Source organism: Danio rerio, chromosome 11 (genome assembly GCF_049306965.1).
Source record: "Danio rerio strain Tuebingen ecotype United States chromosome 11, GRCz12tu, whole genome shotgun sequence".
Taxonomy (NCBI): Eukaryota; Metazoa; Chordata; class Actinopteri; order Cypriniformes; family Danionidae; genus Danio; species Danio rerio.
In genome coordinates this window covers 39448624-39570519 of record NC_133186.1, presented here as the reverse complement: position 1 = coordinate 39570519, position 121896 = coordinate 39448624, and the positions used below count along the sequence as shown (strand labels likewise).

The 121896-nt window shown below is 37.3% G+C and overlaps 4 protein-coding genes and 2 long non-coding RNA genes across 44 annotated transcripts in view; 2 read left to right on the top strand and 4 right to left on the bottom strand.

The window, feature by feature from the left end:
* Window positions 1-1390: 1390 nt before the first annotated feature.
* Window positions 1391-29825, bottom strand: itih3b.2 (inter-alpha-trypsin inhibitor heavy chain 3b, tandem duplicate 2). 12 transcript variants are annotated; one of them, XM_017358172.4, is made up of 26 exons: window positions 29737-29825; window positions 27873-28036; window positions 24890-24994; window positions 24640-24802; window positions 24455-24565; window positions 24236-24364; window positions 21938-22054; window positions 21637-21805; window positions 20344-20454; window positions 17705-17886; window positions 17439-17618; window positions 14585-14712; window positions 14344-14516; window positions 14165-14203; window positions 12390-12512; window positions 12265-12294; window positions 12033-12050; window positions 11669-11701; window positions 11338-11355; window positions 8697-8717; window positions 8245-8313; window positions 8065-8163; window positions 7796-7970; window positions 4968-5116; window positions 1708-1792; window positions 1391-1629 (listed from the first exon to the last, which is right to left on the bottom strand). In XM_017358172.4, exons 1-26 carry the CDS (start codon window positions 29818-29820, stop codon window positions 1515-1517), a joined length of 2790 nt encoding a protein of 929 aa, XP_017213661.2. In that variant the 5' UTR covers window positions 29821-29825; the 3' UTR covers window positions 1391-1514.
* Window positions 29737-54168, bottom strand: itih3b.1 (inter-alpha-trypsin inhibitor heavy chain 3b, tandem duplicate 1). Of its 2 annotated transcripts, XM_073916084.1 has the most exons (24): window positions 54029-54168; window positions 53467-53627; window positions 52775-52879; window positions 51515-51677; window positions 51316-51426; window positions 51114-51242; window positions 50689-50805; window positions 50398-50566; window positions 50048-50158; window positions 48995-49176; window positions 46702-46881; window positions 43447-43574; window positions 43204-43370; window positions 42926-42979; window positions 39842-39883; window positions 39713-39754; window positions 39568-39621; window positions 39149-39211; window positions 38963-39064; window positions 38689-38866; window positions 37131-37279; window positions 34510-34594; window positions 30951-31731; window positions 29737-30851 (listed from the first exon to the last, which is right to left on the bottom strand). In XM_073916084.1, exons 1-23 carry the CDS (start codon window positions 54098-54100, stop codon window positions 31617-31619), a joined length of 2679 nt encoding a protein of 892 aa, XP_073772185.1. In that variant the 5' UTR covers window positions 54101-54168; the 3' UTR covers window positions 29737-30851; window positions 30951-31616.
* Window positions 32738-37789, top strand: LOC141376666 (uncharacterized). The gene is made up of 3 exons (XR_012387343.1): window positions 32738-33643; window positions 34194-35511; window positions 36289-37789. It is a non-coding gene; the product is annotated as an uncharacterized lncRNA (long non-coding RNA).
* wnk2 (WNK lysine deficient protein kinase 2) lies at window positions 54030-96971 on the bottom strand. 26 transcript variants are annotated; one of them, XM_068224422.2, is made up of 33 exons: window positions 96515-96971; window positions 93544-93678; window positions 89398-90070; window positions 82258-82430; window positions 81893-82113; window positions 81618-81775; window positions 81206-81294; window positions 80615-80834; window positions 80255-80537; window positions 78463-78944; window positions 77257-78312; window positions 75698-75832; window positions 75544-75582; window positions 75131-75292; window positions 74493-74927; window positions 73943-74224; window positions 71675-71715; window positions 71311-71473; window positions 71124-71240; window positions 70835-70993; window positions 70697-70748; window positions 70384-70590; window positions 68502-69355; window positions 68222-68279; window positions 68077-68144; window positions 65749-66332; window positions 65412-65662; window positions 64213-64425; window positions 63795-63893; window positions 63262-63306; window positions 62868-63118; window positions 56625-57679; window positions 54030-54106 (listed from the first exon to the last, which is right to left on the bottom strand). In XM_068224422.2, exons 3-32 carry the CDS (start codon window positions 89998-90000, stop codon window positions 57380-57382), a joined length of 7800 nt encoding a protein of 2599 aa, XP_068080523.2. In that variant the 5' UTR covers window positions 90001-90070; window positions 93544-93678; window positions 96515-96971; the 3' UTR covers window positions 54030-54106; window positions 56625-57379. The 26 variants fall into 26 exon arrangements, with proteins under 26 accessions (XP_068080523.2, XP_073773114.1, XP_073773116.1 ...); XM_073917018.1 differs by lacking the exons at window positions 54030-54106; window positions 77257-78312 and adding an exon at window positions 62733-62786 and having other exon boundaries at window positions 56903-57679; XM_068224427.2 differs by lacking the exons at window positions 54030-54106; window positions 93544-93678 and adding an exon at window positions 62733-62786 and having other exon boundaries at window positions 56903-57679.
* Window positions 96972-110366: 13395 nt separating this feature from the next.
* Window positions 110367-121896, bottom strand: part of LOC141376657 (uncharacterized) — a 15827-nt gene continuing 4297 nt past the window's right edge. The window contains exons 4-5 of one of the 2 annotated variants that reach the window (XR_012387297.1): window positions 113724-113819; window positions 110367-111811 (exon numbers count right to left, since the gene is read on the bottom strand). This is a non-coding gene — a long non-coding RNA (uncharacterized lncRNA). Of the gene's footprint in view, window positions 111812-111885; window positions 113820-121896 lie in introns of those variants that run through there. The other variant, XR_012387296.1, reaches the window with a different exon arrangement.
* The window catches only part of ninj1 (ninjurin 1), an 18992-nt gene continuing 8202 nt past the window's right edge, over window positions 111107-121896 (top strand). The window contains 1 exon segment of the mRNA NM_001424064.1: window positions 111107-111297. Coding sequence (NP_001410993.1) covers window positions 111238-111297 — 60 coding nt within the window. The 5' untranslated portion in view covers window positions 111107-111237.

Here is a 121896-nt window from a genome sequence, read left to right as displayed (position 1 = left end):
TTTTACTGCTTTTTAACACCTCCCTTTCTGTTAAAATGCTAATTAATATTGTTTAGTTTGCACATATGGACTTTGTTGGTTGCTATCAACATCTGGTGAAAATTTTAGGTCAACAGCACTTTTAGAAATGTGTTTTCTGAGAAAAATGGTGACGTGTTCAATACTAATTTCCCTTGCTGTATATGATTTGTTCTAAACAGTTTTGAACAACTAAAATATCAATAAAAGTCACTCTTCTAATGTTGAATTACATTTTCAACATCAAAAGTTTAGGAGCAAAGATCAAAATCCAATAATGCAATTTTGAAAATGCAATTAAATCTTAAACATCCTAAACATGCAACTGTTAATCAGCTGATTATTTTTACAGTGTTGATAGATTCCTTTAAGGGTTTTATCAATAAAACTTGTCTGATTTTTGCAACACAGACTCATTCTGAAAACGTAACCCTATACGGCAGAAGTACTTATGGTTGCATTTTGGCTTTATAAAACAAACACTACGGACCGGTATGATGTCGTTCCTTTTCATGCTTACTAGCTGACCAAACCAAATCAAGACAAAAGACAAGAAGCCAAAAAATGAGAATAAACAAGCAAATAACAGGGTGAGAATGTGGTCAAATCTGAAAATCAGGAAAGACCTATTCTTTTTCTGGATTGATTTTGAAAACACTGCCGGTTGGGTTTAGGGAAGTAGGTGTACAGGTCAATTGGTGCTTTTGAAAACATTATCGTTTGTGTTTAGGGAAGGTGGAGGGTAAGTTAGTCGATCGGTCAGTCACTCATTTAGTCGATAGTGACCTCTGGTGGATTTACGCGAGAACAGCAGGCATGAATGGCACTCGCGAGACAAATTTGAAATCTCAAAAAGCGTACACAGCTTTGCCGAGAATCTGGTGGATTCGCAAATATGTACCCCCTGGGACAAATTTGGCGCTCTGCAGAAATGTACATAGCGGTACATTTTCAGAATAAGCCTGGGTTAGACTTTTGTTAGGGAAATGTTTGTAAAATTAAAAGACAATAGTGACAATGTACTTTCTATGGGTAATGACACCAAAAATAACATCAGAAAAAAACGTCAATATTAATTTATTTTAAATAGTTTACAGATTGCAAAAAAATCCTTATAGACATTTACTGCTTTATATTCCTAATTTCCAAATATACTGTATTTAAATTATTTGATTACTATTATATAAGCCTTGAAAGTATGGCTTTTTATGGCTTTTAAATTTTTTTTCAGAATTATTTAGAATTGTATTATGTAAATTTTTTTCAGTTTTATTCAGAATTGTATTATGTTAATTCAGACTTTGATTGTGTTCAATTGAATTGCAGATAGGTCTGTAGTATACATATTTTATATCATAGTATGACATCAGAGTTTAATGGAAAGAAATATTTATTTGATCAAATTGCAATCCCAAAGCGCACATCAAACAAAGTGTAGAAAGCTCTCGTTCTAACACATTGTCTTTCTGCACTGTCCGAGTCTTTCTTTTTGAACTCTACATCTTAGTGACAGTGAAATCAGAAACATCTCCCTTCATCACAGCCTGGAACGAGACCAGCCAACATCTGATAACCGGAGCTGAAAGAAGCCTGTAGTCTTTGACATCCTCCCTGCAGACATTCATAGACATTTATAGTATACATATATAGAAGAAAACAGCAGCAGGGTGTTTATTTTTCATCACTTACAAGTCTGCCTTCACTTCCTGGTTATTTATCTTCAAACTCGGCGGTTGTGATCCTTGAATCTCATCATATGAAGCATCAGATTTCCCTACAAATATTCACATTGTTTGGGATTTAATAATTACAGAACAGCAACAGAACAATATGTCATTCAACGGGAAACTGCTGATACATTTAAAGTGCTCCATTTTGTGTTGATTGTTTCATCACGATACAAAATAATATTGATACTCTTAGCCAGCGATATGATATTTTTGGATGCTTATTCTGCAATGCGAATTGGTCATTTTGATTTACCTGAATTCAGTGGAATATCCATTCATGTTAAGATATTATGAACATTAATAACATTAAATTGCACTCTGTGAGAGTTGCGCTTTCATCGTCGTTCACAAAAAATGCACCATATAGTTTTTTTTTTAAATAAAGAAAGGTGGGAAGATTACAATTGACAATCAAATAATACACAGTGGCAAAGCAGCGGGGGTAGATGAGATTCACCCAGTGTATCTTAGGTCACTGGATATTGTGGGGCTATCTTGGCTGACACGTCTCTACAATGTCGCATGGAGGTCGGGGACAGTACCTCTGAACTGGGCAACCGGGGTGGTGGTTCCCATTTTTTAAAAAAGGGGACCGGAGGGTGTGCTCCAACAATAGGGGGATCACACTCCTCAGCCTCCCTGGGAAAGTCTATGCCAGGGTACTGGAGAGGAGGATCTGGCCAGAACCTAGGATCCAGGAGGAACAAGGTGGTTTTTGTTCGGGCCGTGGCACATTGGACCAGCTCTATACCTTCACCAGGGTGCTCGAGGGTTCATGGGAGTATGCTCAACCAGTCCACATGTGTTTTGTGGATTTGGAGAAGGCATTCAACCGTGTCCCTCATGGCATTTTGTGGAGGGTGCTGTGGGAGTATGGGGTCAGAGGCGCTTTGTTAAAGGGCCATGAAACCCCCTCGTTTCAGCAGTGTGTTTTCACACCTCTACTTTGGAAAAAGTCAGAAAAGTGGGCGTGTCCAGCTCTGTTTAGGGGGGAGTGTCGAGGAAGAAAAGCGGCTTGGTATGGGAGTGTCTATTTGGGCGCGCTGAATTTCAGAGTCAAAACACACACCCACAGCGGACAATGTGACTGTGTTTACATGGACATCTGTAGTCGAATTATTTGCCAAATTATTAAATGGTGGACTTTAACTGCAGTTTGGCTCTTTCATTCAGGGAATTCATTCATGTCCCTCCCGACAAACGTGATATTTGATTCGAGGCGCTGCTCTAAGCGTGTATTTTTCATGCAATGTTTGATACCGCATGGCGAATGAGAGAAAAAAAAACTCAGCATTTCCCGGAAACTTAGAGGCACACGGCAGGTAGCGTCAGAAAGTCGCGTGTGTTTTTCCGGTCACAAAATCCAACACGAGGTTATAGTTTGGTTGTAACTGTTAGTGCTAACTATTGCACTCGGTGCAATAGTTTGTTTGATACGAATAAAATACGAACTGAATAAACAAAGAGCACTGGTCGCTCACTTACCAAATCTGTAGAGACAGGACAATCACCAGCAACTAGAGCCGCGTCTTTATTTAGAGGAGACTACAATCTGGATCTCAGCGTTTGCAGATGAGAACAGCTCTCAGGTAAACAATAATCCTCCTTAGACACGTAAGTTATTGTTTTCGCGCGTCGCGTACACTGTTAATCCATGCGTGAGTCTGCGCTCTCACAGAGAGAAAATGAAAACGAAACTTAACTGCAGCAAACCATAAAAGCAACACTTCACGCTTGTTTTGCCAACACAACGTGGCGTCTTTGCCGTCTAAACTGTGACAGTAATGAATATTAATGAAGTTGCACAATAGAGCGCGCTGATTGGTTTAAACCAAGCCTTACTCATGCATTAATGCAACACACTGTAAGACGTAATAAGACTCACTCTGGCACAGACGCCCAGTCTGCACGCTGGAATACAACGCTATTATGTCATGGCCGTGACGCAGCTTCAAAAATTTGTTTCAAACAGGAAGTACGAATTTGCTTGAAATAACGCAAAAACAACCAATTTACACTTTTTAGTGAAATATAGGTGTCCTAATAGTGTTTTTAGCAGTGTGGGACACATATACGACTGTCAACAGCTCAAAAAATGTGTTTTGGTGTTTCGTGACCCTTTAAGGGCTGTCTTGCCCCTGCATGAACAGAGTAGGAGTTTGCTTCGCATTGCTGGAAATAAGTTAGACTTGTTTCCAGTGCGTGTTGGACTCCGGCAGGGCTGCCCTTTGTCACCAATTCTGTTTATAATTGTTATGGACAGAATTTCAAAGCGCAGCCTTAGGCTGGAGGCGATTCGGTTCGGGGACCACAAGATTTCCTCCCTGTTATTCACAGATGATGTTGTTCTGTTGGCTTCATCAAACATGGACCTTCAGCATACTGTGGCGGTTTGCTGCTAAGTGTGACGCGGCTGGGATGAGAATCAACACCTCCAAGTCCGAGGCCAGGCTGCTCCACCGGAAAAAGGTGGCTTGCCATCTCCAGGTTGGAGGAAAGTCCTTACCCCAAGAGGAGGAGTTCAAGTATCTTGGGGTTTTGTTCACGAGTGAGGGAAGGATGGAACGTGAGATCGACAGGCGTATCAGTGCAGCAACAGCAGTAATGCGGTCGATGTACTGGTCCATGGTGGAAAAGAAGGAGCTGAGCCGAAAGGCAAAACTCTCAATTTACCGATGAATCTACAGTCCTACTCTCACCTATGGTCATGAGCTTTGGGTCATGACCGAAAGGACAAGATCACGGATTCAAGCGGCCAAAATGAGTTTCCTTTGCAGGGTGGAAGGGCGCACCCTTATAGACAGGGTGAGGAGCTCTGTCACCCAGAAGGAGCTCGGAGTAGAGCCGCTGCTCCTCCACATCGAAAGAAGTCAGCTGAGGTGGCTCGGGCATCTGTTTCAGATGCGTCCTGGATGCCTACTTAGGAAGGTGTTCCAGGCATGTCCCACCGGGAAGAGGCCTCGGGGAAGACCCAAAACACTCTGGAGGGACTATGTCTCTCGGCTGGCCTGGGAACGCCTTGAGATCCCCCCGAAGGAGCTGGAGGAAGTGTCTGGGGAGAGGGAAGTCTAAAGTTTTCTCTTAAGCCTGCTGCCCCCGTGACCCGGCCCCAGATAAGCGGATGAAAATGACACGACAATTCCTAAATACATCTTGAATTGGCTACTTTGAATATTTACTTTGAATACTTTGAATATTCACGCAGGGAAGCTCTCATACCTAGAATCCCTGCCAAAACGACATCTTTTGGTTGTTGTCGAACAGCAGGCCACAGAAACACCTGACCATTTATCTTGTGAAGAAGAACCACAATGCGGATATTTCCCATGGTAATGTCCAGTTCATTGCTTTGCAGAATCAGAGACACACTGTTGACACACAGAAACTGAGAAGTGAATTCTAGTTCTTTGATTATGAAGGATTATATCACAAACAATTTATTCCATTAGTAAAATATTACACCTTTTGGGATTGTAATAGTAGTCACAAATATTGGCAAGATCTGAATAAAGAGATAAATGGAAAAATGGGATTGAATCTGAAATGTAATTTTAGGGAATTTGTTCTTAAAAAAATACCAAAAAATGATACACATCTACTAAATACACTGCTAACAACTAGTTAAAAGGACATTACAAAGAAATGGCTCAAGGAAGACCCTCCATCTGTATTTGAATGGCATGATATTGTAAAAGAAGTGGAAGTACTGACCCTTAAGACATTCATTCCTTCATTTTTCTTTGACTTATTCCCTTTATTAATCAAGGGTCACCACAGCGGAATGAACCGCCAACTTATCCAGCATATGTTTTACACAGCGGATGCCCTTCTAGCTGTAGCCCAGTACTGGGAAACACCCATACACTCTCACATGCACACACATACAATACGACGAAGTTAGTTTATTCAATTCACCATGTCTTTGGACTGTGGGGGAAACTGGAGCAGCCGGAGGAAACCCACTCCTATATGGGGAGAACATGCAAACTTCACACAAAAATGCCAACTGGCCCAGCCGGGACTCGAACCAGCAATCTTCTTGCATGATATTGTAAAAGAGGTGTATGATATGGAAGTACTGACCCTTAAGACAACAGTCCTATAAAATTTCTTTATATTGGGGAAAGTGGTTGAAAAAAGAAATATGATGTTTTAATGTTATTGTTGGGTCGCCTCACAGCAAGAAGGTCGCTGGTTCGGGCCTCGGCTGGGTCAGTTGGCATTTCTGTTCTCTAGTTTCTCCCACAGTCCAAAGTCATGCACTATAGGTGAATTGGGTAGGCTAAATTGTCCGTAGTGTATGAGTGTGAATGAGAGTGTATGGGTGTTTCCCAGTGATGAGTTGCAGCTGGAAGGGCATCCGCTGCGTAAAACATGTGCTGGATAAGTTGGCGGTTCATTCTGCTGTGGCAACCCCTGATTAATTAAGGGACTAAGCCGAAAATTAAATGAATGAATGAATGAATATTATTGTGGTGGTTTTGTTTATATGTAGCTGGAATCTCCCCTCAAGAGCTTTTCGATCTTTAATATGTTACCCTTAACAAAGCTTCATATGGCAGGATCTGATCAAACATAAATACTTATGAATGTAAATAAGATTGTACACAGTGGCCTTGGTACTTATATTGTATGTCTTTTTGTTTTTATGCTTTCATTTGAATGTGTTTTTGCTTTGATTTGTTTGTAAATTAAAAAAAATCAAAAATAAATTAGTAAAACATTGCATATAATTTATCTAAACTGAAGAATGATCATATTAATGCTCAGTACAATGTTTAATTGATTGCCTTCAATAAGCATAACAGAAAAAGACTAAAATTGTCATTTATAATACTTTTCAGCTTTAACCTGTGTGCATCCTTATGTACATTTCTGTCTTTTCAATTTATAATTCAAACAATTTTGGGTGTGCTAATTCAAACAGCATAAATGTTTGTAATTTAATGGTTTTTAACATTCCACCCTCCTTTCATACATCCGATTTACTCTAGGTACAAAAAACTAGTGATTCTCAGGACAAAGATGTCCCAGTTTAAATTGAAATGTTTAAGCAAAATGTCAAACACATAAAAACTTTAATATTTTGTCCTGTTTTTAAAGTTTAGCTTGGGTAGAAAATACTTTTCTTGTTATGTTTTCTGCTTTTAAACACTACTGGCCAAATCAATTCATATTACGTAATCACGAGTATGTGGGTTATTGGTATGAGCAATGGATATCAGAGTTTGTTTTATGCCTATCATAAAATTTGTAGGGTCGGGAGTTTTATGTGTCAGTAATACTAATAAAGCATCACAATGAAATCAGTTTCTGATCATTTATTTATCCATGACATATAATAAGCCTTTAACAGCCGTGATATCCACCTTGTTAATCTTTGGTCCATAGGCTATGATTAAATACAAAAAACATAAAATTAGCTTTGAGTGATGTCTGGAAACAATTTAACACAATTTAAATAATAAAAATTGGTCTAAGAATTCTGACTTCAACTGTACATTTACTATTGTGATTTAAACTGCATGAAAAGACAGCAATAATGATTAGCATAATGTTTAATTAATGGACTAAAAACGAAACTGAAAGTTATTATACTTTTCAGCTTTTACCCTTGTGCAGTGTTGTGGATATTTTTCTCTTTACAGTTTACATTTTCATAAGTATTTTATTGGAATTGTAATATTCCACACTTGTTTCCTTTCATATATCTATATATGAAGATATATTCATCCAATCAATTGAAATGATTGGTGGAGACATTTCAATAATCGGTGGATATTGGTGAGGACAATTCATTCAACGCCCAATAGCTAATTTAAAACGAATACCAATATAATATCTACTTTAAAACGAAACCTTGGTGTTAAGAACAAGATTTAAACAAAGAAATTGTTCAGAAGGAAATCTTAAGAATGCATGATAATTATAAAACAAATCTGCTTAGTCTTCGCTACATTAAAAATATTACTATACAAACTGTTAAAGAGTTCATTTAGCCTCAAATCAAGTTATTGCATGTTAAGAAGAAAAGACAGAACATTTACCCCTCTGCGTTGTGTTGGGTCAGTTCCTGGTCCCATAAGAACTCGACATTATTCTGGCCGTCGTTATATTTAATAGACCTTTTGTCTATTACCAGGTCATGGTTTGATTTGTAATGTAAAGCAATCCTTCGGAATCCATTGTGCCTATGTGTGGACTCTCCATTCATAGAGAACTCTAGAAATCAGTAAACCGACACAGTAAATATGCAAAATCCAAATGATAGCAAACCATAAATGCATGTATTATGGAGTAAATGTGTAGTAATAACCTGAAGCTGAATCTTCTAAGAGTTTGAGTTTGTTTGGAACAGGAACGTCAAAACAAAGCGGCTTAGACTGACCAACAGCAGGAAGTAGGAACCGACTAACTGTTGGAAAACAATCAAATGTGGAACCGTGTTTTATAAAATGGCATAATAAATAGTTTTATTTGAGAGATGTTTACATACCTGGCACAAGACCAGCAACACTTGTAGCCTTTGGCAAAGTTCTCCTTGGCATATGTGTGGGCAAAATCACTAAGGCCAAGAGAGAGTTTAAGCATTTAAATGAGACTTAAAGGGATATAGTTCACCCAAAGAATGAAAATTCTGTCATAATTTACTCATAATTTCATTGTTTCAATTTCATTTATGAGTTTCTTTCATATGTTGAACACAAAAGGGGAAAATTAGAAAAATTCTGGAAACCTGTAACCATTGACTTACATAGTATTGGCCTCTCCTACTATGGAAGTCAATGGTTACAGGCCTTCAAAATACCTTTTTATGTGTTCAACAGAATCAAGAAACTAATAAAGGCTTGGAACCAATTGAGGGTGAGTAAACAGTGAGTAAATATTCATTTTTGGTTGAACTATCCCCACAGCTAGGGTACATTTACCTGAAACAAGTCTACTTACCAGCAGAACTCAATAAAAGATCTAAAAAAGAGGAGAGGTTTGTTTTTAAAACAAATTAAATTTGTAATTAAAAAAGTTTTTTATAATACAGTTCACTAAAAGCAGCTATTGAGCAAAGCACTCATTTTGAAATAGCTTAACAGCATGCAGTCATCAGTAATTAAGATGAACTAAATTAGTGTAGCGGTATTTCTCAAAAACACAATGATTAATTCCTAAATATTCCACAATAATTACTTTGACAAAACTAGTGTTAGATTTCAATCATTTTCTTTTCAAACATTGCTGATTTTTTTTCCAATTTAACTGCAACACAGGCTCATTCTGAAAAAATGGTCCCATTGACGTTTCTGGAGACCGTGAATTATTGAGCAGGAGGTACGTATGGCTGCATTTAATTTTTATTAAGTGAACGCTACGGAGCAGTATGACGCTGTTCCTTTTAGCACTTACCGGCTGACAACTTACCTCTGTGTGAAAGTCTTTCCCACCACAACCTGTTTATCCAGTTAGCTTGTCGTGTACGTCGGCGGACTTTAGACTCAGAACAAAGTTGATTATACGACCGGGTTCAAGTCCAGGGAAGAGCGGTTCAAGAAATCAGTTAAAACAAAAACAGAATCCAAAAAATAAAACAAACGAGTGAACTACATAGTGAGAATGTGGTAAAATCTGAAAACGTGGTAAAAATCAGACGAGGGCTTTTCTTTTACTGGATGGCTTTTGTAAACCGTCGGTTGGGTTTATGGAAGTACGTGGGTGGGCGGATCAATCTGTAAAATTGGTTGGTTTTAGGGAAGAAGTAAGGTGGGTCAGTCGATTGGTCGGTCGGCCAGTTAATCATTTAGTCGGTCGACAACGGCCTCTGGTGGGTTTACCCAAGAACAGCGCAGGAGCGAAAGGCACAAAGAGACATTTGAAATGCGAAATAAGCGCACACAGCGGCCTCTCGCGGATTCGCGAAAACAAAAACTGGAAAAATAAGTACCTCCTGGGACATATTTTGCGGTCTTCGGAAATGTGCACGAATATCCTACGTTTTTAGAATGAGCGTGGGTTGTTCAATTACAATTGGTTTTGATATTAATGAAGTAATTTAAAAAATAAAGCATTGTAAGTGCTATTATAAACACATTATCAAGAAACAGTGTGAGGTTTTGTCAATGAAAGTCAAACAACAGCTGATTTCAGGCTGAAATTAAACAGAGTGGATGAACTATGACGTCAATTCCTATGTAAAAACCCGGAAGCGAGTTAGCATTTTAGCAGATCTTGTTCCCTCGTCCCAAAGCAAATGGACATTTTGAATGGCATTTCAGTTAAATTGCTTAAATAAGGTTCGTGGCTGACACAAACTCAAGATACTTTCACGTTACATTCTATGACATAAAACACTTCATTTATACCTTATATTGTTGTTTTAATCACTTACGCTTCTTTAAAAAGACGGTTGCTATCAAGTTGCCAAATGGGACTACAGGCCGTGTCGGAGACATTATACATTATTGATCTGATCTTGTCTGAAGCGCAGCCCATTTGCGTTGGCATTTGGATTTGTCTGTGATTTAGGTATTTTTATGAATAGTATTTTACAGTTAGTAGTATTTTTCTAATTGGGAATTCTTACTGTGTGTAGATAATGCCTTCACCTGTAAACACCGTCAAGACGTTAATCTGTTGATCCGTTATCTTAATTAAACAATATTATGGAGATTCTGCTTACTTGTGCAGCCTCTCTCTTCCCTGCTCTCAGCAATGCAAACATGTAAATAAATGTGTCATTACATGTCATTTTAACGTGATCAATAGATTTTTCATCTTTTTTTTTTCTTCATCTGAACACATTTAACTGTCATAACTGCAGCATTTACACTCCTCCTTAAAATGTATAGCATATGTGACAGTATGGGCTGCTTTTCGCTGTACTTCGTGACATAAACAGAACATTGAATGTTGTTCTGTGTCCATGATGGAACTTGCAGGGATTTAGACATTTTCCTCAAGCCTCATTTCTGTCATCTGTTACTAAGGTAAGCGGGCTGTGTGGACGTGAGCGATACACTTATTTAGTCTTATGACAATACTTATGCATACAATTTTAAAACATTTACAGCAACTGTAAAGTAAAACAAAATGTTTTCCCACATAAAAAACTATTCAAAAGGCACGTAGGTCTATGTGTTTTTGTGTATATATTTGTTTATAATATGTAGCATGGACTATAATATAATAAACCGAGAGAGTAAAACTTTGTCATGGACCATATTTCTAAAAATAAGCTTGAAAAGTTGTCTGTAGCAGGGTGGTGCTGACGTCACAGGAGAGCGCTCTGAAGGCACTGTAGTCCGTTTATAGCCTAATGTCAGCTTTTCATCAGTTTGTATTTAAGATCCAAAAGTGCTAAAAGTTGTATTTTCATGTGAAGATTATCCGTGTAAGCGGAATAAACAGTTTTTGAACGCAGAGCTTGTTATTTGCAATCTTTGAAAAGCCTATGGGAAAATCCTATAGGGATTTTATCGAGGGAACCAGTTTTATGCTAGCAGCCGATTAGCCTACAAGGTGACATCATAGTTCCTCCACTCTATTGTTGTCGTTGTTGTAGTTTTTATTATTATTACAGCTACACTGTCATACCCACCACTATGAGCAACAACATCTAGGAAAGAAAAGGTTTAAACAATATAAACACAAGATGATCTTTTTTCTCAAGATTATAATTTCAAACATTGTGGTTGATTTGTTTGTATATATAATGCCTTATTTGACTTTTTCAGTTTGACAACTATTGATTTTGACATATTGAGCATGTTAACAACAAAGCATTGCGAATGCTATTATAAACACATTCTTAATAAATATTGTGAGGTTGTCACTGAAAGTCAAACAACAGCTGATTTCAGACTGAAATTGTATAATTATTATTATTTCTATAATTATTGTTATTATTACAGCAACATTGTCATACGTACCATGTTGGTCGAAACCTAGAAACGAAAAAGTGTCTAGATTATAAAAACAAAGATTTTTATATAATTAGCATTTCATTTCTATCATTTCTTTTCCACATTAAAATATATTTCAAAATATTTTAAATTTTTTTATACATTATGCCTTATTTAATAAGTTCAATTTGACTACTATTGATTTAGACGTTAATAAAGCAAATTAACTAAAATTAAACATTAAAAAAAGTTTATAAACACACTTGCAAGAAATCACCGCAAGTCAAAGAACAGCTTATTTCTTTAGGCTGACCCTGAATTATTATTATTATTATCATTATAACTGTTGTTGTTGTTGTTGTTGTTGTTGTTAAAAAAATTAAATACATACCTTTAGGAACAACAGAAGCTAGAAAAGATCAAAGTTTAGTCATTTTACAAACAATAAAGTTTTTTTTTACATTACTTAGAAAATGTAATAGTTTACACTCATTTATTAATTGCTAATTAGACAAGGGACGCATGATATGTACATGACTGCTGCTGTTTTTTTTTTTTTTTTTGCTATTGGTTTTAAAATATTTGATAACAAACACTGACCAGAAAAGACATGAAGCCATTACCTTCCTGAAGAAACGCGCGATGTGATCCACCTGAAAATAAAGTGTTTTTGTCGCATAATTATACCGTACAGTAGATCATACAGTAGGTCTATTAATTCGTTTTCTTTCAAAATGTGTGTGCATACCAGGATGTCTTGCATAATTGATACTTGCATCGGGTGGACCAGGTGGACCAGGCAGTCCAGGTAGAGCATGCAAACCAGGTTGACGAGAGGTAGTGATATAGTGGTGGTGACTAAATCCTGGTGCTGTTTCATAAAACAAATAAAACAAATCAATGCAGATGCAGCTAAAGTCAGCATGCAAAGAAAAAGTATCTATAATCATCTTTATACAGCAAAGATGGCACAGAAACCAAACCTAAAATGGCATAAACTTATTAAAATGTGCCTTTACACTAACAGTTTAATGCAGCACACTTGTAGGGTCTTCACACTGAATTCCAAGCTGACACAGACCTGCTTAGCCATCTTAAATCAGCAGTGTAAAGTTGACTATCTATCAAAAACAAAAAGTCTATCAAAAAGATTTTTGTTTACAGTTATTACTTTAATTATTTGTTTTGTAATTTTGACTTAAACCCATATGGTTTTCATTTCAAAATCCTAAAACAAAATAATGTTTTTGCACTAAATGTCCTTTTTAGTACTACAAATGTTTAGTGACCACAGTATTAATTTAATAAAATTGTATTGTTTAAATGCTCCAAAATGTATTTATATTTACTGACCTTTTCAAAAGAGGGTATACTCATTTATTTTTTACATATATATATATATATATATATATATATATATATATATATATATATATATATATATATATATATATATATATATATATATGTATATGTATATGTATATATATATATATATATATATATATATATATATATATATATATATATATATATATATATATATACTGAACATACATACAGTGCATCTAAAAAGCATTGATAGCGTTTCACTTTTTCCACATTTTTTATGTTACAGCCTTTTTCCAAAATGGATTAAATTAATTTATTCCTTTAAAATTCTACACACAGTACCCCATAATGACAATGTAAACAAAGTTTGTTTTTTTTGATTGTTGCAAATTTATTTAAAATAAAAAACCTGAAAGATCACATTTACAGAAGTATTGACAGCCTTTGCCGCAAAAATGGGCAAAAATTCCCAAAGACAGGTGTGCCAAGCTTGTGGCATCATATTCAAAAAGAATTGAGACTGTAATTGCTGCCAAAGGTACATCAACAAAGTACTGGGCAAAGGCTGTGAATACTTCTGTACATGGGATTTTCCAGCTTTTTATTTTTAATAAATTTGCAACAATTTAATTGTGTCAATTTTTTTTTTTTGTGTGTAGAATTTTGAGGAAATAAATGAATTTAATCTATTTTGGAAGAAGGGTGTAACATGAAAAAAATATGGAAAAAGTGAAGTGCTATGAATACTTTCCGGATACACTGTGTATACATACATACATACATACATACATACATACATATATATATATATATATATATATATATATATATATATATATATATATATATATATATATATATATATATATATATATATATATATATATATATATATATATCTATATTCACATATATATATATATATATATATATATATATATGCATATATATATATATATATATATATATATATATATAAATATATATATAAACACACACACACATATACATATATACACACACATATATATGTATGTATGTATATATATATATTTATGTTTATTTATATATATTTATTAAATATATTTAAGTATATTTATTAAAGCCATTTCACTCCTGTCTGCAATACATAAGACAGCTCTCTACTTTAAATTCAAAGCAATAATTCTAGTTTTATCATTTTACACTTACTTCCACTTCGACCATAAGGTACCAGACGGGGTTGACTTGCTAATTTTAAAAACACAGAGAAAATTATTTATGTCAATCACATTTTTAACTCAAATGTTAATCCTGGCACCTTTATTACAGTATTGAGAGTGTATTTAGTTGTATTCAGGCTTGAAAATGTTCATATAACTTCTTCTCACCTGGATATCTGGGTGATTCTCCACCCTCTTTGGGTTTGTCTGCAACATCCACTTCACCTTCCTGTGGCTTAGTAACAACCATAGAGGTAAGAGGAGTGACAAACTGGTATTTCAGGGAGAGTTGAAGAGCTTCTTCCTTTTCATCCTCTTGCTCTTTTCCTTTGAGAAGCACCCTAAGACAGATAAATGCCTTCAGTGTACATCTTAAACAGAGAATTTTATATAATTGTCATAAACATACTGTCTTTCCAGGAGCTGCTTCACTGTAAGGTAGGCCCAAAGTCGCTGCATGAAATCTTCATTCTCGGGTTTGACGTCACTGGCGTCTTTCATCATTACAGTGTCTTGATACATCACATTATTGCCTTTCTGCTCAGAAATAAAATGGCTGAATTAGGAATGCTGTCATTAGCATATTATGTTAAATTTTGTGTGACTCTTGTTTTTCCAGAGACTCTCCCATTCATTCATTTTCCTTAGGCTTAGTCCCTGTTTATCAAGGGGTCGCCACTGTGGAATGAACTGCCAACTATTCTGGCATTTGTTTTATGCAGCGGATGGCCTTCCAGCCACAACCCAGTACTGGGAAACACCCATACACACATATGCTATGACCAATTTAGTTAGTCCAATTTACCTATATCTCATGTCTTTAGACCAGGGGTGCCCAAACTTGGTCCTGGAGGGCCGGTGTCCTGCAGATTTCAGCTCCAACTTGCCTCAACACACCTTCATGGATGTTTCTAAAAATCTAGTAAGTGCTTGATTAGCTAGCCCAAGTGTGTCTGATTGGGGTTGGAACTGAACTCTGCAGGACACCTGCCCTTCAGGACCGAGTTTGGGCACCCCTGTTTTATACGGTTGTGCAAGCCTAAGTAACCGGAAGGACGATCCCGTATTTGAACTCTATTTTAAATGTTCAAACTTACTTAAAAAATTTCTTGTCCCATATTTCATTGTTCCTAAAATTTGTAGTCATGTGAAAATAGCCTGATCAATGGTAGATACAGTAATAATGGCCTTATATTTTGATGAACAAAATCATGAAGGAACATTATAAGGTATGTTAAAACAAACAGTAAAAGTTCAGCTGCAAGACAATGTCACTAAAACAGCTTGTACACAATGTTATGTGTGGTAACTTGTGCTGGCAAATCAATTAACCACAGTTTAAACAAAGAACAAATTTATACACAAAACAAAGTACCATGTGACAACGTAAGTATTATTTTTTCCATGTGTCAATTTCAGAGTACATCTCGCTATATTTGTGTGTGTTTTCATTAAGCGTATCCATAAGAGCTCATTATTATTCATGAGTCACGACTATTCCAAATATGATCAAATAAGACTTTTCGTTCTTATAGGGGTAAATTCTAAGGTTTTAAATGGCTTTGTAATATGGAGAATGTTTTAACTTATAAACTAAGCCACGTAACATCTATGTAGATACCGATTTAAAATATTGTAAATGCATTTTATCCTGAAAAATATATATACTTTGAACCAACTTAAAAATACTTTAATTTGTAACAGCAAAAAAAAAAAAAAAAGTAAAAAAAAAATGAAAAAATTGTGAAAAAAATAAGTTTTTCCTCAAAGCATAACTTAACTTTGGTTAAAATATTCAGGAAAAATGTCATTCACACAAAGTAAATATTGTTTAATATATATATATATATATATATATATATATATATATATATATATATATATATATATATATATATATATATATATATATATATATATATATATATATATTAAACAATATTTACTTTGTGTGAATGACATTTTTTCTATATATATATATATATATATATATATATATATATATATATATATATATATATATATATATATTTTTTTTTTTTTTTTTTTTTTTTTTTTTTTTTTTACTTTGGTACAACAATGTACAAAAATTTTTTCCCCCTTACAACTAGGAAAGGGGTGGATAACAAAATCATTTGATCCCTACTTACAACAAATTCAAGAGTTCACACTTAGATGTTGCTTGATACTAATTGCAGGGTTGGCATGCTATCCCGGGAGAGAACCCTGAGCTGAAAGATAAATGGGCCCAGGGCTCCTGCCTGGTCATTTAGCGTGTAAGAGGGTCTGAGATCAGGTAGTTTTCGAGAGCTCCCCTGGTAAAGGAGAAAAGGGGGAGATGGGGTTGATGGGGGAATTCTTCAAAAACAAAGATAAGGGAAGTGAGGTGAAAAGGGCTGTTTATTTTAGGCTTTGTTTAATCTGATTGGTTTATTGATGATTAAAGATGAGAGACCAATCACGATGTAATGTAATGTGTATTTATAGAGCATTTATCATGTATGGCCATACACCCAAAGTGCTTCACAATCATGAGGGGGGTCTCTTCACACCACCACCATTGTGCAGCATCCACTTGGATGGTGCAACTGCAGCCACAGGACAACAGCGCTAGTGCGCTCAACACACATCAGCTATTGGTCAAGCGGAGAGACAGTGGAGGGGATGGGGATGATTGGGAGGCCATGATGGGTAAGGGTTGATGAAGAGAATTGGTAAGGACACCTGGGTTACACCCTTACTCTTTACGAGACGTGCCATGGGATTTTTAATTACCACAGAGAGTCAAGACCTCAGTTTAACATCTCATTCAAAAGACGGCGCCCACTACTTGGGGCATTAGGACTCACACAGACCAACAGCAACCTAGTTTTCCCATGTGGTCTCCCATCCAAGTACTAACCAGGCTCAGCCCTGCTTGGCTTCAGTGAGTAACCATTCTTGGGCTGCAGGGTGACAATGCTTAGACTTAATCATCAATCAAATCACATGCTACTCTCAAAATTAGTTTATAAAACTTCACGTAGAGTTTTGCTTTGGATCAACCTGCTGGTTTAAAGTAAAAATACTACTTTAAGAAAAACAAATGAGGGTTAGTCTTTTTTTTTTTTGGCTTTAAAGTAAAATTAAATAAAACAGGTTAAAATCATAAACCATAATGCTTCCATTTAATCCAATATAAAGATGGACTTTGAATGAAAGACACAGAAGTTTCACATTTTCAGTGTACTGCAACTTTAACGAGATGATGATGATGATCTTACTGAAACTGCGATGACTTCAGTTGTGAAAGTCTCCACACTGTTGTCTGTAATTTGTCCTGACACCACAATCTCAGAGCCATTGAAGTACAGGCCAAAGCTGGACTTGGTAAGGTGTTTCCCTCCTGCGTAGCTAAGCTGAATATCAGTGAGGAGAGGGACGGCAACTTCATCATAGAAGCCCTTAAAAAAAAAAAAGTAAAATAAAGGATTTACATACACTCAAATAGTGAACAGGATGTATCTTCAGCTGATTCTCTATAGTCCACCTGAAGCTGTATATCAGCGTCTGAATCCTCGTAAATCCTGCGAGCAACTGCATTATTTTCAAGTGACATCTTTGTCAGGAAGTCAAAGTTAACATCGTATCCAAAGCCAAGACAATAGAGGGGAAACTTTGACCCAATTGCCTCTTTCACATTGGCCATTATCTTCTCTATGTTGGTTTCACCTGTTAGAGGGGAAAAGTATTTCACTACATGTCTGAATATCATTATTATGAGTGATCTGAAAGCAGTGGGCACAATTCTGTAATTCTGTCTTTTACACACAGGAACTAAATTGGTCCTGATTTACTGGTAAGACAGCTACTTTAATAAGGTCTAAGCATAGGCCTGCTAATTAGATTGGAATACTATGTACAGTAAGAAATAAATGACTCAGACCCATTGAAGTATTAGAAAATTTTTGTAAATATGTTCCATTGTAAGGGCGGCACGGTGGTTGAGTGGTTAGCTCACAGCAAAAAGGTCGCTGGTTTGAGTCCCGGCTGGGCCAGTTGGTATTTCTGTGTGGAGTTTTTGCATGTTCTTTCTGTGTTCGTGTGGGTTTCCCCCCCAAACCAAAGACATGCGCTAGAGGTGAATTGAATAAGCTAAATTCGCCGTAGAATATATGTGTGTGTGAGAATGTGAGAGTGTATGGGTGTTTCCCAGTACTGGGTTGCATCTGGAAGGGCTTCCGTTCATTACACTGTGACAACCCCTGATAAATAGGGGACTAGGCCGAAGGATGAATAAATTTTCAATTAACTCAATGGACCAGAGTCAATAATTTTACTTATACTACAGTAACCACAACTAATTAATACAGATACTGTATTTCAAGACATTTGTCAGGTTTTTGTCTTCAAACTCCTCCCAACTAGATTTTTACACATCCCATCCAAACCCCTATGTTTTAATTAGATTTTCGACTGATGTAGCTAGGCATGGGCCGGTATAAGATTCTAACGGTATGATAACCTTAGATAAAAACATCAGGGTTTCACGGTATTATGAATACTGGAGTAAAATAAATTAATTTTAAATGTCTGGGTAAAAAACAAAAGCTTTTTTCTGATTTGGACACGATGGCTGTTTCCGAAATCACATACTTCCATACAATATAGTACGCTAAAAAGAGTCTGCAAGCCAAGTAGTATGTCTGAATTCTAATTCGAAAAACAGTTTGCGAGAAGTACCCGGATGACCCATTACTTCCGGCAAGATTCCAAAGTGCACATCTGATGGACCCTACGCTATCCCATGATGCACAGCGAGAGAATTCATGAATGGGAGAGAAGCGGGTAGGACACATGATGATTAGATCTGTAGTACTTCGGAGCTCCATTCAAATTACTGACACTAATACTTTATAGAAGATACTTTTTTATCGGTCAAGTAGTACATTCAAACTCAAATGCAGTACCTACTGAGTATTAGGCAATTTCAGATACAGCCAATATATTTTATTTTGAGAAACATTTTGAATATTTTGGAGCAGTAGACATGTCAGGCTAAATAATTCAAATAAATCATTGACTTCTGCTGTCTTCATTAGTTCAAAAACACGAACGAGCTCCCACATGTATTTCACCGGTACTACTGCACCGTACCCAGTCCGAGCTGGGATCGAACCAGTGATTCTTTGTATGGGAGTTGGTTGCTCTAACAAGGAGGCAAGACCTGTACATCACAGAGACATCTATTTGATGCAACATACAGTAGGCTTATCCTGAAAACGTAGCCCTATATACATTTCTGAAGATCACAAATTATGTAGCCAGAGCTACGTATGGTTTTTAAAACAAACGCTATGGTGCAGTATGATGCCTTTCCTTTTCACGCTTACCAGCTGACCGATTATCTCTGTATGGACCGCTCTTCCACTTTTACCAGTTTGTTCAGCGGCTCGCCATGTACATTGGAGGGTTTGAGAAGGATTAGAGCGGAGTTGACTGTGACGACAAGGTTTAAGTCCGGTGAAGAGCGGTTGCAGAAAGCAAGTAAAACAAAAGCCAAAAAATAAATCAAACAAGTAAATACCAGGGTGGAAATCTGGTAAAATCTGAAAATGTGGTAAAAACTCAGGCGGCCATGAGGGCTTCTCTTTTTCTGGATTGCTTTTGAGAAACACTATCGGTTGAGTTTAGGAAAGGTGGTGGGATCAATCGGTTGGTCAGCCTCTGGTGGAATTACGTGAGAACAGCAGGCGTGAATCGCACTCGTATGAGAAATTTGAGATCTGAAAAAGCCTCACACATCAGCCTTTAGTGGATTTGCAAAAACAAAAACTACAAAAAAAACGTAGAAGTCTCTAGAAATGTATATAGCGGTACATAATCAGAATGAGCCTGGGTTGCTTTGATGTTTGTGATTACATCTGTAACATGCATTCAAGCATTTCCTCATCTGCAAATGTCTATTAGATGTTAATTTCTGCAGATGCTTAAAACGTTTTCTAGATGTTTTAAATTTAGCATGTTCCCTCAGCAGACCTTTTTAAGATGTTTATCACACCTTTGAACATAGCAGATTTTTCCAAGACTGAATTATTTTTAAAATACATCTTGCAGACGTACATATGCTATCTGGGTAGTGCTACAGTAAAAGACTTTGAGCTTGTGTTTGTCAGTGTGAATCTGTGCCTGCAGTGGGATCTCCATCAGTCAACAGGATCAGGATGGAGGCTGTTCCTTTTCGTGGATTTCGATTGATCATGTCCACTCCTGCTAGAACGGCATCATTTATGTTTGTGGCTAAAGAGAGATAAAAAAAAAACATAGTTGTATCAGTAAAGTGGTTTCCATTACAGGTTTGTACAAAGATTTGTGAAAAATGACAATGTTTAACTAATTTTACGCAAAACGTGAATGTCATTTTCAAAAATCATGACGTCGGTTTATACATTTAAACCATGTCAAACTGTTTCAAAACTGTAGAAAAAAGGCAATTCAATCATAACTTAAACGCCAAAATAGCTATCATATCAATATTTATCAATATGTGGACCTTTTTGGATTTTGGTAACCTTCGGAAATAAAAAATAGGAAACAGGAAATACGTTGAGACCATTGTTATTGTTTACATCCCTTAGAATGGCAACCAGCAGAGATGAACATGTGTTATCTATTAATGGCTTATTTATTTGTATTCATTATTTATTAAAACACATATTATGCCTAGGGCAGCATGGTGGCTCATTGGTCAGCACTGTCGCCTCACAGCAAGAAGGCTGCTGGTTCAAATCCTGGCTGGGCCAGTTGGTATTTCTGTGTGGAGTTTGCATGTTCTCCCTGTGTTGGCATGGGTTTCCTCCGGGTGCTACGGTTTTCCCGACAGTCCAAAGACATGCAGTACAGGTGAATTGAATAAGCTAAATAGGCTGTAGTGTATGAGTATGAATGAGAATGTATTGGTGTTTCCCAATACTGGGTTGTGGATGGAAGGGCATCCGCTGCGTAAAACATATGGTGGGATAGTTGGCGGTTTATTCTGCTGTGGCGACCCTTGATAAATAAAGGGACTCAGCCAAAGGAAATTGAATGAATGAAAGAATATTATGCCTTTATTTAAATGCAACTACATGTGAGGTGTTTCTGGAAGGTTGTAATACAAAGTTTCAGATAAGCAGATAATCATTTTGATTCCCAAGGGGTCTCCAAGTTTCTACAAATAAACATATAGTCATATCTTAAAAATGTAATCATGTGATTTCTTTTTCACAGAGTGACCTGAAAACATGGGAAAAAAACGTTTCCAAAGAAGCTTTGCAAATTATTCCTATTTGACTTTGATGCTAGAATCAATTCAAGTTGTATGTGTTTCCATTAGGCATATTTTAAATTTGCTATATAATTTTGCATAACATGAAGGGTAATGGAAACGCAGCAATTATTAGTTACAACTTAGTTGCTCTTTATTCTACTTCAGCAGCTCACCTCCTCTATCTTGGATCCGTTTCACAAAAGATTCTGCGTTCTCCCGGTTTGCCTTGGTAGCTTGAAGGAGTTCCCGTTTCCAAAAGTCAATTTCAGCGTCAAAGGTGATCAATCCAAAGTGGTCATCCTCATCTAGATCATTCAAAATCGTCAACAGTGCCGAACGAGTCTGAAAAAACACACTGTTTTGTCAGAATGTGGAAGTTATGATTGCATTCTCCACTTGACATGGAAATTGAGAAGGATGCAAGAGTTCATCAAAAGCTTGTTTGGTTCAACTGGCTGAAATGCGTTCATTTACCTGACGTATTTTTCTGCCGTGCATTGAGCCACTCCGGTCAATGATAAACACCACATTTTTGGGAATACGTGGAACATCAGAAGGTGCAAAGTAGTGGACGAAGTAGCCATTCGATATCTGAGAGAAAAGAATAGTGAAGATCATGTACTTTTATTAACAGCAACTTCTACAGCAATTCTAATTTTCTATGAAATTACAAATTATATTTAAATATCAACAAAAACAACTGTTTGGTTTTGTTCCGCAAACATTCTGATTATATATTTTTTCTCAATTTAAAACAGAAATGGCTTCAGACACTTTTATATACAATTTTTAGACCACACAACTTATTTTAACTTTCGAATGGATAATAAATCAATGTTTGAAAAAAAAAGCTGGTTTTACATCACAACATTCATTCATTCATTTTCCTTCGACTTAGTCTCTTATTTATCAGGGGTCACCAAAGTGGAATGAATCTCCAACTATTCCAGCATATGTTTTACGCAGCAGATACCCTTCCTGCTGCAACCCAGTATTGGGAAACACCCATAGCTTTTTAACATTCATTGCCTTATACACTAAGGCCAATTTTGTTTACCCAATTCACCAATACTTCATGTCTTTGGACTGTGCTTATACCATAGCACACAGAGAAAACTCATGTAAACACAGGGAGAACAAGCAAACTCCACACAGAAACGCCAACTGGTCCAGCCAGGACTTGAACCAGTGACCTTTTTGTTGTGAGGCAACATTGCTAACCACTGAGCCACCCCTTAAATCACAACATATGAATCTTAATGGAGATTTCCCATAGACATAGGGCCCTATCATAGACCTGCACAATAAGGCGAAAGATGTGTTTGGTGATTTGTTGCTATTTTCAGACCAGCACAATCCTAATTTTCGCATTTTGTACACACATTGCTTAATACACACAGGATGTACAGCAATACACAAACATCCTTACAAAAATGTAAGAATTAAAATGTTACAGAATTTAGAAATAGTTTTGAAACAAATATTTGCGCTTAAACAAAATTAAATATGTAGGCTAATGGATGTCTTGAGTGGAGTGCGTACAACACCGTTTCCTTATCCGAGAAAGTAAAGGAGTAAAGTAAAGAGTAACAATAAATGAGAAAGTAAAGAGGCCGAATGGAGGAGGCTCATTCTTTATCCTCTCACTGCAGATGCTGTTTAACTGTTTTCTCGCTAGTGAAGCGTTTAGTTTTTAAATCTACAAAGTCCGCCATGTAAATAGCAAATGCGCCATGCCGTGACGCAACTGACTCTTAGGGTGCTTTCACATCTGTAGTTCCAGCCTGATCTCACGAGGAAGTGCAAGTATTTTATGTTTTGTCAGTTTGGTGGCTAATTCGTATAAATTTGTACGAGTTCAGTCGTACGAAAATGTACGATTTTAAAAAGGAGAATTAAAATATAGTCATCTGACAAAATCCACATCACGCATTGGCTAGATGTTATGGAATGTATTTTCTAAACTGCTTATCGATTGGTCAAAATTAACGGGCAGGAAATGCCAATGAAACTCTGCAAGTAAACAAACAGGCAGACACAAAATGTCGCTTTTGATTATGGAGCTACGACTGCTGGCTGATTGTATCCCTACTCATAGTATGCTATATAGTTTGTATACATCGCTGTCAACAAATATTTTTCCTCCACATTTCATAATGCAGAGCGCATCGGCCTGCAGCAACTGGATTAGTCTAAAAGGCGCAATACTTTTAGTTCGGATCATATTCTCACTAAAAATGAACCTCTCCAGGGTTCGTTTGAAAGCGTACCGAGACCACCTCTTCAAGGAGGTCTCGGTACACTTTTTTTTGTCCGCTTTTGGTGGCAGTGTATTTTTCTGTCCTTAAAATAGCAAAAGTGGATTCAATTACGCCCTTAATGCTTTTGACAATGTGCTTTAGACTTTGTGCCTAGATTGTTAAAATAGAGCCCATGTTTTTAGTTTTTTTTTAAACAATCTGAAGTTTTTTTTTCCAAAATACTTCATACTGTGTGATTTATGAGCCATTTTGCTCATGGAGACAAAAAAAAGTGCACATACAAGGTCAGCATCTAATAGTATTGCTATACTTATGGGGATATTTGTTCCCCAAAACTTAAGGAATACAAGTCACACAGACAAAAACACATTGAAAGTTGCAACAAATGTTACCAGATCTAGAATCAACAAATATCAACATTTCATTTAAATACATACCTAGTACATTCAGAGATATTTTTCCTTTTATATTTTTATTCTCCCTAATGTTGATTAGGAGATTTATAACATACCTGTACTTCTCCTTTAGGATTTCCTCTGTTGACATCATATGTTATTATCAAATCTCCGTTCAGCCCATTTTCTGCACAGTTTGTACACTTGGTCTGTTGGTCTCGAGTGGGATAGAAGGTCACCCACGCCTAAAACAAATGTTTTGGTCATCTGTTGAGGCATAGGAGTGTAAACAGAACTTTAAACCAGCGATTTGACCCCACTTTTTAAACTCTTACATCTTTATCTGCTCTTGTAGTTTTGACAGCGCTGGCCAGATCACCGGTGTTCAAATCTCCTTTCACCTCCAAGAAGGAAATTCCTGGATTCTCTTGAATGTGCACATCTATCTAATGTGAGACAAATATCATTTTTTTGTTAATTTAAATACCTAATTTATTCATTGTTTTGTTTTGTTTCATACTTTGAAGTCCGCCACCGGCTGCATTGGTTGGGCGTTGATGAGCAGCTCATATTTGCCAAGACGGCGCTTTAAAAGTTCCTCGTAGGTCAACTCAAAGGTTACTTTACTGTTTGCAGCCACTGTCACTGATGTTTTAAAGTCCTCCAAAGTCCGTCCAACAGATCTGAAATAGAAATTAACCCCAAGACATTTCTAATCATTCTAAAAATGCATGCCGTTAGACCTATTTGGGTTTTAAAAAGTCTAGTACTTGATCAGTCCAGCACTTTCTCCTCGAGACACTGCTTTATTGTATTGCTGCTGAGCTTCCTCTTTTTTCTTCACAACTCCATCATATGTCTTCCCCTCAATGATCCTATGGAGAAAATGACAAGATGTCAATCTTAATTGAAGGTATAGATCACCCAGACAAGAAAAATCTGTCATCATTTACTATCCCTTCTCTTAATTTAAACCTGTTTCTTTTCTTTTGTTGAACACAAAAGAAGATATTTTGAAGAAAGCTGGAAACCAATGACTTCCTTTGATTTCTTACTATTGATATCAAAGTTTTCAGCTTTCTTCTTATTTTGTGTTTAACAGAATAAAGGTTTGAAATACATAGTGAGTAAATTTAACTTTTTGCATGAACTATCCCTTTAATAAAGTCACAATAATATAATAGGTTATAATATAATAGGTTTTATTTGAAGTAATGCCTTAGAAGAACCATTCTTGGTTCCTAAATGAACTTTCTCAGTGTGTAAAAATTCAACAATAGACAGAAGTCTTGTCGTCTATCCAAGTTTTAGGAGCAACAAATAATAGCTTGACTTGTAGTTGATCATTTGGCATCAGAAGTGGCTTAAATGAAAGGTAAAGACCTCTAAATTACGCCTATTTTACCAAAATGAAGTATGATCATGCCTTGATTTTTAATTATTTAATTAAGACAGTAAGGTCTGGCTTTGCTTAGACAAAGTTTAAGTCTTGCAGGACTCCCAGAGTTCATTAAGACTCTTTGGATTCATCTTCAATGCCTCCTCCTCCATCTTACCCCAGACATGCTCAATAACATTCATGTTTGTTAACAGCTGGCCAATCCTAGAGCACCTTGACCTTCTTTTTTTTAGGAATTTTGATGTGGAGGCTGAAGTATGAGAAGGAGCGCTATCCTGCTGAAGAATTTGCCCTCTTTTGTGGTTTGTAATGTAATGGGCAGCACAAATGTCTTAATACCTCAGGCTGTTGATGTTGCCATCCACTCTGCAGATCTTTTACACGCCCCCCATACTGAATATAACCCCAAACCATGTTTATTCCTTCATCAAACTTGACTGATTTCTGTGAGAATCTTGGACCCATGCAGGTTCCAGTAGGTCTTCTGCCGTATTTTTGATGATTGGAATGCAGTTCAACAGATGATTCATCAGAAAAATCGACCTTCTGACACTTTTCCAAATGATCAGCTAGAACTGGGATCGATTGACTTTTGTCAGGTAGTGTATATAAATTTTTTACAAAACATAAACTTTATGTACTGGAGAGTCTTTATGAAAGTTAAAGCTGAAAAAATTTTCAGTGATGATTTTTTAAAAGAACAATGTATATATATATATATATATATATATATATATATATATATATATATATATATATATATATATATATATATATGTATATATATATATATATATATATATATATATATATATATATATATATATATATATATATATGTATATATATATATATATATGTATATATAGTTAACACTTAACATTTTACTAACCTTAAGAGAAATAGAAAGTTTTGTAAATGTTAAAGATTCTTCATGGAATCATAAACATTTTTAAAATAAATTTTTTGCAACAATTTTTATAGAAGAACTATTTTGACTTTGCTAAATTAACTTTCAGTAATCACGCCCTAAAATAATAAATATAGATATAATATAACAAATAGATATAATAGATAAACATAGCAACATTTAAATATAACAAGGTTTTTCATGTTTTAAGAAAAGTTTACCTTTTTCTGCAATGGATTTTATCAAATTTAAAGGGTCTAAGAACCAGCACTGTCAATAAAAATCAATATTTTTTTTAAAGTGAATGTTTTTTAACCAATTTTGAAGATATTATTTCATCTAACTCTTCAAAAAGTACATGCTGGTTGTTTTCCTGGCTACAAATTCGTTCATGCTTTTATCAGCAGCAGGGTGGATTACTGTAATGGACTCCTCACTGGCCTTCCCAAAAAGACAGTCAGACAGTTGCAGCTCATCCAGAACGCTGCAGCCAGAAATCTGACCAGAAGCAGGTAAATCAAAGCACATCACATCTGTCCTCAGGTCTTTACAACAGCCCCCAGCTACATTCAGAGTAGATTTTAAAGTAATATTACTTGTCTATAAAATGGCCTCAGACCTCAATACATTACAGATATGCTCACTGAATACAAATCTAACAGATCACTCAGGTCATTAGGATCAAGTAAAGAAATGAGAAAGTCCAAGAGTTCATTCAAAGCAGGGTGAAACAGCTACTACAGATGTGCTCCAACATTAGGCACATTTAAATCAAGACTGAAAACACATCTGTTTAGCTGTGCATTTACTGAATGAGCACTGTGCTACGTCCCACAGATTGCACTATTATGTCTTTCTTTTCTTTTTTATTCCTTTAAAACCTGTTTTAACCAACACAATCTCACAGCAATTCGTAACTTTTTCATTTAGAGGCTAATTCGTATGAATTCGTACGATCTAATTCGTACAATTTAGTACGATTTGCTTATCCCCCAATGACAGTTGGGGTTAGGGGTGGGGTCAGGTGCCACACCTCCTTTTTAAAATCGTACCATTTCGTACGACTGAACTCGTACGAATTCGTACGAATTAGCCACCAAACTGGCAAAACGTAAAATACTTACGTTTTCTCGTGAGATCAGGCTGGTTTTAACACATTTTAATCTGTTTTTAAACATTTTTATTCTTTGCGGTTTTTATTTAATAATAATTTAATAATATATATTATATTAATATAATATTATAATAATAATAATTTAATTTCTAATACTTGTTTCTGTTATTCTTGTTTATGTAAAGCACTTTGAATGACCATTGTGTATGAAATGTGCTATATAAATATACTTGCCTTACATTATCAGATTGACCTGACATGAGGCCCACTAGCTAAACAACATCTCTTTATCTCTACTTACAGTATAAAACAGTACTCATGTTTACCCACATTCTGAACTTGCTGATGAAGGCATTCTTGGGAATCTTGACCTCAAACTGGATCTCTTGAGGCTCACTCAGTTTATTTGCCACACGGCTTGTGATGATTGTTGTGGCGTAGCGACTGGACACCGTGGAGTTAATATAGAAACTGTATATATCCACATTTTGTTTCTGTAAAAACATAAACAGCACATATTAAAGTATGCTCATGCTGTATAACATGTGATTGGTTGGAGCATGTGTACTCCTCCTTTTTTATGTGGGACTGCTCAAATATTTACAGCTTGAAAATAACAGGCCTTTGGACTAAAAGGCAAATAAGTTTTGATGTGTACATCTCAGTGTAAACTGTTGGGCAATAGATAGCTCTGTTTGTTAACCGAGACAACATTTCTTTACATCAATCATGGGATTATTGACGACTAAATTAAATTACAGTGCTATCTATCTCGACAGAGTATATCGCAAGCCAAATAATACTAAATCTATAAATATCACTGCTCTTATTTTATTGAAAACAGAAGACATTTTGTGAAATATTACTGAAATGTTCAAATTATATATAGTCAAGCATGAAATCATCCATACCCCAGGCAAATTCTGAGGTAAAGATTTTGTTCAAATGTGAGTCAAATCTGAGGAAATGTATTTTTCCTCAATGATTTGCATCTTGTACATCGTTTTACTATATTTTGTGCAATTTCCTGTCAAAAATAAATAAGTAATTTAATTAATTAATTATTAAATAAATAAATAAATAAAATAAAATCAATTCAATCATGGTTTGATTAAAGTAAAATTGTACCACGGATATGCATAAATTCAGGCTTGATTGTATACATACCATTAAAATATTATTAAAAATGTAATATATATTTATATAAGAATATATATTTTTACAAAATGATGCACATTGTCTAATTGTTATCTTTTGGGAGAAACCTGTGTCAATTTCTGTCAAAAATACAATAAAATAAAATTAAAAATAAATAAATGAACAAAATCACTGGTTGAAACTTTAAATCAAAGTTTGCCAAGGATATGAATAATTTCAGGCTTGACTGTACACATACCATTTAAACATTATTAAAAATGTATTTTTTCATATGATGCAAAGCTGAATTTTCAGAATCCTTTTCTCCTGATTTCAATGCTACATGATCCTTCAGAAATCTTTTTTTTATGTAAATCAAAACTGAGAAATATGTACAGCAATATATATATATTTTTTTCTCACAATGATGCATCTTGTACATTGTCTTGTTGTCTTTTGGGAGAAGCCTGTGTCATTTGCCATCAAAAATAAATAAATAAATAGATAAATAAATAAATAAATAAATAAATAAATAAATAAATAAATAAATAAATAAATAAAATCACTGGTTGATTAAAATTAACTTTAAGTAGAAATTTGCCAGGGATATGCATATTTTTGGACTTGACTGTAGACATACAATTTAAATATCATTAAAAAATGATGCAAAGCTGAATCTTCAGAATCCATTTCTCCTGATTTCAATGCCACATGATCCTTAAGAAATTTATTTTTTATGACATCCTGATTTGCCGCCTAATAGATATTTCTGAACAATCTTGTCTGGATCAGTACTCCCTGGTAGAATAGATATTGTATCTCAATGGGACATTCCTGGTTAAATAAATAAATAAATAAATAAATAAATAAATAAATAAATAAATAAATAAATAAATAAATAAATAACAATCAATGTTAGCACAATGTGAAAAAGTTATAAGAAATGTTCTAATAAAACAGGATTTTTCAGAAATATAATTTTTTTATTATATTAAAATTGATTTACTTCTACTTTAAATCAATCACTTTTGCATCCTCATTTAAATTTGACCCTCACCTTCTCAACAGGAGCTGAAGTGGCTGAGATGAGAAAAGCACCAAAGAGAATCAGTCTGAAAGCAACTCGATCCATCATGACCATGACAGAAAACACAACTCGAAACACACACTGCTTTTAAACTCATGTCCACGTCATTCTATTGGCTATCATTGACCCGCTAGAGAAAACTCCCCTTCTGTTTACAATCAGAGGCTCTTGAACCCCACAGAAATCAATAATGAGGCATGCTTTAATGTCAGAGTTTTTAGCCCTCCTGTAAATTTTTTCTTAATTTCTGTATAAAGAAAAGAAGATTTTTTCAACACTTTTTTAAACAGAATAGTTTTAATAACTCATTTCTGATAACTGATTTTTAACTCACTTTTATGTTTTCCATGATGACAGCACATAATATTTACTAAATATCTTTCAAGATACTTCTATGCCACTTAAAGTGACATTTAAGATGTAACTGGTTTAATTAGGCAGGGAAATTAGGCAAATCATTGTATTACTATGGTTTGTTTTGTAGACAACTGAAAATAAATATTGCTTAAGAGGGATAATAATATCGACATTTAAATGGTTTTATAAAATGTAAACATTTTAAAAGCTTTTATTCTAGTCAAAATAAAATTCAACTCAATTCATCTTTATTTCTACAGCGCTTTTACAATGTAGATTGTTCCAAAGCAGCTTAACATAGAAGTTCTAGTAAACTGAAACTGTATCAGTCCAGTTTTCAGAGTTGAAGTTCAGTTTAGTTGAGTTCAGTGTGGTTTAATTTTCACTGCTGAAAGTCCAAACACTGAAGAGCAAATCCATTGATGCGCAGCTTCACAAGTCCCAAACCAAGCAAGCCAGTGGCGAGGAACAAAACTTTACCAATTGATGTAAAAGGGAAGAAAAACCTCAAGAGAAACCAGGTGACCATTTCTCCTCTGGCCAAACTTCTTGTGCAGAGACTAGGCGCTGGAGGCTGGAGAACACTGCATGTCCATCATTGAGAAGCTGCAGGTGTGAGTAGGTCACTGGCGGGTTTTCAGGCTGGCCCACGAGAGCATTGCGGAGACTCATCTGTCACTGGGGTCTCTTGCTCTCCACTCCTCCATGACAAAATAAAGCAGATAGGACTAGAAGAAAAAATATCATAGGAAATACTGTGAACATTTCTTTGCTCCAATAAATTTCACTTAAGAAATTTTTGAAAAAGAAAAAACATTTCAACTTACATTCGACTTCAACTGTGAATCACCTAAATAATTTGAAAACGCTCTGCATTAGATGTTTGGTGCTAAGCTTTTATTTTCAGACAGAACCACAAAACATGCATATTTTTAAAAATCATATCAGCAGCACCAATTAAAATGTTACTTTGTGTATACATGACTACTTTTATAGGCAATGCTAATTGCTGTTTTATCACATTTGCCAGATTAAGCCCAGTTGCATATGTTTGGGCAATGAAAACATTCATAAACATTCAAAGATACAGTCTGACAGATACAATTAAAAAGCAACACTTGATTCCTGCATCCCACACTGTAAAAATGCTGGGTTTCCACATTTCCTTTATGTTTTCCCAACATAAATCGATTACCATAACTAGCAAATTTAAGTGGATTGAACATAAAACAATGACCCCCAAAACGTTTAATAATTGTGTTGAATCAGCCCTTTTTAAATGAGTATATTGAACGACCAGCAAAAAAATTTAAAGCAAAAAAAATTATAGGCAATGTTAGATTTTATATCATATTAATGTGATATTTTTCACATTATTAAGGCATGCTGCAGATTTCACAGCTTTTTAAACATTAACAGTGACCCTAATACAGACTAGATACTAGGTCAGATGATAATTCTTGATATGAATGATGTAGTAAGTTGTGCTGAATCTACGGCTGAGTGATGGCAAAATCAGAGATCGTCTTCTGCGTGACAGCTTCAAACGGGACAAGCCAACATCCAATGACAGGAGCAGCAGGAAGCCTGTAGTCCTTCATTGTCACCCTAAAATAAACAGAGGACACCTACTTTAAATATATTATATAAGAAATTCATGCAAAAATGGCGGTTTATGGAAGTTCCTCTTTATGTCCACTGTAATTTGAAGGTTTAAATAACTGAGCACCACATTTCTGAAGAATTGTGCAATGATAACGTCATGTAAAAAAATTTAAAATTGAAAATAAATATATTTTTAATAAAAATCAACTTAGACTTGGTGATTATAAGAGATTTCAGTAACACTTTCTATGAAGACTTTATTTGTAATGCATTATAAGGGTATTCCTACTTTATTATAATGTATGCATAATACCATAGTATAATGTTTTGTGTCATTTCACGAATAATCATAACAACAGTATAGTAATACCAAGCATACTTTTGGCCACTTAAGTTATAATACACTCTCAGAAAAGGGGTATAATGTTATAACAAAGAAGGTACAAACCCTTGTCATTGGGGCAGAGCCTTTTTTGTACCTTAAGACAAAGAAACACATTTGTACTATTGTAGTTTGTACTTTTAGGGACTTGATTTGTACCATGGGAAACCAAAATATACCTTTAGTTTTTAAAACCTGCATATACAATATTGTACCTTCATGAAATGTACAAATGTGATTCATTGAGGTACCACCACAGGACAAGACACTTTGTACTTTAAACAATGTCATATGTGTTCCTTCAAGAACTATTTAAAGGTATTTTGCTATACCCAACATGTGTCAATTTATTTTCAGTAAATATAAAACATCAAATATATATATTATTTTTTATGTAAATTTCTTTTTGTGTAAATGCACCTTTTCCATTTACAATAAAGAATAAAAAATACTTTAGCATTAATCAAAATATATATATTTTGCTAAACATTTCACAACACTTTTCACAAAAATGTTACAGAAACACATACTCTTATACTCCCATTCAAGTTTTTCTACTTAAAGTTAATTTTAATCAACCAGTGATTTTATTTATTTATTTATTTATTTATTTATTTATTTATTTTTGATAGCAAATGACACAGGCTTCTCCCAAAAGACAACAAGACAATGTACAAGATGCATCATTGTGAGAAAAATAATCTAATAATCACTCTAATTTTCACACAACACCTTTCTAATCACTTAAAAGTTCATTTAATTTACTTGATTTTAAAATAGAAATAGAAACATGAACACTTTGCATATGCAGGACTTTTGCCAGCTTACGTGCGTAATGGAAAACAAAAACCAAAAGGTGTAAATAATAATAATGAAAATGTATTTATCAGAACATGCTTACCAAATGTTCATGAAAAATGCCTTAAATGTTTAGTTTACAATACCTATAGTTTGGTTTTATCAGTTGTTTTGTTTCATGGAACTTAATAATTAATGTTTATGAGTTTCTTTAAACATTTGCTTTTAAATGATGCTTCATGTTTTAATATGGAAATTATTCATAAATTCACTTTGCCTCTTCAGAAATATTTATTTTCATAGATATTGTAATAAAGGAGTTGTCCATCACTTTTGTACCTTTTTATGAGAATAATTGTGTATCTTCATTTTAATTGTACTATAAAAGGTACATAACGTCTGATAAGAGGTCTTTTCTGTACCATATAACTTTTTGACAAAGGTACCAAACTGTTTCTTAACATAAGGAACACTGTTTATAAACCGTATACCTTTTTTTCTGAGAGTGTAGACTAAATATCCCATTGTTTTATGTCTAATATTTGTTTCTTTAAGACGCTATTGTGCTGCTGTACATTTTAATATTCATCTTATGCTTTGATAATTTACTAGAAATAAAGGGGGAAAGTGGTCTTTTAAACATTTAAAGAGCTTTATGATGTGCTAGTAAATCTTTAGTATGGGGACCAATTCTCACTTATGCTTAATCAACTCAAGCTTAGAAAACGTAGCCCCGTGGATGTTTCTGGAGGCCGCGATTTATGTGGCCGGAGGGACGTATGGCTGCATTTCGTTTTTTCAAGCGAACACTACAGTATGGGGCAGTGTGACACCGCTCCTCTTCGTGCTCGCCGGCTGACGGCTCACCTCCTCCGTGTGGAGGGCTTTCCCACCGCAACCAGTTTGTCCGGTTAGCTCGTCAGGTTACGTCGGCGGAGCGGAGCCCCGGAGGAGCAGGAGCCGGCCACATTCGGTGACCGGGTTCGAGTCCAGGGAAGAGCAGTTCCAAAAATCAGGTAAGACAAAAAAACAGAATCCAAAAAATAAAGCGAACAAGCATTTATTTTTCTGGACGGCTTTTGTAAATCGTTGCTTGGGTTTAGGGAAGAAGGAGGAGGGCGTGAACGGTGCGTGCTCGCGAAGGGTGTTCGAGACACGGAAAAAATCGCGCACAGCAGCCTTTCCTGGATTTGCGAAAACAAAAACTGCACAAATACGTACCTCCCGGGATGTATTTCACGGTCTCCAGAAACGTCCGCGGGGCTACGTTTCCAGAATGAGCCAGGGTTATTAATAGTTAGTAATGTACACTATAAATATGTTTTGCTGCCTTAAATTTTTAAGTTAAATCAAATTACCTTTTAGTCACTTCCATGTACATCAATTAAACTCACTTAAAGCATCAAGGTAAAATGTGCATAACTAGCAAAAATATGTTAAATCATGATTAAGTTATTTAAATAAGCGAAAGTAACTTAAAAACAAATGTTGTTATAACCTTTTGACAATTACAGTTTGAATTTTATAAAAATGTTTAATGCCTATAGGCTACTTAATTTTCACCCGATATTTATTTTTGTATTTATTTATTTATTACTTACCAAGATGCCTTCACTACCTGGTCCTTCAGCTTCAGTATTGATGTTTGCAATCCCAGAATCACCTCATATGAAACCTCAGCTTCTCCTTAAAAGTTTATTTACAGACCAGTGTTACTAGTGCAGGTGTAAAATACCCACAATATCATCATTAACAGGCCAACAAAGAGAAGATATAAGGTACAATGACATGACAATAATTTAAAGGTGCAAATTTTTGTTATGTAAAAATTATAGGGGGTTTAAACACAGTTGTGTGGTAATAGTGTGAATATAGTCAGCCTCTAATGGTAAAAAAAGAATTCCTTTTTTTATAATCACACTTGATAAAAACAGTCTGCAAAAACACTTTGATTGACATTCTCCCTTTGTTCGTGTCATCACTGGGGGAAAGCCCCACCCATGAGTGATTGATCTCTCCCTCATTAGCATAAACAGACCTGAGTGAGAAGCAGCTATCCACCATTAGAGTTCCACACTGCCTCCTAAAGATAATAATAGAAACTAAGAGGCATTTTAAATTTAAGGATCCACCAATGAACACTGATAGACTGCCTTCTTCTGAGCCACTTCTTTAGACATCTAGTTTCAGTTTTTCACAGAGATAACATTAGTCCTGTTTTTAATCTGCACCTATGATAATGCATAGGCATTTATTGCTCCACCCACTTTTTAAAATAAGTCTGGGAGCACAATTTAATTTGAATTTAAAGAAACAGTCACCAAAATGACACAATTATGATCAAAGACTAAAAGGGAAAGTTTCCAGGAATTATACAACATTATTTGTGGGCTATTTTGAACGTTATCTTCACAAACACACTTTAGGGACACCAAACGCTTATTTTAAATCTTCTAAAAAAGGGGCATAATAGGTCCCCTTTAAACTAAATATTAAAAACTTTAGTTTAGTTTTTAGTTTTAACTGATTTCAAAGTGCATGTTTTGAAAACTATGCCATTATCCTTTAAAAGTAAACCACAAAAATGTGATTTTGAGAAAACAGTGACATTAGCCCCTTTCACACATACAGACCTTTCCGGAAAATTGCCGGCAATTTTCCGGAAAGGTTGTATGTGTGAACAGGTCCTTTTTGAAAATACCGGTAAATTCGTTCTGGCTATTTTCCGGAAAGAGAAGTTGTAACATTACCGGCAATTTGCCGGAATGCTGCGATGTGTGAACGCAGAAGGAAGATTTCCGGAATAAGCCCGTGCACGTCTAGAACGTGCTGACGTAAGACTTCTGCTTTAGCCAATCACAACAGTCAGACGCATTTACGTCCGCGCGGTTTGTGAGAATAAAAGCCTTTGAATATTTTTCCAGACACATTTAGCTGCTAGAAGTTAGTCAGATCACGTTTATATGTTCTTCTTAATGCCAACTGTGTAAATAATCATCGATAAGATGCTTATGATAAGCCGTTGTTTGTTTACCTTCAAGCTTTGCGTGTGTCCATGAAACAGCCTGTGAGCGCTTGCACACGCACATATTATGAACATCTCGACATGCGAATATGATCCTGTGAAAGTTGTTTACAATATTGTTCATCAAAAGAGTTTGTAATTTAGTCAAATGTTTACAAATACAAGCGCAGCCGTTTAAAGCTCATTTGTGGTGAATGATGTCAGAATTTACCGGTATTTTGGAATGGATGTGTGAATGCTCTTTTCCGGAAAAATTCCGTAACGTCCTCGCCTGTGTGAACAGCGCTTTTTTGTATATACCGGTAAAGTCGTTCCGTAAATTTTCCGGATATTTACCGGTATCACTGTGTGAAAGGGGCTATTGTGTGCATGTGTAGCATGTGTTCAGTCTATAGAAATGAGTAAATACAAACCAAATGCCAGAAAACAGCACCATACTGTATGTGGAAACATGAACAGTTTCTTTACCTTTTTGTCATTTTAACAAAATGACCATACTGTAAATGTACTATATTCCGTCTTGCATGCATAAACATGCACAATACAGCAATTATTTTCATATATCCATGTGATTGGTTATGAGTTTGACACGGTCTTGTTTTTATGCAAACATACAATTAATGGGTTGATACACTACATATACAGTTGAAGTCAAAATGATTTGCCCTCCTGTGAATTTTTGATTTCTTTTTCAAATATTTCCCAAATGATGTTTAACAGAGCAATGAAATTTTCACAGTATCTTCTATAATATTTTTTCTTTTGGAAAAAGTCTTTTTATGTTTTATTTTAGCTAGAATGAAAGCAGTTTTTAATCTTTTTAAAACCATTTAAGATCAATATTATTTGCCCCCTTAATTTTCTACAGAACAGACCATTGTTATACAATGACTTGCCTAATTACCCTAACTTGATTAGTTAACCTAATTAACCTAGTTTGACCTTTAAATGTCACTTTAAGCTGAATACTAGTATCTTAAAAAATGTCTAGTCAAATATTATTTACTGTCATCATGGCAAAGATCAGTCAGTTATTAGAAATGAGCTATTAAAACTATTATGTTTAGAAATGTGTTGAAAAAATCTTCTCTCCGTTAAACAGAAATTGTGGGAAAAAACTATACAGGGGGGTTAATAATTCAGGAGGGCTAATAAAGCTGACTTCACCTGTAAATGCTTGATTAGTGACTCTCTTACCTAAAATGCCAGATGAACTGACATCTTTTGGCTGCTGAAGAACTGCAGGCCAGAGAAAAACACTACCATCTTCTTTATGAAGAAGAATGACAATGCGCATGTTTCCCATCGTAATGTCCATTTCATTACTCCTCAGAACCAGAGATACACTGCGGACAGAGTAAAGACAATCGTTATTATTAGTTATAATAACCACAGTGTTATTTTATAACTACCAAAAATAACAGGAATAATATTGCAATCATTTTCCTAGAAGCCTATTCTACTTTTTTCATAGAATTTGTGGCTGAAAACATGGTTCGTGGCAATTCATAACAAAGAAGTCAATGACTTCTAGCACTTTGAGAGTCAAAAAAGTAGACTTAAAGTTGCCTCTCAGGTGGAGAATCAAGTCACATGCATTTCTCACATGGTGTGAGTTTTTCACGGACTTCAATAGAGTGTAAAATATCTTGATGGTTTTGTGGGTCTCGTCTGTCAAATCTGATCTTTAATATGTATTTTATATTGGATTCAAGTCAGGTGATCGGCTGGGCCAATCTACAGCTTGATTTTCTTTCTCTGAAAACATTTGAGAGTTTCCTTGACTGTGTTTTGGATCGTTGTCTTGCTGAAATGTCCACCCTGGTTTCATCTTCATCATCCTGCTAATGTAGATGTTGGACTGAAACCGCTAATATTCACTTACAATGAGGAAGGGCAGCGGGTTAATGAAGAAATACTGAGAGATTTCAGCCGCTGTCTGGGCTTTCACTGCATTTCTACACCTTGTTTTCTTCATGTATTTACATTTACATTTAGTCATTTAGCAGACGCTTTTATCCAAAGCGACTTACAAATGAGGACAAGGAAGCAATTTATACAACTAAGAGCAACAATGAATAAGTGCTATAGGCAAGTTTCAGGTCTGTAAAGTCTAAGAAGGGAAGTATTAGTGGTATTAGTATTTTTTTTTTTTTTCATGTGTTCAATACTTTTTCCTAGCGTCATTTAATTTTTTTACACATTACTTTTTTGTAATTTGTAAACTAATTAGATTTGTTTTCTTTGCATATATGGATTTCTTTGGTTGTTACCAACCTCAGGGGAAATTTCAAGTCAACAGCACCTTTAGAATTATGTTTTCTGAGGAAAATAGTGACGTGTTCAATACTTATTTTCCCTGCTGTAGTTGTCAGTATTAATTTTGTTTAGCCTGTAAACATTGTTTTTAACTCTCAAAGGTTGCCTGGAACTATTGACATGGATTTTATAAGCAACCAAAGAACTCAGTTTCATCTAAAAGTCATATTTTGTGTTTTACTGAGAAAAAGTCATCAAAATCTTGTCCAATTGTTAGTTCTAAGTGAACTATTCCTTTAAAAAAACACAACATTACAGTCCATTGGTGTGATGACAACTATAATACATACTTTTCACTCTGTGCTAATAGGACTTATAGTAATTAAAATAATTTACTCTTAATAATATTAATAAAACTAAAGAGGGTTGCCAGACAATATATACATGCACAATATATGCAAACAATATATGCATTTGTTCATAGTTGAAATATTACTGTTCTGTCTCATGGTGGGTGAGTTCTTGATCCCAAGAAAACGTCATTGACTCCGACCCATAAGAGTAGTCAATTTTAGTAGCGCTGAGCCGAAGCTGGTGATTCGTTTTGTAAGAAATGTCAATTTGTTTGAAACCTTTCCCTCCCATCGCCTCAAGCTCCCCATTCATATAGAATTCTGAAGCGTAAAGACAAACAGCGTAATTAGAATGTGCATAAAAGAAAATATCACTGTTTATTAAACTTAGCTCTGGTACAATGGTGGATATCTCACCTGTTGGGTCATTCTGTTGAAGTCTGACATTCAGAGCAAAAGGAACGTCATAACAAATAGGCTGAGCATTACCAGAAGATTTCAAGATCCTAATGCTCTTCCCTGCAGGATAGAAAGGGGAGGAAGAAAAGCACAATATGATGTAACCGTACAAAACAATGTATGAAATGAATAAATCCCACGTACATGGAGGAGAGGTTGCCAGAGGTTTCTGAGTTGTTTTTGGTAATTGGTACCACATACCTAATTCTGAGCAAAAAGAAATAAGATCAATAAATGAAATACAATAAATGATATATATTTATTATACAAATATACAGTTGAAGTCAGAATTATTAAAATATTGCTTAAGGAGGCTAATAATATTGACCTTAAAATGTTTTTTTTTTATTTTTTTTATTAAAAGCTGCTTCTATTCTAGCCGAAATAAAACAAATAAGCCTTTCTCCAGAAGAAAAAATATTATTGGAAATACTGTGAAAAATTCCTCGCTCTGTTAAACATCATTTGAGAAATATTGGAAAAAGTAAACAAAATTCACAAGATGGCGAATAGTTTTGACTTCAACTGTACATATTGGCAGTTAATATAAAGTAAAGTTGTACCAGCATCAAATAAGTCATGATAATCAGGTGCAAATATAGGAATCTTTCTGAAACCTAGAATAAAAAAACTGGTTTAGTACAACACCTGTAATATTTAATTCAATGCTCATTATCATTAATAAACACACAGATTTCTCAAACTGACTATGTTGAATGGGTCTTTGTGAGGCGATTTTGTTTCTGCTACCTATAATGAGACCAAAATTAGACAACTCAGAGTGGAGATTTCAATGTGGCAAATTAAAGCAGCAGAAATGGAAGTGATGTACAGTACCATGGTGATGCCTTGTAGGGGTCTTAAAATAATGCATATTATCTGTAGAAAAGTAAAGGCAGACATTACCATCCAACTAATGAAAACAATGCATTGCTATAGATGAAAAAAGTGCATTTTACAACTCTATTCTGTACTGTAGTTTGGACAATTGAGAAATGTGTTGAGAAAACTGTGTTGTGCACTGCAATGTCGCATTCATTATGAAAATACCATAAAAACAATAATAGAGTGAGACTATTATTATTATGTATTATTTTAAGATATTTAAAATGGATGTTATTGCTGCTTAGACAAAGCTGATTTTTTAGGCATCATTAGGGGGGCTGATGTTGGGGATTTGACGCAGAAATCACGCTCAGTGGGGTGAGTTGTGATGATCACGGAAATCAAATCAGGCTTACACGCGTACACTTACATTCATACACACACTCATACATTGCGTCCAATTTTGTTTACCAAATTCACTTGTACCGCATGTCTTGGTACTGTGGGGGAAACCGGAGCACCCGGAGGAAACCCACGTGAACACGGGGAGAACATGCAAACTCCATACAGAAATGCAATCTGGTTCAGTCAGGACTAGAAGCAGCAACCTTCTTGCTGTAAGGTGACAGTGCTAACCACTGAGCCACCGTGCCATCCCTAAGATTTAAACAATTCTCTTATGCTGTTTGGCAACGCAGTGGCGCAGTAGGTAGGTCGCTGGTTCGATCCTCGGCTAAGTTGGTGTTTCTGTGTGAAGTTTGCATGTTCTCCCTGCATTCGCGTGGGTTTCCTCTGGGTGCTCTGGTTTCGCCCACAGTCCAAAGGCATGCGGTACCGGTGAATTGGGTAGGCTAAATTGTCCGTAGTGTATGAGTGTGTGTGTGTGTGTGTGTGTGTGTGTGTGTGTGTGTGTGTGTGTGTGTGTGTGTGTGAATGTGTATGTGGATGTTTCCCAGAGTTTTGGGTTGCGGCTGGAAGGGCATCCGCTGCATAAAAATGTGCTGGATAAGTTGGCGGTTCATTCCGCTGTGGCGACCCCTGATTAATAAAGGGACTAAGCAGACAAGAAAATGAATCAATTAATAAATATGCTGTTTATGAATATGAAGTTTTCATCTAAACTTACCCTTAATGGGTTGCAAAATGACATGTAAATCATTCATTAATGACCCTCTTTTCTTAAACCTGTGTATTAATTGATAATAAGACACGTTTCTTACTTCTTTCAGTGCTGAAAACAATTGTGCTCCATATTTTTTGTTAATTGTAATATGTTTTGGGCAGCACAGTGGTTAGCACTGTCGCCTCACAGCAAGAAAGTTGCTGCTTTGAGTCCTGGCTAGGCCAGTTGACATTTCTGTGAGGAGTTTGCATGTTCTCCCCGTGTTGGCGTGGGTTTCCTCCGGGTGCTTTGCTTTTCACCACAGTCCAAAGACATGCGCTATAGGTGAACTGAATACATTGGCTGTAGTGTATAAATGTGAAAATGAGTGTTTATGGGTGTTTTCCAGCAATGGGTTGCAGCTGAAAGGGCATCTGCTGCGTAAACATACGCTGGAAAAGCTGGCGGTTCATTCCGCTATGGCGACCTCTGAAATAGAGACTAAGCTGAAAGAAAATGACTGACTGAATGAAATCGAGCGTAGTATGAGTGAGTGTGTGTGTGAATGCGAGAATGTATGGGTGCTTTCTAGTACTGGGTTGCAGTTGGAAGGATATCAGATGCTTAAAAACATTTGCCAGAATAGTTGGCGGTTCATTCCGCTGTGGTAACCCCTGATAAATAAATGACTATGCAGGAGGAAAATGAATGAATGAATATAGTATGTTTTTCTGGATACTCTGCTCTGTTAAAACAGCTGGGTTAAAAATACCCCAATATATAACCCAACTATAGGTTATTACAGCACCTTCCCAACTATGGGTTATTTTATTTTAATTAATTGTTTTTTTTTATTCTAGCATTACTATTACTACTAGTACTACTATTAATTTTATAATTATGGCTGGATAAATACATAACATACAGCTTTCAAAAATATTGAAAATGCATAATTTCCATTACATTTTAGTTCCAGACCCTTTTGTTAAAATAAATCAAGAATCACAAACAATGAACAACAAAGTGCAGACAGTTATAAACTGTGCAAGCAGAAAATCGTGTGCAGAACATGGAGCTGTGTGCCGTAGAGACTGTCCAGCACCTGCAGCAGCTTCACGCAGTGTCCACAATGTGCAATACATTTAAACCGCTACTTTCAAGAAACGACTAAAAACCCAACTATTTAGTCTCCACTACACTTCCCAATCTGCAATTGCCTCTCTGAATATCACACTAACTGTACCAAAAAAAATAAAATAAATAAAAATAAAAATAAAAACTAATACTACTAATACTTCCCTTCTTAGACTTTACAGACCTGAAACTTGCCTATAGCACTTATTCATTGTTGCTCTTGGTTGTGTAAATTGCTTCCTTGTCCTCATTTGTAAGTCGCTTTGGATAAAAGCGTCTGCTAAATGACTAAATGTAAAATGTAAATGTAAACCACTTCTAAACGCTTCTAAAAGATGGTTTTGGATGATGAAACGCATGACACGGAGGTAATCTGTTAAAATATAACAAAATTATTGCGTTATTGCTTAAACTTTATAACGCAAAAGCAACATTACGCGTGCATAATACAGCTGTTTTGTGTCCGTTAAATCAGTTGATTGTTGAAATTCAAATTTTTAACCCAGCTGGTTGAGTTATTATAACTAAATAAAGGTTTAAAATAACCCAACAAAGCACCAAATATATCCTTAACTGGTTGAGCTGTTAATAAATAACCTAATAAAGGTTAAAAATTAACCCAGCAAAGCACCAAATATGTTTAACTCAACCATTGGGTTAAATAAATAACTCAACATTTTTTAGAGTGTGATGAATGAAAAGTTGATGAATTAATCACATTTGCTCAATTTCTTTTTCAATCTTGTTCATATAAAAATTTGAACGACAGTTTTAAACACTTTAAACTGTTTGTGTTGTCTATAAATAAGCCTTTCGATGAGTGTTTGGAAATACAGGAAAAATACAAATATAGCTTATACCTGGACTGGCTGCTAAATGCATTCTAGTGCTGTCCTTGGACGTTTGTTTCCTTCCTAAACATGAGAAACATTACTCATTAGTAAGATTTCATGGCATAATATTCAATCAAATATAAATTACAGCGCTCTTCCTGAGTTTGGTGCTAATGACCAAATGTCCACAAACGTTTTAGCTAAGAGCCAAATGAATGACTGTGTGCATCTTTGCTGGATTGCGTAATATTCATTAGTATCCTGCAATGTTTTTTTGCTTTTTATTTCCATCTAACACAGTTCACCTGATGAATGTCTCTTTTCTTCATTGGGTTTGACCGCAACCTGCACTTCGTCTCCCTGAGGCTTGGTGACCACCATCGATGTAAGTGGTGTGACAAATTTGTACTTGAGAGAAAGATCAAGGGCTTCTGTCTTTGCGTTGTCTTTTTCCTGGCCTTTTAGAAGCATGCTGAGGTAGAAAAGGAAACCATGAAAACTCTGCAATGCTACAATTTGTGCATGATTGAATATGTACGAATAGTTACGTTTTCGCCAGTAACTGCTTCACTGTGAGAAAGGCCCATAATCTACTAATGTAGTTGCCGTGTTCAAGTCCGTCATTTTTTAAATCGTCTGTGAGTACACTGTCATTATATACCACCTTAGTGCTTTTCTGGAAAGAAAATAAAGGTCAAAAGTTGAAACTTTGATGATTGCTATGCACGCCTTTCTAGCATATCTTAGCACACTGCTAGCACATTCTAGTTGATTGCTAGCATGTTTTATCTCTAGCATGTTTCTAGCATATTTCTTAGTGAAGTTTATTTATAAACTAATTTCGAGAGGATCATGTGCTTATGATTGACCACAGCCGGTCCTGCATTAGCTAATCATGATCCTCCAATCATATGATTCCTAAGTCACTATAAATAGCCACATTCTTCATTCCACAAGTATTTTTATCTAGAAGAAACCCCCCTTCTTTCCCTTTTGTTCCCCCTTTTCATCTGGATTGATTGGCACGGCAGCCCAGTGGTTAGCACTGTTGTCCCACAGCAAGAACACCACTAGCTCTGGTCCTTGCTGAGCCGGTTGGCGTTTCTGTACATAGTTTGCATGTTCTCTCATGTCTGCATAGGTTTCCCCTGTGTTCAGGGGCAAACTTAACCAATAAGCGAGGTAAGCAGCCACTTAGGACCCCAGGGAATTAGGGGGTTCAACCAATACCAAGAAGGCTATAATAATAATATAGTTTTTTTATAAATTTTCTATCATATGTTGTAAAATCTGTCTATAATAGGGATGTAACGGTATTGTAAATACCGTCATACCGCAATATTAATTTTTTTCGATATTACCGTAGTCGCATGACTCGGTAAAACTATAGGTCTTCTAAGATAATTTGCTCAGGCGAATGAAGCGAACGGGAGGTACCGGAAACTACAATTCCCATCAGCCCAGGCTTGGCCATAATCCTTTGCGGTCTGTTGTCGCTACAGATCCAGTAATGCGGAAATGGAGTGTTCTGCTAGAAGCGGGGATGAAAAAGAGTTGGAAAACCCTAAAGCGGGTGTTGTCGCCGCACGCGTACTGAATAGCGGTGTTGTCGCGCGAGTTCTTATCAGCTGTGTTGTAGCGCGTGTTCTGATCAGCTGTGTTGTCGCGTTCGTACTGTAAAGCGGGACGGAGGGTATGTCGCGCCGCGGGGGCACTTTTGATCATTTTGGAAGGGAACTTTCTATCCAAGACTAAAAAGGGCATGTGCACTGCACAGGTTGAGCCCTGTGTGTGCACGTGCCTGCAAGTTGGGGAATAGGACTAATAATCAGTCATGGTGACTGCAGAAACACAGCACACTGTTCAGATTGATGCAGACATGAGACCTCTATCTCACTCATGGTTTTTCCTCTCAAGTGGGGGAAAGACAATGCACAACGTTACCCACTGCTGTCAACCTGGGCCAAGTCATATCTCTCTTGTCCCAGAAACCTCAGTCCCAAATGAGAGGGTTTTTTTTCTGTTGCAGGGGACATTGTAAATGCCCAGAGATACCAGCTTTTACCAGATTATATTTATATGATAATTTTCCTTTAAACCCATCTCTATCTAAGTGAGTGAGTGATTAAATGTTGAATGTGATGAGTTTTCAACAATACTAAATTGAAACTTAATTTTTTTACATGGTTTAATATTTTTTTGTTATTAAAATTGAAGTTCCTGTTTCAACGCTTACAGATAGATGACTAATTTGTATGTCATTGACACTTTTTGCACTTTTTTGGAGTATTTTCATAAGTTTTGTTTTTTCCTGTAAATGATTCAATAAATACCGTACCGTGACATTCATACCGAGGTATTACCGTACCGTGAAATTCTGATACCGTTATATCCCTAGTCTATAACCATTAAGATTTTAATGTCATCAGCGGCCCCAATGAATAATGAAATGTCCCTCTCATACTGCACATGCTAATATCAAAATCTAATCACAAATATGGCTAATTAACTATACATTGATGGTTGACGAATAGTTTATAGTTTAAATTTGTGAACTAAGCCAAATGGGCACTATAGTCTAGCTCCCAGCATCACTATTATTCCTTCTCAAAGGAAATCACCTTAGCCTTATCAGCCGGGGAGTTTTTGAGATCTACCTGAGCTCAGTCTTCCATCTCGCCCTACGAACGGGAGGGAGCCCTGGGCTTGAGGATTCCTAGAGCTCCTGGCTCTCTCCCGGGACAGCATGCCAAGCAAGCTTATTGTAAATCATCAGCTAAGTGTGAACTCTTGAAGTTCAGTTTAATAAATTTGTAGAGCAATTTTAAAACAGCTAGGGCTGACCAAAAGTGCTGTACATAAACTGCAGAATGAAAAAAAAAAATAGCAATAATTGCTAATGATGAGAGTGTAGACAATACATATTTGTTTAGAACAAGGCATGTTGTTAAGTCCTGAAACATGCTAATATGATTTAGCATGTTTGAAGGGTGGTTAAAAATTCCTTAAAGCATATTACTACATTACATGCAGGTTTGCAAACATGAATGAACTAACATGAATAACCATGTTACTAGCATTGATTTTAGTATTTTCAGTAGATGATCCTAGCTATTTCCTAAATATTGCTAGCATGTCTTAGCACATTACTAGCATGTTCAACATTTTACTACCACATCATAGTACACTGCTAATATGTTTTATTGCTAGCATGCTTTTTGTATGGAATGAAACATGTCATAGAGTAAATGTATGTTATTTGTTCTAAATGTCAGCATGTTTTATAAGCATTAACATTTATTTTGCATGACCACCATATATTACCCTACACTGTTAGCATATTTAACACATGGCTTACAGGAATTACATTATACTGTATGAGGTTAAAATGGTTTGAAATGTGGAATGGAAGCTTAAATAAGTCTAAATGGCTTCAACATATTAAATTAATTTATATCTTGTCTGTTTAAATTAGTCTGAATGGCATAGAAAAAATTGACTGGAAGCTAATATAAGTCCAATTTTTTAAAAAGCACAATATAAAAGAACCAGAAATTGTACAATAATCAAATAAATAAAAAAAATCCTGTAATTATTTATTGACCCTTTCTAATCGTGAATTTTAACAGAAAATATTTACTTATTTTTTATTCACACGTGCTTTTCGGTAAAAACCTTAACAAAACTATCTTACAACTGAATAACAGCTGGAATAACATGAGGTTGTGTAAATAATTACAGATATTTTTTTTTCTGGACAGACTCAATTCTTTTAAATGTTATTCAACAAGTGGTGAACTTACCGATAATGCAATGACCTCAGTCGTCAAACTTTCCAAACTGTTATCAGTTATATAACCGGCCACCACAATCTCAGATCCATTGTAGTACTGGCTGAAAGTGGTTTGGGTTACTTTGGCCACTCCTTGGTAGTTAAGCTGGACATTGGTCAAAAGTGGAATGGCCACTTCTTCATAAAAGCCCTACAAAAATAAAATGAGTAAAGATATGGATTTATGCAGTAATAGTCAACCCAGGCTCATTTCGATTACGTACCCCTATATACATTTCTAGAGAGCGCAAAATACATTTAAGGAGCTAATTTTTTTTGTTTTTTGTTTTCTCGAATCCTCAATGTATGATTCAGCTCTCAAATTTCTCTTGCAAATGCCATTCGTACCTGCAGATCGTACATAAATCCATGAAAGGCTGCTGTCAACTGACCAACTGTCCAATCCCCCACCCTTCCCCTTCCCTAAACACTATTAGTGTTTTAAAAAGCACAGATTGACCAGCCGACCCACTTCCCTAAACTCAAAGCCCTCGCCTGTTTTTAACTACAGTTTCAGATTTTACTAAGTTATTTACTTGTTTTATTTTATTTTTTGGCTTCTGCTTTTGTTTTACCTGCTTTCTGAAACCATTCTTCACCGAATTCGAACCCCGTGGTTGTGGTCAACTTTGCTCTGCATCTCAAGTTCGCTGATGTCTACCTACTGGACAAACTGGTCACAGTGGAAAAGCCGTCCATATGCAGGTAAGCGTTCAGCAGGTAAACCATAAAAGAAACGGTGTCATACCGCCTCGTAGAGTTAGTTTTTAAGAAGAAATGCAGCCATACATACTTCTGACTAATTAGCGATTTCCAGAAACTTATATAGGGCTATGTTTTCAGAATGAGCCTGTGTTGGTATTAGTAGTTTTGTTTAGATGTTCAGTACTGCTGGTAACAACAAATAGCAAACTGGACAATGACCAAAGCTGAACTTAAACCCAGTTTGGCACTGTAAGTAATATCCATTAATTAACAGTTTAGTATGTCATTAACAGAATAAGTCTTTTATTTATTTTTACAATTTTAAATTGATTTACGGGATCTTGATCTCAGCTATAACAACTTTTAAACACAGGTTCGTTGTGAATACGTGCCCCTGTTTATAATTTTGGAGAGCGCGAATTATGTAGCCAGAGGTACGTATGGCTGCATTATGTCTTTAAAATGAATGCAACGGGGCAGTATGACACTGCCTGCTTCTGTTCCTTTTCGCGATACCAGCTTAGCGCTGTAACCAGTTTGCCCAGTAGCTTGCCGCACAAGTCAGTGGAGTTGACCAAGACAGCGGGGTTCAAGTCCGGCAAAGAACGGTTTTAGAAAGTAGGTAAAACAAAAGCCCAAAAAATTAAATAAAGAACTAAAAAACAGGGTGAAAAAGTAGTACGAACTACTAACTACTAAAAAAAAAAGCAGGCAGCTGAGAGGGCTTTTCTTTTTTCTTTTTTTGCATTGCTTTTGAAAACACTGCTGGTTGGGTTTAGAGATGGGGTGGGTGAGTCAGTCAGTCAGTCAACAGCGGCCTCTGGTTGATTTATGCGAGAAGACCAGGCACGAATGGCATTCGAGAGAGAAATTGAAGATCTGATAAAGCATACACAGCACCCTCTGGTGGATTCGCAAAAACAAAAACTGCAACAACAACAAAAAACGTACATTCTAAGAAGTTTTTCATGCTCTCCAGAAATGTAGACGGAGGTACAGTATGTATCCATAATGAGCCTGGGTTGCAACTTTTGATATTAAAAATATAACTTTACAATTTAACAAAGTTACTTTTCTTGATATTTTCAATAGTTTGAAACAACAAAGATTATAATAAATAACAAAGTGCACAGAAATAAAACAGTAGAATAGCAAAAAGTACTAGAGTTCATTAGAGTTTTTATACCATATCTTATCTGACCAATACAGGTGTAACCCCCACCAGTCCTACATCACCCAATCCGCTCCCAGCTGGGATCAAACCGGCGACCTTCCGCATAGGAGTCAGTTGCTCTACCAAGGAGGCTAATGACCTCTAGCATCTGTCGCTAGAGCACCTTTAGAGGTCAGAGAAGTGAGGTTTACCTGCACAGCACTAAATAGCTGGCTTCCGTTACACTGACATTATATTGTTTCAAACTACTAAATATATCATAAATAAAAGTCAATTTGTAAACTTTTCAACATTAAAAGTTGCTGGAGCAGAGACCATTTTTTATAAAGCAATTCAAATGTGTAAACTACATTAAAACAACAGTGTTTCTTTGTTTATATCTGACCTGCAGTTGAAGATCCGCATCAGAATCCTCATAAATTCTGCGAGCAGCGCCGTTATTTTCCAATGACATCTTTTCCAGAAACTCAAAGCGGACATTAAACCCGAAACCCAAACAGTACAGAGGATATTTTCCACCGATGGCCGTTTTCACATTTTGCTGAATCGTCACTGGGTTGGTCACACCTTTTTGCACAGATAAATAAATTACAATTAATAGTTTTTATGCATAATTATAATAAAAAAAGAAACTGCTTAATTTATAATATTTAATGTAGTTGGTCATCCTGCACACATTTTGGTGTCTGTGTTAAATTAAATGTACAAAAGTGATTATATATATACATAGAAAGCATAACTTTTTTGAAAGAAATGTTGAAATATGGGTGTAATAATTGTCATTCAGATATACAGTATTTATGTTTAAATGAACATAAACGATGTTAATTCTGACTTGTACTTATAAAAATATATAAAATAATAAATTATTTTATTCCATTACATTATATCTTAAATCATTATAAACAATTTACTGACAAATAGGTAAAATCCAGTGTTTTAGATGCCAGCAGCAAAGTATAAAGGTTGTAAAATGGTAATTAAAGACTGTTTTGTGTCTAAACTATAATCCTTAAATCACATCAAAATTATTCTTCATGTAAACAAATCTGAAAGGAGTATTTTGGTATACAAATTATTGGGTAAGTATGATCTTATTCTGCAGCCCTAATCCAAAACCTAAACCCAACTTCTACCTTACTATTACTAAATATCTAAATGAGTAGTTTATTAAGCTAGCAGTGTTAGTTAATGGTTTGTCAATACTTTGAATTGTGACCTAAACTAAAGTGTTAGCAATTATTGCTACACCTTATGACATTTTAGAGGTTGTCTGTCTATTGTAAATCACAGTAGAAGTGTATAATAGATGGAGTTTTCCAAATGTTTTTGTTGTATTGCATTCGTTTTGTTTGCATCCATGTTCAAAACGCAGCCCTAACCTGAACCCTAATCTGTATACAAGAGTGCCTATATAAATGAATCAGTTATTTTGTGCCTGAAGTGGGGTCTCCATCTGTCAACAGGATCAGGATGGACGCGGATCCCTCTTGTGTGTATTGGTTGATCATGTTTACAGCATTTAGCACAGCACCATTTATGTCTGTAGCTGAAATGGAAGGAAATGTGTGAAATTATTATCATTTCATTCAATTGGGGTGGAATTCTAACATGCCAATGATTGTTTTCATTTACTTTAGAGGCAAAAATAATAAAACCACTGAAATAATGTTCTCTGAATTGTCTCAGTTGGTCTATTGTTTTCTCCTTTAAAGGCATTTTCTCCAAACATTTCCATTTATTAATCTAGGACACTTCTGTTCAATTAGCTGATGGGGATATTTTTACCTCCTCCACTCCTAATCTGCTTCACAAATGTCTTAGCTTCTTCCACATTTTCTGCAGTCGCTTTCAGTAGTTCTGGTTTCCAGGCTTGAATGTGACTGCTGAACGTGATCAACCCGAAGTAGTCATCTTTAGCAAGGTCACTCAAAATCCTCAGCATTGCCATTCGAGTCTAAAATTTAGGGCTCATATTAGCTACAGGAAGTCCATTAGTGTACTGTATGCCAAAAATAAATGCAGTTTGTATGATTCAGCAAGTAAACACATTGAGAAATAAAGGAAATGGAAATTCACCTGCTCTATTTTATTGCCTTGCATAGAACTACTTTGATCAATAATAAATACCACGTTTTTGGGAATGCGTTGAACATCTGTAGGTGCGAAGTAGTGAACAAAGTAGCCATTTGCTACCTGAAAAAGAAAGCATAACATGGTACTTCTAAACCAGGTGAAGACTTTTTTTTTTTTTTGTCCAAACTAAAACAAACCAAGAAAATTGAACAACTAGTCTGAACAAACGCTTTCTGAAAATGAGTGTAAGTGTAAATCTTGCTGTAATCTTAAACACATTTTTCTTGTTTTTTGGTCCAAACTAAAACAAACCAAGAAAAAATTAACAAATAGTCTGAACAAATGCTTTCTTAAAATGATTGCTAGTGTAAATATTGTTGTAATCAAATTTTTCTGGATCTCAGATTGAATTTAAATGCACTACATACCTTGAAATCTCCACTTTGTTTTACTCTTTCAACATCATACATAATGACCAGGTTGCCATTGAGACCGTTTTTAGTACAGTCGTCACAATCCTTTTGCTGGTCACGAGTGGGGTAGAATTTCACCCATGCCTAAAACAACAGCAAATTTCAGCCCAGCAAACATTTTGTTTTTTATTCATGTAAATCATTTTTATTTCTTTACATCTTGCTGTGCTCTGGTGGTAGTGACTGCATTCGCCAGATCCTTAGTGTTCAGACCACCTTTGACCTCCAAGAGTGAAATTCCAGCGCTCTCATGAATGTGTACGTCAATCTAACCCACATGAAAGACACAAATTTTACTTTTCCAAGTCTTTTTTTCTGAATTCTCAACATAAACTCATATTTGTAGGGTTTCTTACCTTAAAGTCCGCCACCGGCTGCATTGGTTGGGCGTTGATGAGCAGCTCATATTTGCCAAGACGCCGCTTTAAAAGTTCCTCGTAGGTCAACTCAAAGGTTACTTTACTGTTTGCAGCCACTGTCACTGATGTTTTAAATTCCTCTAAAGTCCGTCCAACAGCACTGCAAACAGAGCCCATTTCATTGATCTTGATTACTTTTATTATATATTAAAGAAACTCATGATATTTTCATTTTATTATATTTTACAGACATTGGCAAAAAAAGCTGCATGATATTGGTAAAATCTGACATTGAAATATTTTGTTTTACTGTGATATGAATATAATTCCTTACATTTATATAGCGCTTTTTTGGGCACTCAAAGTGCTTGACACAATGGGGGGGAATCCCCTCATCCACCAACAGTGTGCAGCATCCACCTGGTTGTTGCTAGAGCGGATACGTTTGCGGCCGGAAGTTAACGCGAATTATTTCTATTATTTATTAAATTTCTCATTTGTTGTATTTTATTAACGTCTACCCCCACCCCAACCCTAAACCCAACCGTCACAGTAATGTAAAAACTGTAGTTGTACAGAGTATTAGTTATGTTATCTATTAAATTACCCAATAAAATGTATTTTTTAACGCCTACCCCCACCCCAACCCGTAAAAATTTTAATTATTGTTATACAGTGTCATAAAAAATGCTGCTTTATTAATGTGCATACCGCACTTCCGGCCGGCCGCATATCCGATCTAGACTTTACCCATCTACCTGGATGACGCGACGGCAGCCATTTTGCGCCAGACCGCACACCACACACCAGCTGATTGGTGGAGAGGAGACAGAGTGATGGACAGAGGCTAGTGGGTAAATTTGGTCAGGATGCAGGGGTGAAACCCCTACTCTTTTTCAAAGGACATCCTGGGATTTTTAACGACCACAGAGTCAGGATCTTGGTGTTACGTCTAATCCGAAAGACGGCACTCACTGAGCAGTATAGAGTCCCTGTCACTGTACTAAGGCATTAAGACCAAAGTATTTCTCACTATTTAAAGGGATAACTCCACATTCATTTTGTTTTGACGTCATTCAGTGGGAATCAAGCATTAATTAAGGGGGAAATACCCTGAAAACCCCACTGTAATTCGCACCCTGCATGTTTGTAATCAGTTCATGCCTAAGAATCAAACCTATGACCATGGCATTGATAATAACAAAACATTTAACAATAGCATTTATCAAAATGCTACTGTTTTAAAATTACAAGCACCTGACCAATCCAGCACTTTCTCCTCGAGATACGGCTTGACTGTATTCCTGCTGAGCTTCCTCTTTTTCCTTCACAATTGCATCATATGTCTTCCCATCGATGGTCCTGAGCAAAAATAAGATTTATTAGCATTTAAAAGCAGGAAATATTATTTTAAGACAGAACTAGAAAGGTGCTGATATTCAATAATAGAATTTATTATAATGATGAACATGAGCAATATTATCGCGGCCACTTCAAAATACTGTGAATACATTTATGAATGAATTTTTAACTAACAAACTTAATTAAGGGTAATTAAAGGGACTAAGCCAAAGAAAAATGAATGAAACCAATATTGGCTATTGCTTACTGTAAAGTGTGACTTACTGTACTTTTTAAACCTTTTGCAGTGCAATTTTTTAAACATTTGTTTACTCTAAACATCTATATATACGTAAAGCAACAAACAAAAATGTTTTACTGATATTATACACTTATAGCTCTATATAGTGATAAAAGCTCAAAATTTAAGTGTCATACTGTCATAAGAATATAGTCAGATCATGGCTATTAATCAATGTTCTATATTTGTTAATAGTTTCATTCATATTAGATACATAAGTTTGGCTGTTTACAGGTGAGTAGAAAGTTTGGTATCACTACTGGGTGAATGTTTTAACAGTTTATACATTAATTGTACATTTACTTACATTCTGAACTGACTAATGAAGGCATTCTTGGGTATTTGGACTTCAAAATTGACCTCTTGAGACTTATTCAAAACATTTGCCACACGACTTGTGATGACTGTGGTTGCGTAGCGGCCGGTGACTGTACAGTTGATGTGGAAGCTGTAAATGTCTATTTTTTTCTGCATTAAAGTGAACAAATATCAGTGCTCATTATGCAATAACAGCAAGAACCCAAGTTAAGCATATTGACATCAGAACACAAAAACAATCCCACTTATGTGGACTTTCTCCTCAATCATGATCTGTTATTTACACATGTTGAGTCTGCATTTGTCATTATTTACCAAGTCAATACTTACTGTAGATCTTTTAAGTAATAATAACGAATGGTTAAATTCATTCTAAACTCTTTACAAAAATATCCAATATCCAATATTAATTTCTTTTAGTCCATATTCTGTTTACCTTTCACAATTAACTTCTATTTAATCTACAAAATTTGAGAAAACAGCTTGTAGAGTTATGTAAATTAGTAGCCTATATTTCCAAATAATATATATTTTTTCTTAATTGATTTTACCTTTTCTGCAGCCAAGTTGACACAGGTGAACAGAAGGCCAAATAAAGTTAGTCTCAGAGCAGCTTTGTCCATGGTGACCTGAAATGAAATGGCAAAGTAATACTAAACACTGGCATTCTGGCAAGCGCAATGAAGCTATTGGTTATGAAAAACAAGGCACAGACACTTCCCCCTTAAAATGCCCTTATATGGCAGATATTAAAACATACAAACGTGAAAGAAATTCTGAAGAAATGGACAACATTCTTTAAATATTAATAATAATAATAATGAATTTAATATTAAACAGACAATTTTGTAATAAATATGAAATGGAAACAAATTATAAATATAGGGGCTTTTATTATGCTTTGTCTGAGGAACACTGCGGCGGCCATTAACGGTTGGTCGAATAATAACAGAAGGTAAATGGGACAATTTAATTATTTTGCCTAAACTTTTGTGGCTGATTCGTACATTTCACACTTTAAAAAGTAATATAAGCTTAAAAATGGATTTTGTGAGTTTTAAAGTTAAATGAAGTAAAATCCTGTCACGGTAATGTTATTTGTATTCATTTCTCTCTAACGTTATGGAAATCGATGAAACGTTAAAAAACATATTGTATAATAACATACGCATTGTAATGTTGCTGCAATTCAGTGGACGTTCTCACGAAAAATCTGAGGAAATTATTATTTGTAACGCACTAAGGTAAGTTAATAAAAAAAACACAATCTATTGAGATGGATAAAATAACTAAAGTAATAATAACAATATTGATACAGATTTTTCATAATTTAATCTGTGAATCACCCGTGACAAGTAGCTGAAATAAAAACAGTATAGGCTATGCTAAGGTATGTTTTGAATGCTGGCCTTGCTGGTTTCAATGCTGGTCTTGCTGGTTTCGATGCTGGTCTTGCTGGTTTCAGTGCTGGTCTTGCTGGTTTCAGTGCTGGTCTTGCTGGTTTCAGTGCTGGTCCTGACCAGCATTGAGACCAGCAAAACCCGCATTGAGACAGGAAAGATGAGCATTGAGACCAGCACTAAAACTAGCAAGACCAGCATTGAGACCAGCAAAATCAGCATTGAGACCAGCAACACCAGCATACCAGCTTTAAAACAAACCTTACTAGCATTTACTGTTTTTTTTTTTAAACAGGGTAGCAGTGGTCATACTTTACAATATGCTTGGTTACATTAGTTAATGTATAGTCTAACATGAACTAATAATGAACTATACAGCATTTACTAATCATAATTCAACATTTCTAATGCTTGAAAATCTACAATCATGTTCATGAACTAACAATGAACAACATTAACCGACATTAGAAAAGATGGTTATTAACATTAACAATAAAACCTTATTGTAAAGTATTACCAAAAAAGTACTGTATGTGTGCGAAAAATATGAAAGGAACCATAGTAAATAGGGTAAATGTTATATTCTAAATTGTAATTTTAATAGTGGAATGACAGCATCAGCATCTGAGCAACTTATGAGCATTACTATATTATAGCATTTGCACAAACACAAAAATGAACCAGTCGATGCAAATGCTGATTGTATCTTTAATCTTTTGAAATAGTGTTATGGAAAAGTTATACAGTAAAGGTATGCAATATTTTCTATGATGATTAGAAACGTTACATCGATGTCACGTCGCTTATTTGTTTGCAAGTACAAGGCTGACATTTCTGAAGATGAATTTCTTCAAAAATCACTCATCCAAAAATAACTTATTTGCAAATGGAAGCAGGAAACTAGAAATGAAAGTCAAGTTAAATGGCTCAGATTCGAGATCCACCACAACTTTTGGCCTACATAGCCTTACAGAAGAGTAATCTCATTATGCAAGTTCATAGTGTATTCATATTTACCTAATAAATTAACAAATAAAATGCCTTCATAATATTTTGTGACCCAAATATCACTAGCCCGTTCTATTTTATTTCAGTATATCTGGTTCACTGCTACATAGCTAAAATACAAAAAAATATAAATATAAACTAAAATAAGATTTACAATCACCATATCATGAGTGGGAATGCTATTTAGAAACATAATAGCACCATTTACCACAAAACAAAACTGTCACATGGAGAGATTTAATGTCACGTACAGTATGTCTACCTCCAACTTTTGAATACCATCTGAAAACACTAACTGTTTCTAGAACATGTTGTATACAAGTAATGACAGCATTTCAAAACACAACTGCTAATAATATAGGATAGACATAATCTTATATGTTTCAAAGCTTTAGGCGGTGTCTATTAAAACACCCTAAATAGTCAAATCCAGTATTAGCAATAATACAGACTGCACGCAGAGATGGCATTGTGAGGCTATGCTGCAGCCAGATTTCCTTCACTGCAAAATAAGACTCAAAACAACAGCTAAACCACATCGCGGTTTTGGTTTAGGCCAATGCATTTTGTTTTCCGAGGATGTAATAATTATGAATGCACACACATTCAAAACAAAAAGACACTTATAACTGAGTTATACCAGTATTTGTAGTAGTGTTGAAATGATCATAAACTGTAAGTGGGCAAAAATGAATGTAGTAATTAGTATCAGAAAATTATAAATAGCAGTGAACTTTACCCTTGGTATATTGGCTTATATGCAGCACAGTTCGCAGTTGCAGTTCAAGGCACTCTTGCAGGCTTGTTTACCTGAAATGTACAGTCTGTTAAAGTTCTCTCGTTTCTCATCGCAGTTGGGGGCTGTTCCTTTTCTAGCATGCGATAATGTGTGTGTTGCATTGGGAAGTTAGTGATCGCTGCTTTACACGGTGAGAAATTCACAGTCATGTCATGATCATTGCTCTAGTGTTTTCACCCACCCGTGATGTGATACTACTCACCCCAAACCACTGACTCGCCTAAACTTCAGTCTTTCATTTACTTGTCCAGTTTATGCACATATGCAGACAGAGTTAATATTTACAGAGGTATAAACAGTGTCTATACACATCTACACAATTTTAAGGGCATGTTACATTATAGCATTTACATGTGTACAGCTCAAGGAGGTTGATTCTGCAACAGACACAAGCAAGCTGAACAGATTTCGATGAAAAATATATGTTCTGTACATACAGTATGCCTATGCAAAGTTCAGGTTAGCTACATAGGCTATATGGATATGTACAATAATACTGATTAATCAAATAATGCCTACATTGTTGGCCTAAATATTTACATGTTCTTGTGGATTTACTACATGTGCATTGTAAACGAATACATGCTAGAAACTGCAATGGACAGAATTGCCTAACTGGCTCTCTAAAGAAATTCTGAAGAAAGTATTTTTGGCGACATACTGTAGTTACAATTACAAGTACATTGATGGAAAAGCTACATGGTCCTATTTCTAGAACTAGGACCCTCGCTGGGGGAAGAAGGTGCTGTCCAGGACGGAGAGTCCGCTGCAGAGAAAGCAAAGACTTCTTGGTTAAGATTGGCAGTCATTGCTGGCCAAAGGTCCTTGTCAAAGTGCGAGGAGTTAAGCATCTTTTCATAAGGGTTACTGGACACCATAAAACTGTGCTGGAGCACTTGTGAAGTGTCAGTCACCATCACAGAGGCATGGAAATCAATCTGTGGCCATGAAAGAGGCAGCCGGGAAGCATTCAATCTTTCCATTGACCCTGGAACCTAAAAACAAAACACGAACATCAGTTTTTTTGTTGATTACCACTAACCTTTTTAAACATGTTCGTAAGGGAGACATTGAGCGCTGAATCTTGTTTTTACCATAGTTAAATAGATTGTGACTTTTTATCTCAAAAACCTTAAATTATATTGATTTTAATTGCAATTCTGGGTTTATATCTGGGGGGGGGGGTCGTCATAATTGTTGGACTTGATAACATATTGAGATAATAGTTAATAGATGACATATTGAGATATAATATATGCGAACACATAAATATACAATATAAAAAGTGTGGGTAACATTTTATTTTGATGGTCCATTTGAGTATTAGTAGACAGTCTGCTAAATATCTGTTGATACTGCTCCTTCAACAGACATTTAACTGACTATAAGAAACTTTGCAAGTACATACAGTATCATGCACTTCTAAACAGGAGACTGAGCTTCATGACAAATACTGTAGGCTGCATGATGAGTTCAGCACAGGAGAAAGCCAACGACTGTGGTGTGGGATTGCTTTGGAAACAGGAACGCTGATCTATCAAAGAACCAGGTAATTTGTAAGTCAATCATATATTGCCTCTAAAAGCGGGTGGAAAGCACGAGGAACGTAGTTTCCTTCAGCATATTCAATGTGCAAACTAACAAAACATTGCTGCAGCTTAGACACAAGATTTATTTATGGAGAAAATTCAAAAGCACTATGTTTGGGTGTTCTGCTTTTGTCTGAGGTAATTAGTCTACTAAAATGTGTGTGTTCTATACAGAGAATGAAGCTGTTCGATCAGCTCTTGTTACGTAACTCACGGTGCGTTATTCTGAAAAATTTAATTGAAAGTTTGTCTGAAAAGACTTTTTTTAACTGGGTGAGCCTAGAATACACACATGTGTCACTTTTAATATGCGCACGCCTCTATTGGAATTGTGCATGTAAAAGACGCGATATGCGACCGGCCTATTTCACAGCAGCATCACAAAGAGGTCTGTGATCTATGGATGGCAAAAAATCTGGACTCGTAGAAAAGTACACGCAACTACTGATATGTGGTCAAACAGAACATCAGAGCCTTACTTGAGTTTGACGATGTGCGTGCACACATAGACACACACAGTAGTCTATTTATTTGTTTTTCCATAGGTTTGTACTAGAAACAATTTGTTACACCTTTTTTTTTTTTTTTTGCCTTATGCCTGTTTTAGAGTCTATCGTTTTTAAAGACATGTTAAGGGTCTTTGAAAAAGATCAAATTATTTTCCTTTGGAAATATGTTTCAGATTCACACTGTGTGTTAAAATCATAATAGGTTTCTTTTGCCCATATCGCACAGCCCTAGTCTAGTCCTGGTTTAAAAAGTGTTCACACTGTAGACCAGGGGTCTCAAACTCGCGGCCCGCGGACCATTTGCGGCCCTCAGTGCAATATTTTGTGGCCCGCGCTGACCGCTGTACACTGACAGAATCAGCGGAGCGGGGAGAGAGAGCGCTCCCCGCTCCACTGATTCTATCCGTACACAGTGGTCACTGGCATTCCCCGCCCGCCGTGTAAACAAAGGGGCGGGAATGCCGGTGACGTCACCACGCACCCCGCCCCTTTGTTAGACGCTGTGACGGGCCGGAAGTGTTAGGAGGGAACTCGCGCCGGCCAGAACCAAGGTAAGCTGTTCCCGCCCCTGCCTGCCACTTAGCTACCTATCTGCAGCCTGCCATCTACCTAGCTACAGCCTGCATCTTATATATATTATAGGTAGATACAGACTGTCACAGACTGATGTGACTGGAGTGGGGTGGGGGTGTTTTATTTATACATATATATGACTTTTTTTAGGTGAGGGAATGGAAGTCTTGAGTGTGTGAGAAGTGTGTGAGAAGTTATTCTCCACCTTGAACTTCAATAAGTCAAAGTACAGGTCTAGACTTAATGATGATCATCTTCAAGCCATACTGAGGGTCTCAACTGCTTCCGCTCTAAAGCCAAATGTGGTTCAGATTTGTGAGAAGAAGCGCTGTCAAGTCTCTGGCAGCAAGGAGTAGGCAAAAGATGCCATGTTCAGAAGAACTGTTCATAATCTTCACTCAATGTTCTATTAATGTTCAGGACACTTCATGTTCAGAAGAAATAATTAAAACTGTTAATAATGACATTTGAGGACTTTTTTTTTGTGAAATCCCTTATGCGGCCCAGCCTCACCCAGACTTTGCCTCCTGCGGCCCCCAGGTAAATTGAGTTTGAGACCCCTGCTGTTGACCAAAATCCTAAAAAAAAGGCATTTATGGCATATCTTTTAAGACAAAAGAGCATATAACAAATAAGACATTATATGAACATATAAAATAATGCTGTAATCTTTTAATCAGCTGATAAGAAATCGTCTAAATAAGTCAAAAGAGCACTAGCAGTTCTTTCGCACATACAAATGGTGCAACATGCTTCTGTCCAATTTTGGGTTTGCTGAAAAATATTTGGTCAGTGTAAGATTCATATTTCAGTCAAACTGCACCAGAGTTTGTTTGAAACCGGGTCAAGACTCATCTCTTCAGCAGTTTCTGTGTACTTATTAGGTTCCCAGAAGTTTGGACAATAATGTTCACACTTATTCAAATGAATTGTCTAACAGAGCAAGCCAGAGTTTAGGTGCTTTCACACTAGCCCTTTTGGTCTGCACCTAGGTTCGTTTGACGTCAGAGTACGGTACGTTTAGCTAGTGTGAAATTGTCTTCTGAACTCGGGTGCGCATCCACAAACCATATCCGAGTCTGCCTGAAAGAGGTGTTCTGGGGGACAGTTCACGCAAACTCTGGTCCGATTCACTTCTGGTATGAATGCAATCCTACCAAATAACAGAATGAACCACTAACACTACAACAAACTATCGTTTTTATAATGTTCATTCATGTGTATGTGTGTGTCTGTGTATCTCGTACTGTACTTTGGGGACAGGTAGGACTGAGCCAGTGCAAACACAGTGATAATGTCTGCTTGTCTCCTCTAAAAACAGCTTTACTTGATGTTCTGAACGTTTGTAATATTTTTGCTGCAGATAGACGCGATTCGCTTTCTGTGCGTTTGAGTAAAAGCAGAATGACCGTGATATGCGGACGTCTTTCCATGTTGGTGCTTTGCTTTCGTGTCTGTCACCTAGCAACCGCTGTACACAAAACAGTTGTTTGATGACGCAAGCGCACCAGGGTTCAGAAGAAAAAAAGACAATGTGAACACAAACCAACCGAGACAAAGGCAAAGGGGGACAATCGAACTTGGGTACGGTTCAGGCAATTGAACCAAGTGCAGTGTTTCCTCTAGGATTTTTTCCAGCTATGGCGGCAGGCCTTTTTTACTCAGATCTACTAACTACCTGTGGTGTTATTTCAATGACAAATGTCGTGAGTGCAGAATTACAATTCGAGATCGCATTTATGTAATAGCCTGCAGCATGTGAATCTCTTTGCTTGCGTGCTGATTTCTTTTGCTCATGCACAAAACTTCTTGAACACCCCCTCAAATATACGCTGCTCAAGCGCATGTTCTTGTGCACTCACAAATAAACGCTGTGATTTAGTGCGTTTATGTAACAAGTATGTCTCCAACATTTATTACATTTGCTAGGAATATTTATGAAAGTCTCTAATAGACCTACAGAGTGACATTAATGTGTTCTGAAGTACAGTGAAACGGCTTTACATCGTGTTTGCTGGCTTCACGCATCAGCCAGTCAGTCAGCACGTAACCTTAAAGAGTTAAACAAACAGCACACAGCACTACTGCGGTTACAGAAAAGTTTGTTCTGTTATAATTCACTTATCTTATTACGTTTTGATGCGATTATCACCCGCTATTTAAAGGGCCATGAAACTCCCTCGTTTCAGCAGGGTGTTTTCACACCTCTACTTTGGAAAAAGTCAGAAAACTGGGCTTGTCCAGCTCTGTTTAGGGGGGAGTGTCGGAGGAAGAAAAGAGGCTTGGTGTGGGAGTGTCTATTTGGGCGCGCTGAATTTCAGAGTCAAAACACACAACCACAGCGGACAATGTGACTGTGTTTACATGGACATCTGTAGTCGAATTATTTGCCAAATTATTAAATGTTGGACTTTAACTGCAGTTTGGCTCTTTCATTCAGGGAATTCATTCATGTCCCTCCCGACAAACGTGATATTTGATTCGAGGCGCTGCTCTAAGCGTGTATTTTTCATGGAACGTTTGATACCGCACGGCGAATGAGAGAAAAAAAAAACTCAGCATTTCCCGGAAACTTAGATGCACACGGCAGGTAGTGTCAGAAATCCGCGTGTGTTATTCCGGTCACAAAATCCAACACGAGGTTATAGTTTGGTTGTAACTGTTAGTGCTAACTTGTTTACACTCGGTGCAATAGTTTGTTTGATACGAATAAAATACAACTAATGTTGTTGCGCATCGCGTACACTGTTAATCCACAAGTGACGCCAGCTGAGCTCTAACAGAGAGAAAATGAAAACAAAACTTAACTGCAGCAAACTATAAAAGCAACACTTCACTCTTGTTTTGCCAACACAACGTGGCGTCTCTGCCGTCTACACTCTGACAGTAATGAATATTAATGAAGTTGCACAATAGAGCGCGCTGATTGGTTTGAACCAAGTCTTACTCATGCATTAATGCATCACACTGAAAGACGTAATAAGACACACTCTGGCACAGACGTCCAGTCTGCACGCTGGAATACACGCTATTATGTCATGGCCGTGACGCAGCTTCAAAAATTTGTTTCAAACCGAAAGTACGAATTTGCTTGAAATAAAGCAAAAACAACCAATTTACACTTTTTAGTGAAATATAGGTGTCCTAATAGTGTTTATAGCAGTGTGGGACACATGTCAACAGCTCAAAAAATGTGTGTTGGGTGTTTCGTGACCCTTTAAAAAAACACGACAATGTTTTGAATGAGAAGCTGTAATGTAGCCGTGGCAGGATCAATTTTGGCGTGTCGCCCCGCCATGGAAGAATGAATATAGCGGAAACCATGAAGTGTGAAAGCCCCCTTTATTTTAACGGAACCAAACCAAGTGTAAACATACTCTTTTTTTGGTGGGAACAAGCTTCCATCTGTGTCAATTTGATTGATAGACATTCTGAAAAAAATTGTAGTGTCATGAGAGTGAGTAACCAGAATGTATATTATGTCATTTATCGATTATTTTAAATAGTTTCACCTCTGTTGCACTCCAGATCCTGGTTCTGGTCAGTTGCTGTGGTCTTAGACTGAGGGAGCGTGAGCGTGAAGGAGCCCTCACACCTTCTGCCCAGTTATCCACCAGTCGGTGAAGCTGCTGAGTGAAAGCATCTGTTTTGTTGTTGCTGTTGTTTGTCTGTGCTTGGGCAAGGCCAACAGGCTGGTGAGGAGGAGGAGTGGATCCAGGAGGCATAGGGGATTGATTCGAGGCACCTGATGATGCTCCAGATCCTATGAAACAATCACGAATGAACTGAAATACAACATACAGCGTGTTTGATTATACTGAATATCTTATTAAACTGAAATTACACTGTGAATGCTCTAGAATTATGCGTAAACAGGGTCAGTAATTTAGAAAAGAGAATATTTACTGCTGCCACGTTCTTTACCCAGACACAGGCGCTTAAGTGTTGACCCTACACAAAAGAAAAATTATTCAGATTAGTTCTCTTTAGAAAATCACTGTGCATAATCACATAAAGACATGTAATGTGTCATTTAAAAATAACAACTGCAATATAAACGTGAATTAGATGTAAGGTATTACAAGCCAAAATATTAAAATACTGAAACAGAAAATAATTAATGGTATAACAGTGGTGGTTTGGGCTTGCAAAACTTTAAAGTGAGAATAATTAAAGCAAGATTACTGTGAAGCCGTGCAGCGTGTTAAAGTATTTAGAAGCATAACAGCATCGCCATCAAAAACAACTGAATTAAATAAAAAAATTAAGGATAAACTGATGATACAAATAATAACAGAATGATCACATATGATCAAGGATCAAGCATGAATGCTGATGAGCAGAAGAGAGTGGGAGAAAGATTCAAGAGAAGAGAGCGGGAGAAAGATAGACTCCCAACATATGATATGGAGAATGGCGGAAAGGAGAGAGATACAAACAGATGGACAGAGAAACTGGCCCACTGAGGAATCTAGCGCGTGGTTTACTACTGGATTTATAGGTGACCTGCGCAGACGCCTGGGGAGAAGGAGGCCAGCCTGCAGACATAAGTACAGAGGTGAGAGAGTAAGAATCACTACGATTGAATTTACTTGACTGCTAAATGATTATTCTAAAAACTCTAAATAAAATATAAACTATATATATATTAATATTTAGGGAAAATTAGACACATCCATGTCTAAAATTTAAATGTTATCATTATTAAAGTAAATTTCATGCGATATTTTTGTTTTTGCAGGTGAATGATCAATTGATAATGCCAGATTACAAGGTCTGGTACAATGGCAACTTTATTTTACTGCCTGAAGGATATTTCTCTCAAGGTGTATGCTGAAAATTTGGAATTTTTATCACCTTGGGCAGGCTGGTTGCGTGGCACGGGTCCTTCTCCCTGTGCACCATAGTATATATTGTCGGAAGACAGAGATCCTTTGAGAGAGCAGGGCTGTTGGGTCTGAACTGGCTCAGAAACAGAACAAGGCAGAGTCCCGGTTCCAGAATAAGGCCTGCCATCAGACAAGTTGGATGCCCTGGCAGGAGATCCATTCAAGCTCGGGACCGCCTCAGCTGAAAAAGATATTAGCTGTTATGATGTTTTTGGGAGGGTTTCAAATTTTAAACTGTTCATTCAGAAATAAAATTCTGTTATTAATTATTCACCCTTATGTCGTTCCAAACCTCCAACCCTTCATTTGTTTGTGGAACACACAGTAAGATATTTTAGGTGAAATCGCAAAGCTCCCTCATTCTCTATACTACTACTATATACTATATATACTATACTACTATATATACTATACTATTAAAAGATACTTAATAAAGTATTTTTTTTAGTTTTGTGTGTGCACAGAAGTATTTTTGTAGCTTCACGATATTCTGATTGAACCGCTGAAGGCATATAGCCTGTTTTAATTATGTTTTTGGTACCTTTCTGGACTTTGAGTCAGGAACCTTGCTGTCTATGGAGAAAGAGGAAGCTCTAAAATTTCTAACCCTTTCCCTAACCTATCCGCTTGTTAAGTGTGACGTCACGCGAAGCTGCTTCCGGGTCCAAGCGCTCTGCTCAACTGAATGCGGAGACTCATGAAATGGTAATAATAAACGTTTACAAAGCGATTTAAGGCTTTCGAAAATCACGATCGCAGTATATATGTCCATGCCTAATATCCGATGACCAGAAAATGATTAATTTTTTATAAATTGTTAAAACTTTGGTATTTGTTATGCAGCAAGCCCAGAGATTGTTGTGTACACTATGATTTTATATGAAATTAACTTTAATGTGTGATAGGAATAAAACGTGATCATAAACGAATGATTTCTCCACTCAAATGAGTGGCGGCTTGGACCCGGAAACGGTATTACATCCGTCACAAACATGTCACCATGTGTGATAGGAATAAAACGTGATCATAAACGAATGATTTCTCCACTCAAATGAGTGGCGGCTTGGACCCGGAAACGGTATTACATCCGTCACAAACATGTCACCACTTAACAAGCAGATAAACTAATCCATTAAGGTGTTTAGTAGCGGAGTCATAGTTTCTTACCAGATTTGGTTAAATCATTAGGTTTGCTGGAGTCACCAGTTTTAGAAGCAACATTTCTCAGTTGTTGTACTAGAGGGCTGAGCAGTTTGCCAGCTTTTAGTTTGTGCCTGCTGGTCCTGCGCTTGCGTCCAGCAGGGGGCACTGTGGGTGGGATGTATAGACCTGGAGGTGGTGGTTTTCCTAATCTGACATAGAGAAGCTCAATCTCTTCTCTGTGGTGGGCCTCTAATTCACTTATCTCCTTCATATGCCTGTAGAGGATGCAAACATTGTTTTTCTTTTAGTATTCATCCAAAAGACAAACCAAACAAAAAAACAGGCTCACAGATAAACTTACTTTTCTCTTAGATTTTGAAGCTCCTTTTTAATATCTGAGTCCTCCATCTCTGAGTCATTGTCACTGCTGACATAGGATCCATACACCCCTCCTTTCCGGCTTGGTGAATCAGAGCTTTGCACACTACTGCTGCGGCCAGAGCGCTTTAGAAAAGCCACTGCCCTTTTCATGAGGTCGCTTCCTCTCCTTTCAGACCTGCCATGCCGGGATGGGGTTGTAGGTGCCATTTTTGCAGGGCTGCTCTCTGCCCCAGAGTCAGATGACATAAATCGTGTGCAAACTGTGGCATCTGCTGAGGTCGAGGTCTGCGCCCTTGGCAAAGAGCCCCGTTTGGTCAGTGGAGGTGGAGCGTCCAGATAAAAGTCAGGTGGAGCTGAATATCTGCTACTGTACTTTCTACGCGTGACCTCGTCTTCTGTGCTGACCACTGAGAACCTGCCAACTGTAGTAGCTGACATAGTCGGCTCTTCGTACATGGTACATTCTCCCAAAAATCCACCAGGGTGTGCTGGAGATGCCGTGCTGCTCAGGCTGCGCTGCTTTCGACCTTGACCTGCCAAGATGTCAGTGGAGCTTGGCACCATCTAATCCAGAAAAGTAAATAAAATCAAATAAGAAGACAAAATGCTGATTTCACAAGAACTGACTTATTACATTACTATTACAAACAACCAGTGTTGGGCAAGCTACTTGAAAAATGTAGTGAGCTAAGCTATAAGCTACTCTAAAATGTAGCATAACTACACTAAAAGCTTCCCCCTGGGAAATGTAGCACGCTAAGCTAAAAGCTACATGGCAAAAATAGCTTAGCTACATCTAAGCTATTTTTGCTATTTTTATTTTTAAATGGAAGTAAATAAATCCAAGTCAATCATATCTTGGTAATCAATAAAACTGTCAATAAAACATATGAGGCATAATAATTCAGTTCAGTTATTTACTGTAAATAATATGCTGTACTTAAAAAAAACACATTATAGTATAAAACAGCTAAAACAAAAAAATCCAACAAAAGCAGGTGTTACACATTTAAAATACTATAGTAATTTATAGTAAAGAGAAATATTTTGACATAAGTGTTATGCATATTGTATATATATTTACAACTCTTCATTAATAAATTACACTACATAATGCAGAAATTTATAGTAGTACTTACTATAATTTACAAAAGTATTTTTTGAGCACAGCATCAAAAATTAAGTTATTGCATCTTAACATGTACTTCTCGAGGTATGGTCACGAAAAATCCTGCTTCAGAAATAATTCCTCTCAGTCATCTTTCCATCAAGGAAGTTTCTCGTGCTAGCCTAATTTGGTTTGCGACGTCATCGACCAGAGGTGGCAGTAACGCACCAAAAAGTTTGTTGTCAACCACCATAAAACAGAAAGAAGAAGAAATCATGTTTCTCGCGGCTCGCCATCATATGGATTTACTTTCATCGGCTAGACAATAGCTGCGTCCCAAATCGCATCCTTATGCACTATTCTACGTCATTTTGTAGTATAAATAGTGTAAGTAGTGCGTTCACACTGAAAACTCTAAAAATAATAAGTGCACTTTAATTACCCGGATGATGCACTCATTCAGCCGCTAAAATGAAGTGTGTAATGATGGACACTTCACGCACACAACGACCGCAGGTTTGCTCACGTAGTGGAAGGGGCGGAGCTATCAGATGCACATGTTGAATAACTTTATTTATTTTGGATGGTGAAAGCAAAATTCTCCTACGAGAGTGATTTTAGCGCCTCCCGATGGTGAATGCGGCAATACTCACGGCAGGTATTATCTGATAATTCGGTCGTTTATTTCACTGATTTGGCAACCATCAAATGTCATAAGGGAAACGGTTTGAATTTCCGCTTAGTATAAACACATTAGTGTGCTATTTGGGACGACACTACATACATATACTATCCTGTTGAGTGTGTAAGTGCATAAGTACATAGTGCATGAGTGCATAGTGTATAGTGTGCCATTTGGGACGCAGCTAATGGCTTCACAGCTCTGTAATTGTCGGTGCCGTCACTTATTGATCCGCGATTGGTAAATGTAGCTTTGTGGACGCTACTGTGCTACTTGACTAATAAAATAGCTTCTCTACTGAAAAGCTACTTGATTTAGAAAGAAGCGACGCTACCGCCAAGCTACTGAGAAATGTAGCTAAGCTAGTAGCGTCACTACTTGTGGCGATGCTACTGCCCAACACTGCAAACAACTGTGTTGTTACCACAAAGTGGCTCTCAGATTATTCAACTGAAGATTAATAAAAGGTCTTTAAACCTTTTCCAGCAGAAATCAAACCATTGCTGTGCACAGTGTACCTTATATCGATTTCTAGATCCAGAACAAGATGTAGAGTGTGGCATCACATGTCTCCTTGACACAGTAACTGTAGAGAAACATGGCTTTTATACTGTTTGTAAATAGTGTTTATCAAGAGAATAAAAGGACAAAATATTGTCTAACCTCCAACTGCAGAGTCGCTGAGAGCGCTTAAACTGTCTACCCGCTCTGGGATCTGTGGCTTCAAAACAAAAAGGCAATACTTTTTGGTGATGATTCATCAACATACCCAAGTTCTGAAGCTCAAAACATTTATCAGTTCAAAATTGTTATCCAGACATGCTGTAAGCAAGGGAATAGCTGTTGGTGACAGCTGACTTACAAAAGAAGTATCATTCCTAATAAAATAAAATCTTGTGATGATATGAAATATGCAAGAATAAAAGATGGAGATTAAACTTACCAGCTGTTCACCTGCCCTGAATCGTCCCTCTCCTATAAGGCTAGGTGTGCTGGTTCCTGACCCTCCCATGGCACTCTCAGGTCCTGGTGGAGACTGGATATACTCTGTACCAGATCCTGGAGTTTCAGCTGCACTTCCCGATGGGTACATCGGAGCGTACTCTTGGTACAATAAATTCCTCAATTTCTCATCCAGAGTCTTGATAGTGCTGTCTACAAACCCTCCTCTGCTACGCCCCTCTCCATCTGACTCACCAGGGACAAAGTGGTGCTGTGAAGGAGCAGGGCTCTGAGGCAGGGAAGGAGCCTTAGATCCACTTACAGTGGAAACAGGCTGCTGCAGCACCACAGGTTGCAGGGCACGCTCCGCTCGATTAGATGTAATGGATTGGAGTTGTTCGCGAGCAGATGTACTGTCTTGTGATGGTGGCGGCATTACGGTGGATGGCTTCTGAGCCCCGCTGCTTACTTCAAGGGACAACGGCATGACCAAGGGACAGCAGGGCACGTCCTCCACCAATGAGGCAGCACATGCAATTTCAGCCATTTGCTGAGCGGTGTGCATTGCGGAGACCGAGTCTAATCTGCCACTTTGAGTCTCTTCCACAAAAAGAGAGCTTTGAGGATCTATGCAGGGCTGGGACTGCTGTACACTGACCTGGGTAGAGCCCAAATTTTGGCCCTCCTCTGAATGTGAAGCAGGCTGTGCTGGCATCATAGCTGCTTGCGGGGCAGGAGGAGCTTGGGAAAGAGCAGCCAGAGAAAGAGGATCAGTATTTGTCAAAGAGAGAGGGCTCCAGACCCCATAGGGATCACTTCCTCCAGATGGAGGCGCTGTGGCACAGGTTTCTGAATCTGCGGAATGAAACAAAGCAGAAAATGTAGCAAACCTTTTCTTAAAAATAAAGAATATATGCTTATTTTAGTCTATTGAAAGGAAAACAGCTGTATTGGTATATTCATGATTGTTTCTCACAATATTGCAGATAGTTTTTAGAATTTATATTTATCTTAAAGTTTCCTAGTTCACAACAGAAGCAGATAGGCTAAATTAATAAGCACTATGAACATACAGTGTGTTTTCTGCATGACCTTATATGTGGTCTAGATCAGGGGTTCTCAACTGGTTTGGCCATGGGACCCACATTTTTACATGGTCATTGAGCCGCAACCCACATTTTTAGGAACTATAATACATTTTTAGGAATTATAATTAATTTGTATTTATTTGTTAACATACACAAGTAGTGACAGATAAATCATAAGACATTCACCGAGACTTACAAATAAATATTTTATTGCTGTCATTTTTTAAAAAATTGATAAAATTATAGAAATATTACAAAGTAAAAACGACAAATACTGTAAACAGTGGTTAGGGTAAGAAAATGTTCAGTTACCATGAACTAAACTGAACTGTTAATAAAACATGTTGTCTTTCTAAATGTCGTCTTAATTTAGAAGGCTTCATGCTCTCTTATGAGAGCACCTCACTACATGACACTGAGGCTTTAAGTCTTTTTTGTCATCAATATATGTAAATACATACTTAACATATTCTGGGTCGAACTTGCGCTTCAACATATTTGTTGGTATAATTAAATGAACTTTCACATGTCAAACGGTAGGGTTGTCGCGCACTAATTTCAAAATAAAAGTCCGGTATAAGCAAAAAAAAAAGGAAATTTTTTTTTACTTTTGTTGTTTTTTTTGACTACACACTCTGCGACCCACTGAAAATGTTCCCGCGACCCACTTTTGGGTCGTGACCCACCAGTTGAGAAACACTGGTCTAGATTATTGTGTTGTGATGCATCAAGTTTGAATTGTTTAAACCAACCCCAAGGCAGTATTACTACCCATAATGGGTAACCTGACATTACCAATAGAAGCGGAAGCAGATCCTGTGCTGGGTTCTGGTGGTTGTACTGATGCACTCTCTACAGGCTGAGCAGTGGCTGTTCCTTCAGTTATTGTTGTTGTAGATGGAGATTGTGTAGATGGACCTCCATCTGAGCATCCATCCTGACTTGCTGCAGGAGCTTCTTCTACAGGGCAGATGATGAACCACCTCTTGCCTGTGTGCAGAACTAAACAGAGGACTTGAACAGATACAGTACTAAAGGCTTGCATACTGATACAATAAATCAGCGAGCATTTGGTGTGCATGTATTTTAAATTAGGAAGAAGGTTTACCATTTTGCTGATAAACTGCCTGGGGAATCCCAGGTTGCTGTCCACTTATTGCCTGGAGAGTAACAGTAAGAGACCGAATTTAGTTGGTTAAATTCCAAATTTAAGATGTCTGAACCTTTAACAGACTTCCTTAATTACCTCTCTTCCTTTATCTCCAGGTGTCTGTCCTTTCCCAAGTTCTGATGTCTTCTCTCCATCCATGTCCTCACTTAAAATATCCTCTGCCTTGTCAACAATGTCTTTTAGTTGATCTATGAAAATCTCCTTTTCTATTGGTAGAATGAAACCATTTTCCACCTAATACACAAATAGGAGAAACTAAATCTGATGGTGGACTCCAAACGTACATCAAGTTAAATTTCAAACTTTAAGCACCACAGTAATATTTCTTAATACCCTACAAACCTGGGTGGAACATTAATCTCACCATATAAGTGGCTATTTCTTCAGGCGCATCTCCATCTAGGTCGAACTTGAAAGTCACCATTTTATGATTGTGTGTCTCCAACTGGCATTCCACCATCTTGTCACCTGTATTACTAACCTGAAAATATAAGGACATTTAGGAAATAACCGCAAACTTTGTATTTAAATAGAAGATGTTTAATACTTACATTTAACATGCTTAGTTTTGGCTTGTTAATTTTTTCTTGGCGTGAACGTGTGCGAGCAGATTTGCGGTGATGCTTTCTGGGTTTGCCATCACCTTTTCCTCCACCGGTGGATCCTTCATAGCTGTCACTCATTTCTTTACTAGATCCTGCATCTTGATTTAGGCTAAAAAGTCAAAATAATTTGAAATCTGCTACTATTGTAATGCATTGAGTGCTGTCTGTCAAATAATTCACATGAATAAAAAGAAACATAGCATGATGGTAGGCTAAACATTTACATAAAACTACATTTAAAACTTTAAGCACCACAATAATGTTTCTTTGATGTCTGCAAGCTTTTTAGAGCAAACCAGCGTCTACCTACCTGTCGCACACAAAAGCATGGAGAGGAATAGATGCAGGTGCCTGTAAGGAAAATATAATACTTAAATAATTGATCTATAACTGTCTTAGTTTTATGAACACTTTATAGTAGTGATGGGAAGTTTGGGTCATTTTACTGACTCGGATCTTTGAGTCTCGTTCATCAAAATGAACGAATCTTTTTTCGAGTCATTTCGTTCATTTGGTTCAATTTGCCAAAATATTATTAAAATGTTACGAATTGCTTCCAAACACATCTACAACTAGCCCAAAAGGTTGATTACACGACAAATAAGTCATAAGTAGAATATAACAAGGAGAAAATAATAATTGAATGTTTACCTGCTCTTTTGTGTATGAAGGCATTTTTTTCTCTTTGCTCAGCTCACCTCTTCATGTCTTCAAATGTCAGGGGTTCATTCACGTTACACTGACAGTCACATATAATCTTAATCAATGCACAGTCTAAGCCGATAGGAGCCATGATCGTTCGTTCATCACGTGACAGGATGACTCAAACCTGATGACTCCAGAGATGAATGGTTCAGTTCTTTTTCCGGCTCTAAACGCGTATGATTGGCCCGTGAGGAACGAGTGACTCAGACCCGATAGAGGACTTGAGAGATGAACGGATCAATTCTTTTTCCGGCTCTAAACCCGTATGATTGGCCCATGAGGAACGAGTGACTCAGACCCGATCGAGGACTCGAGAGGTGAGCGGATCAATTCTTTTTCTGGTTCTAAACGCGTATGATTGGCCCGTGAGGAACGAGTGACTCAGACCCGATAGAGGACTCGAGAGGTGAGCGGATCAATTCTTTTTCCGGCTCTAAACGGATATGATTGGCTCGTGATGAACGAGTGACTCAGACCCGATCCAGGACTCGAGAGGTGAGCGGATCAATTCTTTTTCCGGCTCTAAACGCATATGATTGGCTCGTGAGGAACAAGTGACTCAGACCCGATAGAGGACTCGAGAGATGAGCGGATCAATTCTTTTTCCGGCTCTAAACGCATATGATTGGCCCGTGAGGAACGAGTGACTCAGACCCGATCGAGGACTCGAGAGATGATCGGATCAATTCTTTTTCCGGCTATAAACGCATATGATTGGCCCGTGAGGAACGAGTGACTCAGACCCGATAGAGGACTCGAGAGATGAACGTTTCAATACTTTTTCCGGCTCTAAACGCATATGATTGGCCCGTGAGGAACGAGTGACTCAGACCCGATCGAGGACTCGAGAGGTGAGCGGATCAATTCTTATTCTGGCTCTAAACGCATATAATTGGCTTCTGCCAATGTGATGAAGACTTGAAATTAACGATACTACCTCAGGGTCCCCGCGGGGTCTTAAAAAGTCTAAAATTTAAAAATCGAAATTTATGGCTTTAAAAAGTCTTAAATTCGCTGTTCTAGGTCTTAAATATTTTTGCACAGGTCTTGCTTTTGCGATTTCAATGTAACGCTACATCTAATGCTCGTTTAAATTATTTTTTTGTTGTTGTTGCTAGGTTTAAGGGGTGTTGTAGATCTTTATTGCACTACTCCAATTGTAATTTGCGGTATTACAACTACAAAAAGGTCAACTTGCAATAGCCAATCAGCTTTCTGATATTAAACTGTGAATGTGACGTCATCGCTGTGTTTGCAGAGGTTCGCTTTGAGTGTGCTAGCATGATTTCGGCTAGCAGAGTATGCCGTTATTTCACTGACAAATGTCGTAAGCGCAGTTTTATAAGTCGAGGGCGCTGTAATACGAGAGAGCGAATCTCTGCTTTTGCGCTGTTTTTTTTTACCGCCCCTTGTCATTTAAAAAAATATCTCAATATCATGTCAAGTATAAAAGCCTCATCCGTTTTATGAGGTGTGCGATGCGACGCCAGGCGAAAGTGTAAATCAGTGTTGATGTTTGTTTTTTCTATAGTTCAATGGTGCATTTAACGTGTCTTTAGTACTGTTCAATTTAAATACATTTATTTTACCCCCAATTTTGTGCTTTTACATTTTCTCTCGCATGTTTTTGATATTGCGATAAAGGTCTTAAATTTAATACTTAATGGTCTTAAAAAGGCCGTAAAAAGTCTTAAATTTGACATCATGTTATCTGCAGAGATCCTGTACCTGCACAAATGTGTGCATGCGCGGATGAACGAATCACTCCTTGAGAGGACTCGTAGTTCCCGAGTCATATTGAAGATTCGTTCAAAAAGAACGAATCGTTCATGAACGACCCATCACTACTTTATAGTCCGATAAAGAATGTTACCTCAGTGCTGTGTTGAAATGGGCAGGGCTCTGGTGCTGGGAGTTTGGGCATTGCAGAAGTTTCTGCCCTTTGCTGAGTTGCACTAGCTGTGCCAGTACTCTCAGGAACAGCATATGCTCTCTGAATGCCAGTAGACTGCAGAGGATGCTCCACTGTCTCAGAAAAGGCTTGGACATTGGTAAACTTTGTTTCTGACTTACTGTCCTGTGGAGGAGACTGAATCTGTGACATAACAGTGTGAGATGGAGCCAGGATCTGCAATTCCTCATGGTGAGAGTATTCCTGTGAAAAAAACGGTGTGTTTCATTATGCAAGAAGAGCCTTAACCTCAATTGTAAGGGTCTCATAATAATATTAATTATCCTGCATCATTGATTGCTGTGACAATTAACTAAAGCACCAATCTTGATTAATGTATTGCCATTATGCTGTCCCTTTCCAAATAACTACTGTGCTTTAACACCTGTGTGATCATAGAAATATTCTGACACACATTCACCATACATTAATCAATCCTTGCACAAAGCAGGAAAGAAAGCACAGAATTTACCTCTTTAAAAGGTTCAGGAATAGACGGGTCTTGCTGAGGGAGAGATGCTGGATTTGGAAGGGGAAGGGAGGGCTGTGTTGGTTGGGGTTGAGGTTGGTAAAGGGCACCTTCTGGTGTTGGAATTGGAGAGAACATCTGTTGCAGATGTTGCTCTGGTGGAGGCATGGGTGGGGAGAGGGCCATAGCCAGGAGAGGTATAGGGGTGGGAACATTGAGAGGGGTGGATACAGGTGTGCCTGATCCTAGTATGCAAGGTACATTCTGCATGGGTATTATGGGAAGGGGAGCGCTGATGGGGCTTGGTGAGTAGTAGGGGGATGATGCAGGAGGAGCATTTGTGGGATAAGGAGAAGAGTAAGAGACTGAGGAGAAAGATATAGGTTCTGTCCCTGTAGATGTGCCCCCTTCTGGTAAAAGAGGATATGTCGAAGGAAACTAAAGAATAAAGAGCAAAAATCATAAAAACATAAACAGCCAGAGGTAAGCTAGGAATCTACATATTTACAGGTACAATTTGGAAAATCCATCAACTGTTTCATCTATGGTTGAACAGATTTCACTCTGGCTACAGAATAAACTTCAGAAATCCGAAAAATTGGTAGTGCAAATATGCCAATTTCCCATTTTCACAAACTCACCTTTGTGGAAATTTGTAGAGGCTGGAGAAGGGGTGTCTGAATATTTAGTTGTGGTTGTGGAGGTAGGGTACTGAGCATTGAAGATGCTGACTGTAATAGATGCTGTGGAATAGACTGACCATCTGTGGATGCCTGCATTAGTGGCTGGAGAGTTGATAAAGTCTGGGATGGACAAATAGATAAAGGAAAAAAAAGATAAACAATTATTAATTTCATAAACACATATTCAACTGTTCCCAGACACTTTGGTAGTTATATATTTACCTCCAACTAGGTTGGTGGTTGGTTAAACTGAATTTGTGTATTTATCAGTGAACATTTTATAAATTAATACGATTATGGCTTGACTAAAACCAAATTTGTCCAGAATTTTTTCAGATTAAAAAAAAACTGAGGATGTTTATACAGTCTACCTGAGGCAGGAAAGCTTCAGGATGGAAATAGAGATGAAACTGAGAGAAATACAAACACAAGGAAGAACTAAATTACACTATAAACTATCTCTTTGCTAGCCACAGGCATGCATCTCTCCTCATTTATTAGGCGGCAAATCTACAGCAGACTTACCTCCTGGGCTAGTGGTACAGTTGTCTGGTTTTGCTGTGCTACAAGGGCAGAAGCAGGAATGCTTTGTGGACGGGCATGCGGTACAGGAGTAGCTGGAGCAGAGACAGTCTTAGATGGAACAGTTTGTGCAGAAGGCTGAAAAAGACATGCACAAACACAAATGTTAATGCAGGAACCGTTGCAATTAACCACTTCTCAACCAATAACGGTTCTTTAGGATATTTGTAGCACAGGGTTTGATGTGACAGGTAAATTATCAGCTACTGACAGGGAAGAAAAGGGGAAAATGTATGATATCAAACATCAGAGCAGTGATTTGCTCTACACACAGGGGATGTTGCTCTAAAATGGACCACATAAAGGGTGACAAGGATAATTTGCAGTGTTGCAGTAGCAGTCATTTATTGTTCAGTCAGCTTGCTGTGCCATCCTCTAGCAGACTTTCAAGAGACTGTGCCCTTCAAAAGGACTTAATAATCCACTAAAAACAGCTCTATTTCTTATTCTTTTGCAAATAGCAGTGGTTAGAGAAATTCGTTCAGTTTAGGGTGCTTTCACATCTGTAGTTCGCTTCATTTGGACAGGACCAAGGGTAATAAATGATACATTGTTGCATTTTCTGCCATCTTTGGGTCGTTTTCACGCCACCCTGCTAGCTTTGGTCTGAACCAGTTGAAACGAACCAAAATGCAGTCATCTGACAAAATCCACATCTCTCATTGGCCAGATGTTGTTGAGCATATTTCCTAAACTACTTATTGATTGGTCAGAATTTACGTGCGGGAAAATGCCAGTGAACTCTTGCAGGTAAACAAAACCTTTTACTCCGGAGGGACGACTGCGCTGGCTGATTGTATCCCTGCTTTAGACAAACTATACATTACGAAAATGAAGCGCGGCCGCGGCTGGAAAACAGTCACTTCTGGAGGAGACATTAATTAATTTAGCTAAACTGCGACATGGTCATCTTGCGGAAATATTACCAACGATCCATCGGGTAATGTTTTCCCCTCTCTGTTGGTAAAGCACTGTGAACAAATATTTTTACTCCATATCCCATAATGCACAGCGCATCGGCCTACGGCAGCTGAATTAGTCTAAAACGCGCAGTACTTTTTGCGGTTGGACCTGTTTTAGTACGAATCATATTCTCACCACAAACGAACCGATCCAGGGTTCGTTTGAAAGCGTACCGAGACCACCTCTTCAAGCAGGTCTTGGTACGCTTATTTGATCCGCTTTTAGTGCACACTCGAGTACGATTGCTGCATTCTCACCTGCCCAAACAAACCGTACCAAAAGGGGAAACGAACTCTGGTGCGATTCAATCGAACAAAATAAGGCAGGTGTGAAAGCACCCTTAGTTCAGAAACTACAAAGTACAAATGTACTCTTAAATTCTACATAGGCTTAGAACTAGGAAGGATTTACATTTAAATCTAATGCAACAAACTCAGGAAGCTGCATTTCTCCAAGCAAAGTATGGGTGAGCCAAAAGCGATATTTTGTTCTACGTTTTCTTGCTAGGATATTAGCTAGCACGTTTTGTTTTCACCTACCACAAGAACTGGTCCAACCTCACTGTCCTGCACAGAAAAAGTTTCCTGATGTGATAGAGGTACACACAAAGAGCTTTTGGCTTGGAACTGAAGTCCAAGAAACCTGTTAATAGAAGAATCGCCGTGGCCATCTCCAGGCTGTGCCCTGTCAGCTAGCACTGGGGAGCTAGTACGACGATTGATGATATGATGGAGACAGCGATCAAGGTGAGACAAATCTGAGCTGTCTCCCAAACTAGGAGAATGTGGCCCAATCAAGGAGACAGGGGACACTGGAGAGGATGGCCAGAGGGGGGAGACTAAATCAACTGGAGAAGATATAGATGTATGTCTGGAAGAAGTGTGGACTGGAGAGGGTATTGTTATATAGACAGGGGAGAAGGCAGTGGTATGATTTAATCCTGTGACAGGAACCTGAGCAGGAGGATGGCCTTCGTGTCCAGGAGAGGGTGGGGTGACTTCAACTGGTATTGAAGTTGATATGTTCTTAGGAACAGAAACGTGCTTTGGAGGGATATGTGGAGACTGTTGAGTCATATAAATTGAATCTAGATGAGCCGGATCAGGTGACAAAGGTGGTTTAACTGGGAATACAGTGGACATATTTTGGTGGATATGGGAGGAAGAAGCATGGCCAAGAGACCCTCGACCCCCTGACCTTACACCCAGCAACATTGCCCTACAAGCCTGGCAGTAATGTGGGGGGATATCAGAATTCCTTCGACCGAATGACATTGACTGAGAATGAATTTTTACTTGTTCTGATCTATGTCCTAAGTCTCCAATGTCTTTAGAAATATCTGTTTCCTGCTCATCATTTGTGAATGATGAAGACCCTGCAAAGGCACTTGTAGACTGCGACGGATTTATTTTATATCTAGAACTTGCTCCAGGTTTGGGACAGCTATATGCCTGATAATGAAGGCGTTCTAAAAAATCTTGTAGGTCGGCCCTTCTCTGTAATGTGTCGAGGAATGATGTGCTGCTGCGCCTGGTCCCCGCCAAGTTATTAGAGAATATTCCTTGGGAGTCACCAGGAATACTGCCATGTCGCTGCTTGTTCAGCCACAATGTGAGAAAAAGAAACATTTTAAAAATTCAGACAGTCAAAACATAAAAAACTAAAAGGCTAAGAGGAGAAAAGAATGGTCTTTGGTGGTCTTTTCTACTACAGTTTTAACTGCAATGATTTAGGAATAAACTTACAGGTGACTGCTGGTAGGCGCTCTGATGCAGATGTACTGAGGATTGCTGAAAAGCCCCTTGATGTAGCTGATGAGTTGCCTGCTGATATTGCTGGTGCAGTTGAACGGTGGGTTGTTGCTGGGGTGCTTGAGACATCAATCCATGTGCTTGTGCAGCCTGGTGCAGTGGGGCACTAGGTTGTTGTTGTTGGGTTCCCTGGGGTTGCCGAGGACTAGGTTGCTGCTGGGCTCCATGGAACAAATGGTCTATTGTTTGCTGAGCGACACCTTGGTGCATTTGTAGAACAGGTTGTTGTTGAGTCCCCAGAGGCAGATGTGCAGTAGATGTCAGCAGGCCAGCCTGTGGAAACTGAGTCAGAAGCTGTGCAGGAGGGCTTAAGACCCTTTGGGCAGTGGAAATGGACTCCGAAAGGGACTGCTGAGAGGTGCTGTCTTGGTTGCCCGAAGCTCCTGTTACCATTGTTGAGCCTGCACTGCTGTCTGCTGCATTATTTAGGACAAACAACACAAAGTGCAGACTCAGGTTATTAAACCAAAGGAATTATTGCATGATTTAATTGTGTAAATATTGCAAAAGAATGGTTAAACAAGTAGCAAATAATATATTTAAGTGCAACGTCGGCTTGCTTCAGTTTTGTTCGGATTATTTTGCATTTCCACTGCAGATTAGGTGGGCCTCACCTATGGTGGTATTAAAAAGTACCAGGTACTGGGTACAAAACAGAGTAGAAAAAAGCTCCTAAAATGAGCCGTACTGAGCCGTACTGAACCGCATCATACCATGCAGTTGAAAAAGCACCTTTAGATTAAGGGTGTCACGATCCTCCAAATCCTCGATTCGATTACATTTTCGATTCTAAAGGCACGATTCGATTTTCGATTATGAATAATTAATTAATAACCAATTAATTATTTGTAACCTGACTTGCATGGTCTTTGTTTTACCCATAAACAAATCATACAGTAAATGAATAAAGGCAAGATACACACATAATTACCACCTGTCAATCACTTTTTCTGCGGGACTCGTGAATAGGCAGTGATCTGTGTCGTTATAATGGCGTCTGTAAAAAAGACGCACAACCAACAGGAACCAGCCAACAGTATCTGGGGTGTTCGCTAAAATGACTAAGTACAAGTGAGTGAAAGATTGAAGCAGTCCTCTGACTGCCTGGACCTGCTGTCTCGAGCGCATGGCTGTGTGTGCATCTGTGTCTGTGTGGTCACGTGATGTGCATTTTCAGAGGTAGAGAGGAAAGACAGTGTAAACAGGCCCTGAGTGTGTACTTTTTGCGAGCGGATTTGTAACGAGGGCGGGCGGAGGATCGCGATGCCGGTGTTGTCTATCGGACGAACCGTACGTAATCCGTACATAGCAGAGCTTGCAAAAACACGAACGTTGTCAACATAACTCACTGGAAATCCAAAATGCTTACACACCGGCGACTTCATTGAAAGAGGAGAGGGTTTAAGTTCTGTCGATGGGTCTCCTGCTTCTGCAGTTTAACAAGCACTTCAACAAGCCTGTTTTTTTCCCGCTTGGCAAGCCAAGCTGACGTGACATGGGGGCGTGGCAGCATCGACGATTCTATTTTTTGATTCGATAATCGAAATTGAGCATAAATTTCGATCGATTTCGATTAAAAATCGAAATCGTGACACCCCTACTTTAGATACATTTACATGACTACTTTAGTACAAATCATTTTGTACTAATCTTGTCAACATTCATGTGGATATCTTTTGTTGACCAGCTGAGTCTAGTTTTCACACAACACCTAATTGTCTCTCACGTGTAGCTGTAGTCTCACTGGTTGGGACACTGCAGACCATGCTGACTGCTTCAGTCTGTACCTCCTCTGTTTCGGATGGAAGACTGGGTGTACCACCGACTGGTGGCCCCGTGGAGGGCACCTGAAGGAGATGCTGTGTCTCGGTCTTAGTGCTGCACTCTTCGGTTTTTCCATTACATCCTGAGACAATCCGTTGTCGTCTCCACTTTATTAGAGACACCCGGTCACGGATAGACTTACTCACAATCTTCACATCAATCTCTAAAAAGAAGCCAGAGTCCACCTGCAAGAAGAAATCATGTAACTTTTTCATTCAGAACATGTATCCAAAACTATAAGCATATATTTGTTTTTGTTCACCATTTCCTGGGCGATTGACTCCGGGACTTCAGTCTCCAGGTCAAAGCTGAACTCAATAGCACCACTGTCTTTATATTTCCCCTTGAGTTTCTTCTGGTCTTCAACCCAAAGCCTCAGAGCGATGGAAGACTTTTTGCCATCATCCTCTTCAGCCAGCTCTACTCTCACCCCAGTGTCTTCAGCAAAAAATGCATGGTTTAGTAAGTCCTTTATGGAGTACCTTTGGAGGAAAAAATGAAATTTTGTTTGTGAAGAGCTGATAAATCTGGTGGTGCCACATGTAATGCACCTAAATTAACAAAACAAGGACAATCAACAATGTTTTGGTATTATAGCAAATTATATGAACTATGTCACTGATTGACAATGCATGCATGAAATAGACAATTGGAGAATCACATATCAATGCCAATATAAGTCATCAGCAGTGCTTTATTACTTAAAATACAAATTACTGTAAATATATCATAAAGTCACAGCATTACAAGAAACAATTGTCTGGTCATAGGTTAAGTGGCACATCAGACAAGGGCAGGGGCCTTCTGACCTTTATGGGTATGTGACAGGGGACTATTCAGCTGATGGACTCACCTTTCCTCCCAGCGATGGCAAATACACTCTCCAATGATTTCTTTTATTTCAGGCACAGCCACCTTACAGAAACTGGCTGGCTTCACACCCTATGAAATGAATAAATATGGAACACACAAATATTACCACCAAAACTGTGATTTCTTTAAAGGCAATCATTTGTTTGTACCTGATTGCAATTATAAAAGTTGACATAATAAAACAACCAATGAGTAGATTTGTTATCTAGGTCACTGATAAAAGGAGGAAGAAATTGCATCATACATTGCACCACTGAACTAGATGGAACAATTTATGTACAATAAACATGTATAAACACGTTTCATGATTAGGACCCTATTATGTTAGACCTGATACTGCATTTTTACTTAAAGTTTCATTCTTAAAATATAAACGCCGAGTCAGTGCTTACGCTAGTGACTTTGCGATATATTTGTGCTGCATTTTGGCACTCTGAGTATGGATATTCAGATGTGGCCATTTCTAGCATGCACATCCCAAATGCATATACATCTACAGCTTCATCGTAGTGCTCCTCGTACATCTCAGGGGCCATAAATTCTGGTGTGCCTAAAAGAGGAAGGAAACAGAAAAGAGAGAATCAAGAGCCTTTGTATTTCTGCAGTCTAAACATTTCAAATATTTTATTTAATATAGCCTAAAATCATATCACACTCCTGACGTTACCTATTACACTTTTGGCAAAGGAAGCTCTCTTTAGTGTGGCCAGTCCAAGATCTCCAATCTTGACTGAGCCTGTAGGACCAGTGATGAAGATATTGTCACACTTCAGGTCCCGGTGGATAATAGGAGGAGTCCTCGTATGGAGGAAGTGAAGACCTTTTAAGATCTGTCTGCACCAACTTCTTAAAACTTTAGGTTTCATCACCTTAAATCGCTTTAGATACCTGAATATTAACACAAACAAATGAGAGACCAATGTGTCTTCATTACATTCTGCATTCATTTAGAAGCATGTATACTAAAGAGCAAGTCTGGTTTGACAGCAAGTCTGGACAGCAAATCAAACCTAAACATATCTTGTGACTCACGTTTTCAGGGTTCCAGATGTCATCAGTTCAGTGACTAAAACAATGCACTTCTTTCCTTTGAGAGGAGATTCCCAAAAGTCATAGAAGCGCACAATGTTGGGATGCTGAAGGCCTTTTAGCATCTCTGCCTCCTCTTTAAACCTCTGACGTTCTGCTTTGGAAAGTTTTCGGTCCTTGGATGGAAATGGGAAGGCATTAATGTTTTTGTGGTTCCAGACTCAACTAATAAACAAATACAGTAATCATTGTAACAATTAAAGTCAATCTCTATATATACTTTATTGACATTCTATGTAACTGCTTTGTAAGTACGGACTATATGTTTAATTGTATTTTGAGGTCTTGGGGATAGGGAAAATGTCTCTGAATATGCTATGACTAAGAAAGTCAACAGGAAGACCAAAAGCAGGCAAAGGATAAAACAACCAAATTACAGATACTAAAGCATTATTGATGTAACATGAAAGAGAAAAGATTCATGCTCCTCACAGAAAACTGTGCAAGATTAATATTTTTGTAGCTCTTTGATATGGAGTACAATGCAGAAAGCAGTATTAAAGCAAACATCCTGCAGCAAAACACAAAGCCCTTATTCCATATTAACATGCATTTAATTGATCTGAACACAAGTGGTCAGCCAAGATGATTTATTTACACCTGGCATTAAGATGCACCAAAGAAAACAAGGTGCCAAAACACAGAAATTACAATCAAAATTTTAGTTATCGTTCATTTATCTTCTTCATTCACATCCTCCCATAAAAGTGGTGTTGAGTGTGATGAAAGAATACAGGAGTGTCACATATGAAACTGTTGTAGAGTAAATATCCTTAATGCAGCCTGTAGAGCAGGGGTCACCAATCTCGGTCCAGGAGGGCCGGTGTCCCTGCAGGGTTTAGCTTCAACTTGCCTCAACACACCTGCCTGAATGTTTAAAGTATATTTAAGACCTTGATTAGCTTGTTCAGGTGTGTTTGATTAGGGTTGGAGCTAAAATCTGCAGGACACCGGCCCTTCAGGAACAAGTTTGGTGACCACTGCTGTAGAGCAAGCTTCAAGTGTTCATTGGGATGTGTTTGAGATTGTGTTGTCTGTCATATCTTTCGTCTGTCTTTTTGGGTTTTTTTCTCCTAAGGCACGACTTTCGAAAATGATGACATGAGACTCTGCTGGGTAGTTGCCCTGGTTTTCCAGCACTTGTTTAGGTCTGTAATTTCTTAGCATCTTCATAAGATGAAACAGGTTTGTGTTGTTGCCTGCTTTTGATGACACGAGTCGTCTGTGCAGTTTGCAGTGCACGTTTCTGTTTTGTGTCGGATAGCAAAAAACTACGTGGCTCATGTCTAGTGACGTTTCTTGTCTGTGGCTCTGACCTTTTTTACCCTTTTTATTTCTTTCTCTCTTAAGTACAACTAACACTGTATGGCTGTAAACTTGAACAGCGTGCGGCATCCGGAAGGGCAGACTGCAAAGTGCTTGCGCAACGTTACGCATAGTGCGTAAATATTATCGAGCAATTATCGAACTGTCATTATCGTTTTATCGAAAAAATTTATATCGTGATAATTATCGATATCGAATTATCGCCCAGCCCTATATGAAAGCATGCTGAATGCATTTTTACAGACAACTTGTGATCAGATCACTGAAAATGCACCTTTATACCAGGTAGAAAGCTTAAAAAGCACTTGTAATTGTACTTAAACTAGTGTATAATGCTACAGTTACATTCTTGGGTTGTTCGCATGCTGATGTGTAGCTATGGTCAAGAGGCTGACTAAATCAATACCTTTGCATCTGCCCTCCTCCATGCTGCTAAATTTGCTAAACGCTGACAGAGAGTATCTGTATCATCTCTGTCCCTCACAGCAGGCGATGTGCAACCCCATAAAACCTCCGAGACTCACCCCCACACTGCACCATCCAATACCTCTCGAACTCAGAGACACACACACAGATATATTTCAGTCAACCTCCCCATTCTTAATTTTCCAAATGATTTACACTATAACCCACAAGCACATCAGACCAAACATGATACCAGATTCCCAGGTTATTTCTACCAAGCAACATGTACATTAGAAAACTACCAAAAAACAATGCCACCAATGCTAACCTCTTCATTTTCATAATAGGTTGAAATAATATTATCCTAAACTGTCCTCCATTTGAATTATAGCTAAAATATATAGCTAATATAGAAAAACACAAATAAAACACCATGCCATTTATTAATTTTTAGGAGTATGCTAATTAGATAGCTTTCACGAAAGGAAATGAGGTTTTTGTTTTTATGCATGGCCAGGGTGTGTCTCTAAGATCTTTTCCTGACACTTGTATTAGACGAAGACTCAATCAGAGACCGCTGAAGATAACAGGTTTGTTTCATACAGACAGTAAGCTGCTGATGCTATCTGACGAATGAGTGATAAATCAAGTTGAGCGTTCAGCTGTACATAAAATGGTCCATCAAGAATATCTTTTCTATTGTCTTGAGAATGCTGCTGCTTGAAGTAAGGGAAGCCATTTTTCCTGTGCACACAGTCGTATTCACCTCATCTGACCCATTCCTCTGTCTCATCCTTGCTCTTTCTCCTCCTCGCAAATTTGAAAGCCTCAGCAAATTTCTGGCTTGCTGAGCTGCTACGCACAGCAGTCGTAATGTATGCTTCTTGCTAATTTCATCCTTGTGATTTTTCGAATCATAAAGCAGGATAAATCCCAGCCAAAACCAACAGCAAGCCACCGATAATGCCTGTAATATATACTGTAAGGCTCTCTCAGATACAATAAAAGGTCACTCATTTAGAGAAACAAAGCAAAAATCTCAAAATATTAACCTCTATAGTCCAAATGGGACTCCCTTCTGTAATAATAATGCTCCACCACCCACACATTGAAGCAAAAAACAATCCACTCTCATGTATATGACTGGAAACAGAAAGATCAAAACTGCCTAGTCATCCTTTAAAGGACAGCAAACATTCATTCATTCATTCATTCATTTTCTTGTTGGCTTAGTACCTTTATTAATACGGGGTCGCCACAGCGGAATGAACCACCTACTTATCCAGCACATTTTTACGCAGCGGATGCCCTTCCAGCCGCAGCAACCCATCTGTGGGAATCATCCACACACACACACTCATACACTAAAGACAATTTTGCCTACTCAATTCACCAGTATCACATGTCTTTGGACTGCGGGGGAAACCGGAGCACCCGGAAGAAACTCACGCGAATGCAGGGAGAACATGCAAACTCCACACAGAAACGCCAACTGAGCCGAGGATCGAACCAGCAACCCAGCGACCTTCTTGCTGTGAGGCGACAGCACTACCTACTGCACCACTGCGTCGCCCAGGACAGCGAACACTACATTTATATTTTCTACCCGAAGTGAAAATAATCTTCTTAGTAGTCCTAGTTACAGTATATCTCTTAATATAAGGTTTATGTGGATTAATTAAAGGGGAAACATTTTAATGTGCATTAAAGGGCACATATTAGGGCTGCAGGATTAATCAAAAAAAGATCACAACCTCCATTCGACCTTACACACGATCTTAATTCTGCTTTTATACAACCAGCTAATTATATTATAAAGGTAAAAAAAAAAAGCGTAAAGGCGGACGCACAAGTTATCACATTGTATTATTGACGTTGCTCAGCAACATGGACACCTCCAAATGGTGTTAAAAGTGTTTCATACTGTATTTATAAGGTATAATTCACATCTAAATGTAATTTCTGTCTTAATGTAATGACGTATTCACAGCTGCGAAATCACACATGAGCTGAAGTGCTGTTTGTTTACTACCGAGAGAGCATGCCCATGCCCGCCAATGATGTTTTCTTTAGTAAACCCCTTACTTTAGTGTTTTATGATATGTTTGAGAAACAACAATAATAATAGCCTACTCATATTCACCTTTATTTTACATCTATAGAATCGTGAGAAAATCGTGATCTTGATTTTAAGCAAAAAAAAATAATTTGCGATTCTCACTTTAGCCAGAATCGTGCAGCCTTAGCACATATGATGTCAAATGAACTTGTGTAAGCTGTTTAAACAGAACTGTGTATAGGTATAGTGTGCCCACTGTCATACTGGAGTGATAAATACACCGTCTTTTTTCTAAAATTTCCTGTTAAAATAGGATCCAAATTCCAGTGATTCTGAGGCCCACCAAAATGTGATGCAGGAGTGTGGTTTTTACCGCCCACCGAATTGACTGAGAGGCGCACATTAGCATATCTCCTTAGTAACACGTATAAACATGTCCACAGCAAGTAACCGGCATTAAAAGATGTTCAAACTCTCTGTGATTATCTGCACCTCACGAATAAGCATTACAAGTTTAAAACGTATTTTATTACAGTGCATGTTTGTAGTAAAGTAAACAGTAAATTCGCTATGTAATTCATAACTGCTGGAATCCTCACAGCGTATATTGGAGCAACAATATACAGAAGCAAAAACAGTCCAAAAATAAATGTGTGTGTTCTGCAAACTTTGTAACAGCATTTGTGTGTGACTCATCATTTCAGAAAGGCTTGAATAAACTCCACCATAAACACATCTAATAAACTTACTTCGTATTTAAGACTAACGAGTTGGATTTCCGTTTTATCCATGTCTATCTCTGTCTCTGACTGATGTAATGCATGAGAAGCAAACATGCATGTGGGATCAGTGGGCGCGGAGAACCAGCTCATTTGCATTTAATGTCACAGACTACAAAAAAATAGCTACACCTTGTTTTGAGCCAAACATTGGCATATTCTGCATTGCATAATAAATAATCTATTGGGTAAATTGAGCTGAAACTTTACAGATAGATACACCAAAGGTTTATCTTACATCTTTTAAAAGGGGTAAAATAGGACCCCTTTAATTCTTAAATATGATATGCATAAAATGATGTGGATTTATCAAAACTGACAAAGAAATGGCTTGATAGCATTGCACTGTTGCATCATATCTGAAGGTAAGCTAACATGACCAGGGCTTATCACATGACACTATGCAGAGGGGACTTATCCTCCAGGGGTGTGCTCTGCTGATCTCCAGAGTTTGTTTGCGTCCACATCTTTCAGCCTTTGTCTGTTAATGTCGACTGGGATGTTTGAGCAAGCTTTTATATGTATTAAAAATTTTAACAAACTAGAAGTAGCACAAAGCTGTTTGAATGATGCAATTAAAATCAATCTCATAATCAGCTCTGAATATTTCAGAAAAAAATGTAAACTCAGCTGAATCTCGAATTATTCTAGACAACAACAAGAAAACACTATTAAACATAGGAAATCTGATATAGAAGCAGCCCACGGTGATTCAATCTCCCCATTTTACAATCAATAGTGCTGATAAAAGGAAGAGGCCATATCAGATGACCCGAGAAACTTGTAGAAGGAAGCATTCTGAATTGCAACAGGATCAATTTAGAAAATATATAGACTTCTTTGATAATAGCTCATTATAATAAACGACATATTTTTAACATTTTAGCGTTAACTTATGGATAACTGATATAGTGAAAATCTAAAGCTTATTATTATGCTTGCACACTAACAGTGTTAAATAGGGCTGTGCGATTTGGGGGGAAAAAATCGAATTGCGATTTTTCGTAAAGATATTGCGATTCTCATTTGCAACTTAATTTAGTAGTCAAGCTACAGGTCAATAATCTGTAAGCAGTGGCAACAACTCTGCAGCAGCTTTTAAAAATGACCTGTTTTTGTTTGGAGTCTGACTTTGAAATCAAAATATTCCCATATTACCGATGTCCTGTTTTTCTTTGATTTAATTTGTCTATTAATGCTTCTGAAGCAGAAGACGCCATTATCCCAATTGTCAGTGCTTTCCTGTTTGTTTGTTTTTTTGTTTTGTTTTTATCGTGGGCGTTCCGCTTAGTTTGATTGCTCAATTCTGATTGGGCAGACCAAAATTGTGCTCACTCAATTGGCTAGTAAGACTATCACACACAGACGGCAGTCACACATTTGCTCTGGGCAGGAAAAATTAAATATTACATATTTATTTCATATCACAGCCTCTTGCGATTAGCTAATCACAACGTTTCAAATTTTTCAACGTTTCAATAATCTTTGGAGCAAAAATTAAGATGATTTAGGTGAAATCTAAGCTTTTCACTCATAGCACACGTGCTGCTGACGGTGTGACAATGAAAGTGATTGGAAATCTGACAGCTCCCTCATCCTCCATAGACGGCAAAGGTCCCAACTCATTCAAAGTTCAGAAAAATTTAATCCTTAAAACCCCTTCGATGGTTCAATCAGGATATTTTTTAAGATATGAGAACACGTTTGTGTGCTCATAAAACTAAAATAAAGACTTTTTTCAACTGTTTCTTCTCATCAGTATAGTGTGCATTCATGTATCTCGATTTGATGCACATCTGACAAACTACCTCGGATCCATCTGTGCTTTGTATAACTGCACAGTGCTCATGAACGTGCAATATACTGACACTGAGGAGAAGAAACTGCTAAATAAAGTTGTTAATTTAGCTTGATAATATTCCAGTTTTTCCTCCGGGTGATCTTGTTTTCCCACAGTCCAAAGACATGTGATGTAGGTAAATTGGGTAAGCTAAATTGTCTATAGTGTATGTCCTGGTCCTCTAGGTTGGGGGTTTAGAGCTGGGCTAACAACCCACCTCATAAAAAAACTAGATGTTACAAAACACCAATATGGTGTGGCTAAATACCAACTTTAATATAAATGGCCTTGGGAGTAAGTAAGTAAGTAATATTCCATTATAACAATTACCCAAGGCTGTTTTGGTACCTTTCTGGCCTTTGAACAAATTGGAAACCTTGCTGTCTGTGGAGGATGATGGAGCTTTCAGTTTATTCCTAAAATATATGAAAGATGAACAAATTTCTCAGGGGTTTGGAACGGCCTGATGGTGAGTAATTAATAATGTCTTTTTCATATTTGGATAAACTTCCCCTGAGTCAAACTGACACCTTTTTTTGCTATGATATTAAATACAGCATATCAACAAATTTGGGGAATCTGAAAGGAGGCCAACAGGAATCCTATGCAGTCAATGAAACACTGCGAGGATTAAAACAGCAGTTCACTATATGTCATAATTGCATTATCCTTACCTGAAGTTCACACCAGGCCACCTCCACCCAGGTCTCAGTGTCCAGGCCCTTATAAACAGTTTTGAAGGAGCCTCTGCCAAGCTCAATATCAAACTTAAGAAAGCGTCCACCTGGAGAAGTGGAAACCGCCTTCATTTCAGCCTCTTCCTCGTTCTCATCACTCCCAGCTTTCCCCGCAGCTTCAGCCTGCTCAGCATCTTGCTTTTCCTCGGTCTCACTTGTCTCTGGCTCTTTGCTCAAGTTCTCGTTTGTACCGTCTGCCTGTCCCACTTGACTCTCCTTGTTAAAGCTCCTCTGTATGGCGATATGTGCACTTTTAACAGGGCTGCTGGTGATGTCGCACTCTGCAACCTCGAGTTCTTGATCCTCTGACTCAGAGAACCACAAACTTCTGCGTATAAATCTCTGCCGGACCAGGCCTCGGTAATCTGATAGGGGGTATGCAGTTGGATCGCTGGCCCCTCTGTGTGCTGCAGCTGCAGGGTCTGTATGAGTGGGATGTGCATGACCATTTTCATAAATTACAGTCTTTTTTGAGGGAACAGAAGGACCTGTGGAGCCCACAGGCTGCTGCTCAGCGCTGGATCCAGTCAGGTTTTCCATGACCAGTGAATCGCTGGACACTCATCAGTGACATTCAGCCGTTTGCGTGGTCCTTCTTGAATGAATGCACCTGCAATATGGCAAGTAGTTTATTCATTAAACTTCATAAAAAATAAACTAAAGCTTAATTTAACTAGAATGTTTTATGTTTTTAGAACATTCTGTCCACACAATATCTTGATAAGGCAGCAAAAAATGCATTAGCACAATATACATGTAAACAAAATATCTAAACAAATAATTTTCATGTGTACCATTACTTTCAAATTTGCATACATTGGGCTCTATTTTAACCAGGGCTTAATTTGTGCCATAACATCCCGGATCCGGCACCTCTAAAATCTGATCCAGCACCTCATTTTACCGATCCCCCTACTTAACCGCCCTCCTCCGTCCACTGTTCACTTTCACTTAGTTCCGCGACTCTCCAACCCTCTTCACTTTCGTCCACGACAACCAACCCCCGCCCCGGCTCTAATCTTACGTTCGCGACTACCTCATACGCGACACCCCTCTGCTATCCAATGGCCAGCTTTCAACCACTTTTGTGCATGACACCTCTACATCCTTGGATAGTATGCTGGATCCCTTACCCCGATCTGTTCTAGGACCTCGCGATTCACAAATTAAGCACAGATTTTAAAGATCTAGGTGCAAAGTCTTAAGCACCGAATACACTTTTGCTATTTTAAGGACAGAGAAGTACGCTTTGGGCCCTGGTGCATGGTCTAACAGAGTTGTGCTTATTGTCTTAATGAGTTATGGGTGTGTTTTGAGCATAACGTGCATTAAACCAATCAGAGTCTTATCTCTCATTCCCTTTAAGAATCAGTAGCGTCGCGCCATGGCGCATTTACTATTTAGAGTGCAGAGTTTGTAAGTGGAAAAACTGAATGCTTCACTGGCGAGAAAACAGTTAAACAGACCATCTGCAGCACGAGGATAAAGAACGAGCCTCCTTCAATCGACCCCTTTACTTTACTTTTACTCTTTATTCCTTTACTTTTGTGGATAAGGAATAGATGTTGTAGACACTTCACTGAAGTCTTCCATTAGCCTATATAATTAATTTCATTTGTTAAGCGCAAAGATTTGTTCCAAAACTGATTTCTAAGTTCAGTTCTAATCTCCAGCAAATTAGTAAAAATGAACAATAACAATTAAGTGTGGTCAAAAAACTGAGTTATATCCAAACACACATCCTGTTCTTATGCCCCATATGGTGATGCAGACATCTCCAAATCCTGAAAGGAGGAAAAATCTAAACTTGTTTTTATTAAAACAAATATAAAAATGCATAAAAAAAACAATACAGTTTATAATAAAAACATTATACAAATGCAAATTGTCTTGAATAAACTGAAAGACCAGCACACCCATGAGTCCACAAAGTGGCGCAAATGGATTTGCTATTTAATGAACGTGGTGCAAAACGTGAAAATTAGGGTTGCTCTGGTCTAAAAACAGCAACAAATCATGCCAAACACATTTTGCACCTTATTGCGCTGGGTGTATGATAGGGCCGATTGTATCAGACATGCCAGCTCAGTGATAAGCACTGTCTACTTTTGTGTGTCGACTTTTTTAAGTGTATATGGGTGTTTCCCAGTACTGGGTTGTGGAACATATGCTGGAATAGTTGGTGGTTTATTACACTGTGGTGACCTCTGAAATTGAGTTTAAGCCGAATTAGGCCATCTGATTACTTGCTTTTTTTTGGTTAAGGCAGATGTACACAGTGCAAATTCTGATGTTAGGAGGATTGTACTGTATGTGCATGCACACATCACGACTGAGTTTATGAGAAAATCATTTGGATGCAGTGATATACGACACAATTTTATCACCTGACGAATTCTGAACCAATTGACCCTTCGCTAAGCCATATCCAAAAACCGCCACCCAACAATCGTGGCTTAGCAACTGTAGCTACACGCAGGGGCTCTGTCAAGCTTTCGAACCAGTGCATATGGATTGCGCAAATTTGATACCCGGTATCCTTAAAGTTTGGACGGGATGGTGGAATTTTTTCCCTTTTCAAAGCCAAAAACCCAAGAGGAGAAATGCCAGCGTGGATCAAACTGTGTGAGGGGCACTAAAGGAGCGGAGCTAAGTTGGTTTTGTTTTGATATTCCTGACACATTCAGTGATAGACTGACAGCAATAACTCACACACCTCTTACCCTAAACAGATATACACTGTTTCCTACAAAAATACAAAGCAAGTTATGTTTCCCAGCGGTCTTTTTCTTTTTTTTTCACTTTGATATTATGAGCACTGCTCCGTTAAAGCCTTCGCCATAGTAACTTAGTCATCCTAATAGCGAATAGGTTATAATGACATGAGTTATAATGACTGCGAATCTGTTGCTAACTTTACTGAACTTCACATATCCATCTGTTTCAAGCTACAAATATTTGAAATTACAAATCAACAGAACAAAACCGAGATATGATCACAAACTGAGCACTTGCGAGGAATATACTTTACCAGCAGCTGTTTTTCATAACGAGCACACAAACATACTGACAGTTATAGGTAACTTACTATACATTGTTATGGGTCAATGATGCTACTACTACTACTACTACTACAAATGCCTCAGTTTCCCCTTTTTGGCTGTTCTTTCTATGAATGAACTATGTCGGTTAGTAAGGCTATATTTCATTGCCCAACAAGTAATCTTTCAGGCTTTTTGGCTAAAGATAGAGAAATCATGGTTTAACTAGTTATTATTAGATCATTTTTAAATTTCACCTCTCCTGCTGAGCATGAGCTAAGCTGTTGAATGGTTAGCGTATGAGGCGGCTAGGCTAAGCTAGCTTCAACTTTGATTAAATTATTCTCTAATCGGTTGCTTATTATGTCGTGAATATACCCCTGTAATGCATTCTGCAGTCCTTTTTTGTCTGGCTTTCTCGGATATCTCACCTGTTCGCCAAAAATGACATTATATCTCTGGCAATGTCTGACATCGGCGCATACACATAGGCTGCGTCCGAAACCGCATACTTCCATGCTATATAGTACGCTAAAATCAGTATGCGAGCCGAGTAGTATGTCCGAATTCATAGAATTCGAAAATCAGTATGCGAGAAGTACCCGGATGACTTACTACTTCCGGCGAGATTCTGCAGTGCGCATCCCATGCACCCTGTGCTATCTTATGATGCCCTGCGAGCGAATTCATGAATGGGAGTGAAGCGACGCAAATGACGCAGGTAGGTCGCGTGACCATGACAAAATGGCGGATGTAGTACATCTGAATTCCATTCATACTTTTCACATTCATACTGTATAGAACGCACTTTTCTAACGGCCGAGTAGTACGTTTACATTCAAATGCAGTACCTACTGAGTAGTAGGCGGTTTCGGACGCAGCCATAGTAAAAGGTGTGCCAGGCACGAAAGCTTGACAGGCGTAGCAACAGTATCTCAGGAGGGCGGGGCTTAGCGAATGGTCCATTGCATACAAATCTGAACCAAACCAGGAACAGAGAAATACAGTGTTTTTATTGCTTTAAAAGTCTCACTCAACTCACCATAACAGTTTAGTATTGATATGAGCTGTGCATGATTGCGACACATACAGATTCTTTTTCAGCTCCAGAAAATCAGGATGACTAGTCAGCCCATGTGTGTGAATTGTAAAGTCTGCTGTACCATCTCTGATGACCCTGTCAAGCATAGCATATACAGTAATAGTGTTAGGCGTTCAGCGAGTTGTTCCTCTTGATTGATAAGCTTCAGGTGGATTGACAGGTAGGCTCATTCAATCACACATGCCTCACAAATTCAAGGTGACTTCTAAACTTTTTTGGTATGTTTAAAAATGATTGGGAGTTTGTGAGTCACTCAGCTGGGATTGAAAATTCTCACATGACCATATGAGCATCACTGATTTTCTCCAGATGGGTTCAAAAATTGCTTATTATGAGCTCATACAGCAGCAAAAAACACACAATGTATGCTCGGCCTTCCCAAAAACATACTGTGATGAGCTTAAGATTGCAGTATCCAATCAGATGCATTCACCACAGAAAACCAGGGTTTTGTTGAGTGCATGGTCACGGAAGGACTGCATGCCGGCGAATGCTCTAATCATAAACAAAAGTGCTGAAATATTCATCCATTCACTTTCCTTAGTCCCTTTATTCATCAGTGGTCGCCACAGTGGAAAGAACAGCCAACTTATCCAGCATTTGTTTTACACAGCGGATTCCCTTTTAGCTGCAACCCAGAACTGGGAAACACCCGTACACTCTCACATGCACACACATACACCCGTACACTCTCACATGCACACACATACACTACAGCCGATTTAGTTTATTCGGTTCACCTCTAGCGCATGTCTTTGTATTGTGAGGAAAACCAGAGCACCCGGAGGAAACCCACGCCTCACTGGTCCAGCCAGGACTTGAACCAGTGACATTCTTGCTGTGAGGTGACAGAGCTAACCACTGAGCCACCTTGTCGAAAAATATTTTGCAGCTTTAGTTATTATAAAACAGTTTTGTTAAACTTATATATGCTTAAAATACTAAAATGGACCAATATGATCATATGTAAAGCCAGATAAATCTTTCTTTACACACAAAGCTCTTAAGTAATTTTTTTTTTTGATATCAAGAGCAATTATTTTTGTGTGTAAACTGTGTATAATTGTTATTGTTTTATTGATAAAGTTTTCAGAATTATTAACATGAAAGAATAAAGTCCCTACAGGAATTTACAGGGACATTTTTCTAGATTATGATAGCTTTTGTGAAGGCTTTTCTCAAGATTTATAGCATTATTTGTTTCTGTTTTTGAGTTCTGCTCTAAAGATACACAAAAATCTTGTAAAATAATTATATTTTTGTTCTCAAAAGCCATTGGACTCACAAATCCTGGAGAGACTGATTTATTCATTCATTTTTCTTTGACGTAATCTCTGATTTATCAGGGGTCGCCACAGCGGAATGAACCACCAACTACTCTGGCATGTGCTTTACACAGTGGATGCCCTTCCAACAGAAGAGAGACTGATTATTATTGTTAAAAACTGTGCGCTGACATATAGAACCAACGTGATCACGACAACCGATTCCCTGCTAGAGGTTCTTTGCCGATCCTTTCCCTCTCTCTCTTTTGTCCTATCATAATAAACCCCTACAAATATATTATTTTAAAAAATGCCCTTGTTGTCTACAACAGTAATGGAAAAGTTAATATCTGACCCTGAAACACAAACATACTGTATTTACAGTTGAAGTCTGAATTATTAGCCCTTTAAAAAACATTTTAAGTTCAAAATTATTAACCCTTTGAGCTATATATTTTTTCGATAGTCTACAGAACAAACCATTGTTATACAATAACTCGCCTAATTACCCTAACCTGCCTAGTTAACCTAATTAACCTAGTTAAGCCTTTAAATGTCACTTTAAGCTGTATAGAAGCGTTTAGAAAAATATCAAGTAAAATATTATTTACTGTCATCATGGCAAAGATAAAAAAACAGTTATTAGAAATGAGTTATTAAAACTATTATGTTTAGAAATGTGTTAAAAAAATCTGCTCTCCATCAAACAGAAATTGGGGGGGGAAAATTAACAGGGGCTAATAATTCAGGGGGGCGAATAATTCTGACTTCAACTGTAAATCGAAGTAATGTTAAAACCATTTTACGATTTTTTCATGTGACACAATGGCTACTTTATACCCTACACTACAATTTTTACTAGTTAAACTGACTACTGGATAGCAGTTATAAAACTTGAAATATTACAAGCAACGGGACAATAATTATGTCTGAAAAGTTCATTTTACAAAGTAACAATTACAAGTGAATGATTAAATAGCCACTACTGGTGTACACTAAAACAATGTCTTTGCTGCACGTTTAAACTACATATTAAAATAAGTTGAAACAACACAATTCCTAATTTTTTTTGGGGGGGGGGGGGGGGACAACTTAATTATTTCATGTTCAGTCCACTTAATATTAGACGATTAAGTTAGCTTAATCGATTTGTGGGACAACATAAAGGAATTGTGTGGAACCCAGCATATACAGTGTATATAGAAGATGTTATTCACTATACTGGAATTAAAGAATAGTAAGGGTATATTGAAATTAAAAAGATGCTTGTCTTTATTAAATTAATAAGGCATGCGAAAATAAAACTAGATCTATAATAGTCACTTAATTTAAAAATAATAAATGTTAAAACTGTTTGCCATACCTGCAATGACAGTGTGTACTGACGCAGTTCGGCATCATTTGAGGACCCACTGCCAGAATCCTCGTTTACATATAAAAGCTAACATTAATTATAATCAACTATTTATACAATTAGAAACAAAGTCAAAATGAAAGACGTACAAATATTTCACACATCACTTCTTTTTTTAAGTACGACGCACGCTCCCTTACATCAGAAACGCATAGCGCAAACGTGCAGCTACTTCAAAACAATTTAAAAACATTGTTATTCACTACGAAACTAATATCAGAATCAAACTCACCATGCCGGGCAGGTGACAGGGCTTGTCACGTTGTTCAATCCGTCACAAAACTATAAAGTGCGCATCTGCCTTTTGAATTACCATTGTGTTGAACGATCTCTCCGACGTCTACTTTCACCGAGCACGCGCATAGCCGCTTCAAAGCCGAGTACCCTTCTTGCTTCTTATAAATGTCAGCGTCTGTAAGGGACATGAAATCCACAGCCAGTTGATGAGATTATTTGCTCACTGCGGCAATGCTCTCCTCATCTCGGATAATACGGCACACCGACACCTCCCTAAAGATTGCTCCCTGGTTATATTACAGCGTTCATAGTTCCAGTGCTGATGCTCACTTACGGACATCCTGCAGCACCTAGCAACACTGTGTGTCCAATAAAAGCGTCTGTTTTTAGGCGGTCCCCTTCTCCTCCACTATACGGGTCGTCATGGACCCCACGGAACGCTGGGTCCGCCCAAAACCTACGTGACGTGAGACCAAGAGCCGGGCTGAAGGACGGACCGGCCGGGATGCGTCACTGTCCTGCAGAGACATAACTAATCGTCAGATGTATTAGACTCATATGTTAGCATACATAAGTTTGTAGTAGTTTCTAGCAACTTTGCATGCATGTCTTTTAGTAGGCTCAATATATATCCATGCACGGTCGCCGCGTGACTTGGTTAAGACTGATGAATATTTAATGTGAATGAATGTTGTATGACGATGCTTTTTTTATTCTCACCCCTCCCCTGCTCCTCTTCCTCTGCTCCTGAAAGAAAATGTTCCACCTACTGGAGAGAGTTGTGTTTATTCCCTCTGCAATAACCCTTACAGTAATAATGCATTCATGAGGCCAGAGGGTTTGCTGTGAAATCATCAGTTTAACCATTTTAAAGGGGGGGATACATGATCGCTACTTTCCTGTCAGAGGTGATTGTTTAAGTTATATCATAAGAGTTAATATAGATTTCATTTATAAGAACGAAATTTTCATTATTTGATCCCACTTTGAAATACACTACCTGACAAAATTCTTGTCGTCCATGGTCCATCCCAGTTGATCATTTGGAAAAGTGTCAGAAGGGCGATTTTTCTGCTGAATCATTTGTTGAACTGCATCCCAATCATCACAAATTCTGCAGAAGACCTGGAACCCGTATAGACCCAAGATTCTCACAGAAATCAGTCAAGTTTGGTGAAAGAAAAATCATGGTTTGGGGTTGCATTCAGTATGGGGCGTGCGAAAGATCTGCAGAGTGTATGGCAACATCAACAGCCTGAGGCATCAAGACATTTGTGCTGCCCGTTACATTACAAACCACAGGAGAGGGCAAATTCTTCAGCAGGATAGCGCTCCTCATACTTCAGCCTCCACATCAAAGTTCAAAGGTCAAGGTACTCCAGGATTGGCCAGCCCAGTCACCAGAAATGAACATTATTGAGCATGTCAGGGGTAAGATGGAGGAGGCATTGAAGATTAATTCAAAGAATCTTGATGAACTCTGGGAGTCGCTTTCTTTCCCATCCCAGATGACTTCATAATAAGTTATTTGAGTCGTTGCAGAGATGTATAGAAGCAGTCGTCCAAGCTCATGGGAGTCAGACACACTGTAAAAAAAAAGATCTTAAATTTACAGTAAATTATAGGCTATATTGCATTATTTTCATTGTAAAATCCATTCATTCATTCATATTCTTGTCGGCTTAGTCCCTTTATTAATCTGGGGTTGCAGCAGCAGAATGAACCGCCAACTTATCCAGCAAGTTTTTTACGCAGCGGATGCCCTTCCAGCCACAACCCATCTCTGGGAAACATCCACACACACACACACACTCATACACTACGGACAATTTAGCATACCCAATTCACCTGAACCACATGTCTGTGGACCGTGGGGGAAACCGGAGCACCCAGAGGAAATCCACGCGAAGGCAGGGAGAACATGCAAACTCCACACAGAAACGCCAACTGTGCCAAAGTTAAGAAATAAATGTACAGGAGCTGTTACTGGGGCGGTACCTTTTTGAAAAGGTACATATTTGTACCCGAAGGGTCCATAATGGTACCTTAAAGGTACTTTTTAGGTACATTTAGGCAGTAATATGTACCTTTGAGGTACCAGTGTGGACTGGACAAATATGTATCTTTTGAAAAGATACTGCCCCTGTGACAGCTCCTGTACCTTTATTTCTTGAGAGTGAACATTATTTCTGTTAAGTGTCAAGGCTTTTGTCTAGGCAAAGTCAGACCTACTGTTCTAATTAAATAATTAAAAATCAAGGCATGCTCATATTTTATTTTGGTAATACATTTCTAAGACCAAATGATCAACTAGAAGTCAAGTTATTGTTGTTCCTAAAACTTGGATAGGAGACAAGGCTTTTGTCATGTAAGTAAAGTTTCATTATTTACTAACAATAACCAGTAATGAGTAATTCTAGTAAAGCATGTAATAATCATAGTTCAACAAATACTGATGCATTGTTCAAATTCATGCTTGTTAACAGTAGGTAATTGGCTCTGAGTCAACTATTGTTAACTAATATAAAAAAAATACTTTAATAAATATTTTGTTCATCGTTTGTTCATGTTAGTAAATGCATTCAACTAACATTAACTAATACAACCTTACTGTAACATTTTACCCATATTTTTCATTAGAGTAACAACTGGATTAATTCTGGATTAAAAATAGAACTCTAATGTGTGCTCTACATTAAAGGTAAACAAGTCTGAAAACGTGCTTCAACATTGCAGTGTGCTGTAATCTATTAGTCTATTATGGTTAAAATCACTAGGTCATTCATTAGATGAATCACAGAAAAAGGATAATCTTGGTCATTTAAAGATTTAGAAAGACAAGTGTGCAGGGAGGGTCAGAAATCTTGTCTTGAGGTTCTTTATATTTATAGAAACTGCACTTCTTTATTACTGCATTTAATTAGTCTGTCATGAGTCTGTACTTTAAGAACTTGACATATTGAACTGTTGTCAGTGCTCTCTCTAAAATTACTACAATTAAATTGTTCTGCTCTGTCCCAAGGCAGACACTTTCTACAAATAGGATACCAAATCACTTAAACTGAACAAATATATAAAATGTCTTAAACAGCTTAAACAGTAAAATGTGGTGTTTTACAACACCCAAAAATAAAAACTGCCAAAAATATAATGTTAGTTTTTTTTATTTCTTACAGCACTATGTCATTTAACAACTATTTATGGTTCTTAAAACAATCTTTTTGGAAATAGTTCTTAATATATATATATATATATATATATATATATATATATATATATATATATATATATATATATATATATATATTGTTAGTAACTAGTAAATATTAAATATTATATAAAATATTAAATACTATATTAAATATTAAATACTAATATAAAAATATTAGTAAATATTTTAAAGCATTTTGATCTAATAAATCCTTTTCCACTTTTAAAAAGCATTTTCTGTGCACAAGTTATAAATCATTGTACAGTGCATGCATCCTGAATGTATTGATAGCGCTTCACTTTTTCCACATTTTTTTATGCTACAGCCTTATTCCAAAATGGATTAAATTTATTAAATTCCTTAAAATTCTACACACAGTTCCCCAATAATGACATTGAAATTGTTGCAAATTTGCTAAACCTTAAATTTTTATTAAAAATAAAAAACCTGAAAAATCACATGTACATCAGTATTTGCAGCCTTTGCCGTGAAGCTCTAAATAGAGCTCAGGTACATTCTGTTTCCACGGATCATTCTTGAGATGCTTCAGCAGTTCACCTGTGGTATACACCTGTCTATATAAGGTCCCAGGGTTGACAGTGCATGTTAAAGCACAAACCAAGCATGAAGACAAAGAAATTGTCTGTAGACCTCCGAGACAGGATTGTCTCAAGGCACAAGGCTGGGGAAGGTTACAACAACATTTCTGCTGCTCTGAAAGTTGCACAGTGGCCTCCATCATCTACAAGTGGAAGATTCACCAGGACTCTTCCTAGAGCTGGCCGGCCATCTAAGCTGAGTGATCAGGGGAGAAGGGCCTTAGTCAAGAAGGTGATCAATAACTCGATGGTCACTCTGTCTGAGCTCCAGCGTTCTTCTGTGGAGAGAGGAGAACCTTACAGAAGGATAACCATCTGTGCACCAACCCACCAATCAGGCCTGTATGCAGAGTGGCCAGACGGAAGACACTCCCCACCTGGAATTTGTCAAAAGCATCTGCAGGACTCTCAGACCATAAAAAAACTAAATTCTCTGGTCCTATGAGACTAAAATTTAACTCTTTGGAGTGAATGGCAGGCGTTATGTTTGGAGAAAACCAGGCATCGCTCATCACCAGGCTAATACCATCCCTATAGGGAAGCATGGTGGTGGCAGCATCAGGCTGTGGAGATGTTTTTCAGCAGCAGGAACTGGAAGACTAGTCAGGAGAGAGGCAAAAATAAATGCAGCAATGTACAGAGACATCCTAAATGAAAACCTGCTTCAGAGTGCTCTTGACCTCAGACTGGGGCCACTGTTCATCTTCCAGCAGAACAACGACCCAAAGCACACCGGAAAAATATCAATGGAGTGGCTTCACATCAACTCGGTGAATGTGCTTGAGTGGCCAAGCCAGAGCCCAGATCTAAATCCTATAGAACATCTCTGGAGAGATCTGAAAATGGCTGTACACCGTTGCTTCCCATACAACCTGATATAGGTTGAGAGGTACTGCAAAGACGAATGGGCAAAAATTCCCAAAGACAGGTGTGCCAAGCTTGTGGCATCATATTTAAAAAGACTTGAGGCTGTAATTGCCACCAAAGGTGCATCAACAAAGTACTGAGCAAAGGCTGTGAATACTGATGTACATGTGATTTTTTTAAGGTTTTTTATTTTTAATAAATTTGCAACAATTTTAAAATATATATTTTTACATTGTCATTATGGCGTATTGTGTGTAGTATTTTGAGGAAACAAATCAATTCATTTTGGAATAAAGCTGTAACAAAAAAGGTGAAGCGTTATGAATACTTTCCGGATGCACTGTATAATAGAATTAGAAGTACAAAAGAAACTTCAAGAGTGTAAATCTATCAACAACATTTTAAGAAAGTTATCAAATCCAACTGTTCATGTCAGATTTATTACCAATTTTACAAACAAACACACACATTTCTATCAACTTCATCATTCACTTGTCACAAACAAGTGAGAAAATAGAGAAAAAAAAAGAGTAAATAATACCTCTAATCACTGCTACTGTGTGATTCCCAAACAGTCTTGTATCACCCACGAAGTTGACAGAGAAAGCCAGAGAAGAGAATCAGGAGATGAAGCGATAATAGAAAGAGTAGCAGAGTTTATTAAATAATCTTTTAATCTGCTAAATAATCCAGCAAGTGTTATTCCACAAGCCTACATTAGGCCTACTGCTTCACAGCATTTTGTGAAGAGACATTTTCTTATCTCTTACCCATTAAAACAAATGTCTTTTGCACAAAGATTTAACAACAGAGACTGAGATGGTGCCCTGTCAATAAACGTGAATTCTGAGTTTCCTTCAGTCACCACTAGATGGGAGCAGAAACACACTCCATGTTCGTGGCTACTCTAAATATTTAAATCTGAACTTTCCCCCTTTAATGGGATTAAGTGTAACCCGAACCTTGCTCTTATGTTGTAGACGATTGAGGGTAAATCTGTGGCAAAGTATCTGGTCTGCAGTGAAGGGATTCAAAGTCATGGAATCGATTCCTTTGAACGAATCATCATCGTAAATAGAACGGTTTTCAAAAACTGCTAGACAGTTGGTAAACGAATTGTTCAAACAGGTTTTGTAAACTGATTCTGTTAAAAGATCCGACTCTCTAAAGAACGAATCCTACATCGCTACTGCAGTGATTGGCAGTCGTTTGTCCAACCCTTTTTCCTTTCATCTTCCATGAGATCACAATGTACCACAAACACTTTTACAGACTGCTAGATATAATCAAAGCAAGGATTATGGCTTCAGACGGGATGGAATTGCTAATTGGTAATCGAGCTGGTTCTGCAGAGATGAGTGACTTTGATGGGAACCGTTTTAAATTGACATTAAACAATCCGCCAATGGGATGTATGTTAAGTTATAAACAATGAAATATAGTTGCTGTGGATATATATAAATTAAAAGAGTCTTTAGTGTCTTCTAGAAAAAATATTTTGGTGCATGTTACTTTATAATGGTTATATTTATAAATGTTGACTTTTGTTATATTTCACACACAAAACGCTGTATGCTAAGACTTTTCAACATACTTCAAAAATGTTTCTAAAGCAGCAAATCAGCATATTAGAATGATTTTTGAATGATCATTTTAAAATAAACACATCTGTTTGCATAGTTTCGCCTTGACCAGTAAGGGAATGGGGAAAGTGTGTATTTTAAATGCTTCTTATTACAATTGTCTTCATTGACTTACAATTAATATGTATTTTTAATTAGCGTAAAAACTCCTACAAATCAATTTAGTTTTATAGAATGATCACAAATGTTAAAATGTCAAAAGAGGAGAAAAGTGTGTAGGAGCTAAACTGTTCATATTGCATGAAGATAATTCTGGTGGATCGTGGCACGTTGATTAAAAAGACAATTAAAATGGCAACTATGAGATATTCAACATGGGAGTCTTAAAAGTAATTGTTCACATAACCAACATACACAACTGTATTACACAGCAAACACCAAAATCATGTAAGACATGTTATTTAATCCAATAACAATTTACTAACAACGCAAAACCATTCATACAATTGATACTATTTAAGCTAAATATCTAGCCATCGCCACTCTACAGTGTATCCTGTAGGTAAGAATGATAACAATCTGCGCTCACGCTGCCTTTTACTCACATAAACAAACATGCAAACGCAAAACCAGTGCCAGAGGACCAAGCGTACTTGGTTATCATACCCAAAATGAGTCTCCTTTATATACAATATACATATTACACAGTATCGACCACGCAGCAATTAAAACAATTTACTGCTGGCCCTCTTACCTGCTACCGGATGTGGGATGCATCATTCAATACATCAGTCAATAATGGCTGCCGAACTTTAGTCCTGGGAAATCTCCAGCAATTTAAAATATCCCTCTCAGTCATTCATATGCCCACATGCCGGCACAGTAGTCTTGGCAAGAAACTTGGCAGCACCCACAATCAGACAGGAAAACCCCTCCCACAACCTCAACAGGCCAATCCCTTTATAGATTTGGTCTTCCAAACTCAACTCAGGTGTTGATGTCACTTGCCGGCACAGCACAAGGAAACATTAGCGTGGACGACACCACCATGCCCAACCCTCATCTGGGAGGCACAGCTTACATCCACCACCTCTACTCTAAATATGTCCACACATGTCCACTCAAATACCTCACATTTTCTAAAGACGAGGCAACAGGCCCTTCCTGGCCATGCAGACCACCTCAAGTCCTCAACTGGCCCTTCACCCTGTAGAATTTGATGGATGAACATACTATAAGCAGTTCATCCATCCTTCTGTAAGATACTTACTGTTCTTTGAATTATTCTTAAGAGCAGATGATTGCACCTCTACTTCATTCGGCAAGTGCAAGGCTACCTCAGACATACAAAGACTTAACATATTATGGTCCAAAACCCTCTCATCACCAACAGCCTGTTCCTTATTTACAACAGAAACCCGAATGTCAAGTTTAGGTTGAAATATAACAATATTTGTATTTCGTTCCCATCTATGCACCATTTATTATGTATTTTGGTAAAGTTGAGGGTGTTTTCTTGCTTGATTATTAGACAGTTACTAACCTTTTATGATGATGATGCACATCAGCCAACTGTTCCTGAAGACTTATCTCCTCGGGGCAGACCAACTTTGTCCATGAGCAATTTGGCATATTGTCCAAACATCCAAAAATAAGGGCATGCCCTTTAGCACGGCAGGGTGTATTATTGTTGCCCTGTACCATCTCTGCTGGGTTATTAGGTGTCGTATGAGACTTTCTCAGTATGTCTTTTATGACTAGGAAGTCAACAGAGACAATCTGTAAAGGATTTTTCGATTGTATAGATGCAAGAGGGGTGTTCACTTTATTAGTCTCATGCAGAATACATTAAACACATTCAAGACATCACTTCTCCAGTCCTTGTCATCCCAGTCCAAAAGAAATGGCAACAAGTCAAGCCCAGGGCTTTTTCCATTTCAAGGTAGGCTATCCTGGATGGTTGTGCACCTATTCCAGGACTTGGTTTTGCAGAGACCAGGCACAATATTTTTGAATGTCTTTGGATCACATACCTCCCTTCACAACAATCTTTGATCCACACTGAAGTGGCACCAATGTTGCAGCAACAATTGGAATTGGTCGACCCTCTGCTACTTGTTCCTTTGGTCTAAGTCAGGGGTGGCCAACCCTGTACCTGGAGAGCCACCTTCCTGCAGATTTCAGTTGCAACCCATATCAAACACACCTGCCTGTAATTATCATGTGGTGTTCAGGTCCTAATTAATTAGTTCAGGTGTGTTTGATATGGGTAGCAACTGAAATCTGCAGGAAGGTGGCTCTCCAGGAACAGGGCTGGCCACTCCTGGTCTAAGTCATCCCCCTCTATACATAAACATCCATTATCGTGAGATCACTGGATCAGCAGCTGTGCTTTCAGCCAGTCATTGGGCCAATTAAATCTTCCTGGGTTCACTGGATCTCTTTGCAATGATCTGCCTTTCCTCCTGGTCTTTGAATGCTGTAAAAAAAAGGTATGGCCATAGGCATGGACCACTTCAGATGGCACATATCCCAGCACACCACAGGGGGCCACTTAATCTACTATATGCCTGACAAATGTGTTGTTTACAGGCCATCTAAAGAGAGAGCATCAGCATTTCCATTTCTCCACCCCAGTCTAAAGCACACCTCTAACTGAAATCTGGCAAGTTGGGCCATCCATCATTGCTCCACTGCCCCCAGCATGGCTGTTTCTGTGAAAACAGTAATGACAGAGCAAGAAAACAGACAATTTCTGCAGCTTCATTGCCATGAACAGTCTGGGGTCAGCAAACACAAATACTTACCTCACAGACCTTACCTCACAGAAATGTATCCCCATAAAACTTGAAATCTCAGCTTTTCAATGACACAACTATATTTGAAAACAAATACTCTTTGTTTGTTTTTTTTAATCTCTTTGAAATAGATGCGAAGTACAGTTTGTTGCATCAGACCTCATGAATTCCCACCAACTAGTTGAAGGCCAACAAACTTGTAAAAGAGATCACTATCATTTTGGGAGATTTCTAAGAAGTCGGAAATTACTTCAAAAGACCAGCGCAATCAGACAAGCCATTAATCAGAGGATGATATCATGTAACATGCAAGTTATTGATTCTCATGGTAGATACATAGTATGATTGACTGATCTGACTGCATCCTCTAGAAATGACCATAATTACTGAATTTACTGGCACACAATTGTGTTTGGTGTTGTGATATTGTGCATGCGCACATCCGCATTAGCTTGGGCATCTTAAACATTTTCATTTTGTGATTTGAATGTTTAGAAATTAACTTTTAGAGACAGCTGTTGTTAAATTGTATTGGTGATTCTAAATATGAAATTTAATCATAAGCTTGGCAAACCATTTTGGAGAAGTTAAAGTTTCCCCTTTCAAAAATGAATGCTCGGGAGAATGCCTAAAGGCTGGTTTATACATCAAGTGATTGCTGTGACCCACAGTGCATGCCTTAATGATAGACACGCGCGTCTACTTTAGTGAACAGAACCTGCATACTGTATGTTGCAAGTAAAAGGTAATACAGTTGTAAATAACATTCAGTTTGTGGCACAGAGTGATCGTTTGGGAGCCGCGCGCGAAGTATGAACAAGCAACGGCAAGCATTTGATGTTTTTTTCTTTCATAGCGAACCCACAGTTGTGCATGAAAATAAATGTTTACAGTGTCAGTATAACTACTCTAGCCTATATATTGTTGAACATAATCTGATAATGGCAAATGTCTGATTTTACCAGTGAATAAATTTGTCTAATATGACAGATTGCAAGCATATATCTCAAACATAATAATTCAACATTAGAATTATTATAAGTAGAATAGAATTATTTATAGAAACCAGTAGACCTACAAATAATATTATTATCGATGTTGTGCCATATGTTTGTTTTTACCATACCTTTATTTTAAATCTACAGAATCGTGAGAAAATCGTGATCTTTATTTTAAGCACAAAAAAAAAATCACGATTCTCATTTTAGCCAGAATCATGCAGCTCTACAGTGAATCTGATTAACGTTAGTTCCACAGCTAACTATCAGGCACCTGTAGAGTTAACTGGGGTATTAGATGCACACGAGTATGACGTAAGAACTGGTGGAGGTGTTGTTTTAATGGAATTCAATATCGCACAGCGAAGGGAAAGAAAACTTTTGCATTTCGCAATGTGTCTGCGGCCCTTCATGACCGTGTGGATCTTGTCACAAAATGCAGCAAAAAGTCCTGTCAGGGCTCATGTAGTTACATTTTCTGAGAGGTGCGTGTACGTCAGTGTCGGCGTCAGCCACAGCGAGGGCTAATCGACCTTGCAAAGGTTGTGCAGGACCATATGCGTGCGATTGACGCAGAAGTATAAATCAGCCTTAAGAGAAATTTTAAAGATGGCCACTGAGTGAAATGACTTGCTCAGGAGGTTGTGTCTCACAGTGCACATGCTCCATCTTCTCTCACCCTAGCTGCTTTTGTTTTTGCCAGCTTTGGGGCTGGACTTTGTTCTTGAGGTGGTTGGAAACTTGTTCGATAAGATTGCTGTAGTAGCACATGGTCACACTTGGTCAACTTTCAAGAATGTATATACATGTTAAATCAGTAAAACAATTCAATGCGTTGGAACTCATTAGACGTAAAAGAAAATATACATATAATTTTTATTTACATTATACATAAAATAGCCTGTTGTTTAAGCATTTTAAACTGATTTAGTACTTTTTTGTGCAGTATGAAAATTGGCAAAGCTTTTGTGGTACACAAAGATCAAAGAAAGCTTGATCACATACACCCCTCTCATCAGAAAAGTGGACGAAAGCACACATTTAAACACCAAGTTTAAACAGGAATGTGTCTCCCTAGGAATGTCCCTACTTGAGATCCGAATGAACAAAGCGTATCTTAATACCAGCCAGGTGTAAACAGGTGTAACGGTGAGGTTGAGATTGTAACCTGAAATGGCTTTGGTTATTTTTCATGAAGTTAGCTGTGATTTAGACACCTTGTTATTTAATGATCCGTAAACTGAGATATGACTTCATTACCAGAACAGATGCATTTGACTTTGCTATTGATCGATCGGGAACCAGTATTGAACTTAATGTATTGGAATTCATATTGTTATCGAATTCAAAATTGGTAAATTTTGAACAATCCCCAGCCCTTTTTAGAACATGCATATGTCAGACGCTGAAATAATGATTTTAAATAGTTCTGTATTTATTATAAAATACTATACTGTTGCTGCTATTTTAATACTGTGAGAATAAGTCATTGCTAATAAAAAAAATCTCGCGGACAAAAAAAATAAGTATTTTGAAAGAAAGCGTGAATGTAGCTGGGAATGCAATCATTGGTGAGCTCATCTATCATCCTGCAAATGAAGCAGAAGGATCAAAAGGAAGTGAGCTGGACTCTGAGGGACTTAACACAAGGCAAGTTTGGTTAATTAAATTGAATTTTATGTCAAATGTAGATTAAATTTGTCTTAATACAAATACAGATCATTTCAGTGTGCAAACTGTAAAAGAGTAACATTGAATATAATGGCATATAGAATTCTGCTTGTTTAGAGGAGCCATTTGGTTTAGTTTTGCAAGACTGATGCTTGGTGCTTGAACATGTTTTATTCCTTGATTTTTCTTCATATTTATTAACTAAATAAACTAAACTCAGATTGACCTAGAAAGCGACACCAGTTACTCTTAAGTCAAGAATGATGCACACACTTTTCAGGGTGCAGATTAGGAAGGGGTTTCTTTTTCTTGGAAAGCAAACAGCTTGTGAGTAACCACTGTTACATTTTGTGCCATGCAGATAAGAAAAACCAGTGTATGTTAAATTTGACTGTACTATTGGGTAAATATGAGGTAATTGTGCAGTATGTGTATTTAATGATATGGTAATTGTTTTAAAGTACTCAAAAGGTGAAATTATTGTTCAATAGGAATCCCATTCCAAAGTCCACCCAACCATAGAGTTCAACAGCTCTCCTAATTCCCTGAAGGCTTAAAGTGTCAAAATTATAATGGACATCAACATTATTAGAGAGGCAGACATGGACATGACACAGACTGTGGAATGCCTGTTTGCAGTCTTTTGTCTTTTTAGTGTGATGTTCATTGTGACATTGTGACACAAGAACACTAATGCATACAAAAAAAATAAATCAATTGTACATCACGTTTTTATAGTGCTTTATAATAGATGTTTTAATCCAGTTTAATTGTTCATGCATTGTGGCTTATTTTTGCTAATTTCAGAGAAACTTGTGAAAGTTAAGCACTGTGTTTCTACAAACAGTACATAAACAAGCTTATAAATCTTTATTAAAAAGTGAAATCATTAAAATTAGATGGTCGCAAGTTTAATTAATTTTCTTTTTGGCCTAGTCTCTTTATTATTCAGGAGTCGCCACACCGGAATGAACCGCCAACTTATTCAGCATATGTTTTTCGCAGCCCTTCCAGCTGCAATCCATCACTGGGAAACACCCATACACACTCATTCAAACTCATAAACTTCAGTCAATTTAGCTCACCCAATTCTCCTATAGCACATGTTTTTGGACTTGTGTGGGAAACTGGAGCACCCGGAGGAAACCCACACCAACATGGTGAGAACATGCAAACTCAACAAAGAAATACCAACTGGTCCAGCCGGGGCTCGAACCAGAGACCTCCTTGCTATGAGGCGATTGTGCCATCCACTGCGCCACCGTGCTGCCACGTACTTTAATGTTTAAATATTTTTATATATTTTGTATATTACATCAAATAAATGTAAACATTTAGAATTTTCAATATTCAATAATAATTAACTTGTGTAATAAAAATAACCCTTAAATGGTTCTAAAAAAAAAAAAAATCTTTAATCTTGAATTCAAAGAACTATTTGGAGTTCTATTTAACAAAACCAATTAAAATGGTTCTATATAGTGCCTTTTTGTAGTTGCATATATGAAGCAGGTGAGGCCATTTTTGGTTCTAAGTGGAACAATTTCATTTGAGAGCATGATAATAGATCCTATAGCAGTGGTTCTCAAACTTTTTTTATCAAGTACCACCTCAGAAAAAAATTGTCTCTCCTAGTACCAACAAAATGAGCAGTATTGAAATACAGTAGCGTAGTCGGCCCAGTAAAGCAGCTACAACTCTGCACAGTTAAAAAAGCGTGGCAGAATACCTCAGAATTATAGGCTATATGTCCTATATGGCATATTATATCCATCATTTTTGGTAAATTTTGAAATGTGTGTAGCATGTACATGACATATTTCATTCCTCCGCGTACCACTAGAAGGAAGCCTGTGTACCACTAGTGGTACATGTACCACAGTTTGAGAACCACTGCCCTATAGCATAAAGGAAAATCAATGTGCTATAAAGCATGCTTATGAAAGGGTGCCATGTTGCACCAAATAACGTTCCCTATTACGATAAAAAGAATCCCCTAATTCTGTTGAGTACTGTTTAACACCTCTTGTGGTTTTAGATAGCACTATTTGAATTTTAGTTTGGGGGGTAGAGGTGGTGGTTTGAATGTTCATAAAAGTGTTTTGAGTTTGTTTTTTTTTGTAAAGGAATAAGAAAAGCAGCAATTGCACGTTTGTATAAAACGACACCACTAGATGGCAGCAGAAACACAGATGATTGGTTTCATGCTCTCTGAACATTCTTTCCCTTTTGTTGGCACTGAATCAACGATCTGAAGGTCAATGCCCGTTTTGGGACTTCAACAAAACCAAAACCATGCTAGACATGTGAAATATCTTTGATTAGGGCTGCACAATTAAGCCTACATTTGTTGCTAAACTAATAAAGCGACTGTACCTGCCTATTATATGCTATTAATAACAATATTACACTGATAACAGCTCGAACTTTGCATTGTGATTGTGTATAATGGCGGTTAACTATGTTTTTAACTTTTTTATATGATGGTCTGCAATAGTGATTCGACTTTCGGGAATCGGTTCTTTTGAACAATTATATCTGGAATATGGTTTTACATACAGACTAGTTTCAATACTACGTACTGCATAGGAGATAGGATATGTGGCTTTTGTGATGCTTTTGTCCCCAATTTATCTGACTGCGGCTTAATCTTGCGTGTATTACCATTTCATGCACACTTCGTTGTGGCCACAATCCTGCAACGTTTCTTTTGCATCTACAGTAAACAACGCTTAAAATTTTGAAAAATTGTTGTTAGAACACCAGGAAAATATGTAAGCGAATTGTTCAATAGTGTTTTGTAAAATGGTTCGACTGACTAAAAGAATTGGTTCAAATGAAAGATCCGACTCTCAAAGAACGAATCATCGCTACTGCAGTGATTGGCAGTCGCTTGTCCAGCCCCTTCATAGTCCATGAGATCATAATGCACCACAAACACTTAGAAATCCAGATATTTGCGGACTGTTAGGTATAATCAAAGCAAGGATTATGGCTTCAGAAGCGATGGAGTTGAATGGAGGTGTAAACCGAAGGGATGATCCAGGAGCGGTGAGAGATATTGAACAGACTCTTTTCATTCAAAATGACCACAAAGCGACCCGCCAGTTGAATGTAACATCAAGCGTTAAAGTTTATCTAGATGTCTATGAAACCCACTCACATTTACACTATGGTGTCGAATGTTTTTGTTTGGCTAGATTTAATTATTAAGTATTTCACGGATAAGCTGCGGGCGTATTTTCCTTAGGTTTTGTGTATGTCGATACTGTAATGCAGTGAATGCACTTTCGTACATGAGTGGAACTGAAGGGATGTTGTGGTGTGGCCGATTGTATATTTAGTGCATTATGAGGTGCTTCAACTGTCCGGATTATTTGTTTCCAGTAACGGAAGTCTGCAACGTTGAGTGTCGAGTTAATTTGAGAAGTTAAGCGGCACAAAAGCTGTTCAAAGTTTAGAAACAAACCTCTTATTCATTAGCTTGTTGTTCTGCTCCACCGAGTCCAGGCTGATGATGAGATCACCCGACCATGTAACCATCAACAATAGCCCCTGGAAGACACTAATAAACTCTGTCAGCCGAGGAGACACATGTATAGCTCCCATTTAAGCTATTAGAAAATGAGCAGCAAAACACGAAGCTAAAATACTTTAATAAGCAATAAATAAGGTCAATATACAGCAAATTACAGTAAGTGACTCATAACTTAGGTTAGGTCATTTATCATAAGATGCGTTAACAGAATTGTAAAGTAAAGAGCATGCCTTTTACAACATTTTACCATAAAGAAGTTATATAGTATAATAATCTCTTAATAAACTAAGTGATGGTCAGACTGAGACAGACAGACAGACAGACAGACAGACAGACAGACAGATAGATAGATAGATAGATAGATAGACAGACAGACAGACAGACAGACAGACAGACAGACAGACAGACAGACAGACAGACAGACAGACAGGTAGGTAACAGTGATTCATCTCTCTGGCCAAAGAGGGAAAATGTAAAAGTAAACAAGCAGATCATAAATGTATCTTTCAGAATTGAGAACTAGACCTAGTAGTATAGCAATAGTTCCATTTGCTACTGATAAGTTATTGTGTAGTTCGTTTTTTAGACTAAATGTAATATTTATAATACATTTTATGTAAAGTAAAGGTTTGTAAACATTGAGATTTTGAATAAGGGTTGTATGCCCACCAATCGGTGACGAGGCCACTAGGCCAGGGTGGCCCTGGCCCGCTCAAACTGAAGGCTGGCCCACCCAGACAAAAAAATAAATACATTTATTATGGAAAATCTCAAACAGGAAGCATGTAAATAACGTAGGGATATTTATGAATGAAATGTAACATTGATGATTAATAGCATCCTTTAGTCATTGTTTGTCTACAAAATTTAAATCCCCCACCACTGCACGAAAATGGAAATGTCCAACTATTGCTCCGCACTTTGCTCCTTTCTTTCTTATTCATTGCTCGAGTTGCACCTAAAAGCTAATCTGTCCAACTGACTAAAATGCTGGTAAAAAAAGAAGATTGTGAGTAATAAAATAAGTGATGTGAGAGGTATGATAATATAATCAAGCTGTTTTCAGTATTAAATAAAAACCCTAATTAGGTTTTCATTGTAGCTAATGTTGGCAGAGTGGGTAGTGCTGTCGCCTCACAGCAAGGTCACTGGTTCGAGCCTCGGCTGGGTCAGCTGGCATTTCTGTGTGGGGTTTGCATGTGCTCGTCTCCCAGTGTTCGTGTGGGTTTTCTCCGGGAGACATAGTCCCTCCAGCGTGTCCTGGGTCTTCCCCGAGGCTGCTTCCCGGTGGGACATTTCTGGAACAACTCCTAGGTAGGCATCCAGGAGGCATCCAAAACAGATGCCCAAGCCACCTCAGCTGACTTCTCTCAATGTGGAGGAGCAGCGGCTCTACTCCCAAGGACAGAGCTCCTCAACCTATCCATAAGGGTGCGCCGTGCCACCTTGTGAAGAAAACTAATTTCAGCCGCTTGTATCCGAGATCTTCTCCTTTCGCTCATGACCCAAAACTCATGAGCATAGGTGAGAGTAGGAACGTAGATTGACCAGTAAATCGAGAGCTTTGCCTTTCGGTTTAGCTCCTTCTTTACCATAAAAGTCCGGTACATCTATCGCATTACTTCTATCGCTGCATCTATTCGCCTGTCAATCTCACAATCCATCCTTCCCTTACTCATGAACAAAACCGTTCACCCATGACATAGCATAATGTGTTTAAGCAGCAAATCAGCATATTAGAAACATACTTTAAAGGATCCTTTTTACTTGTTTGCATATTTTTTGGCTTGACCACTAGTGTAATGTTACAGGAAAAGTGTGCATTTTAAAAGCTGTGGCAGGTCACCATTTCCCATTACAAATGCCTTTCAGCTCTTACACTTAATATGCTTTTCTCATTAACATAACCTCGAATTTCAATGAGCTTTTATACACTTACATCAGCATTTAACAGCATTTAACATTTAGAGGTCCTGTGGTTAGAAAATTGAGCGACATCTAACCACCTGCGGGACTTCTTCATCCAACAAACATCCTGAAACACACAAAATCAAACATATCATCATTCCTGTGGGCACAACCAATGTTTAAATCTGTGTGTTTAGGCTAACTGAAAGGTCAGTGATTTCCATGTGGGTAATTTCTATGCCAAGTCAGAAAGACGCTTCCACTTGCTTTTAGTATGATGTAATATTTGAGTAATATTTTGGTCAGTTGCAGTACCAGTCGATTCAGATTAGTAACAGCTCCACAAATAGTCTAGCTTCAAATTGAAACCAGAAATTGCATTAATAAACATGAAGGTATAAGCACAGATGGGTTATTCTCACAAAACCATTAAAACAACATGGCACTTAAGATTTAAAATATAAAACCTAGTAATTTGGTTAAACAAAAAAAATATAATAAAGACATCACTCTTCTTTACGAAGCACAATGTGTAATTTAAGCATAATTTAATTATTTTTAACAATTTTACTGCATTTTCTACTGAAATTCTGATGACCGAAACGTGTCCACCTATGTCTGAATGTGTTATGTTGTAAATTGAACAAATTAGCATGGAAATTTCAGCATAAAAACAAATTAATTGTTCTGCTAGATTATTTTGTATGACAGAGTTTTCATATATAACAATAATGAGAAAAAGATGAAAAATTATGCGTCCGTGATGGATGTTCTCATTCTCTTCAACCATTCTAAAGTACTGTTTAAACACAAGTTTAATTTTAAATGAAAGTTATCCTCAAGCTATTCATTTGAAATATTATATTAACTCATTTAGCAACTCGCTGACTTCAAGTATGAAAGCCTCTGCAACTCGCGGCTGTACATTTATAACTGTAATGGTTGGGGTTTAGGGTTGTGGTAGGTATAGGCGTTAATAACTGTGATGGTTGGGTTTAGGTGTGAAGTAGGTGTAGATGTTAATAAATGATGTACAGCGCCATATTGCCAACAACAGTTTTGACCGTTTTGCTACTTTTTTGACTACAAGTCATGATGGCCCTTCATGTTATGATGGTTCATTTCAGTTTATCCAAATGGAAAAATTTCTTTGAAATTAAAGTTTTGTTTTTAAAGCCCTAAAAAGAAAACATTTAAAATCCAATGTGAAATTCAGATTCTATATAAAATGTTTTTGTTTTTTTTATCTCATAGTATACTTAAAATTAATGTTAAAATAATTACCCTTAATTCTGCAACCTGTTCATCAATACCGCAATGTTCATTAAGTGTTCTTTTATTATTGTTTTTTAATTATTTGCTTTTCAATTAATGTGCATTATCTACAAATTATGTCCTTTCAGGTTAGCCACATCATTTTGAATATACATCAGGTTTTATCAAAATATATTTGAAAAAAATGTTGTCAGTTGCGTAAGGTATTATTGCGGTAATGAGAAAATCCAATAAAAATAGAAAACCCGGTTAATTTTTTAAATATATGTATTACATGTAGGGCTATACTTCTCACCATGTATCTTTTCTAAAACATACAGTAAAGTGTAAGATCATGTTTATTACTAAGAAAACTAAATCAAAATGATATTTTAATTGAACACATCACATAAGGTACGCATACAGAACAGTCTGTTTAGTATTGTGAAAAGGCAAAGCTGAATATCTGTGGGTAAAGTGCCACCCAGCTGCTGGTGCACCAATTGCCGCTGTCGCCGCGGTATGAATGGCGGCAAAAGGACCACATTGAAGTAGTAACATCTGTACATGTTATTTCAGAATCTCAAGTAACTACACATGACTGTTAATAATCCCTTTTTTAAAAATGATTTTGCAGACTGTTGCGGTAATGACATTGTTTATTACTCCTTTTGGAAACTATGCTCAGGTACTAAATAATGTGTGTAAATTTTCTTAATTAATGTTGACAAATGCTCCAGACCTTGGTTCAATTATCCTCAAAAACAAAAAGTTAATTAAAAAACAGTTTGGATTAAATTTGTTAGAATTTTTTTGTGAGAATGACCCAGTTAATGATTATAATTGAAGTCTGAAATGTAAATGAATTGTAGTTGCTGCTTTGTAGGGTTGCACGGTTTACCACTACTATGGTAGTATCGCAATACTATGGCTTCAAAATACTGGAGGTGCCACTGTAGTTTGTAAACAGTAGTTTTGTCGATAACGGTTTATCTACAATAGATTATCATGTGGAAAAGTCACTAATATGCTCACACATTTGTGCAACAATAGGTCATTTTATTTTAATAGTCTGTGGAGCCCTTTAAGGTTGCAAAACTGTAGATTTTGTGACTTTTACACACATCAAACGCACATCTGAATCGGTTAATTACTGTTCCTGTTTATATGATTTAGTAGCTACAACAACCGCAACAATCTCTTTAAAAGAACAAATCACAAAGTGAAAGTTTGAATTACTTTGGATTGTTACCTGATAGGACTGAAAAAAAATATCAAAAACCCAAAATAGCAACAGGAAACATTTTTTACAACAGGTAACAATTTTTGAGCACCTCATATAGCCTAATTTTGTTGAAAATGTCATTCAGTATAATTTGTATCTTTATTTGAATCTTTTTTTTGTTGGTCAGTTATCTTCCAAATAAACAAAGAGATTGAATACATTTTAGGTGAGGTGCAAATAATACTTTTCGGCCTGAAGAAAATTATGAATTACATTCAAGTAGGCTTATTATAACATACAATATAGCAGGAGTTCTCAACTGGTTTGGCCATGGGACCCACATTTTTACATGGTCATCAAGCCGCGACCCAAATTTTAAGGAACTATATAATACAGTTTTAGGAATTATAATTAATTTGTATTTATTTGTTAACAAACACAAGTAGTGACAGATAAATCATAAGACATTCACCAAGACTTACAAATAAACTATATTTTATTGCTGTCATTTAAAAAAAATGGATCAAATTATAGAAATATTACAAAGTAAAAACGACAAATACTGTAAACAGTGTTTAGGGTAAGGAAATGATTTAGTTACCATGAACTAAACTGAACTGTTGATAAAACATTTTGTCTGGTTTCTAAATATCGTTTTAATTTATAAGGTTTCATGCTCTTACGAGAGCACCTCTCTATGACACTAAAGCTTTAAGTCTTTTTTGTCGTCAATATATATATATATATATCCATACTTTACATATTCGGGGTCGTACTTGCGCTTCAACATGTTTTCACTTCAACAAATGTCAAACGTCAAACGGTAGGGTTGTCGCGCACAAATTTCAAAATAAAAGGCCAGTATAAGCAAAATAAGTACAAAAAATTTACTTTTGTTGTTTTTTTGTCCACATACTCCGCGACCCACTGAAAATGTTCCCGTGACACACTTTTGGGTCGCGACACACTTTTGGGTCACGACCCACCAGTTGAGAAACACTGCAATATAGTATTTCTGACAATTTTCCTTGTAATTTGAGGTGTCAATTACAGTATCGCAATACTGCTTGGTATCATGATGCTTTAGCTAGTATAAATGATAAGATGAATTAATGGTATCATGACAACCCTACTGCTTTGCTGACTGCATTACAGACACATATCACATTGTTTATTAATTAATAAAGGCAGCTGTGCTGTTTTAAGCAAGATACTTCATCAGTGAAGTACTTCATTGTGAAGTGGTACAACCCAAGTCTGAAAAACAAGTAAGCATTATACACATCATGAGGGAACTACGTGCAAAAATTGACTTCAGTCTGTTAAATAAATGAAAATAATTCACACTTTAATACCACTTCAGTTGTTATAATGCATTAATAACAGGGAAAATTAACATCATGAAAAACATGGTTTTGAAACGACCTTAAAATCTGCCCGGCTTGCTGTTTATTCATGTTTATAAATGATTTATTTATGTTTATGAAACCTTGTGGTTACTTTTTAACAGCATATATGAGATGCATGGATACATAGCAGGACATGGAAAGAGGAAGACACCTAAGGCTGCTGCTGCCTTCAGATAACTGCTTCAGTTTTAAACAGGAAGGGTGTTATATAAGTGTCAGCATATGAGTGTTAGGGGTTCATGGAAAGAGGGAGTTTTTCTACTTGCTCTGCCACTCCGAGTGTAAGCACAAGGGTTCTTCTGTTAGCCAACTAGACTAAAACATACTCAAATACATCACTTTCCTTAAAAAAAAAAACCCAGAGAATATTTGGATATGAAGTCATTCTTAACTAAAGATTACACTATTTCTTCCTTCTCATATACATATTTTTTTTACATTAAAAATGGGCGGTGCAACTATGAAAGGACATTTCATATGTTCATACACCTGCGGTCTGACCTCTCCTTCACCATAATAGGCAAGAATAAAGCTTTTGTGTTCAAAGAGAGGCTTAGCTCTTCCTCTTTGTGTTCTCAGAAAGGTAAAGCTCACAGATCACATGACCAGATGTGCATTATCTCGTTTAAAAAGAAAGTGGGATTTCTTGCGATAACAGCTCTTTAAGAGGTCCCTTCATGCTCAGCAAAAAATACACTGAGTTCAATGGCTCGTGCGCTAAAAAAATACTTGAGGTGTAATGTTCTAAAAGGGAGGGTCCACAGTGTGGTTTTAAGGCTTGGTTGTATTTATAAGATGCAAAGCAATGTGTGCTCATGCTTCATTTGTAGAAAATCACGTTATTTTTTTATATATCTTACTTTGATTAAATACAGCAACTCAGCTAACATAAAAACGACTGTCAAATGTCCTAGTTCCTCTGAAAAGCCCACCCTCAAGAGGCTCAGATTGGTCAGCTAACATAATGTGCTGGGATTCGTGAATTGGCTCCACGACACCAGGAAGCGTCACGCGCCTTCATGCATGTGACGCATATCCCGTTCTTTACAAGCTTGTTTACATCCTCGCTACGACATGCCGTTAACGCTAGAAGCTGTGCATGTAATTGATCAATTTTAACAATTAAAAACACTTAGAGGTTGTGGCTCACAATCCACAGCTTCGTCAGTTGGAGGAGTTTTTATCCAAGATATCATCTAATAAAAAAATTCTAATTTCAGAAACTATTTCAATTGAATGTACTGTATGTCACAATAGAGGGGAAAATGACAATCCTAACTACTGTTTTCATGCCGACTTTAATCTCAGAGCCATTGTGCAACTTTTGTTTTTTTGTTAAACACATTTCCATTGACGTTGCCAGTATTTCCTGAGAGCTCTATGCTTAAGAAAAGCTTTGTCTTAGGCTCTGTTTACACTTACAATCAAGATGCGTATTTTTATCAATGTGAATAAAAGTGGATGACACTAAATACATCTCTAAAAAAGCTCAACAACCTTCAGTAGTTTGATCGAATGTGCTTTAACAACTAAAGACAGACATGTACTTCTACTGATGAACACATGATCATTATGTTGTGAGAAAGTAAGCAATATATTCATACTTCAGTGATGTATATCAAAATCAAAACACTCAAATTATGATCAACATTCACGCACACTATATGCTTATCCTAGCGCGTCTTACACCCGATTCGAGGAGGGCTGCAGCTCTGCAAATTTTTGCTCAAACCTTTTGAGTTGGAGGTGGTTGGAGATAAAATCTGCAGAGCTGTGGCTCTCCAGGAATTGAGTTTGAGACCACTGCCCTAGCATGTGTGTAAAAATTCAAGTATACTTATGGCATAAGAACAACCTGTACAGATGATAAAACAACCTACAAACCGCTTACTCTCAAAATAAAATATGTTTGCTGTTCATTCAAACTACTTATTTAAAATGAGCTGAATCAACACAATTCTTGAGTTTTTTGGGGGACAGCTTAATTGTTTTATGTTCAATCCACTTCAATTTGTTAAAAAAAAACTAACAAGTTAACTTTATCTCTTACTGTTGTCCCAACGCAAACTGATTGTGTGAAACCCAGCACTTTTTACAGTGTATGCGTTTATTCTAGAAGTTCAGTGACTTCAATACTTCATAGAGGTGTGTTTTCAGAAACAGAGAGGAGGTCAAACAATTTCCAAAAGCAGCTTTCACAGGAAAAGAACTCTTAAGCTCACATATAAAGAAATAATCGGTTATAAATAGACATTTGTGCTGGAATGAAGGCTTTATGGAGCTTAATTTGACATTTGATTGGTTTCTGTGTTGCAGAGGCTTTTAAAAAACCCCTACCAGTAGTAGTTCCCATATTAATGCTTGTGTCTTGTGTTTAAAACAAAAGGAAGGAAATCATGTCAGGGTCAACTAACCCTTTCACATGCCACAAAACCTCCCACATCCTAAAGTGTCAATACAAGTGACTTTCAGTTCCTTTCAATACTGAGAAATATGATCATGGATGACCCATAACATCAGGCTATGAGGACAAAGGAAAGGGCCATTGCATTGCAGAAAACGATCAATGGCCTTTAGTCAAATTCAATGCAAATATTAATCTCCAAAAGCAGTGATCAACCCAAGCATAGTGATCTACCCAAGTAAAGGCATGGTACTGGATAAACACCCTGGTCCTGCAGCGATATTTCTGAGACAGGTTTAACCCTGACCTACTATTTAAATTAAAAAAAGGAAACCAAAAATAAATATTACAATGAAATGAAATCAAACCTAATTTAATTTCGTATCGTTACAAAATACAAAGCACACAGCAAAACAACAAAAATACTTAAATAATAGTATATTTTTATAGTTATACTAAAGAAATGCTGCTGAAAGCAAATTGTGTCATAGTTGCCGGCCTTTTCATCAATGAACCATGAATCAGACTGGAGGTTTTGGATACCAGAAGAAAGACTTCATTAACACATAATAAAGCCGAGAATGTGCAGAGCAGACCTCAGAGCAATCTAAAGTCTCTCCCAGACATTTCTGAAGTGTCTTGTGTTATGGTGTACATTTTATAATTTCTCCCCCTACCTCTAGGTGTTCTTGTTTTAACTTCTGACCATCCTTGGATAAGTTTTTACTTTCCAGTTAATGTTTAGGTGATCTTGTTATTGTCAGCTCTCAACCCTGCTAGCTCAGGTCTACGTACTGTAAGCAACTTGTTTTCACACCAGAGATGTCACTTCATAGATGCAACTTATGCAAAAGAACGTGTTTACATACATTGCCATGATGGTAGGGCTGCTCGATTTTGGTAAAAATCCTAATCACGATTATTTTGGTCATAATTGTAATCACGATTATTCAAAACGTTTATCAGTTGAAGCCACAATTATTAGCACTCATGTTTAACAGAGCAAGGAATTTTAATAGTATTTTCTCTAATATTTTTTCTTCTGGAGAAAGGCTTATTTGTTTTATTTTGGATAGAATAAAAGCAGGTTTAAATATTTTGAAACCCATTTTAAGGTCTATAATATTAGTCCCCTTAAGCAATATATTGTTTGATTGTATGCAGAAGAAACTACTGTTATACAATGAACTGCCTAATTACCCTAATTAAGCCTTTGAATCGCACTTTGAATCTGAATGCTTGTATTTTGAAAAAATCTAGCTAAATATTGTGTGCTGTCATCATAGCAAAGATAAAAGAAATCAGTTATTAAAAATGAGTGATTAAAACTATTATGTTCCGAAATCTTTCCATTAAACCGAAATTGGGGGAAAAAAGGGTTGCTAATATTCAGGAGGGCTAATAATTCTGACTTTAACTGTATACATACAGTTATTTTCCATTCTACAAAGGAAGGAGAAATAAATACAATAGAATAAAAATATGAAACAAACTGTGCTTTAAGCATCTTCACCCTAAGAAAAACACTTTAGCTACAAAAATCCAGAGCAGTGAGGGATTTTCTTATTTTGTTTGATTAATGATAGAAACTGATGATTTTGACACCTATTTGACCAATAAAGCGCTCACGTTAAGATGATATGTGTGCGCTCTGCTCGTCTCAGTGTGCGAATGAGACCGAATGCTGACCGTATGCTTCTGACTGTGTGTACGCACCGCACACACATACACACAGAAGCACTTCTTTCGCGCTTTTTAAGAGCAACATGTGTACAACTGGAAAGGGGGCAGTATATGATGCAATAATCGTTTATCCTGATTATTGGTTTTTCATAATCGTTAGAAGCCAACATCGAAATCGGATTTTCGATTAATTGCACAGCCTTACATGATGGTACATTAACTTGATCTG

Bases quoted from the DNA above. Each gene is read 5' to 3' on its own strand.
- itih3b.2 (XM_017358172.4), bottom strand. From the start codon at position 29,820: ATGGTCATGATGGATCGAGTTGCTTTCAGACTGATTCTCTTTGGTGCT. The intron at 21,806-21,937 runs GTAAATGAACGC...GTGTTTTTTCAG, and splicing joins ACGGCAGAAAAATACGTCAG to ACTCGTTCGGCACTGTTGAC. The intron at 5,117-7,795 runs GTAAATGTTCTG...GTGTGTCAACAG, and splicing joins ACCCAACACAACGCAGAGGG to TGTGTCTCTGATTCTGCAAA.
- wnk2 (XM_068224422.2), bottom strand. From the start codon at position 90,000: ATGGAAAACCTGACTGGATCCAGCGCTGAGCAGCAGCCTGTGGGCTCC. The intron at 75,583-75,697 runs GTAAGTCTGCTG...TATTTCTCTCAG, and splicing joins CTGTACCACTAGCCCAGGAG to TTTCATCTCTATTTCCATCC. The intron at 63,119-63,261 runs GTAAATATTCTC...ATTGTTTCATAG, and splicing joins GGGTAAAGAACGTGGCAGCA to GATCTGGAGCATCATCAGGT.
- itih3b.1 (XM_073916084.1), bottom strand. From the start codon at position 54,100: ATGGACAAAGCTGCTCTGAGACTAACTTTATTTGGCCTTCTGTTCACC. The intron at 51,678-52,774 runs GTGCTTGTAATT...CTCTGTTTGCAG, and splicing joins GAAAGTGCTGGATTGGTCAG to TGCTGTTGGACGGACTTTAG. The intron at 38,867-38,962 runs GTGAGATATCCA...TTTACGCTTCAG, and splicing joins TCAACAGAATGACCCAACAG to AATTCTATATGAATGGGGAG.